We start from the raw sequence: 144,179 nt of genomic DNA on the forward strand, positions 1-144,179 counted from the left end.
TGTAAAGGAAGACCATGGCTAACAAATGAAAATGTCTGAAAGTGTCAAGAGGTGCTGAAATGTGAATGTGCTCTGTGACGTTATGAATCCCTTAGTGGCAAAGGTTTGAAGCACAGGTATCCAGATAATAATCCTCTGGAAATAATGCCAGTGTGGACTACATGCTTTGGGCAGAGGACTGAGCCACAGTTCCTTTCCATGCCAGCCCTAACAGTTTATAATTTTAATATTTTAACACAATCTAATGCACATAAAGGACATTTAACAAATGCCACTGGACCGTGACAATTAGACACACACACACACACACATCAATAGCACTGTATACATAAAATAATGCTAAGAACGTTATGCATGTCTTAGCAGTGTCATGCATTTAAATTCCTGTCTTCCTGAATGGTTATAGCAATCCTTCCTATAATTTAAATTCAAATTGACAATATTTGAATTTCTTGTTAGAAACAATAATTTTCTGACAAATGATTCTTCATTTGCCTGAATAGCATAAACTCATATATTTCTTTCACCACCAAGCAAAATTTATACTTTCTTTCCAAATTAATGTCTCCATTTGTATTCTAAAGACTACCATGTTACACGAGGAAACTAAGTGCTTACCACTTTGAATTGGTTTAATGTCCCTTACCGTTCCCTCTACTGAGCTTTTAAGATTTCTAGAAAGGGAATGCAAATTAAATTGTGTGAGGTAGAGATAAATGCCTCTTTCATTCATAACAAATTGATCTAAAAAGCTTACTGATCATCCAAATGCTACATCTGGACTTGTTGTTATCACATGGAAATTCATTATAGAAAATATACTATGCAGATTAAGATGGCTAATGCAGCGTGTAAACTATAATTTCTGCTATGATTTAGTATTATACTTTCTCATCGAAGGGAAGATTGCCTTGACAGGCATTCCTCAGCTGCCTCATGTTCTTGCATTGAACCCAAAGTATTTGGGACAAATATTTGTAGGAAATACCTACATGTAAAAGCATGTTCATGAGGTCATATTATTTGCCTAATTCTTGAAAAATAAACACTGCTTTGGTCTACAGGACACTCTCTTACCCAGCTACTAAGTGAGACACTAGCCAGAAACTCAGGTTTTTGATGCATGTCAAATGGCTATGTCACTCATGAGTCTCTGACACAGTGTTGTCCAAAAGAAATAAATGTGAGCCACAAATACAGGACACATGTAATTTTTTAATTTGGTAGTGACATTAAAAACAGTAGAAGTAGTATGGAAACCAATATGACAATAAATTATATTAAAAAATAAAATAAAAAATAAAAACAGTAGAAGTAAACAGTTGAGAACAGTGTTAGTAGTATATTTTACTTAGCTCCATATATGCAGAATATTTTTATTCAATGTATCATCATAAAAATATTAATGCTACCTTTTACCTACTTTTTTGTAATAAATCTTTGAAACCTGGTATGGATTTACACTAAGAGTACATTTCAGTTTGGACTAGCCACATTTCAAGTGCTCAGAGCCTACCTGTGGCCCACAGCTACTTCAAATCCCAGCTCCCTCATACTTATAAACAAGGGCAGCTCATGGGCCAGACACCACAGCTCTGAGAGCTGTGTTTTCCAGATTTCAGTGATCACCAGCTCCTACTTTTCAGCCCTTTTTCTTGTGGCAGATCATGATAACAGGCACCCGCGTCGTCATCATTTCACTCTTGAAAAGTGAGAAGCCATACTCGCAGAATATTGAAGTTTCCAATCGCAATAACGAGTGGGTGTAAAAGAAGTTTGGATTTTTACTACCTAAATTCTCACACTTCAGGGGGACGGACCAAGCAGGTCTTCTCAACCTCCCCTAATTTCATGGCTATGGGTGGTCAATCAGTTAGACCAGACCCTGTCGATCCCATCTTTGGTTCCGAGGGTCTTCTTGATTTTCTTTTTTGTTTTTTTTTTTCTTCACCCCACTAACTGGGCCACAGGATCCTAGTGAAGCCCAGCTCTGTACCACAAAATGCCACCTGCAAATGAGGAAGATTGAAATCTTTGCCCGGCTCTGCTCTTTACCTTCATTCCCCAAATCCTGGTGTCCTTAGACTCAACTGTAAAGAGAAATTTATTCATCAGAGGTCTCCCCGTGGTCCACAGTGATGTATATGGCCCACTGATGTTCTCAGTACAACCTGTAGGGTATTATATAACTTGAATTAGTTGACAATACTTAAAAATCAGGAGACTTCAAAAGAATCAGATTCATCATTTTTGTGTGTGAAGAATTATATCCAGTGATCCTGTGTCCCAATTCTTGCATGGGACCTTAACATTCTAAACTTGTGTCCCAACTCATTCCTTTGATTTGACCCATTGAGAACTCTGGAATCATGTATGCTCCTTGCTGGGTATGCTTGTGTTATTGGATTTGGACTGCTGAGCACCGCCAGGGACAGGGTCAAGCCTTTCCATCTTACTTATCCTGCCCATGGTTCACTGTCAGGCTGTCCCTGCCTCTGTGCTGAGCCCTGACAGCAATGACACTGATGACTTGGCCTGCGATAATTATTTTTCCTTGGTCACCAAAGTGCTCATGAAACAAAGCCATGATTAATCTCTGCTATAGAACTTACTCAAGAATCAATGGCCATGCCGTTATTGAATTATATGTGAAATGAAGCACGAACACAACAAAGAGACATAATTCTTGATCAGAATTATGTACAAAACCTTATTGCGTTGGGCAGTTAATATTCAGCCTGCACCTGGAAATTCAATAATCTCGGCCTGTGCAAATCCTAAAAATCCAGCTTCTTAAACCTCACATTTGGTTCCTAAATCCTCACTTTGCTCCTCTGCCTAACTTGCAGGAAACCTGATTATTGAATTAATATTCCTGTATTTGTCAAACTGCCTACATTAGTTTCCCAGGGCTGCCATAACAAAGTCCCACAAATTGGAGGCTTCAAATGATGAGAATTGATTCTCCCACAGTTCTGGAGGTCAGGAGTCTGAAATCAAGGTGTTAGTAAGGCCACACTCTCTCTAAAAGTTCTACCAGAAATTCCATTTATACCACTTCCAGCTTATATTCTATATTGTTTAAGAGTCTTGCTCTTAGATATTAGAGTAAAAAGACTCTGGTTCAAATCCTTACTTCATTATGTACTAGCTTTGCAAACTTGGAAGGGAGCTTCACCTCTTTGAGCTTTTAGTTTCTTCACTCTGAATTAAGTTGAAAGATGGTAATCACCTCGCAAGGCTGCTGTGAATTTAAATGAGATGATGCATATAAGCCACTTGGAACAGAGCCTAGTACATAGTAAAAGTTCAAAAAAAATTCACAGCCTTCATTATTGGGGACATAATTTTTAGAGCTATCTTTATAAGCTTGAATTGTAAGCTCTTTGGAACCGTGCCTGTAATCTGATCTCTATTAACATGCTATGATGCACAGACAAATACTTAATACACCAAAACACTCATTAACTGAAACCCATGTAATTAGAATTAAACCATAGCTATTTTTTAGGAGTCACTGTAAAGAACTTTTGTGCAACTATTATTACCAAATTATTCTCTGTAGTATAGAACTGTAGAACTGTTCTCTGTAGTATAACTATACTGAAAACATCAAAGTCAAAAGTACCAAAAACCTATTAGGCTTGTACATGAGTGCCTCTGGCATTCACTGTACCTTCCTCAATGAAACAACTTTAATTCCCTCTCCTTGGTGAATATATGTCAGGTTGTGTGATTCTTTCTACCTCTAAACTCCACTCCACTTAATATCTTGCCAGATATTCAAAATTTCCCATGTTTCGTGATTTTTGGACTGTGGCTTGTGACCTATTAGGACACAATTAAATCAATTGAATTAGGAGGCAAAGAGTTTTTTCAAAAAATAAAATCCAGTAGAATAGGAGGGAATAAAACAGAAAACAAGACAATATATGAGTGGATAAGTTAGGATAAATGGGAATAAATATTGCTTTGTGAAACTTTTGTTTCTGTTTTATACATACATATGCATAAATATGTCTGTGTGTTCTAGTAGGTTATATAAAATGTATCCCTCACTAGCAGTTCAGGCATTTGCTAAAAGACAGCCAGTGTAGACACTGTATGTGAGTTCAGGCATTTGCTAACAGACAGCCAGTGTAGACATTGTACGTGTATATTCCACACTGTGGCAGATCACATTTTTGGCCTTCCTGGTTTTTTTTCTCTTTTTTCAATTTTCTGTTTTATTTTGAAGGTTTTCAAACCTACAGGAAGAACAGTACAATGCATACCCTATATTCTTTATGTGGACTCATCAATTTTTAGGATTTTGATGCTTTGGCATTTCCTCTGTCTCTAATTACATACTCATTATTGCTATTCTTCTTCTTAATCTTAGTATTATCGTGCTGGGCTACTGAGAGTAAATTATAAGTATCATGAGCCTTCACCACTAAATACTCGGTGTATATCTTCTAAGAACAAGGACATTCTCTTACCTAACCACAGTACAGTTACCAAATTCAAGAAATCTAATATTAAAAATAAAATGCTATTATCTAACATACAGCATCAAGTTTTGCCAATGTCCCCAATAATGTCTTTTTTTAAGGAACTTTCATTTTTTGTGGGGGTGGGGGGTTCAAGATCCAACCCAGGATTATGCTCACATTTAGTTGTCTGGTCTTTTTTTATCTCCTTTAATTCTAGAACAGTTCCTCAGGGCTCGGTGTGCCATATCCCTTTCTGCTGCCACACGCACTTTCATCTAATGGTTTTGATGGTTCTTCCTGATCAATTATGGCTCTGGTGGAAAGTTAGTTTTTATACATTCAAAGAATAGAATATATGTACACATGACACATATGTGTCATGTGATTTATGTGCTTTACATCTAATCTTTGCAATAGCTGTGAAAAGCAATCTCCATTAAATAATTTAAAAAAACAGGATCTCTCTAAATTTAACCCAGGGTCATGTAGGTTGGTATATCGTAGAGCTAGTATTTGAATCCAGAGCACTTTCCAGTATATCATCCTGCGTCTGATAGGCATTGATTTAAACTGATTTTGTCTGATGTTAGTAAGTTGCCCCACTCTCTTTTGGTTACTATTTCCACAGAATATCCTTATTCAAAATCCTTCCACTTTCCATCTATTTGTACCTTCGGATCTAAAGTGAGTCTCTTATAGACAGAATGGAGTTGGATCATGTGTTGTTGGTGTTTAAATTTATTCTGCCAATCTCTGTCTTTTGATGGAGAGTTTATTCTATTCACATTTAAAGCAACTACTGATAAGAAGGCATTTATTTCTATCATGTTGCTATTTGTTTTCTATATGCCAACGGGGGCTTTTAGTCCTCATTTCCTTTTTGCTGTCTTCTTTTGTGTTTAGCTGAGTTTTTGCATGAAGTGGTTAAATTTCTTTTTCACTTCCTTTTGTATCTATCCTTCCTTTATTTTATTTTTGGTTCCCCATGGGGATTACACTGGACATCCTGAAATTAGAACACTCTAATTTGAACCTATACTAGCTTAACTTCAATAACATACAAAAATTCTGCTTCATTAACAGCTGTGTCTCTATCTTTTTCAGTTCTTACTATCACAAAATGCCATCTTTATCAGTGTGGCCAAAAACATACACTAATAACTTTTAATGCACTATTCTTTTAACTTATGTAGAAAACAGGGACACCTGTGTGGCTCAGTCAGTTAAATGTCCCACTCTTGGTTTCGGCTCAAGTCATGATCCCATGGTTCGTGAGTTCAAGTCCCATTCGGGGTCTGTGCTGACAGTGCAGATCTGCTTGGGATTTTCTCTCTCCCACTCTTCCTACCCCTCCCCAGCTCTCTCTCTCTCTCTGTCTCTCTCTCAAAAAAAATACATAAACTTAAAAAATATGTAGAAAACAAAATGTGGAGTGACAAACTGAAGTTATAATAATACTAGCTTGCAGGCTAATGATTTTCTTTGATGTTTTGGTCCCTTAATCACACACAAAACAAAAAGTGGAGTTACTCACCATTGTTAAAATACAAGATTTTATAACTGCCCATGTACTTAACTTCACTCTGCTCTTTATTTCTTCTTTGACTCCAGTTTACTGTCTAGTGTCCTTTCCTCTCAATCTACACAACACCCTTCAGCATTTTCTGATGTCAGGTCTAGTGACAGTGAATTCTCTCAGCTTTTGTTTACCTGGGAATGTCCTTAATTTCTCTCTTACTTTTAGAGGACAACTTTGTTGGATTCAGGATTCTTGGTGGACAGTTTTTCCTAGAGTAGTTTGAGTATATCAGCCTTGTGATTTTTTGTTGAAAACAGAACATTTGAATCTAATAATGTGGTTAATTCTGGAATCAGATTCTCCTTCTTCCCCAGGGTTTGCTGGGTTTGGTGTGTATGTTTTGTTTTGTTTTGTTTTGTTTGTTTGTTTATTATTATGGCTCCTCTGCACTGCATATCCATCTTGAGGTGTAAAACTTAAGGTCTTTTCAGAGCCTGTGCCTTCCCTTAGGTATATGTGGTCACTTTCTACTTTCCCCCATATACAGAATTGCTTAGTCTTCAGTGTCTGACTCCCAAAAGGGGAAAAGAGAAAAATGAAGGACCAGGAGTAGGGAGGTCCCGGCCTTTTACATTCCATGGAAGTCACTTCAGCCAGAGAGGGGCCTGCAACAATGGGTCAGGTGCAAAATCATGGCCACCACCCTGTCTTCACCTCTGTCATCAGGAGCAGCAACAAATGATCAGAGCACAAGTCCTGGATATTTGGAAGACAGTGTTCTTTCTGCATACCCTGGCTCCTGAAAACTGCTGCAAGCTGTTCCAGGAACAACTGCACAGCTGCCTGCCACATGGCTGGATTTGGGGAATGGGTAGCAACTACTGTTCTAACAGCTGAAATTGACTGAAATTAATCACAAGTTACTGTTCAAGTCTTCCCCTGGAAGTTGCAAGCCTTCAACAGACTCCCGAATTCCAAACTAGTTCTGTTAGACAGATCCTGCCAAGGCAATTGTTGTCTACATGGGGAGCCAGATTCCTGGTGCTTTCTAATCTGCCATCTTCCCAGAATTCTCCTCTTCTCAATTCTTCACTCTTCCCTATATTCATGTCCTTTGTAATGTTACTTTACAATACCTTCCACTGAAGAGATGGAATATATTTCCACATTAATTTGGATTAGGCATTTGACTTCATTTGAGGATTCAAATAAGTCAGAAAGTGTGGTGTGCTAATTTTGAGTCTAAGATCTTAAGAAAAGTGTGAGTTTCTAAGGCATTCTTTTGAGCATCTGCTATCTCCATAAGAACATTTCCAGGCTGGTCCCAGGAAGGAGATGAGAAAGATGTGATACAAAGCTCTGTTCTGTAATTGGGGCCAGCCATGATCAGCTACCTATCTCCTGATGTGTTCTTGAATACAGCCAAGATCATCAGAGCCTCTCAGCCAAGCCTATCCTATGCCAGTCATTCTCCACTCAACCCACAAACTTGTGAGCTAAATAAAAACTTGTTATTCTATAGTATTAAGGCTTTGTGGCTACTTATAAAGACAGTATTATTGCAGCATAAATAATAAACGCACAAACAGCCTCCAAAGAATTGTTGTGCCTTTGCTTTCCAACATTCACAACTTATTACACCCTTTTCCTTTGTTTCTCCACTGCTGATGTTTTCCCCAAGAATTCTTCTTGTAGACCTAAACACTTGTTTCACTGTGTTTCCATAACACCAATCACATAACCACGTTTTCAAGGACAATGCATTGCAATTTTATCTGTGCTCCTCCACCTCTCTCCGTACTGTTATTGCTTCCCTCGACTCCCACACTAGATTATGACCCACTCCTAGTGGAGAATTAATGTGGTACAGTGGTTAATAGCACAGGTTTTGAATGGAGACAGGCCCTGGTTATATGCCTTTTCGAGCTGTGGGAAACAGAGCATGTGTATTAATCTCGTCGAGCCTCTTATCTACAATGCACATAGTATAATCAGCTTCTAATTTACATGGTTTTTGTGAATACCAAATGAGATAGGATGGATAAAGAGTCCAGACCATGACTGACATTTAATAAATTATTAAAAGCGTTTACTTATCTTTATAATCATAGGATTTAGCATATTGACTGTAGAACCATAAAAATGTTCAATATATTGAACCAAAAGTTGGTAAATTTAGAAAACAGGGAGAATAAGCCACATGTCATCAGGATTCAGATACAAAAAAAATTAAGATAAATTCATAAGAACATAATCCCAAGGCATTCTAGGGTAAAATAGAATCAGAATAGATTTTTAGGTTTTGATTTTAGATATAATTTAAAGTTTTTACTTTTTGAAAAATAGTAATTTTTCTTTTGTTGTGTTTCTTTTTTCCTTTTTTCCTAACATCCAAGAAAGATGAAGATCCAGGAAAAGCAAAAATCAGTTGACAAAGATTTAACTTTTTACTTGGAATATCATGTATTAATTTTTTCAAAAGAGTAAAATTAAATTAGGAGGAAAATCTATGTCAATAAAATATTCATTTTTCCCTCTTTTTCTACTTAGTGATTTATGCTTAAACTTTAGAAGAAATATAACATTGAGAAATGCTCCGATAGGAAAAACATGGGCTCTGAAGTCAAAACAAACCTGATGTTGAATCTCAACTTTCTATTTAGTTATTTTGTGTACTGGAGAAAGCTACTCAACCTCTTGAACCTTAGTTTCTTTACCCCTAAACTTTGCATAGAGTTGCTGTAATAATTAAGCTTGACAAAGAATTTAAAGTGCCCCTATAATAGAACGATTGGACCCAATCCTTCACCACTTCCCCCCTCTACACTTTTGCCATGTCCTCAGGAAGACTGTGCATCTCTCATGTACTTTTAGCTTGGCTATAACTGGCTTTGGTCAAGACACAGGTGGGTAGATGTGATAAATATTCCATTTCTGAGCCTAGGTCCTCAGTGGACCTAGTACATTTCTTTTTGTGTTCTTGTGCTCCTGCCATTGTCATGAGGAGAACATGCCTCAACTAGCTTACTGGTCAAAGGAGAATGAAAGTCACATGAAGTAGAACTGCTCCTATCACTTCACTGATTTGCAGCTTGCAAGAGGGCTGCCCAGCAGAGCCCAGCATAGATCAAGAGTACCACCAGCACTGACTAGCAGATGCTTGAGAATAAATGACTAAGTCACTGGTATCAGGATAATTTCTTATGCAGCTGTATTGTTGCAAGAGCTAACCAATACAATTCCCAACACTGTGGCAGACACATACTGTGTTTGATAAATATCCGTTCTCTGCTAACATAACAATATGTCATTTGACATTATAATTTACTCTCATTAAACACCAAAGAGAAAATCTCCTTTCATTTTACATGGTTTGTTTTGAAGGCCAATTACTAACACAAATATGTGAAATAAAATACTAAGTAAAAATGTAAAGGTGACAAGCTTGAGATTCTTGGTTTTATCTGGTTAGTCTCAGTGTCCTATTGACCCCTAATCATTATTTTGCTCACTAAACCATTATAGGCTAAAAAAATAGTATAATAGTATGAACACAGTATGGGATAAATTTAAATCATACCCATACCCATTAAGCGGTGACCACAATACCCATTAAACTGATGATATATAGTTTCAGGGATTTGGATACAAGCTCCCAGTATGTTTTACATACACTCTTTAAATCATATCAGTAAGTGAAATATAATGTATTTATTTCCCCACCCAAGTGGAATTTGAACCACAAATGGCAGGTGATAGATTCACATTTCACTAATATAATCCTCCACACAACTCAGTTTTCTCAAAATATAAGCGCCTAACACCTGAAGACTTGAAGTGCTTTTTTTGCTTGCCTCTCAGCTTTTTCCATTCTTCCTCCAAGATACACAATGAAAAAGCATGTTAAGTCTCAGGTTCCTTCTGAGACCTGATAGAAGAGTAATTTCTCATGATCCATCACTTAAGTACTCTTCAATTTGGTGTCTAAAAATGCCTCAAATAAATATCCCCACTCCAAATCCAGATTAAAAATCACTCCTCTTGCCCTCAACAATTTCCTTTAGCAACAGAAGTATGCACACTTTGACAAGTAATATCAAAGAAAGAACCTATGGGGAAAAAAAATCTAGGAAGTGCTCAGCAATGCTGTATTTATTTGGTTGATTTCCTACCAGAAAACCTAAGCCAAAGAACAGAACTATGATTTTTAAATGCCCCATGACAACTTTCGCAATAAGAAAGTTCTTTACCTAATTCTATCCAACGCTTCCTTTGAAAACTAAGTTCTACTCATTTGCACTACTCTGTACCATATTCACTAAGTAGATTGAAATATAGTATTTAAAAAGTCCTCAAATTTAAAAGGATAGCTGAAATAACGGAGTCTCCATTTGACACTTTCTTTCTTCCTTTATACTTACATGGTATAATACATGATTCATTCACTTGACAAATATGCAAACATCTATCATGTCCATGCATCATTTAGATACTGAGGAGCCGACAGTGTCACAGAGGAGTTATGCATTAATCAAAAGATCAGAGAAAAGGGGAGCCTGGGTGGCTCAGTTGGTTAAGCATCTGACTTAGGCTCAGGTCATGATCTCACGGTTTATGAGTTTGAGCCCCGCGTCGGGCTCTGTGCTGACAGCTCAGAGTCTGAAGCCTGCTTCACATTCTATGTCTCCTTCTCTCTGCCCCTCCCCCACTCACGCTCTGTCTCTTTCTGTCTCAAAAATAAATAAACATTAAAAAAATTTTAAATCAGAGAAAAAATATAAAATTAAAACTATAACAAATACAATGAAAGAAAGGCGCATGGTATTGTGGGAGTATATAACAGCTTGACCTAGTTTGAGACTCTGGAGAAGCCTTCTATGTAGAAGTGATGTTGGAGCTAACATATAAGAAATAAATAGATGTTATCCCAGTAAAAGAGTTGGGCAACGGGGTCCTCCCAAGTGGAACCATCAGCATAAACAAAGTAGGTAGCTTATTCTAGTAACTAAATGAAAAAGCCCACTGTGGATAGAAGAGAGTGTTAGAGACAACAGCAGGAAATGAGGTGGTATGTGAGTCAGAGAACTGACCAGCAACATGCTCATGTTGAATGTGGCCCTCCAGATCTACTCTGCAACCTTCTCCGCTAAACCTTGTGCCTTAGAAGATGCAACTTTGAGGGGCACCTGGGTGGCTCAGTCGGTTAAGCGTCTGACTTCGGCTCAGGTCATGATCTCGCGGTCCGTGAGTTCAAGCCCCGCGTCAGGTTCTGTGCTGACTGCTCAGAGCCCGGAGCCTGTTTCAGATTCTGTGTCTCCCTCTCTCTGACCCTCCCCCCGACCCTCCCCCGTTCATGCTCTGTCTCTCTCTGTCTCAAAAATAAATAAACATTAAAAAAAAAAATTAAAAAAAAAAAAAGAAGATGCAACTTTGAGAACTCCATCACTGAGCTGCCTTGCCTGCTAGCTTCCAGCTATGTCCAGCACATGTGTCCTGATGAGAGAACACATGTTATTTGTTATAGTTCAAATAAGACATGACACAGCTTAGACAGGAAAATAATGGCAGAAATATAGAGAAGTTTGTGAACTCAAGATGGGGAAAAAGCATTCCGGGGTGGGAGTCTTAACATTTCATGCATGCAACTTGATGGAAGGCAACATCATGGATTGAGGAAAGCACCTGGAAAAAAAATCCAGGTTTGCAGATGACAATCAGGCATTTGTCTTTGGATGTGTTCAATCAGAGGTAGCTTTGAGACATCCAAGTGGAGATGTGAAACAGATAGTTGATACAAAGATCTGAAACTAACGAAAGGTCAGAACTTGGGGGGTTTACATTCGGGAGGTGTTAGCATATGGTGATGATTAAAACTAGTTGTATGTGAGGCTTTCCGCAGGGTGAGAATAAGGTACAGGCCCAGCTCTAAGGGAACTCTACCATACACTGGCCAGTTTAAAGAAAACAAACTTAGATTTAAAAAAAAAAGGAACAGCAGAGATTCAGTGGGTATATGTGACACCAGGGAAAGATGGTATCACGGAAGATAAGGAAACAGAGTATATAAAACAGTGAGAATCATATATCTCCAGCTGACTGAAAATATGTGAAAAAATATTCTTCTTACTGTGTCATTATAGTCCCTTGCTTTTTCAGGGAATAAATGTTATGTTTTAAAGGAAGGTGTCTTCTATGTCAGAGAGCAATTCTACTGCACTTAGATTTTGATTTTGACCCTTCCTGTTGTCTGCCTTAAAAGAAGATCGTTCTCATACTTCTTACCTGTAATAAAGTCCCATGCTGTGTCCTGCTGCTTCTGGCTATTATTCCTCACCCCAAACAGAACTGATAAATTGGATCCAGCACTAGGAACTTGAATTCCGGTTTACGTAGGTCTTATTCTAACAAACTTCTGCCTGCACATAAAGAAAAAACAAACACACGGAGGTCAACTTTTCCAAGGATACACACTTAAAAAATCGAAGAGTTGGATTATAACTAGTACGTTCTGATTTTTAAATTCTCTCTTGCATGACACATTAAGGCCACACCATAAATACTCAATGGTACTCTCTCCCAACCCTCCATATTGCAAGCAAGATGTAATAAAAACAAAAACTCAGTAATCGGGAGACAGAAAACACACAAATTGTAAAGCTCAAAAATCCAAAACTGTAATATCATAGATTAATAATGATAGCAGCCTTAATCTCATCCTTTGAAAAACATGCCAAAAATATCACCAACTGGGTGGCTTAAACCACAGGCATTGAGTTCTCAGAGTTTGGGAGTCGGGGAAGCCTATGACAAAGGTCCTGGCAGGATCCACTGTCTGGTGAGATCCTGCTTCCTGACTTGCCAGTGGTCACCTTCTCCTTCCATCCTCCCATGGTGGGGAGCAGAGAACTATATAGCAAGTTTATCTGTCTCTTTTTATACAGGCACTGATGAGGGCAGAGCCCTCACCACCTAAGCCTCCTAACATCCCCACCTCTTAATATCATCACACTGGGGATTAGGATTTCAACATACGAGTTTGGGGACGGGGAGTGGGAGCACAAGCATTTGGTTCTTAGTAGCTTTTAATATCCTTGAAGATAGTTCTTATAACTTTTCCAAACTCGTAAAAACCACTTCTCATTGTCAATAGTGCAGACTGCTTCAGTGCTGTAATGTGATTGCACGGTCAACTTGCCTGTGGCTCAGGGCACCAAAACAAATCTACTTTTGTTCACACTTCCTTTGTTTTGTGGACAAATTGGTCACCTACCAAAACCAAGCAAGAAAAACAACCTGTGGTCTTGCTACAGAACGTATTTGAATAAGCTTGTTTTAGTGTCTCTGTTTCACTTGCTTCTTTATTCACATAAGGTTCTTTCATAGCAGTTGCTTTTGCTCTAATGAAGAGTGGGTGAACATCAGGGCATTCCTCTGACAGTGCAGAATGGCTGGGCTACTTCAACATTAGGCCAATGGATCTGGTGTCACAATTTAATTAAACCAACTAATGTTATCATGAGCGCCATGTGAGGGCTGTGTTCTCCACAGCTATGGAGAACCTAATTATTAAACCCCTCCCCCCGACCACTGGCTGACAAACAACATTGTGCCTGAGGAGTAGTGTTTTACATGGCATTTGGTTTTGTTTATACATGGTGTTTGTTTTACCATAAGCGAACATTATAAGGCTGTGATAAATTGAGGTCTATCTCAGTTTTTAGATTATAATTATCTAAACTGAACTGAAATGGAAAAAATTTATCAAACACAATATGACAAATTAACCCAAGGAATGGCTGCCTCATTGGAAATTAAATGAACCAACAACAGGCAAAATTTAACAGAAATTAGCAGTCAAATTAAGACATGTGATTGGTGGACTGTGATTTGCTAGGGTAATAGTACCAAAGTTGAGTATCCTTAAACCTTATGATGATCTACTAGTTGTCATTATTTTATTAGCCCAGTGCTACTGCAAGTCAAACTAACACAAACCACCGTCTCTTGTTTTGCTTTGGATCATGGTCAAATACAAGGATTTTTCCATGCCTCCCACAGTTTAGTGCCTAACTGTTCTCAATCAGGAGGAAGACTGAGGAACAAAGTAGGCCATGTATTGTAGGACAACCCCACCTGGGAGGCTGAGGCCTTGGCCACTTGTCTTGGGATTGTTTTTCCTTTACCTGTGAACACATAGTTCTGAAGAAGTGTCACAAGGGCAGCAGGATAGAGAAGACCTACAGTGTCACAGTCCTAGGAGTCAATTTATATAAATTACAATCAAGGGGGAAATAAAAGATGTGCTACAGTAAAAGACATGCTTATATGACATCATGAAAATTTTTGAGTGCTTTCGTTTTTGTAACATTTCTACAAGATTAAGAGGTCCATCTTTCAGTGATCCAAATGTAAAAAAAGAAATTTTAATTGGATATCCACCTTGTCAAACATCCTATAAAGAAGGGACGGAGGCAGTTCATGTCAGATGAAAAAAACAGGGACCAGACCATATCCATGTAGCTCAAGATCACCTTCTCAAGCAGGCAAGTGTGGAAGGACAGAGTCTCCAGTTCTGCTCAGGCCATTTTCTTAGTTTCCTAGGACTGCCATAACAAAGTACCACAAACTAGGTGCCTTAACACAACATAAACTGATTGACAGTTCTGGAGGCAAGCAGCCCAAATTCAACATACCAGCAGGATTGGTTCCCTCTGAGGGCTCTGAATGACACTTTTTCATGCTTCTTCCTGGCTTCTGATAACGGTTGGCAATCCTTGTCATTCCTTAGGTTATAGACACGTCACTCCAATCTCTACCTCTGACTTTACATGGCTTTCTTCCTATGTTTCTCTCTCTCCCCCTTTTATAAGGAGAGGAGTCGTATTTGAGTAGGGCACACCCTACTCCAGCATAATCTCATCTTAATTAATTATATTTGCTACAGCTCTATTCCCAAATAAGGTGACATTCTGAGGTTCTGGGTGTTGACACTTCAAAATATCTTTTAAGGGGACACAATTCAACCTGCAAATACCATTTCAGCAATTCTAAAGAAGGATCTCACCAGAAAATGGCTGAGAAACTAGTGCAGGCAAAATCTGATTTTTACCTTCTATTTTCTTAAATAAAAGACAAAATTTGTTGAAAAACAGCTGTTTTTCTAACATCTGACATAAAGAATTGAAACCTCAATTCACTGAGTTTATAAGGAAATACTAGGGGTGCCTGGGTGGCTCAGTCAGTAAAGCATTCAATTTTGGCTTAGGTCGTGATCTAGCAGTTCATGAGTTCGAGCCCTGCACTGGGCTCTGTGCTGACAGCTTGGAGTCTGGAGCCTGCTTCAGATTCTGTGTCTTCCTCCCCCTCTGTCCCTCCCCCGCTCATATTCTCTCTCTCTCTCTCTGAAAAAAAATGCACATTTAAAACAAAATTTTTATAAGAAAATACTAACCATTTTATGGCCTGACAAGATGGAAGTCTTCCCTGATCTTTGGCGAAAATATTCCCTGAAATAAAAAAATTCATCCCATGGAATAATCTTGTGTTACTTATCTTCCATGGCGAATCTGAGTGTTAACTCTACAGAAGTATCTCAATAAATGTGTCTTAAATATTCTAATCCAATATGGTTTCCCTTTATTAGGAACTATGTAATTGCCAAAGGTGGTTTCTACAGCTACCTATGGAATTCTTGGGAACTCAAAATGCCAATTTAAAGTATTATATAGTGCTTGACCCTGTATTTAATAAGCCAGATTATTGTGTCTGATTGAGTCTAGCTGAGACATTAACAAATACGAGTTATAAGTCAGGCCACAGAAATATTAGAAAGTATACCCCTCTCCTAAGACAAGTTTGTCTCAATAAAACAAGCCTAGATGTGGATTACCATGTCTGTACCTAATATTAAATTACCAGAATACCTTGTCGGGCTATTTCACCTTCCAGTATCTGGTGCCTAAAGAATCTTAGCAAGCAGCTAAGGGATAACACCTTCTAGAGAGCTAGTCAGCAGAGGGATTTCTGCTTTGCCAAATTTAGTGCCAAGAGCCCAGGTCTCCCTAATTGTAATCGTAATTCTCTGTAAGTCAGTCGATGACTCTCCTGACTGTCTTCAAGACTCTGACTCCCTGCCTCAAAAACCAAAGGTCAAAGGAGGGCCCATTAGCAGTTCTGGCTGCATTCAGGCACCAAGAACAGCAGGGTTTTCCTGATTAGAAGCATAGGGCAGACTGACTTATATGTTCTGATATATAGCCAAATGTGTTGGAAAGAGAAAAGATACAGCAAACAAGGCCCCCTGCTAATATCTCCAGCCTGATCTCTCATCACTTCCTGCTTCTCAACCTTTGCTCCAGTAAGATTGAATTTCACTCAGATCACCAAAGTTGACGCATTCACTCATTCTGCTTCTTGTTCACATTCTTTCCTACCTCTGGGTCTTTACACATTTACTCCCTGCTGTCACTAATGCCTTTATGAATCTTGCTTTACTTACAAAATATCAATATGTCCTTCAGAACTTGGATAAGTGTAGCTTTTCTCAAAAATGGTCACTGCTCTCCAAATCTGTGCCAGGTGCTGTTTCTCTATGCTCCCAATGGCTTCCTATACTGGGATCACTTGGCGCACTCACCACACTGTATATTGTAATTTCTTGCATCTTCTACTGCCTCCCTCACTGGATTTGAGGTCCTTGAAAACAACAACTATGTCATACTTACCTTTGTAGCCTTATCAACTAAGATAGTGACTGTCCCATAATAAATGGTCAATGAACATTTATTAAATGAATCACAAAATAGATACTAATTTTGGAACCAGAAAACAAGTAACGTAGTTCTAGCTTAAATTCTTCAGGACATCGTGATCATTGTTGTCACATTCATGACCTCAGCAAACTCAGCCATGACTTCTTTGTTTTTCATACTTCTGCTTTCATGAACTTCTTTTTCTCTTTTCAGTTATAAGGTAAAGTTAATTCCACCAGCATGGTGGTTGGTAGGAAAGTCTATCATACATAATGTATATGAAGGAGGTTTATAAAATGTGAAATGCTATAGAAATTCAAGTTACTGTTGATCTTTGGTAGAAAGTAGAGAAAAGAGTGGCTGAGTGTCTGCAAATACAACTTTATTGTAGGCAGTATATTACATCAGGGTAACCTGGCACATCCACTCTCCTCTTTCCTTTCCTTTCTACCAAGTATGAGAGGCATGGTGTAGGAAGACACACTGGGGAATGACTATTTTGGTCTGGGCACCAATAAATCCCTTGCAATATTTCTCAGACAATACCGTGTTAGTTTCCATTACTGGGACTTTTCCTGACTGGAATTTGAATAAGGTTTATTTACCTACAGCTCAAATTTGGGGGAAAAACACTATTATTTGCACTGAAACATTTAAAATTGAACATTATAACACACACATATAGGTTTTGCCTTTGACCATCAATGAATCTTCTAACAAGAATATGGTGAACGTATACCTGCAGAGATGAAGCTGTTTTCTTCTCCCCTTACTGAATATCCAGGTTTCACAAATTCCCTCTGCAAGTGCCCAGTTTATAAACACCTTTCTCCTTGATGCTTTCTCTGGAATTCTTGGAGATTAAAGGCTGGTTTCTGGCACAAGTACTGCCAGAAAAGCTTTTCTCATACAAGAAAAAAAGCAGAGTGTATCTTTGGTATATCCTGGTTTCTTTCCATTAAAGTATCTTTCACTAATATCAGGATGAAAGTCATTAAATTACATCAAAACTAACCCCGTGCTATTTGGCAAAAACAGTACAAATAAGCTGCCAAACATTGGTTGGTGTGTACTAAGGAAGGATCTAGAAATTTCAAACAAGGCACTGGTGAGAAACCAGGGGGGAAACACTGACAGATTGCTTTCATCAATCTCTAGAGTCTGTCCCTTCTGCAAATCTCCTTTAGCCAATCAATGGTGTTAAAGAAAGGCTCTAAGAGCATGCATTTAACTGTTGATTTATGCAGATCATGATAAATAAGCAATGCTCTATAAAAGATTGGGAAAAGAACCATTTCAAAGCTTAGACATAGAAACTATGGCAGCATATAAACCTGTGCCAACTCAATTGAGTAGTCTAATACAGAAAAGAAATCCAGTTCATGAGCCAAGATGACAACTAACACACACACACACATGCATACACACATATACACACATGTAGAAACACACACACATATGTATATGTATATGTATATATATATATATATATATATATATATATATATATACACACACACAGACATACATATACACAGAACACATACACACACATACTCGTGAGGTGAAAAGTCAAGAAAATTCCTCAAAATACTTTTTATTATTGCCTGACTGCTGCTGCCGCCAACAAAAACTTTTCGATGTAATTTATCCTCACCAACACAGATGATGTGATTAAAATAAAGGAGCAGCTGGATACCTCGGAAGATGGGGGAAAACCATGCAGTGCAGTGGAAAGAGCCAGGCACTTAGATTTAGAAGAGCAGGGTCTTAATTCTTGCTTCCCAGTAGTGGCTTATGTATCAGACACTGGATGTAAATCAAAGTCAAAAGTGGGAAGCCTTTTATGTACACTGCCTTAGAATAGTAGCCTAATGTTTGGACTGCTCAGTTTTTTTAAAATTAATGTGAATTTGGCTGAAATCTGAGCCCTTAAGTCCTATTGTCTTATGCCAGGATCTTTGCCTATATCATGTAAATATCTGAATCTGTGACTGCTGATTTAAATTAACCGAGTCTAAATTTCTTCATTGTAAAATACTGTGGGTGGAGGCTTAGATAATTCCTATGTGACCGGAGGCTTAGATAATTCCTATGTGACCTTTTAGTCCTAGAATTATTTAGAGATACATACAAAGCATGGCCATTCTGACATATTCTGGGAAAAGAAAAATGATACAATCGTAATACAATATCCCAGTCTCTAAGCCAATCAAGAAAATACAAATGGTATAAAAGTAAACTTTTGATTTCATTTGTAGTCCACCAATTTTAAGATACATGCATTTTTAAAGTGGGAAGGAAGTCACTGAAAGAAAAACATTAGAAATGAAAGTAACAAACTGATAACCCCACTGCAACTGCAAAAACAAAACATCGAATAAATGTGGTGCCATAACTGTAAATCAGTAAATACTTATATCAAATGAATACCAACATCAACTACAAAATAGAAGAATATATAAAATTCTAAACACAGATCTACCTGGAGAATGGGCATGAACATTGAGTCGGGAGCCAACATTAGGGAAACCATTTTCTTCTCTGTATCCAGTCTTTCTTTATAAAGTTAGGAATTTGGTAAATGATCTTTAAATTCCGGCTCTAACAATCTATAAAAGACTAGAGCCAGCATCGGTTTCCTTCACCCTGAGTATTGTTAATCCTGCTTCAAGGAATTCATCTAAATGCAATTCATGCTTGATTTTCATTCATAAGGAGCTCCATGGTCTACATAGACTCTAATTGGAAAATTAGTATTGTTTCAAAAGCACCAGCTAAGTCTCAAAATGAGATGCCCTCAGTATGACATGCATATCTAATTTCTTCCACGGCTGCATAAAGTAAGCAAGAAAAGCATTCTCAACCACTCCTGACAGCTTTTATCACAGGCTATTCAACAAATGTTTTCTGTCCACTTGTCCAAGAAAGCTGATTAGACAAAACAGCCGGTGGAGGCACAAAGAACAACATTCATTACTTACCAAGGGAATAGAAAAGACATTTAAAATGAATGAATAGCAGACACAAAAATGATTCCTGGAAGAATTACATACACATTTTTTTGTGTGTGAAATTGTCAGGAGTGTGGTATACTACAATCTTAGAAGCTGATTTTCCATTGCATTGCAGGGATAGGTGTGATTCTTTGGTTTTATTTTATTTTATTTTTTTCAACGTTTTTTATTTATTTTTGGGACAGAGAGAGACATAGCATGAACGGGGGAGGGGCAGAGAGAGAGGGAGACACAGAACCGGAAACAGGCTCCAGGCTCCGAGCCATCAGCCCAGAGCCTGACGCGGGGCTCGAACTCACGGACCGCGAGATCGTGACCTGGCTGAAGTCGGACGCTCAACCGACTGCGCCACCCAGGCGCCCCGTGATTCTTTGGTTTTAAATTAAATGTATCTAATACAGGCTCCTACTGAATACAAAATTCTGATCTGCGTATTTCCCAGGTCACTGCTCTTAAGATGATTTCTCAGAAGATATCTACACGGTCTGGAATGTTCAAAGGACTTATTAGCCTCCATTAAGGAAAGGTATTTGGAAGCCCTGGATCTTGTCTTACTTCTTATAATCAGTCTGCTCCTTTCAAGGGGAGGGAAGGGTTATTGGTGATTAATATGCAGAAAAGAGTCCACTCTCTGTCCCTTTCTCTCCAACACACACACAAGGGAAGGTTGGTGTTCATCCTAAAGTTTCAAATCCCCATGTCTTCATCTCCTAGAGTATTCCTGCATTATAGTGAGAAATTCTCAGCTTAGTTGAACATCTCCCAATGCCTTTTGCTTTATCTTTTCTACCTCACATTCCAGTTTCCCATGTCGTCTACCTGTCTGGCAGTATGTCTGGCAGTCAGTGAACAGATGAGGTTTGACTGGGGAGGGAGCAAAAGAGTTAAGGAAAAGAGCGAGGAGGTGGGCTGTGAGCTTTGTGTCGGAGGGGCAAATCATTCCTCGGCCATGCCCGCCTACGTTGAAGGTCACCTGTGAATTTAGGTAGGGAGTCAAGCCAACTCACCCTGCCATTCCCATTCCGGCTCAAATATTACTAAACAAAACCAGGAAGGACCTTAGCACTTTTAGAGGCCAGCTTAAGGGTCTCCAAGGAAACTTCTGTGAGATTTTGTTTTTATGATAAATGGGATTTTAACTACAGAATCATCTTAGAATCAGCCTCCTAGCTGATTTCTACAGATTGGTTCTTTTATTTTTATTTTTTATTTTTAAATTTACATCCAAGTTAGTTAGCCTATAGAGCAACAATGATTTAAGGAATCTACTCCTGTTTATTGTTTTCTTTACACGAGAAGTGAAAAACGGGTCTGCAGTCAGACTACATGGATTCAGATCTGAGCTCTACTAGTAAACAGCTCTGAAAACGTGAACCAGTGTGTTAGCCTCTCTGTGCTTCAGCCTTCTCATCTGTAAAATGTCACTGGCTATAGTATTTCATTTATAGGGTATTAAACACATGTCTTGTTGCAATTGCTGAATGTATATTGATTATTACCCTTATGCTTCCATACACCAAGAGTATCATTAAGTAGGGGTAGTTGAAATTACCTACAACTTTGAAGGCACCATAACCAGTTTGGATGTAAGATATTTTATTACATATGTACATGTACATATATATTATTATATATTATGCATGTATAATGTGATACACACATATGTGTGTACATGTGATACACATACATACACACTCCAAACATTCTCAATCAGAAAATAATAAAAGTGAAACCTAACTTTTCTTGGTTTTCTAAGGGTAGACTCCCATTATTTTCTCTAAATATATTACCATAACATCTTCATCTGAGAGGAGGCAGTTCTATTGCACTCCGAATAGCAAACCATGTTTACTAGAGAACATCTTCTCTCAAGATCCCCCCTATCATCTATAAATGATGCAGGTTTATCTTTGGAATGTATTAACGTTTAAATGAATACACTAAACAAAAAGGTGAAGTTGATCAGATAATCTGCGTCCTCCTTCTTCTTTTGATACTCTAATCCTATCCAGAAAAAAAAAATTAACATTTGAATCTCTCTGTATAAAAGCATTCTGTATATATCATCTTACTTGCTCCTCAGTGAATGCAAAGGAATTTAAATTCAACTAATATCTATGGCAGACTCACTATGAACTCATTACTCTGCTATTTGTATTTTAATTGTCACCTTTTACCTTCAAAACAAATTGCAAGGAATGTCCCCCTTTCTCAGTGGAGGACACTGAGGCACAAAGGTTAAATGATTTGCTCTAGCTCACACAGACTATCTGGGGCACTGGCTGTGTAGTGTTGGCCAGGCCTGGGTCTTGTGCTCTCCCCTAGATCTGGAGGGTGAATCTACCTGCATCATGTACATGAAAAACAGTAGAGAGAATGTTCTTCAGAAAGAAGAAATGGGTCATTTTACCTGAAAGAGAGACCTAGTCAGACAAAAATCACATGCTTACTCTAGTTATGAACATACAGCCTTCTCCTCCCCATCCTTCTCTACTGTCAAGTAAATCTTCTAAAGAATCATTCACTAAAACAAAGTCTTTCAGTGACTCAATTAGAATATAAAATCAAAATGTCTGAACCTATGGCCCTTTTTGCTCTGGCCCCATTGATCTTTCCAGTCTCATACACTCTCCCTCCCTCTAGTGCTCACTGAGCCTATGTCAAGAAGTCCTACATGCTGCTTCGTGCATCCTATCCTTTGTGCTCCTTCTTCTATCCTATGATTTTGTCCCTCTTTCCCTGTATGGTGAAGCATACTCTTCCTTTTTGTGTCTGTCCATGTGTCATTTTCTTGGTGTCTTCCTCCCTGGAGAGCTTAGCTCATCCTTCTTGTTCCCACATCACCTTTCCAGCCTCTGGGTGGGCACAGATCAGTCACAATAAGTCAGATGAATATTTGTAGGATCCTAACTCCCTCCTCCATACCCCACTACACTGTGAGTTTCTATTTATTTAGAGAGTTCACACCGGGAGAGGGGCAGAGGGAGAGAGAGAGGGAGGGAGGGAGGGACAGAGAAAGAGAGAGAGAGAGGGAGAGAGAATTCTAAGCAGGCTCCACACTCAGCATGGAGTCTGATGTGGGGCTCAATCCCACAACCCCAGATCATCACCTGAGCTGAAATCAAGAGTTGGACACTCAAATGACTGAGCCACTGAGGCGACCCCACTGTGAGTTTCTTAAATAAACTTTTCTCGTGTATTTTGGTAGTTCTGGAGCCTAGCACAGAATCTATAGTAAAATGAGTGCCTCAAAAATATTTTCAGAGTTTATGATTAACTGATAGAATGAATGAATGAAGGAAGGAAGGAATGAAGGTATGAATAAGTACATTTGTGTATGTGATCTGAATTGACTCCTAACATTGGCTAATCTTCCTCTTTCAAATTTCTTTGTTGAAAGGAAATACTTTGAGACCAACTCAAAAGGGATATTAATATCAAATATTTTAGAAACAGTCAAAGGCTTCATGAACTTGGGGGCATTTTCCAACCATATGCTTTTCATCTCCTGGTTCAGCTGATATAGTATGGAAGTAATTGAATAGCCACTCTTTTCTGGGATGTCAACATACATTTATCAAGGTTTCCAGGCAGTTAGTTTCTCCTTTGAAATTTTAAAAGATGTGACTCTTGGCAATACAACATAAACATTAGATTATTTTCCCAATTTTTGCTTAAGAACTATCATTTGATTCATCTGCCAAGATAACTTCATTATGTCCTTGGGGCAATTCAATACACCAGCTATTTGTGTCTCCATTTTTCACATTCACCAAGCAAGAACTCCAAATCTTAAAAGAATCCAGCACAAACCTTTAGGAGGTGGAGTCAAAAGGTAGGGCAGAGGGAGAGCATTAACTATTGTGGGTTCTCAGAGGCTTATTAAAAACAAGATACAATATTCCCATTCATTGTAACAACTATCTCTCTCTTGTCTTTTCTTCTTCCTGTCACTGAGTTTTGAATTAATCTAGGTTTTATACCAACTCTATCGTTTCAGACATCAGCCATAGTTCGTCAATCACACAATGCCTTGAATACTGGCTTGTAATATGCATGGGTCATCTTTGACCATAACAAATGTACTGTCCCAGCCACACCCTATTTTAATTACAAAGCATAGAATCTTAAGGCTGGGTTGGCAAGAGAAAGAAGATCCTGGACTTGGGCATATCAGGACTGAAAGGAATGAGGGCAGAAGCCCAAATCACATTGTCATGAGGAAGACCAGATCAGGGCTGCATTTCTTAGGAGGCTGGGTTGCTGAATCCATGGGACCACAGGAGTATCCTAACAGGGACAGCTTCACAAATGTGTGTATTACTGCGATTTCTGAGAGATTCGTCTGAGTTGAATCAGCCTTGCATTCATTATCCAGGGGTTTAAGAAAGTGGCTCCCCTCACTGAGGGTGACAGGAGGGAATTGGGCCCTAGATATACTGGGCCAATAAAAGGTCTCCCACAGCAGAATTTCATGCTGGAGAAAGTTGTCCATAATAGTGACAGAAACTGAAACCTGTTAAGGAAACCCAAACTGACTCAGCAAAAGTACAAATTCATGTAGAATTTCTCCAGACTGCCACAGGGAGGTAATGCACAGAAAAGGGTTTAGAACTGGCCTTCGAGGCTGGTTCTTTAACTTACCAGATGTATAACTTGGAAAAATCACTTAACCTCTTTTATGCCTCAGGTTTATGTCAAACAGGATGATTTCAGCAGCAACTAACCAATCAAAACAAAAACTCTGACCCAGTTTGACGTTTAAAGACAGTAAATGCATTGGCTCATCAAATCAGAAGCCCTCCTTAGTCGCATCATGGTGGCAAAATGTCTGCAGCCGTTTCTGACTTTGTATCTGCTCACTATTAAATTGAGAGGAAATTTGCTTCAGGATCTCTCTTTTCAGAGCGAGAAAGATGTTTTTCCCTGGGAGCTTCCAGCAAACCTTCAGCCCAAAATGGGTCACATGCCTATTCCTAAACCAGTTCCTAAGACCAGGCAATGCCACGAGCTTAACATCTTAGGCCTGAATTCCTGAACAAACCATTGGCAAGGGATGGCGCTGTTGTTAAACCAATGGTTAGATCTCCCAGAACCGGGGACGGCCTCAATTTTCATGGGGGTATTTGGTCTATGTTGGGAAAGGTGAATATCTGAACCAACTAGATACATAGAAAGGAAGCAATGGGAAGCAGAATTTAGATAGGAAGCTAAGAATAACACTGACAAGGTTCCTTATCTAGAAAAGGGGGATAATGATAATATTGTCCACCTTGGAAGCTGTTGGGAGGATTAAATGAGCTAATTCATAGAAAGCATGTAGCTCGATAAATGTGGTGGTGGGTGTTTCTGTTACTATTATTGCTACTCTTGTTTCCCTCACTCTGTATCTTTCCTGCTGCATTTTGCTCTTCCTCCACCTGCTTTATCCCTGGCGTTTGAGTCTCTGTCCATTCTCTTTTAATCAGATCATCTATTTGGTTGTTGACACTAGGTTTGCACATTTGTATTTAATCGAGGGGCAAGTACACCGGCATCATCCTTTAAAAATAAAGGCTCTAATCTCATCAAAGTCAACAAACACTTACTGATGTCTCTTGATAGTAGGAACAATGAGGGACACAAAATTGAACAAGACAAAGCCACTGAGTTCGCAGAGTTCATAATACTGATGTCCAGCAGTGTGACTGGCACATGGTGCCCAGTAAACTTTGTTGAATTAAATTGATGTTTAATGGGAGAAACGTATGTGTGCAAGTAATCGATGTAAGTCAAGTTGTGATAAGTACCATAATAGAGATATAAGTCAGGCATTTTAGAAGTTGGTAACAGTGGAGGTAGAAATATTAATTCAAACTGGGATGTTATTTGGAAAGATTTCTTTGACGAGTAGAAGTCTGAAGCAGAGGGTAAAGAATTCTAGCACAAGTTTAGGCCAATGAATGTATGTGCTCAATTTCCAACCACCAGATGTATTCTTGTATCCCATCTGTCCATTCTACACATGAAATAAATTTAGACAGTTAAACTTTATCAATTGCTTATCTTGGAAGGTTTTCTGATTTTGGTTGGATAAAAATTGATGTTCAGGGAAGTTTTCACTAAATATCACATATTCTGCCTATTAAGTAATAAGTTCTAAAACAGAATACCAGATGAAAGGCATTTGAGAACCAGGATCCAAAATTGCTCTCCACTGCATGTATGTATAATTTCTTGATGAGGCAAGGCAATGTCTGACATAGTTTCCTGTGGTCTTCAGAATTTGCTTTTTCAGCCCACACAATCCTGCTATTTATTACTTCACATTTAGTTTGCTTTCAGTAATGAAAAAGATTTAAAGATAACAAGATGAATACTTGGAGGTTATAGAAAACCTGGCTTCACTTTCAAGCCAGAAATAACTTGTAGCACAAGTTAGAAACTCCAAAAAACAGAGTTAATAAGGGAGAAATAAGCATAGCTTTGTGATTTTAACTAAGTGACCATTGCTGTGATAACAACATTGCCACCAACTGGTGTAATTTTTTTATCATTCATTATCATGACTAGCAGAAGGCATATTGTACGAATATAGACAGCATAGGAAGAGGTCCAACTGGCAATTGTTGAATCTCAACACATTATGCATGGCAGTGAAAAAACAAAATGGATTTCAATTCTCCAGACACTCATCTCTGTAGTATATTTTAACAACAAAAGACAAAGCCTCTAGTTCTGAGCATACCAAGTATGTTTTCGTAATTTTTGTCTCAGTGTGCAATTTTCGATTTTTCTTAATAAAGCAGGTGGTTAAAAAAAAAAGGAAACCCTGGCATAGACTGATCTCCATAATGTTTTGACAACATTTGTTATAAGTATGATTCCTATCACATGAGATATTTAAAATATTATTCTCATTCTGTCATAAAAGTGAAACCTTTTTTTTTCTTACACATAAAATAAGAAATATGGTTAAATTCAGGAAATTTGTCCAAGGAACATAATAATTTTCTTGAGATATCAGATTTGGTATTTTCTCTTAGAAATCCAAACCCAACGCCGAGTTTGTGAGTGATAAAGACAAACCAACGTGACTACAAACAACTACATTAACAATACAAGTCTGTATTTGTTTCATTGTATAAAATAAGGTAAACATGATGTATAATTTGTAAGGAAAAGATTAAGAAGTCGAGTATCTGCAAGGCACCCGTTGTTAGAGGCTCTAAGTGGAAAATATAAAACTATAATGCCTTTTGAGTTTTTTTAATAGTTTCCATGGTAATCACTCTTCAAAATACATGAAAAAAACACTGAGATTGATGAGAGAAGACAGAAAAGGTTGCCATGAGTAGCATCCTGAGCCTTCTATTCCCTGGCATGTGTGCAGAAATGTGTGTACTCCTCTCCTCTCTTCTTCCCTTTCCAGCTGTGACACATACACACTCACGTTGAGTATATGTGGGCACAGACACACCACTTCTGGATTTGAATTCACAATAACTTGAGAATCACAGGTAAAGAAGCACTGATATCCATTAGCAAAGAAGGCTGCTTGTGAGACCTGGGTTTAGAATACTAAATATATTATTCCATATACTCCATCCAGATAATATTTAACATAAACAAGTGGAATATTAAATAGACTAAGATCTCTCAAGCAGTTAGATTTTATTTCGGAGTCCAGAGTCCAGACTGTCTTATCCATCTTCATGAACAATCAGAGATATCTTCAGCCAGAGGATAGGGTCTCAGAATCTTGGTTGGGACGTGGGACACGATGCTAACAGTTTATAGATTATAGAGTTAAAGGTCTTTAACCAGTCAATAGTTACTGAGAACATATGCATGGTAGGTATTGTTTTAGGTTCTGGCAATATCAGTTAACAAAACAGAAAAAAAAAAGACCTCTTATCCTCACAAAACTGTAGTCTAAAGAAGAGAGATGGGTAGGGGCACCTGGGTGGCTCAGTTGGTTGAGTGTCCAACTTCGTCTCAGGTCATGATCTCGCGGTTCGTTGGTTCAGGCCCCATGTGGGGCTCTGTGCCAAAAGCTTGGAGCCTTAAACCTACTTTGGATTCTGTGTCTCCCTCTCTCTGCCCCTCCCTCACTCAAGCTCTGTCTCTCTCTCTCTCTCAAAAATAAATAAACATTAAAAAAAAATTTTAAGACTTGTTAATTGTATTTGTTGGATGATCCATGTTTATCAATTACTGAGAGGGATACCCTAATTTCTCTGTCAATTTCTGCTTGTTTACATTGTAATGCCCATCCAATATTTGAACCGAGCACATAAAAATGTTTTCTGTTAATTAAATGTCTTACAACTTTGTGCCTCGAGTAATTTCCAAGGACACAGAAGAAGAGGGGGTATGTTCCATAAAACAGCACATCTTGGCTGCTCCACCTCTAGGACTGTCATTAAGCCCCTCTCCTTTCCTTCACTGAGAGGCAGAGCCAACCGCTGAGGTGAGGGCTAGAATTTTTGCTCTACTCCCCAGACACAAATTCTGCCTTCAGTACCATGGCTTTCCTAGTAGGGGGCATTCTCCCAGCAGACAAAAGATCTCTTCTTATCTCAATTAAGGAAAATGATGACTAGACCCACGCAGCAGCCCAGAGCACACACGCAGGACAGGAACATCGGATGCTCCCGGAGTGGAGCCCCAGCTCCACCCCACCCCCACTACTTAGTCACCTTCTTTCCACAAGCGTCACTACACACGATTCTAAATTGAGGGAAATACACCTGCATCGACTGGAATGATCTGAAGGAAGTCTCTAACAGAGCCCCTGCCACAATACAGACACTGAAAAACCTCAGCTGCTATTGTTTCTCTATCATTTGTTTTAGTTGAGAGACTGAGGTTTGGGGTAGAGAGGGGAGAGGCATACAAACTCCTCCATCTGTCTGAGAACTGTAAGAAATCAGTGGATTCCCCCTGAGTCCTGGGCCACAGGTCCTCAGCGGTGGCTCAACGCCACTCGTAAGTGAAACCATCTTACCCCAGCCGTGGGAGGGGCACGTACTGTTTCCATCCAACCCCATGACACACCGAGTCACCAATTTGTTCAGACAAACAAGGCAGCAGCATGAAAAATGGAGGTATTTGCCATGACTCTCCCCAGAAAGTAGCTCCACCTGAATTCCATGCTCAATTTCCACATCTGAAATGCACGATATATGCATGAAGGGAGGATGTGACTATAGCTCAGGCTGCAGTATTGTATTAAACAATACAAATAGATGTTCTCACAATTCCAAAGGCTGGAAGTCTGAGTTCAGGGTACCAGCATGTTCCAGTTCTGGTGAGGGCCTTTGGCTTGGTTCACAGCTGGCCACCTTTTCACTGTGTCCTCACGTGGCAGAGAGAGAGGGAATGCAAGCTCTCTGGTGTATTTTCGTATTAGGGTTCTAATCCCATCATAAAGGGTCTACCCTCATGACCTCACCTAAACCTAATTATCTCCCTAAGACCCCTGTCTCCCCATATCATCACATTGAGGGTTAGGGCTTCAATATATGAATTGTGGTGGAACACAACTTAGTCCATAGCAGGGACCAAATTATGTCTCCATTTCACCTTTCATCCAAAAAAGTCCTATGTTGTATTTGTTGCATATGTTACAGGCCTGTCTAAACCCGCCAACCTATTTTTTTGTCCTTTAAGCAAACAATACAGACAAGCTTAGAAAGTTAATTTTAAAATTTTGATTAACTTAAACTGAGGGATGCTGTAGCAGGTGTCCAACATTTAATTAGAATGCCTTTAAAGAATTCAGAAAATATATGTATCCAAGAATTACTTTTTTCTACCAGAAAACCATAGAGAAAGACATTCACAACTTCTTTAACTACATGTGCTTTTAAATCAAACACCTGTAAAAAGTGACAATACGTAAAAGCCATGTCACTTCAGATCTAAAATGTTATTTATTGATTTTTCTCTGACCTTGCTCCAAATTATATTCCAATTTATGAGAAAGCATATGTTGCCTGGACCCTGGCTAGTAAGGGTTTAGGGAAGAGTGTAGCAAGGAAAAAGAGCCTACTGCAGACACCTTCTTTGTCTCTGAATTCCTGTAGGAATATGTCCATCACCTGTCCTAGGGCATGTATCACTTTATCTCTGATATTGAAGGTATTTGTATGTGGCTGACAATTTCATGTCCCAGTAGGTAGAGGAAATGACTATAGAAAAGAGCTTATATTTGACCAAGGAGGAGGAATTGGTTGGTGAAGTGGATGTGACAGGAACCTGGGAAGAAAATGACCCTCTTATATATATGCTCTTCTCATTTCTATGACAATCAATTTCAAACAGTCTGTCTCAACACCCCCCAAAGCACATGGGTATTTGTCAGGTCATATTTCCTGATTTGAGTTTCAGAAAACTTCATCTCAAACTGTGTTCATTTCCCTTCTCAGTGTATTAGGTAGACTTGTTATACTAAAGAATCTAATGCAATGGCTTTCACAGTACAGATACTCAGAGAATTTGTTTTGTTAAATAGATAACAACACCTGAGAACTAAGAAGGGGTGTGTGACAATGTCATCCTTTTGGTTTTCTCCTCTCAGGCAAGTGCAGTGTAAGAGAAGACTACAGAATTTCTGCCTAACTTTATCATCTCCTTTTGCTTTGGACTAATCCTTAAGGGAAAACAATCAACAAGTATCTACTGAGTAATTAATTACTCCATATACACTAGACAAGAGAGCTAACATTTTCTAGCACCTACATGCCAGGCAATATGATTGGCACTTTTGTAAATTACCTCATTTAATCTTCAAAATAAATATACATAATGGGAATCTGTATTTTTCATGTTACAACAGAGAAAGCTAAACTTGATAGAGGTTAAGCTGAACTAGGATTGGCAACTAAGACTTTCTGACTTCCAAGCAGACACTCCAATGTTAGAAAGCACTGAGCGAATTGTCCTAAAAGGATACAAAAGCCATACTCATTTCTAAACCAAACTGAAGCTCCATAGCCTAACTAGGAAGAATCACAGACTCATCCAGATTGAGATTCAAGGATTTTAGAAAGCATCTAATCTCATGTGCTTGCTATACACATGAGGAAACCATAGGGTGGATTCACACGGTGCCTTGCCAGAAGCCACAAAGGAGTGAGGGGCAAGGTCAATCTAGAAATAGGGCCTCCTGACTCGTGTTCAGCAAGGTGACATGCATTCTCTAGCCTCTCCATGAGATTTAGACGTCCCTCATTTGCCATGTTTTAAAAGCACAATGATCACGGACACAAAGATGGTGACGTATGCATGACCCCTCTCTGTTCACACTCTAGTGGGAAAGAAAAAAATTGTAACAAGTAATCACTACACAATGCTAGGCTAGACTAGAGGAAGAGAATAGGGAGTGGTGTTTGCGAGAGCATTTTTTTAGCATTCTTTGCTGCTAGTGAGCTTAATTCAACCTGATCTACTTAGGCCAAGGTCTGCTTACACCAGGTATTTTCAAGTTCAATTGCATCCTCTTAGAATGCTTTCTCCCGTTTCTGGCCAACACTTCCCAGGACAACAGCCATCACTCTGAGGAAGGTTTTCCTTGCTGCAGAACCCTGCGTTTCTCTTGCCATATTTCATTCTTCAGTCTTCCATAATCGATGGGTTCTCTGGGTTCTCCACCAGTTTCTGAGCCCTTAGAGCACGAAAATAATGTCCTGTTTGTCATTACAACCTGGTACCTAGCATTTAGTAGATGGAACGAACTCTCATCAAACCTGTTGTAAATGTCAGACGAATGATTGTGAAAAGTCATTTAGACATCTATCTTTAATTGTTACATTGATTCTATTAGTAAACTGGCTCTTAACACAGTTTTTACAATCTCTTTTTGGACACTGACCACACTCCTGATATACTAATATTCTTGTCTCAAAATCAAGGCACTGAAGTCTGCCTTTGGGACCTCCTGAGGGAAGTGTGGGAATTAATTCCCTACAAGAAACAGTCTTCAGCTAAAGGCTGAAACACTGAAACAGAAACTCACAGTAATTTTAAAATCACTGAACTGAGGGGCACTGGGTGGCTCAGTCAGTTGAGCATCTTGATTTCGGCTCAGATTGTGATCCCAGGAATACGGGATTGAGTCCTGTGTTGGACTCCGCACTGAGTATGGAGCCTGCTTGAGATTCTCTCCTTCTCTCTCTCAAACTAACAACAAACAAACAAAGTATTTAAAATCATTGAACCATGCCTTTTCCCTTGGAATATACCTCTCCTTCCCCAAAGTCGAAGAAGCCACATTCTTGTTCTAATACTGATTTGTAAATACTTCTTGGAATAATAAGTTTGTTACAGGACAAAGCCTTCATGATTCTAACCGTAGCACACCTTGTCTCCTTTGAGATACTACAGAATGGCTTTAAAGATTCTGATTCTTCACTTGGTTTGTTACAAAGACTAAAGAAGTCTAGGGCACCTGGGTGTCAGTCAGTTAAGCATGTGACTCTTGATTTCTGTTTAGCTCATGATCTCATGAGTTCAAGCCCAGAAGCTGGCTCTGTGCACTGAGCAAAATGAGCCTGCTTGGAGTTTCTCTCTCTCTCTCTCTCTCTCTCTCTCTCTCTCTCTCTCTCTCTGCCTCTCCCCTGCTCATGTTCTCTCTCAATAAATAAATAAATAAATAAATAAATACTTTAAAAATATATTTAAAAATAAGTTAATAAGTAAAAAATTTAAAAGCCTCAATTCCCATAATAGTTTCAACTCACATGTGGGAGTTTGATCTATGGTAAGTAGGAGACAACTCAGTTCCTTCTACGGCGTTCCACAGGAAATCCAATCAGGTTCATAATCCTGTTATTTTGTAGAGATTTGTTTTCTAAAGACTACATTGTCCTAAAACAGGATGAAGATTAGCTTTTGTGCAGTAGAAAGAAATTAATGTAGCTTCTATTTATACTTTTCAATTGGGAAAGTCCCTGCTCAACAAGGATAGGAAGAAGAGAAAACAGGAGGTTTCACACCTACATGTAAATGCTCTTTTACAGAAGTAACACATGTCAGTTTGCCCAATGTCATAAGCCAGAAATTGCATATGGCTATACCTAATCAGATTGCAAAGGAACAAATAAATCCTCTAACACATCGAGAAGTAGCGGGAAACCAGATATCAGGGCAAATAGTGATGTCTGCAATTCTAACCCTCATAAAGTAGAAAGGTAACTTGAAAATATTTCCTTCAAAGACATCATCGGTTAGAGATCATGCAATTCAAGCACAAAATGCAAATACAAAATGAGTAAAGAAAAAAAAATCACAGCTGTTATTCCTCCTACTATTATTAGTTTTATATTAGCAAAATAAACAATAAATTCATAAAATTTGATAAAAAGTAAAATATCCACATACTCACATTATCAAGAAGACTTTGATATCTGTGGTCATTAATAATGATCCTCACCTTCTATGAATGTCATACGTAGGCATATTAGCCAATTTACAAGTAGAGTAATACATGTACGTGATAAATTAATGTCTATACCTATATAAAGCTCTCTCTCTATGTGTGTGCACATGTATGTGCCCAAACATATGTGTACATAAATGATGTATAATAATGTAAAGAATGTAAAATACATACATGTGTGCATGAATAAACCTGAAAATATGGACCTTGGACCTTTTAGGAATGCTATTCCTGAGAAATGGTTTTATACAGAGTCCTCAGAAATGTGCTAGGTTGCTGTCAACAAGGCTAACGATAGGACAGCTTTGTGGCCAAAACATGTAGGCAAGGGTAGACAGAGGCGGCAGAATATAAAATTCTATGAGAATGATAACACACTTCTGACAACTAGTTGAAGCTACCTTTTGCTTAGGTTGTTTTATCAGCCACTGTATTTCTCTGAAGGGAAATTTGAGAGACTTGGAGAATATGTGCCTCCCTCTGGGAACATGCAAATCCTGTGCCATTTAAGGAACATTTTATTCTTCAACTTGGTCTGTTGACATCTTTTCATCAATTATATTACCCTCAAGTTGTGAAAATGACACAGTTGAAATGCCAAAGTCAACACAAGCACTGGATGTTTCTGATTTTTGGTGATTTTCCACACAGTTGGTTTTTTTTGTTGTTTTGTTTTGTTTGCTGGAAAAGGATCTAGCCAGGTTGCCTGGATGATTCTGTATGAAAATATTTTAAAAATGAATGAAAGTGGGGAGAATGAGGAGGAGGACGAGGAGAAGGGGGAGGAGAAAGAGGAGGAGAAAGGAAGTGAGGGTGGTATAGGAGAAGAAATCTAAACTGTGTCTTAAAGGCCTCAACACTGAACATTTACAGTCACTAAGATATCCTCATCAAGCAGGTTTGAATTGTTATAATTTAATTGATAGCCTGAAAGGAACAAAGGAGGGGACAGAGGAAGGAACAAAGGGAGGAAGAAAGGAAGAATGAAATCTAATACATTTTGGGGTCCCTGGGTGGCTCAGTCAGTTGGGCATCCAACTTCGGCTCATGCCATGATCTCACAGTTTGTGAGTTCGAGCCCCAAGTCAGGCTCTGTGCTGACAGCTCAGAGCCTGGAGCCTGCTTTGGATTCTGTCTCTCCCTCTTTCTCTGCCCCTCCCTCCCCCCACATGCTCTCTCTCTCTCTCTCTCTCTCTCTCTCTCAAAAATAAATAAACTTAAAACAATTTTTTTTTAAAAAAGAAAGAAAAGAAATCTACTACATTTTGGTAGAGATTTCTTCTGTGTGATTCTCCCAAATTGTTTTCAATAATGAAAATTTGGGGCTCAAAGGCATGGTAATAAAAACATAATTTATATAATGAAATATTATCTTACTTGTTTATTCTCCTTTTTCTTATTTTCTTCAGGACAAAATTTCAAGGACTTACTCAGGCAACTGAAACATGGCAAGACTTTTATAAATTTTTAAAATTGCATTCTTTCCATCTTCTTGATTTCCTTTTGATTGGATTTAGGAAGACAAAATACTAGATGAATCACTTGGATTATTACTGACTAGAGTCACTGTGTGTTTCTAAAATTGAAATGAAAATTATGAACAATATGATTTTCTTCATGGACCCAGTAGTTTGCCAAATAAAACAGGTAACTAGATTCTCATTACTCCAAGGCTTATGACCATGGGTGATATTAATTATAAATACCAAATCTATTGTTTGGAAACATTTTCAATTATATTTAGTATTAGTTGAAGATTCTTTAGTTCTTTCATACAAATACATACAGTATTAAGAAGCTGCTTTATTTAAATAAAGGGTAAATCACAGAACCAAAGTTGTTAGAATACAAAATCAGCAAAAATAGAAGCTTGTCTTTCCCACACTGTTTGTTTCATTGGTTATGACTCTTAATTTTAGAAGACTGTAATTTTAAGTCTTATGAAGCATGGGATTTTTTGTAAAGTCCCCAAAAATGGAATAACAGTTTTTCTCTTTTAATTTTGCCAGACTGCAGTAAGAAAACACGGGAAACCCATTAGCTCAGCAAATAGAAACATCATTCCATGTACTTAGCATCTTTGGTGGGAATTTGTGCCTCTCAGAGTAGAAATGAACATTTGATGAGGTAATCTGCTTTCTCTTATATTGAAAAACCAATCTTTCAGGCTAGAACCAGTTTTATCTGTTTGCCTTGTTTTTTAAGCAAAACAGCAGAATGTATTTTTATATTTATATTCATATTTGCACAGCCTTCTTAAATTTGGGGGTTTTTTTCCTACATAAGAAAGCTGCTATGAATAATACCTCAACTGAACAGTAAGGGATGGAAACCGAAAGTCAAATAACTTGGATTGAATGATCTTCTTTTATTGATCATGAGGATGATTTCTATTCATATCACAAGAAAAGTATTATCTGGCATTTCCAAGCTAAAACCTAAGCAAGGCATCAATCTGAGAAGGTCAGAGGCTCTTAGAGGTGGAAGGAAGCCTAGAGTACAGCCCCCGCCACTAATGCCTCTCCATGAATGGTGCATATACAACCTGGGCTAGAATCAGCTGAGGCGCAACTTAAAAAGGAACACCCTGTATCAGACATACTGAATTATAGTTTATGCCATGAGCATGCTCTCTAACATTTGAGAACAAATTTAATTTTCTTTCACATGTCAGCTCGTCAAATATTGAAGACTGAAGTTGTGTTGCTGTAAAAAATTTTCTTTCTAAATATGCTGTGTCCAGGCTCACTAAAACATCTGATAGAAGATGTGCAGAGGGCCATTATTTCTCAAGACAGATTAAAGATGGAAGAGATCCGTATCAAGATGGTCATTAGTCAGAATTTATCACTCCTTGTTTCTTGGAGACTAAGAATGAAAGGCATTAAATTAGACAATGCATTCAAAACACTTAGCCAGTGTCTGGAACACAATTAAGTCCAAGCTGTAGTTGTGGCTGTGGCAGAAACAGCAGCCGTGCCATAATAGTGGTCATGGAGGCAGTGGCATCAAAGCTGTGCTCTGCTGACTCACTCCTACCCGCCTGCCTTCCCGCCCTCCCTCCTTCCTCTCCTTCCTATCTTCTCCCTTTACATACTTTTTTGGTAATTTTTGGTTTATCCAAATCATATATACACATGGTAAAAAAAAAAAATCAAACATTACAGAATAGCTTTAAGAAAACAAAACTTTTGGGGCACCTGGGTGGCTAGTTGGTTAAGTATCCGACTTCAGCTCAGGTCATGATCTTACAGTTCGTGGGTTCAAGCCCCGCATCAGGCTCTGTGCTGACCACTCAGAGCCTGGAGCCTGCTTTCGATTCTGTGTCTCCCTCCCTCTCTCTCTGCCCCTCCCCTGCTCATACTCTGTCTCTCTCTCTTTCTCTCTCGAAAACAAATAAACATTAAAAAAAAAAACTTTTATAAAAAGTTTATACACCTCATCAAACCACGTCAAGTTCAGCATTATTGCAAAATCCTGGAACGTGCAGCTCAGAACTTCAGTGTCTGTGCAGATCCACCTTGAGAAAGAAAGAGGCCGGGGCACCCCAAACCTCTCCTCAGCACCTAACTCCACCACCATCGTCAGAGGTGTGGGGGAGGATGGTGATGCCCCCACGTTAGTGCAATTGTCCCACTAATGGATCCTCAATTCATCATGCCAATTTTAGGGCTACCCACCCCATTGGTAATCCCTAAGAATGAGCCCACCCGGACGGATCCTCATCTCTTCTGAAAGATCCTCTTTTGCTATGTGTCTATGCTGCAGTGGCTTCCCTAGTCCCATCTATTCTGTCTTCCAAAAATCTGTGGAAATCCCTATCCATAATCATACTCATGCCCACACACTTTTCCTGATTTCCTTTGATATTATGGGAAGGGGCTCAAAGGAATGAGAGACTCCTTTCTCAACAGTTTAAAGTATAGAAACAACACTCTTCCTGTGATATTTATAGATGCTTTCAGAATTTGGTCCAGTTCTTTTTTTTCTAATGTTTATTTATTTTGAGAGAATGAGAGGGACAGCATGAACAGGGGAGGCGCAGAGGGAAAGATAGTGAGAGAGAATCCCAAGCAGGCTCCACGCTGTCAGTGCCAGATGCAGGGCTCGAACTCACGAACCGTGAGATCATGAACTCAGCTGAAATCACAAGTTGGACACTTAACTGACTGAGCCACCCAGGCACCCCATGGTCCAGCTATAAGAAATGGTGACATTCATTCCTCTAAGCCATGTTATTCCATGAATCCCTTCCTTAGAATTTTTTTTTTCCCTCCCTTTCTAAAATCCTGAAAAATGAAATCTCTCTTTGGACAACAAATTCTCCACTAGTCTTTGTACTCTTGTCCCTATAAACATCTGTTGTAACCAGATTTTTAAAAGATTCTGGGTTTTTTTTTTATCAACAAATCTTTTCTAATATCCACACATAGATTCCTTGACTGTAGACAATTCACACCTACATTTTATTCCAGACTCAACATGAGCCTCAAATTGAAGTTTGCAAGTGATATTTCACTCACAGCCACTCCACTACTATTTTTTACAAAGACTTATACCTGCATAAAAATACCTCTAAAGTAGGTGCTGCTATAGCAACTGAGTATCCCTTTTAGCAAAGGAGGCCTAAGGGTGCCAACTACAAAACTGACAATTCTCTTGGTAGTTCCTGACTGTATCAAAGCTGAAAGATACTTTTTTTTTTCTTAAAAGGATGTTTCTTCCCAGGGTCCCAGATCCCAGAGATCTGGAGTCAAATTTGAATCCTGCATCATACTCTGAACATCATCCCAAAGAGCAGTGGTATTTCTTAGCTTCACTGCTGCTTTTGAACTTTCATAATGAAGGTTCTTATTTCACTTCACATCCTTCCAAAGTTGATTTTACAACAGGTTTTCATATGAGCAGCTCATCAAAGGAACCATGGAAGAAAGTTGGAAATATGACCATTGTTAAGATAAGAATTATGATACCAGCTATTTCTTACTGGGCGCCCAATACATGTCAAGGGGGATACTAAGCTCTTTACATAAATTACCTCATTATATCTGTATAAACAACTTGTCAGTTTAATGGGAAGAAATTAAGAAGGAAAGAAAGAAGGAAGGAGGAAGGGAGGAAAGAAGGGAGGGAGGGAGGGAGGGAGGGAGGGAGGGAGGGAGGGAGGAAGGAAGGAAGGAAGGAAGGAAGGAAGGAAGGAAGGAAGGAAGGAAGAAAAGAAAAAAAGAAAGATCCCTGAAGTCCATTTAGCTTAACTTTCCATGCTATTGGATGAAAGCCTCCATTATACTGTGACATATTTCACTTCTGGATGTTCCAGCTAAGCATTCAGTATCAGCCAAGCCCAGAGGCCAAAAGAGTTTGGAGAAAATGCTCCTCTTGAGAAGAAGCTGAAAAACTGGTTTTCCCAACTATGGACATGCATCCAGTGGGAATCTATCCAATTCAGATATGTGCATTTCATTTGCATATGTACATGTGGATATATATTTGTGTGTGTGTGTGTACATATATATTTTTTTCTTTTCTTTTTTTTAATATATGAAATTTATTGTCAAATTGCTTTCCATACAATACCCAGTGCTCATCCCAAAAGAAGCCCTCTTCAATACCCATCACCTACCCTCTCCTCCCTCCCACCCCCCATCAACCCTCAGTTTGTTCTCAGTTTTTAAGAGTCTCCTTATGCTTTGGCTCTCTCTCAGTCTAACCTCTTTTTTTTCCCCTTCCCCTCCCCCATGGGTTTCTGTTAAGTTTCTCAGGATCCACATAAGAGTGAAAACATCTGGTATCTGTCTTTCTCTGTATGGCTTATTTCACTTAGCATCACACTCTCCAATTCCATCCAGGTTGCTACAAAAGGCCATATTTCATTCTTTCTCATTGCCACGTAGTAGTCCATTGTGTATATAAACCACAATTTCTCTACCCATTCATCAGTTGATGGACATTTAGGCTCTTTCCACAATTTGGCTGTTGTTGACAGTGCTGCTATAAACATTGGCGTACAAGTGCCCTTAGGCATCAGTACTCCTGTATCCCTTGGGTAAATTCCTAGCAGTGCTATTGCTGGGTCATAGGGTAGGTCTATTTTTAATTTTCTGAGGAACCTCCACACTGTTTTCCAGAGTGGCTGCACCAGTTTGCATTCCCACCAACAGTGCAAGAGGGTTCCCGTTTCTCCACATCCTCTCCAGCATCTATGGTCTCCTGATTTGTTCATTTTGGCCACTCTGACTGGCATGAGGTGATATCTCAGTGTGGTTTTGATTTGTATTTCCCTGATGAGGAGTGACGTTGAGCATCTTATCATGTGCCTGTTGGCCATCCAGATGTCTTTAGAGAAGTGTCTATTCATGTCTTCTCCCCATTTCTTCACTGGATTGTTTTTCGGGTGTGGAGTTTGGTGAGCTCTTTATAGATTTTGGATACTAGCCCTTTGTCCGATATGTCATTTGCAAATATCTTTTCCCATTCCATTGGTTGCCTTTTAGTTTTGTTGATTGTTTCCTTTGCTGTGCAGAAGCTTTTTATGTTCATGAGGTCCCAATAGTTCATTTTTGCTTTTAATTCCCTTGACTTTGGGCATGTGTCAAGTAAGAAATTGCTGCGTCTGAGGTCAGAGAGGTCTTTTCCTGCTTTCTCCTCTAGGGGTTTGATGGTTTCCTGTCTCACATTCAGGTCCTTTATCCATTTTGAGTTTGTTTTTGTGAATGGTGTAAGAGTGGTCTGGTTTCATTCTTTGGCATGTTGGTGTCCAGTTCTAGCCGCACCATTTGTTAAAGAGACTGTCTTTTTTCCATTGGATATTCTTTCCTGATCTCAGGGGGAAAGCTCTCAGTTTTTCCCCACTGAGGATGATATTAGCTGTGAGCTTTTCATAAATGGCTTTTATGATGTTTAAGTATGTTCCTTCTATCCCGACTTTCTCGAGAGTTTTTATTAAGAAAGTTGCTGAATTTTGTCAAATGCTTTTTCTGCATCGATTGACAGGATCATATGGTTCTTATCTTTTCTTTTATTAATGTGATATATCACGTTGATTGATTTGTGAATGTTGAACCAGCCCTGCATCCCAGGAATGAATCCCACTTGATCATGGTGAATAATTCTTTTCATATGCTGTTGAATTCGATTTTCGAGTATCTTATTGAGAATTTTTGCATCCATATTCATCAGGGATATTGGCCTGTAGTTCACTTTTTTTACTGGGTCTCTGTCTGGTTTAGGAATCAAAGTAATACTGGCTTCATAGAATGAGTCTGGAGGTTTTCCTTCCCTTTATATTTTTTGGAATAGCTTGAGAAGGATAGGTATTATCTCTGCTTTAAACGTCTGGTAGAACTCCCCTGGGAAGCCATCTGGTCCTGGACTCTCATTTGTTGGGAGATTTTTGACAACCGATTCAATTTCTTCACTGGTTATGGGTCTGTTCAAGCTTTCTATTTCCTCCTGATTGAGTTTTGGAAGTGTGTGGGTGTTTAGGAATTTGTCCATTTCTTCCAGTTTGTCCAGTTTGTTGGCATATAATTTTCCCTGGCATAGTATTCCCTGATAATTGTTTGTATCTCTGAGGGATTGGTTGTAATAATTCCATTTTCACTCATGATTTTATCTACTTGGGTCATCTCCCTTTTCTTTTTGAGAAGCCTGGCTAGAGGTTTATCAATTTTGTTTATTTTTTCAAAAAACCAACTCTTGGTTTCGTTGATCTGCTCTACAGTTTTTTTAGATTCTGTATTGTTTATTTCTGCTCTGATCTTTATTGCTTCTCTTCTTCTGCTGGGTTTGGGGTGCCTTTGCTGCTCTGCTTCTATTTCCTTTAGGTGTGCTGTTAGAAATTGTATTTGGGATTTTTCTTGTTTCTTGAGATAGGCCTGGATTGCAATGTATTGTCCTCTCAGAACTGCCTTCGCTGCATCCCAAAGCATTTGGATTGTTGTATTTTCATTTTTGTTTGTTTCCATATATTTTTTAATTTCTTCTCTAATTGCCTGGTTGACCCATTCTTTCTTTAGTAGGGTGTTCTTTAACCTCCATGCTTTTGGAGGTTTTCCAGATTTTTCCTGTGGTTGATTTCAAGCTTCATAGCATGAAAATATGCATGGTATGATCTCAATTCTTGTATACTTATGAAGGGCTGTTTTGTGACCCAGTATGTGATCTATCTTGGAGAATGTTCCATGTGTACTCGAGAAGAAAGTATATTCTGTTGCTTCGGGATGCAGAGTTCTAAATATATCTGTCAAGTCCATCTGATCCAATGTATCATTCAGGGCCCTTGTTTCTTTATTGACCATGTGTCTAGATGATCTATCCATTGTTGTAAGTGGGTTATTAAAGTCCCCTGCAATTACCACGTTCTTGTCAATAAGGTTGCTTATGTTTGTGAGTAATTGTTTTATATATTTGGGGGCTTCTGTATTCGGTGCATAGACATATATAATTGTTAGTTCTTCTTGATGGATAGACCCTGTAATTATTATATAATGCACTTCTTCATCACTTGTTATAGCCTTTAATTTAAAGTCTAGTTTGTCTGATATAAATATGGCTACTCCAGCTTTCTTTTGACTTCCAGTAGCATAATAAACAGTTCTCCATCCCCTCACTTTCAATCTGAAAGTGTCCTCAGGTCTAAAATGAGTCTCTTGTAGACAGCAAATACATGGGTCTTGTTTTTTTATCCATTCTGATACCTTATGTCGTTTGGTTGGAGCATTTAGTCCACTTACACTCAGTGTTATACAAAGATATGGGTTTAGAGTCATTGTGATGTCTGTAGGTTTTATGCTTGTAGCGATGTCTCTGGTACTTTGTCTCACAGGATTCCCCTTAGGATCTCTTGTAGGGCTGGTTTAGTGGTGACGAATTCCTTCAGTTTTTGTTTGTTTGTTTTTTCTTTATCTCTCCTTCTATTCTAAATGACAGATTTGCTGGGTAAAGGATTCTCGGCTGCATATTTTTTCTGTTCATCACATTGAAGATTTCCTGCCATTCCTTTCTGGCCTGCCAAGTTTCAGTAGAGAGATTGGTCACTAGTCTTATCGGTCTCCCTTTATATGTTAGAGCACGTTTATCCCTCGCTGCTTTCAGAATTTTCTCTTTATCCTTGTATTTTGCCAGTTTCACTATGATATGTCGTGCAGAAGATCGATTCAAGTTACGTCTGAAGGGAGTTCTCTGTGCCTCTTGGATTTCAATGCCTTTTTCCTTCCCCAGATCTGGGAAGTTCTCAGCTATTATTTCTTCAAGTACACCTTCAGCACCTTTCCCTCTCTCTTCCTCCTCTGGAATACCAATTATGCATAGATTATTTCTCTTTAGTGCATCACTTAGTTCTCTAATTTTCCCCTCATACTCCTGGATTTTTTTTATCTCTCTTTTTCTCAGCTTCCTCTTTTTCCATACTTTATCTTCTAGTTCACCTATTCTCTCCTCTGCCTCTTCAATCCGAGCTGTGGTCATCTCCATTTTATTTTGCAGCTCATTAATAGCATTTTTTAGCTCCTCCTGGCTGTTCCTTAGTCCCTTGATCTCTATAGCAATAGATTCTCTGCTGTCCTTCATACTGTTTTGAAGCCCAGCGATTAATTTTATGACTATTATTCTAAATTCACTTTCTGTTATATTGTTTAAATCGTTTTTGATCAGTTTATTAGCTGTCATTATTTCCTGGAGGTTTTTTTTTGAGGGGAATTCTTCCGTTTGGTCAGTTTGGATAGTCCCTGGAGTGGTGTGGAACTGCAGGGCTCTTCCTCTGTGCTGTCTGGAGTAACTTGCATTGGTGGGCGGGGCTGCAGTTAGACCCAATGTCTGTCCCCAGCCCACTGCTGGGGCCACAGTCAAACTGGTGTGTACCTTCTCTTCCCCTCTCCTAGGGGTGGGATTCACTGTGGGGTGGCATGGCCCAGCCTGTCTACTTGCACACTGCCAGGCTTGTGGTGCTGGGGATCTGGCGTATTAGCTGGGGCGGATCGGCAAGGTGCACAGGGGAGGGAGGGGCAGACTCAGCTCACTTTTCCTTCGGTGATCCACTTCGGGAGGGCCCTGTGGCACTGGGAGGGAGTCAGACCTGCCGCCAGAGGGATGGATCCGCAGAAACACAGTGTTGGGTGTTTGCGAGGTGCAAGCAAGTTCCCTGACAGGAACTGGTTCCCTTTGGGATTTTGGCTGGGGGATGGGCGAGGGAGATGGTGCTGGCTAGCGCCTTTGTTCCTGCCAAGCTGAGCTCTGTCATCTGGGGCTCAACAACTCTCCCTCCCGTTGTCCTCCAGCCCTCCCGCTCTCCAGGCAGAGCTGTTTACTTATAACCTTCCAGATGTTAAGTCCCCCTTGCTGTCAGAACACACTCCGTCTGGCCCCTCCGCTTTTGCAAACCAGACTCGGGGGCTCTGCTTTGCCAGCAGGCTGCCCCTGCACCACAGGTCCCTCCTGCCAGTCTGTGTAGCCCACACCACCTCTCTGCCCTTCCTACCCTCTTCCGTGGGCCTCTCGTCTACACTTGGCTCCGGAGAATCCGTTCTGCTAGTCTTCTGGTGATTTTCTGGGTTATTTAGGCAGGTGTGGGTGGAATCTAAGTGATCCGCAGGACGCAGTGAGCCCAGCGTCCTCCTACACCACCATCTTCCCAGGAACCAGAAACATATATATATATATATATATATATATATATATATATATATATATATAATATTATAAAAGATGAACAAAAAGAATCTTGAGAATTCTTAAAACCAAGCTCGGGAAAAAGAACCATATAAAGGTTACTTTATTTTTTTTTCAAATCTTAGTATATTGTTGCAAGAATAAAATATGAAACAAATGAGCTGTAGTTAATACTTTTATAGAACTTGGCTTATCTCCTAAATGTGTGGTTCTTTATTCCCCCTAGCTTTACTGAAGTATAATTGACAAATAAAATTGTATATATTTAAAGTGTACAATATGATGATTAGATATACATATAACTTGTGAAATGATTACTATAATTAAGTTAACTAACACCTCCATCACCTCATATAGTTACCTTTTGTGTGGGTGGTGAGAACACATAAGATCCACTCTCTTAGCAAATTTCTAGTACACAATACAGTATTATTAAGTATAGTCATCATGCTGTACCTTAGATCCTTAGAAGTTATTCATCTTTTAACTGAAAGTTTGTACCCTTTGACCAATATCTCCCCATTTCTTCCATACTCCAGCCCTTGGCAACCACCATTCCAGTCTCTGTTGCCATGAGTATGACTATTTTTTTATATTCCACTGATAAGTGAGAACACACAGTATTTTTCTTTCTCGGTATGGCTTATTTCACTTAGCATAATGCACTCCAGATTCATCCATGTTGCCAAAAATGGCAAGATTTCCTTCTTTTTTATGGCTGAATGACATTCCTGTGCATGAATGTGTGTGCGCTCACACATGTGCATGTACACACATGTAATATATATATCACATTTTCTTCATTCATTTACCCATTGATTGACACATCATGGTTATTGTAAATAATATTGCAATGAACATGTGAGTGCAGATTATCTCTTCAAGATACTGATTTTATCCCCTTCAGATATATACCCAGAAGTGATATTGCTGAATCATACGGTAGTTCTTTTTTTAATTTTTTAAGGAACCTTCACACTGCTTTCCATAATAGCTATATCAACTTATATTTCCACCAACAAGATAAAGGGTTTTTTTTTTTCCTTTTCCTTTTTCTCCACATCCTTGCCATCACTTATCACTTGTTTTTTTTACAGTAGCCATCCTAAAGCATGTGAGGTCTTATCTCATTGTGGTTTGGGTTTGGATTTGCATTCCTCTGATGATTAGTGATACTGAACACCTGTACATGTACATGTTGGCCATTTGTATGTCTTTGGGGAAATGTCTATTCAGGTCCTCTGCCCATTTTTTAATCAGCTTATCTTTTTTTTTTTTTTTTTTTGCTATTGAGTTACATAAGTTCCTTATATATTTTAGATATTAACCCCTTATCAGTTATGTGGTTTACAAATAAATACATAAGCTGCCTTTTCATTTTGTTATTTCCTCTGTTGTGCAGACACACAGACTAATTGAACAAAAATAGGGAGCCCAGAAATAAATCCATGCATATATAACCTTTGACGAGGGTGCCAAAACACACTGTAGAGAAAGGATAGTCTGTTCAATAAATGGCATTGGGAAAACTAGATATCCAAATGTAAAAAAATAACACTGGAGCCCATCCTACACCACCCACAAAAATTAACTCAAACTGGGTTAAAGATATAAGGGAGTGCCTGGGTGGTTCAGTCAGTTAAGAGTCTGACTTCGGCTCAGGTCATGATCTCACAGTCCGTGGGTTCGAGCCCTGCATCGGTCTCCGTGCTGATGGTGCAGAGCTGCTTGGGATTCTCTCTTTCTCTCTTTCTTTCTCTCTGCCCCTCCTCTACTTGGACTCCCCACCCCCAAATAAATAAACAAATAAATAAACTTAAAAAAATGTTTAATGGATTAAGCACTTAAATGTAAAACATGAAATCATAAAACTGCTAAGAGTAAAACATAGAGGGAAAGCTCCTTGACATTACTTTTGGCAATGATATTTTGAACATAAAGTTTACTGTATATACTGTGTACAAGAAATGAGGAAGGACAGTCAGTGAATTACCAGTCTCCAGTTCCTTCACAGATGGAAACTAGAAATAATCCTTAAGTGTGTGCATATGTGCACATACACACACATGCACCCGCACACATTTGCACCCACAAGTGCTGTGAGTGGTGCAGGATGAGAGGTGGTTAAAGGAAGAGTTTGTCATTTTTCTGCAAAGACCAAACAATCTCAAATGAGCCCCATATTATGTTTTCCTTGATCAAGTGATGTTCTTCCTGTATGAAGGCTTGTTAGTAAGTCATAATCCATGTTACACACTTGCTCACAATGTTTTCTAGTTTCCACCAAAGTTGCAGCCCTCAACAAATGCTGCTGGTATTTGTGTATTAATTTAAAGAATATTTATTGCACCTGCTCATCTATTTAATTAATATACACTGTACTAGGAAAATGGAATGAATAAAGGAGACACATCTTATCCTTCATGAGCAAGACACCCAAGTGATCAGAAAATTATACTAGGCTGGATAATTACGATGATATTAAAGGTGTCCCTAATATTGGCTGAAGACAGGGGGTGGGCGGAGAAATCAGAAGAGCTGATATCTAAGCTCAAGTAAACAAATTTTGTCAGGATACTCTAGGAATGTTCCAGCTGAGGGAACAGTATATAGAAGCCCCAGAGGCCAGAGGGAGCATGGTGTTGTTATGGAATCCAAGCATCCGGGGCACAGGTGGAATATCTCCTGGAGAAGTGGCTAGAGATAAAACTGGTGAGTTGGGCAGTGGCATGAGCTTAGAAGGACTTGAAAACCATGCTACAAAGTTTGGAACTTCATGCTAGAGGTATTAATAATTTGACAATGGCTTCTGAGGGGATAAGTGGCATGATCACGTGTTTTAGAAAGATTGCACTGGCTGCAGTATTCCACACCAATTAGCAGGGAAGTGGTGTGAATGCATGTGGGCCATTTATGAGGCTCTTGCGGGACTCTGGTCTCTTACTGCCCACAGTGGGGTCCTCAAAGCATCACTCAGAAACTTTGCAGAAATGCAGACTCTCAGGCCCCATCCCAGAATCACTGAATCAGAGTCCACGTTTTTGCAAGTTCCCCCAGGTGATGTGTATACACACCAAAGTTTGAGATGTGTTGCACTACAAGAGTGGGGCACATTGGGATCATCTGGTAAGCTTCAACAAAATTTTGATATCTGGACCTCACCCCCAGAGATTCTGATTTATTTGCAAACCAGTGGTTCTCCAACTTTGCCATGCATTAGATTCACCTGAGGAATTTGAAAGCTGCTGATGCCAAAGCTGCATCTCAGACTAAGAGTAGACTAGAAGGAGATTTCTACACCAGAGATATGTCAGAGACAGAAGACTGACAGAAGTCATGACTAATGGGGTATGTATGGAGAGTGACAGAGTGCAGTCAAGGATGGCAGATGGCACCCAGGTTTCCAGTGTGAGAAAATGGGGGAAGCATGATATCCAGCAGTCTTGCTCTCTGAGTTCACAGTGCTTCCAACGTGCCCTGTTGGCTGTTGCATTCTCTCGGGAAATTTACATTTTTTGGATTGCCCTGTGGCAATGAAAGAGGGTCTTTGAACACACACTGCTAGGGAGAATATTTACAAAGACTTAGAATTCTAAACTCAAAAGCAGATTTCCTCAATATGCAGTAACAGTGATTTCTATTTCCTGTGCAAACATTTCAAAACTGAATTGAATAGTGAATAGTACAATGTCCCAGCTCTACTGGGGAGGGCAGCACCAGGTTATCCTGTAGATCATAAAGGAATTGATCACACTGCCTTCCAATCATGTGTTTTTTTGTAGGATTCCACCATCAGGCTACAAGCTCCTTGAGGGATACAGTGTCTATTTACCCCAGAGCCCCTGGTATCCATGGAAGGTGCTCTTGAATGCTTGAATGACAGCATGAATGTTCAATGAATAGAATGTAGTTTACACAAAGGGATAATAAATTCTCTTTGATGTAGCTGCTTCAAAACTACATTTTTTTCCCTTAAACTGTTTGGGTCTTGTTGTCTGTCTACAACTATAGAAAGTTTGCAGCAACCATTGCCAATTAAATGCTACACACATTCATTGGTCCACAGGGATATTATTTCTGATTAAGAATTAACACACTTTGGCATGAAGCTGTCAATGTCAATCAGCTTAAATCAAACTGAATGTCAAATCACTTAGCGTATGGCTTATCTATATCTAATGCTGAAAGCAAGGGTGACATTCTCCTGAAGAGGAGACAATCCTGTATACAGTGTGCTGCAGGATCCTTAAAGGGCCAAACCCCATCTGAAAATGTGTATACCTAAAGTCTTCTATTTAAAATTTTCAGTACATGTCCTTTCATAAGTATGTAAATGTACAGTGTAAGGGGTCAGTCTTCCCTGTTCCTCACACCATTCCCCAAGACTGTATCAGTGCCTGGTACAAAGTGAGCACGCAGTAAATACTGGCTAAATGAAGAGACATGAACAGTGATTTGCCAGAGCAAAAATAACTCCGCCCGCCACCACAGATCCCTATTAGCATTCACGTATTTGTACTGCTGTTTGTTTAAATGCAGTGAGAGTACTTGAAGGCAAGACTTTAAATTTTCTGGCAAAGAAGGAGGAGATTTAAATAATAATTGGTGAAAAAATTATGAGTCCTGCCTGTGCAAATGAGATCATCAAAACCGTTACCAGTAGTTTCGATGGTTCTCTCGTGAAAGCAAACTTCACACCATTGCATTCACCTTAGCCCTCATAGAGCATTACTTTGGATTTACAAATAAGTTAGGAAAAGTCTTCCAGAAACTGGACGTTCATAAGTAAAGAAGCATCTACGCCAGGACCTCAGATATGAACAAATATGTTATATACTTAATAAAAGAGAATAACATTTATTGAGAGTTTACAGTATACCAATGTTTTAAGCTGCCATTATCTTTTTTTTAATTTTTTTTAATGTATGAAATTTATTGTCAAATTGGTTTCCATACAACACCCAGTGCTCATCCCAAAAGGTGCCCTCCTCAATACCCATCACCCACCCTCCCCCCCTCCCATCCCCCATCAACCCTCAGTTTGTTCTCAGTTTTTAAGAGTCTCTTATTAAGCTGCCATTATCTATTAATACCTTTGTTATTCACAAGAAACCTATCAGGTTGGTATGCTCATGATCCCCATTTTACAGATGAGGTAGTCAAGGCTGAGAAATGTTAAGCAACTTACCCAAAATTACACAGCTTTGTGGTAGAAATGAGTGGTTGATTCTCGTACCCAAGCAAAAAGCAGAAATGTCTTTAATAAAATGTAAACACAGTTAAAACCAGTCTGATAAATCTCTGGGCATGTTTAAAGGGAAATAGTTAAGTATGGTGAACCTATCACTAGGATGGTCATTCTAAATTGGAGAACTGATCATTCATTAAGCACAGAACTAACCAAGGGGCTCCTGGTGGCTCAGTCGGGTAAGTGTCTGACTCTTGGCTCCTGTTTAGGTCATGATCTCATGGTTTGTGGGTTCGAGACCTGCATGGGGCTCTGCACTGTCAGTGCAAAGCCTGCTTAAGATTCTCTCTCTCTCTGGCCCTCCTCTGCTCACATTCTCTCTCTCTTTCTCAAAAAACAAAACAAGGGGCGCCTGAGTGGCTCAGTAGGTTAAGTGTCTGACTTCGGCTCAGGTCGTGATCTCGCGGTCCGTGAGTTCAAGCCCCACGTCAGGCTCTGTGCTGACTGCTCAGAGCCTGGAGCCTTTTTGAGATTCTGTGTCTCCCTCTCTCTCTGACCCTCCCCCGTTCATGCTCTGTCTCTCTCTGTCTCAAAAATAAATAAACGTTAAAAAAAATTTAAAAACAAAACAAAACAAAAAAAACCCAGAACTAACCAAAAGAGTGCCTTTCTTGTGCTTATCATTGTTTTAGGGGATAGGAACGCAGTGGACTGAAGTCAGAGAATGCTCCTGCTCTCATAGACCTTACATCTAATAGGAAAAGATAGATAGTATGCATGGAAATACATAAATGTAATATTTTCAGATTATGGCAAGTGCTATGAAGAAAAGGGAGCAGGGTAATGTAATAGAAAGTGACTTACAAGTTACTTTAAGTTGGATGGCTCAGAGATTTCTCAGAAATAGTGACATTTGGGCTGAGATCTGTGTTAACAGAAAGAGACAGCCACTTGAAAAGCTAGGAAAAGAGAAATTCTGCATAAGGAACAGCAGGGGCAAAAATTTTGAGCTTGGAGCTCAAAAAGCAGAAATGATGCCAGTGTGAGAAGGAAAGAACAGGAAGGGAATGGGAGCGGAAGGTGGGGAGGAAAGAGAAGGAAGCAACTCCACTGGGAGTTTTGCTGTAATTGCATCAGGTATATAAAATCATTTGTGAATAATTAACGACACTTTAATACTGTGTGTTCCCAGGCACTGAAACAGTGAGCCTCTTATTTATTCCAGGCCCCTTTGATTTCCTTCAGTAAATTTTCATGGTTTTCTTTATGTAGGTCTCATGCAATTCTTAAATTTATTTCCATGCATCAATGTTTTTGTATTATAAATGGGGTCTTTGGGACATCTGGGTGGCTCAGTCGGTTAAGCATCTGACTTCGGCTCAAGTCATGATCTCACAGTTCGAGGGTTCAAGCCCCACATAGGGCTCTGTGCTAACAACTCAGAGCCTGGAGCCTGCTTCAGATTCTGTCTCTCTCTCTCTCTCTCTCTCTCTCTCTCTCTCTCTCTGTCTCTCTCTCTCTGCCTCTCCTCCACTTGTGTGCACACTCTCTCTCTCAAAAACAAGTAAATAAACATTAAAAAAAATAAGTAATAAATTGGGTTTTTTTTTTACCAGTGCATATATTTTAATTGTTTTTCTCATATATTTTCAAAGAGGTTATAACAACATGGCAAATCTGATGAAAAATTCTTGTCCTCAAATGATATAGGTCTCTGTAGTGATCAAAATTCTCTTTTCTTCCTTAGAGCTGAATAAAAACTGACCCACTTTTGTTCTCCATGAAGCTCCAATTTGACCACCTGTCTTACAAATATTCCTCCTTCCCCTCTCCTTTCCTTCCTTCCTTCTTTCCGTTTATTCATCCATTTAATAAAGATTGATTTCAGAAACCTATTATATGTCAGACACTATGCTTGAAACACTGAAATATAATCTTAAATTGCTTATGGTCTGCTTAGGTCAGACAATTAATAAGCAGTTAAGGTACAGAATGATGAGCTCTCATGGTGAAGAGCAGAATGTTATGGGGGTACAGTGGGGGCCCCTCATCTAGCCTGAGGCTGGGGTTAGAAAACACCTTCATGAGAGACTCAGCCTAGAGACAAGGAGACTTGGGCAGAGACTGTTGGAAGGGCCCAAGACAAGTGAGTATATTTCATCAACCATGAAACAACCACCCAGTTCAACTGATCTGTACAAAAAATATTTTTTCATGATATAAGTAACTCACGAATACATGTTCAATATAAAAGTCCAATCTAAAAATGGAAATGTGGAAGCAAAAATTTTAGTATACATTTTCTCTACCTGAAAACCTCACAGATAATAATTTTTAACTATATGGTTATACTGCCTGCACCTATAGAACTCCATCATTCTTTTTAATATGCACACAATTATTTTTTATGCAGAAGTGATATGTACTCACATGTTCACAGTAAGAAAACAGCATTAAACCTGAAAGTAGAAATGGAAATGCCCTAATCTTCCTACAACTATCCATTCACATTCTCATTCCCCAGGGTAAACTCTTTCAATATCAGTGTATTCTCCCAGAAATCATGTGGTGTGTGTGTGTGTGTGTGTAAATGTTTTCTCCATTCTCTTAAAGCCAAGCTGCTCTCGGGACCCAGCGGGACACAGACTCCCCACTTCTGCAGTGCTGATCCTTGTCTCTGAGAAGAGCTGTGAGGGACATATACACAGGTGGCTTGACTGTGCATCACACTAGACCCAAGGAAGGTTCCATTCAATGTAATGTGACCTCAGGACATGCCAGTCACAAAAGAATGTGTTTTCTGATGTGAAACATTCTTTTAATGGAGCAACGGGCTAACGGAAAACAGAACATGATTTTATTACTAATGTTGGAAGGAGAAGGGAGACTTTTCTTTGTAAGTTATTCACTCTATTCATCCAAGTCATTCAGCAAATGCATTTGGGTAGGGGCACTGTAAAAACCAACAGGATCCGCAGGTACAGAACCTATTCTAATTGCCACCTGCCATAAAGAAACTAATACTGTATTCTCCAGTTAAAGACATACACTTTTATATGCTTCAGGGCTATGGGTGATTCTAGCTCCTGGCTCCATGATAATTTATAGTAAATGAGGCATGAATTCATAGGGATTATTTATTTACTTTGAAGTGATTCGGTGATCTGTGAATGACCCTATTGCTAGTTAATAGGAGGAAAGACGTGCTTGTCACTGGAATAAAAGGAAAGGCATATAACACACTCCACATACAGTCTTCACAATTTCTCCCCAAAAGGCCTATGTCAATAACATCTGCAAGGAGATAAGTAAAGCAAAACTATTATCTACAAATGAGGGATAAGGAAATGGATGCCCTCAAATCTAGACACCTGGCTTGTCCAGTTTTACCTAAAACCAAGTTTGAGCAAGTTGAAACAGGGGGCCTTTTCACCACAGGGGCTCTTGAGGTTATATTCAAATATTTAATGATTATATAAGCTAAGATTAACATTGCATTTCATATTTCATAATGCAATTTTACAAGAAAAAATTCATAAAATAACTCAGTTTAAAATAAATGTTCGGGGTACTGTGCACAGCATTTTTTCGGAACAAGAAAATACGGACTCAGGAGATTTAAAAATTTAGTTCAGCTTATGCCCCTAAAAAGTGACAGCATTCAAGTGACAGTACTTCGACAGGAAAATTCCACTCTGCTCCTATACATTTTATTACACCATCACATCTAGAATCTCAAGGAACTTAAAGCCTGCATTACCCTATTTCGCCAACCCCATGTAATAGGCAGACACCCTTTCTTGCCAGAGCAGAAGCCTTAAGGTACCAATAGTTCAAAACTACAATCATACTATTGGGAGAATTAGCAGCTAGTTCCAAAACCAAGTACACTCAGCCTCCTTATGAAAGTTAATTAGCTGTTCTGTCTAAATAATCACAGTAGCTTCTCCTAAGAAACCAACACAGCTGTAGTCCTTAAGAGCTCATTGCATCGGTCCTTAAAATGTTTTAAGCTTTACTCTTACCTGAAGGATTTGGGAGAGATTTTCAAAAGTTGACCACATGGGGGCAGTATGACCATGGCATTGAAAGCCTTCCAGACTCACAGTTAAGGATGAGAGTGTGCCGCCAATTAACTCGGGAAAACATCCTTTTGTGTCTTCTTTGACTTAGAGATATGCAAAAAAGATAGCAAGCTGTGCAGTGTCTGAATAGAGAGCTCGTTTTGTTCCATTCAGCTTAACTAGAGGGATAAGGGTGCAGGATGAGGGGCAACACTGCCGCCTAATGAGCCAATTATTCTGAGTGGCACAAATACACCTAGGCACCTGGAGAAAGGTGCTTCCATATGAGCAGGAAAGCGGAGAAGGACTATAATTTTAGGACTAAATCACGGGCTTAAAATGTCCTTGGGCTCAAAATCTCTTCTCTTTTCTTCTGTCTGACTTTCCAACAAAGAAACAGGAAGGAGATGTTTATATTGGCATTGTCCCTTTTTTGTTGGTGTCTTTGAATTTGTACAAGTCACATTTTCCTAGCAATAAATCTACAGAGCAACCAGCTTGCAAATCCTTGCATTCAAAATATTTTGTCCTGTTACTCTCACATACAATTCTATTATGGAGGAAAATTCCTCTCACTCTGGGGTGTGTGTGTGTGTGTGTGTGTGTGTGTGTGTGTGTGCATCACCACCCTCCCCCTTACTGAAAGGATTATCTCAATCCTCAAGGTAATTCTATACAGTAGGTGCCATTATTTCCATTTTACAGCTAGGGAAAGCAAAGCCAGGAGAAATGAACTGAACCGACTCAAGTTCCCACCAACAGTAAATGGGCAGAACCTGATCTATCTGATACACAAAACCATAATTTTCTTCCTTATCATAGTTATTTCATATTCAAGATAGTATCTTCTTCTCTTTTAATTAACCTTTGTTTTTTTTTATTTTGTTATTATACAAATTTGTTTTTAAGTTTTTAGAGAAGTCTCAAAAAGGAAACAAGAAATAGCTGACTAACTCAATGTCCAAATGAGCCCTGATGTCTTTAAAGACAAAAAGGAGGAAAAGTATAAATATGGATCTGATTTGAAAAAACAACCAGATGCAAAGGTACAAAAAAAAACCCCAAACACACACACACACACACACACACACACACACACACACACACAAAACCTCTATGACCCATACCCACACCCTTCTCCACCAACATTACTACTATACTAATAATAAATCATTTAAAATTCAAGTGTAATATATGGTGGTGTATGTGATAATATAAGCCAGCACTTACAAAGCATCAACTATTAGGACTTCACAGTTTGAAGTACTTTAAAAGTATTAGATCAATTAACCAAATCATTTAATGTGTATGTAGCATCATATATTCATTTTTCTTTATACTGAAGAGAGCATACTCTTCAAATTATTTCATTTTTTCTTATTTTTTCCCTTTAAATATATAACTTGGAAATCCTTCTAGATCTATGAAGGGTGATCTTTATTTATGTAGTTAGAATATTTCATAGCAAGGATTAATTATAATTAACAGATACCTATAGTTTATTTTTTCTCCCTATGATCTTAACTGGGAAACATGTATGGTTAGTTTTCTTTGTATTTATAAATCACATCTTCACAACAACAATAAAAACTGAATATGGTCAAAGGGTGGTTAGGTTAGAAAGGAACTGATAAAATGAATAGAAACATTGTTTTTATGGTTTAGAAAACCATTGTATAACAGTGTTACCAGCCACCTTGAGGCTACAGCAAGCAGCACTGACCAAGGACAGAGGTCACTGAAATACAGATCAAATTATCCTGATCCCCTACCCCTGGGTATTGAAAACCTCCTTCATGACAGACACTCTCTGTCAAGCATTTACATCAAATAAAAGGATCCTCATGCTTTGAGCCCATGGCCATAGGTTCATCCACATAGTTCTTTCCACCAGCTCCTTTACCCTGATTTTCCAATCATGTTCCTTCTAACCAAGACATCCTCCACTGTCCAAGAATGAATGAATGAATGAATGAATGCACACACACCTGTATCTGGAGCTGCTTCTCCCTTCACACCAAGCTGAAGACAAGGTGTGTGAGGTTCTGCCCAATAAAAGGATTTCTCTTCACTACTGTCCTTCAGCACCACCCCTAAGTGGTGCTATAATGGAGCAGTGGTCCATTTTTGACTAACATCAACATATCATGCCAACCCATTTGTGAACCGGCATGGGCCCTTTCCTCCTTTGTCAGTTGGTCATAGGAAATACCCTAACACAGATGTGTGTTGAGAGAGCCTCGGTAGCCACACATTGTGCAATATGAGAGTGAGTCTCGGCTATCTGGTTATATAATTTACATAGGCCTTTTGGATCTGCCTGTGCCCTTCCCATTTCCATAAATTTCCTTCATCTAAGGAATTGCTGCTTTTCCCATCCACCTTTGTACGATTTGGTGTGTTTGCCAATACTTGGAGTATGACAGGCATTTTGGTAATGTGTTCACCAAAATAGTGAACAGCATGAAGGTCTGAGTCAAGATGGTTAAGATCTCTCCAGGCACTGTTACAACAGAGTGTTGGAGAATTAACATAGACCCCAGTGAAGACAATGAATGATGACTGCTGTCCTGCCCTGTGAAGGTGAAATGTTTTTGGCTGCCCCTCCAACTTATGAGGTCAAAAAGAATGAATTTACCAACCAAGGATATGCACATCAGTGTTAGAAACTGTTATGATCTGCTGCCATAAGATATCATATCCAGTCCAACAGCTGTGGTTATAGTGCCACCGAGTTAAGTTTTTGGTAGCCCCTTGTAATCCTCTACTATCCATTGGTGTTTGCAGAGCCCATGTTGGTTAAAGGGGCAATGATGAAACCACCACCTCTGTATCCTTGAATCTTTGACAGCTGAAGTATCATTTCTGATCAACTATCATGGCCAGGTATGGGGGAGGTCAGTTCAGGAGTTTACAGTCTTTTCTAAATTAATAATCTTTATGCCACAGTTTGGAGGACCAATATGAGCATCACACAAGATGCTAAGTCTTTCTATTCCATTTGAGTCCTGAACAATAACCATAAAAACAAGGTCTTGGGTCCAAACTCCATTGACTCCCATGCTTCCATTGGCTCCCACTCTAGCTGGAGAACTCCTAGTATTAGTACTAGCTTATACCCTTTATCTAACAGCTGAGATCTATCAAAAGTCTAAAGTTTCCTCTTTCCGCAATGCAGTTACCCTGCCAAGTGGCTGTGGGTCATTTTAAGGAAGGACAAGAGGTATGTTTACTATGTAAAACTATTCTTTCAGAGATCATCAAGGAGATCTGGCATCTCCTTCCACTAGTAGGTTCTGGGTCTATCAACTGATATATATCTGGAGACTGAATGAGGGAGCATGATTTCTTATTGTGTCAAATGACGTCAGCCTCTGCCCCCTAGCTCTTAATGTTCTTTGACATTACAAAGAAATGTAATGTCAGAAATTATGTGAATAATGTGAGAAACACTTGAATTGACTTTCCATTTCTCTCTCTCAATCCCTCTCTCTTCCCCCACCCCTGCCCCACTCCCCTTTCCCTTCCCTCATTTCCCACATCATCCAAGAAATGTCATAATAATTACCACACCTATTTCTGTTGGACAAGACACCCAATTGCCACTCTGGCCTTGATGACAATTATGATCATTATTTCTATCTTGCATCTGGTATTCAGATGCGGCCATGTGGCTTCTGCCATTCCTAAGATCCGTCATTTATATGTGAAGGAGCTCAGTTTTTTGGCAACATCTCCCACTGTCTAACCATGCCTACATAAAACAGCCACAACTGAACTGAGCAAAAATCCAGTGCACCCCTCACAAATGAACTCCACACTCTCTTGGTGAGGGTGGATTCCCTGGGAAACATAGTCAGCTGGTACATTCTCAAAGGTCTTATGTAGTAGAGCCATTCAAACAGTTCCACCTGCCCAAGCCTTCCGATCAATTCCTTAAGAAACTTCCAAGAAGGTTGTGTCATCACCACCCCATTCACTGTATGTAGTTCACCTTTATATTTAATGTTCAAGGTGCCTATGCAGAAGACCCAGATATCTTTTCCAGACCACAAATCCAGAGTCATAAGTAAGTACTCTGACATAAAAAATTCTCTCCAAGCAGGCTGATAGTCTTCTCTGCCTACCCCAGTACCTTCTAATTCCATTCTCACAAATGTTTCTGCAGTTCTTGCCAATATGCATTAGCCAACTACTGAAATTCCATTGGGGTGTAAGCTATTTTTCCTGGGCCCAGACAGTACATCTTCATTTAGACAGTGAGTGCTAGGATCTGACCCTGGATATATTGTTTTGGAGAAAGTGAGGGGTGATGGAGGCAGATCTTGAGGAGAACAGGAGATAGCACTTTGAGGCCCTGTCCCAGGGCAGAGTTTCACACAGTATCCAAGTAAGGACAGAATGCTTCCCTCTAGCAAGAGGAAGGTGGCTTCCCCTTCCTATGTTGGGCATGCAAGGGAGCTTGAGGGTTCAACATCCTAAGGCTCAACCACCCAAATGTTCCTCAGCCAATTTTCAGGCTTCCTCTCTTTTTCTATCAAGGTCCTAACAAAATAAATAGGCCATGGCTGTGCATTTGGCCAACTCTGTAGCTCTGCTCCCTGATTCTCTACAAAGTCTGTCATAGCTAGAACATATATCACTGCTCTTTGAAATAGCCATTAAGCCCTTCTGACTTTCACAGCATGCTTCAAGTTGGCAGTTTATTGCTCTGAGTCTATTGTTTTATTTGCTAAGAATTGCAATGTAGTTAATCCACTCTAGTATTTTCTAATTATCATTTTCCCCAAAGTGTTTACTTATCAGAGCCTTTATATAAAATTATGTCTCACATACTCCTTTCATCTCATCCCAAATAATCATAGGTGAAAACATCAGTAATTGTAAGGTCACTGCATCCAGGGGTTATCCCCCAACTACTTCCCATCAGTATGGGTCCTATAGTGCCACTGGGCCATGAGTAATCCAGCTCCAAAACAGATTCTTGGAGTCTGCTTTTCAGGATTTTTCCTGATCCCAATTGCCTTAGCCTAGAGTTCCCAGAAGGCAGAGTTTGCACTATTATTGACAGGAAATAACAGGTGGGAAACAGGATGGTATAAGAAGAGATTACCTAGATAATTACAAAGGGAGTTAAAATGGTGGAGGAGTAGGGAGACCCTAGGTTTTTGACTCATCTCTCAAGCACATCTAGATAAATATCAAATCATTTTGCACACCCAAAAAATCTATGAGGACAGAGAGGGCAAAATGCACAGCTGGAGGTGAAAAAAACTGCCATATCATGGAAGGTAGGAGGTGCCAAATTGATTTGGGAGAGTTAAGAGCTGTGAGTGCTGTGATGGGGAGGGAGACTTAATCAGGGAGAGAGGAGCAAGAGAGAAAGAGTGAAAGCACAAACAGGGGATTGCACAAGAAAAACTCTTTCCCAGAACCACTGACTGGGAAAATGAGAGGGGCTGAATACCACAAGTTTTTGTTTTTGTTTGGTTTCTTAATGTTTGTTTATTTTTGAGGAGGGGGAGGGGCAGAGAGAGAGGAGGACACAGAATCTGAAGGAGGCTCCAGGCTTTGAGCTGTCAGCAGAGAGCCGGACATGGGGCTCAAACTCACGAACTGCGAGATCATGACCTGAGCTGAAGTCAGACACTTAACTGACAGAGCCACACAGGCACTCCTAATTCTACCAGACATTTAAAGAAGAGTTAATACCTATTCTTCTTAAATTGTTCCAAAAATTAGAAATGGAAGAAAACTTCCCAACCCCTTCTCTAAGTCCAGCATTACCTTGATTCCAAAACCAGACAAAAACCCCACTAAGAAGGAGAATTATAGACCAATATCCCTGATGAAACTGGATGCAAAAATTCTCAACAAAATACTAGCAAATCAAACACAACAGTACATTAAAAGAATAATTAACCACTATCAAGAATTTATTCCTGGGATGCTCCAGGGGTAGTTCAATATTGACAAATCAATTCAACATAATATACTACATTAATAAAGGATAAGAACTATATGATCCTTTAAATAGATGCAGAAAAAGCATTTGACAAAATACAGCATCCATTCTTGATAAAAACCCTCAACAAAGTAATGATAGAGGAAACATCTGTCAATATCATAAAGGTCATATATGAAAGACTCACAGCTAATATAATCCTCAATGGAGAAAAACTGAGAAAAACTGAGAGCTTTTTCTCTACGTCAGGAACAAGACAAGTATGTCCACTCACCATTACTACTTAACATAGTACTAAAAGTCTTAGCCTTAGCAATCAGACAACAAAAAGAAATAAAAGGCATCCAAATCACAGGGAAGAAGTCAAACTTTCCCTCTTTGCAGATGACATGATACTCTATATAGAAAACCAAAAGACTCCACCAAAAACTTTGCTAGAACTAGTACATGAATTTAGCAAAGTCGCAGGATATAAAATCAATGTACAGAAATCTGTTGCATTTCTACACACCAAAAATAAAACAGCAGAAAAAGAAATCAAGGAATCAATCCCATTTACAATTGCACCAAAAACAGTAAGATATCTAAGAATAAACCTACCCAATGAGGTAAAAGATCTGTACTCTAAAAATTGTAGAACACTTATGAAAGAAATTGAAGAAGACACAAAGAAATGGGAAAAGATTCCATTCTTATGGATGGGAAGAACAAACACTGTTAAAATATCTATACTACGCAAAGCAATCTACACATTTAATGCAACCCCTATCAAAATACCACCAGCATTTTACACAGAACTAAAATTTTTATAGAACCAAAAAACGACCCCAAATAGTCAAAGCAATCCTGAAAAAGCAAAGCAAAGCTGGAGGCATCAAGATCCTGGACTTCAAGCTATATTACAAAGCTATAGTCATCAAGACAGTATAGTACTGGCACAAAAACAGACACATAGATCAATGGAACACAATAGAAAACCCAGAAATAAACCCACAACTACATGGTCAGCTCATCTTTGACAAAGCAGGAAAGAATACCCAATGGAAAAAAGACAGTCTTTTCAACAAATGGTGTTGGGAAAACTGGACAGCAACATGCAGAAAAGTGAAACTGGACCACTTTCTTACACCATACACAAAAACAAATTCAAAATGGATGAAAGACCTAAATGTGAGACAGGAAACCATCAAAATCCCCAGAGGAGAACACAGGGAGCAACCTCTTTGATATCAGTCATAGCAACCTCTTACTAGACATATCACTGGAGGCAAAGGAAACAACAGAAAAAATGAACTATTGGGACTTCATCAAGACAAAACCTTCTGCACAGTGAAGGAAACAATCAACAAAACTAAAAGGCAGCCTACAGAATGGGGGAATGTATTTGCAAATTACATATGTGATAAGGGTTAGTATCCAAAATCTATAAAGAACTTAACAAAATCAACACCCAAAAAAATAAATAATCCAGTGAAGAAATGGGCAGAAGACATGAATAGACATTTTTCTAAAGAAGCCATCTAGATGGCTAACAGACACATGAAAAGACACTCAACATCACTCATCATTAGGGAAATACAAATCAAAACTATGATGAGATAGCACCTCACACCTACCAGAATGGTTAAAATCAACAACACAAGAAATAACAAGTTTTGGCAAGGATATGGAGAAAGGGGAACCCTCTTACACTGTTGGTAGGAAAGCAAACTGGTACAGCCATTCTGGAGAATAGTATGGAGGCTCCTCAAGAAGTTAAAAGTAAAACTAGCCTATTAATCCAGCAACTGCACTACTAGGTATTTATCCAAAGGATACAAAAATGCTGATTGAAACAGGCACATGCACCCCAATTTTTATAGCATTATTATCAACAACAGCCAAACTACAGAAAGAGCCCAAATGTCCATCAATTAATGAATGGATAAAGGAGATGTGGTATATACATGCAATTAAATATTATTCAGCCACCAAAAGCAATGAAATCTTGCCATTTGCAATGATGTGGATGGAGCCAGAGTGTACTATGATAAGTGAAATAAGTCTTTCAGAGAAAGTAAAATACCATATGATTTCACTCATATGTGGAATTTAAGAAAAAAACATGAAAAACAGAGGAAAAAAAGAGAGAGAGGGAAACAAACTATAAGAGACTCTTTATGATAGAGAACAAACTGAGGATTGATGGAGAGAAGTGGGTGGGGGGATGGGCTAAATGGGTGATGGGTATTAAGCAAGGGCACTTGTTCTGTTGAGCACTGGGCGTTATATGTAAGTGATGAATCACTACATTTTAATCCTGGAGACAATATTACACTACAATGTTAACTAACTAGAATTTAAATAGAAATTTAAAGAAAAAAATAGATAATTGTAAGATAACAGAACAGATTCTATAATAGAGATATGAGCAATATCTACAATTCATCTGAGAAGGTAGTTAACTGAACTTGAGGAATCAGGGATGTCTTCATGGAGAACTAAGGTAACAACATTTATTCAGCATTCACTCTGTGTCATGATCTATGGAAAGCCCTTTATATTTAATACTTTTAATAATCCTATGATGCAGGTAGTTCTGCTGGCTACATTTTAGATATGAGAACACTAAGTAAAGTTTAATGAATTCCCACAGATGCTAAGTGACAAAGCCAGAGGCCATGCTTTTAAACACTGTGCTAAACTTTTTATTTCTAGAAAACTTGATATCAGCCTGATTTTTAAAAGACAAGCATTTTTTTGTTTTTGTTTTTGTTTTGTTTTGGTTTTTTATCAACTGTACAAGAAGGAAGGATAACCCTAGGCAAAAAGGACAGGAGATGCATAGACAAATAGATGTGAAAGGGACCGTCATACTTTAGGATGATAAGAAATTCAGTATTAACCAGGAGCTATTTGAAGGAAGTCTTAGCTGTTTGGGCTGCTAAACAGAATACCACAGACTGGTATAAACAACAGAAAAGTATTCCTCACAATTCTGGAGGCTGGGAAGTCCAAGATCAAGGTGCTGGCAGATTCAGTATCTAGTGAAGGCCTTCTTCCTGGTTCAAAGAGTGCCTATCTTCTCACTATGCCTAAGGGCACTATTTCCATTCACAAGCCACCCCCATGACTTAAACACCTTCCAGACAGTGGCCTCTAATACTATTACACCTTCTAAAAGTTATCACAAATAGTCTATAGCAGAGGGTAAGACGGATGGAGAAGAACAAATGGTACAGAATGGGTGAGTGGATTCACCGTGAGGAGGTCATAAAACTCTGAAAATGAATTATGGCTCTGAAGAAAGGCAAAGGGACCCAAAAGATTGTGCCTCTTCATTTCTGTCATGTTCCCTCTCTCCTCCCTGGGCCTAAGTGGCAGACAACTTGCCTTGTCTCCATATTACTTTGAGCAAGGCTGTCAACCTTACTATCCTATGTCACTAATGTAACATGAAAATAAGGACTGCTACCTACCTACCTTTAAAAGATGGTTATAAAGATGAAATGAGATAATGTAAGTACAGTATCTAACACCCATAATTAACTTATATCTATTTAACTGTAAGCTCTTGTCTAGAGATACAAATACAAAGAAAGCAAGAGAAGAAATAACAGTTCACCAGTATGTGAAATCCCACTTTCAATAATTGGTAGCTCTTCCTTGGTGAGAAGGGAGGTGTGAATCTGCTGTTCCCATATTTAGTCCCAGTCCCTCTCTGCCTCTCAGAGTGTGAGCATCTTACAGGCAAGAAGTCATTTGTACTTGAAGCTATAGCTTAGCACAGTGAATGAAATAAGGTACATATTCAATGAATGTTCAACAAATGTTTGTTTATATCTTTGTTACTATTGTTATTCTCCTCCACTCTCTTCACCTTGCAGGCTGCAGTCTCTGACATCAACTGATTTGTCAAATTTGCTATCTTATAGAGACAGTTATCCTACACTGGAGACTCAGCCCACCCTGGCTTAAAGAGGAATCACTGATCTGCCATTAGTTATTTCCTTTGCGGCTACTTTGAAGCTACTCCTAAATAGAAGTATCTACTCAAACCAGAATCTGTCCCTGACTTCTTGTGTTCCCACACACACCTCGCTCAGACTCAATGTCCATCTCCATAAATTTGACTCTAGGTCCATCTGATCAGCAAGCTCCCTTGAAAAACCCCACAGAGAAATAGAATAAAGAAAGCATCAATCCCAAACTCTCTACCCCTTATATAAGTCCCACCTCATATACTGGCCTGGAACTATTCTCTTCCTACAACTACTGGCAGAGGAAATACCCTTTCCTATCCCTGGAAACTCCATCCCCCCACAAAGTGTGATCTGATCTCAGAGTCCTGGAAATCAACATGATCTGACAGTTCATTCCTAGAATAATTATTTATTTAAGGTTATTCAGCTCTGGATGTCACACATCAGTGGTTCTGCCAGGAATATATTGTGCTATCCCAGTGGATCCCAACTCTTTTTCCCTCCAATACAGTCTTTCCTCCAATAGTGATGGAGAAGAAAATCAAGCCAACACATCCTTCACAGGTGGTCTGCCCTCCATTCTCCAACTCCTGGGAGCAAATGCTTAGACAAGAAAACATGCAAACATTTACCTAAAACAAAAAATAATGTTTAGACATAGAGAAATTTAAAACAAAATTTAGAGTAAAAAATACCTTGCACAGTTTTTAGGGACCCAAAATATATGTCTAATGTTAAGTTACCAAATGGCTTAATATTGCCATCAGCTGCATCTACATTTGGGTAATTAATTCCACTGCAAATTGGGTCCTTCCCAAGAATGCAAGATGGGTCTTGGGATGTGGGTTTGTCTATGTCAATGAAATTAAAAGACTCACCAAAATCCTCCTCTCCCAGAAAAAGAGACCTATGACCTAAAGACAAAGGCAAGTCCTAAAGACAAAGACAAAGGCAAGTCTCCATGCTAAAAGGCAGATTCCACATATATTAATTGATAGAGTGTGTGGAACACTGGCCCAAGCCTTCAACTGATGTTAGGTTTTTTGTTTGTTTGTTTTTTTATCATTTTAACTGTCAGTTTTTATTGCCTCACATCATGTCAACGTACCACATATGCACGAAGTCTAAAAACAGATCCTTGTTCTCTTTTGACTTTCAGAGTCAAATGACACAAAAATACATCATCATCTCCATCCCTAATTTGTGCAGGGGTTTGATCTGAGACGCTTTGAATATCTCATGTGTTGCATGAAAGTTCAAGTTACAGGGTCGAAGTGGTTTACAAGCCAGTTCGCTTTGCCAAGTGCCCTTTGTGGAAGAGTTAGCACTCTGAGGACTGGGCCAGCTCACATGAATGCCCGGTGGAATGTAAAAGGATCTCTAGAGCAGAGAATTTTTGGGTGTTTCTATGAAACAGAAAAACAATACTAAGAAAGCTAACTGAGCCTTTTTTTCATGAGACTTAAACAGCAACACTTCAACTAAAATCATGAGCTTATTTCAACGGTCGTTTCATTTTAGCCTGCCTGGCTTGCATTTTATATCTGGAAAAGTTGAGACAAGTGCTATGCGCATTTAATATTTTGTTGGAAGATTAGAATCTCTGAATGTTAGAGTTGGCACACACACACACACACACACACACACACACACACACACACAAACTAACAGATCATTTTCCCTACCGTGTTCACTTTCGGGCCTGGCAGCTGTTGGGGAGACTAAATGGTGTAGGAGAAGGTGAAAGGATTTGGAACACAGAGTTACCAAATACAAGTCAAGCACCTCAGTTTACTGGCTCTGTGATTCCAGGCGAGTTACTTCTCCTCTCTGAATTTCATTTTATCAGTCATAAAAGGGAAATGATAATAACACCTACCTCATGGAAATACAGTGAGGCCTGAGTAAGACCAGTGTATATATGGGGAGCTCTTAACATTCTGTCAGGTGTTGCACAAATTACATGGAGTCACCCTGCTATGATGTGACAGCGTGTGATTTGAATACAGAGGACCTTAAGTGTAGTCCTCATTGTACCACCTGACATTTATAAGTATCAGAGTCCTCATCTATAAAAGGGGAAATGCACACCTCCCTCATATGGTTTCTGTGATCATCCATGAGGTGCCTATAAAGCAGTTATAGTGTCTGACACATAGAAACACCTAACATTAGACATTTGATAATGAAATTGATGCTCCTTCACCAAGTATTTAATGAGACCCAACTATGTGCTGGGCACTTTATCTTGTACTGGGAAAGAAGTGGGTAGAAAGTTACCTGGCTCTGAAGGGACTCATCATGTAGTGGGAGATATTTTATTTCCCATCCCCAAAAGTGATCACAGGCTTCTCATTGTCCAGAAAATAAAGTTCAGGTTCTTTGTTTGGCATTCAAAACATTCTACTATGTGACTCCACTCTATCACCCACTGAAACTTCTTATACAATCTATGCTTCAATCAAACTAAATTTCCTGTGTCTGTGTCATCACTCATTGTATTAGTCAGGGTTCTTCAGAGAAACAGAACCAGTAGGAGATTTATCATAGGGACTGGCTCATGCAATTATAGGAGCTGAGAAGTCTTATGATCTGCACCTGCAAGCTGGAAAAACAGAATGCTAACCTCTTCTAGAAACAGCCTCACAGACACATCCAGAAATAATGTTTTACTAACTACTTGAGCATCTCTTAGTCCAATCAAGTTGACAAATAAAATTAACCATCACACTCAGATTCTCCACCTGAAATATTCCCCATCCCTTTCTATGTCAAAAGCCCACACTTCCTTCATAGCCCAGCCAAATGCTCTCTACTGTGAACATCCAGTTCTCTGCTTCAATTTATGTCCCTTAATAAGAACCATCTTCCTCTCTACACATCTTCTGGTATACCCGAAGATGCCATTCCCTGGCCACAAAATGGGTACAATATTACCTACTTCAAGTCAAAGAAAAGAATGCCCCCCCCCTCACTTTAAGGATTAGTTCAGGGGTAGGCATGTGACCCAATCCAGGCTGATAAGAACGACACCTAGCATTCATGCAGAACTATTCAGAAATAGAATTTCCTTTTACAGTAGGGTTAAAGTAGCTACTCAACCAAAAGGCTGTGAATCAACAGCAACAAGATACCATCTTACCTACAAGAATACCCAACGCAGAGGAAAGCAGAGCTGAGAGATGAACAGAACCCAACTGCTGATGGCATCACTGACTACTTGGATGGATACCCCTTTACTTTTAGTTAGGGAAGCCAATCCATTTCCTATTATTATTTAGCTTATTTTTTAATATGAAATTTATTATCAAATTGGTTTCCATACAACACTCAGTGCTCATCCCAACAGGTGCCCTCCTCAGTGCCCATCACCCACTTTCCCCTCCCTCCCACCCCCCATCAACCCTCAGTTTATTCTCAGTTTTTAAGAGTTTCTTATGGTTTGACTCCCTCCCTCTCTAACTTTTTTTTTCCCCTTCCCCTCCCCCATCATCTTCTGTTAAGTTTCTCAGGATCCACGTAAGAGTGAAAACATATGGTATCTGTCTTTCTCTCTATGGCTTATTTCACTTAGCATAACACTCTCCAGTTCCATCCACGTTGCTACAAAGGGCCATATTTCATTCTTTCTCATTGTCACGTAGTATTTCATTGTGTATACAAACCACAATTTCTCTTTTTTTAATGTTTATTTATTTTTGAGACAGAGAGAGACAGAGTGTGAGTAGGGGAGGGGTAGAGAGAGAGGGAGACACAGAATCCAGAATAGGCTCCAGGCTCTGAGCTGTCAGCACAGAGCCCGATGTGGGACTCGAACCCACGAACTGTGAGATCATGACCTGAGTCGAAGTCGGACGCTTAACCGACTGAGCCACCGAGGCGCCCCAAACCACAATTTCTTTATCCATTCATCAGTTGATAGACATTTAGTCTCTTTCCATAATTTGGCTATTGTTGAAAGTGTTGCCATAAACATTGGAGGACAAGTGCCCCTATGCATCAGCACTCCTGTATCCCTTGGGTAAATTCCTAGAAGTGTTATTGCTGGGTCATAGGGTAGATCTATTTTTAATTTTTTGAGGAACCTCCACACTGTTTTCCAGAGCAGCTGCACCAGTTTGCATTCCCACCAACAGTGCAAGAGGGTTCCCATTTCTCCACATCCTCTCTAGCATCTATAGTCTCCAATTTGTTCATTTTAGCCACTCTGATTGGTGTGAGGTGGTATCTCAGTGTGGTTTTCATTTGTATTTCCCTGATGAGGAGTGACGTTGAGCATCTTTTCTTGTGTCTGTTGGCCATCTGGATGTCTTCTTTAGAGAAGTGTCTATTCATGTCTTCTGCCCATTTCTTCACTGGATTATTTGTTGTTCAGGTGTGGAGTTTGGTGAGTTCTTTATAGATTTTGGATACTAGCCCTTTGTCTGATACGTCATTTGCAAGTATCTTTTCCCATTCCGTTGGTTGCCTTTTAGTTTTGATGATTGTTTCCTTTGCATTGCAGCAGCATTTTATCTCCATGAGGTCCCAATAGTTCATTTTTTGCTTTTAATTCCCTTGACTTTGGGCATGTGTCAAGTAAGAAATTGCTGCGGCTGAGGTCAGAGAGGTTTTTCCCTGCTTTCTTCTCTAGGGTTTTGATGGTTTCCTGTCTCACATTCAGGTCCTTTATCCATTTTGAGTTTATTTTTGTGAATGGTGTAAGAAAGTGGTCTAGTTTCATTCTTCTGCATGTTGCTGTCCAGTTCTCCCAGCACCATTTGTTAAAGAGACTGTCTTTTTTCCATTAGATATTCTTAGCTTCTATCATCTGCAATCAAGAATATGCTGCTGACCAAGATGACAACTTATTTTTATTTGTGGCTCTTCTGAAACATTGGAATGAGTTTTTGACCACTGTAGGTGCTCAGTAAATGTTAGGTTGGATTAATCTATAACTCATGGAATGAAATGTAATGGATTCCAAATGGCATTCAACCTTACTAACACTTACCCTGGCTCATTAAGGCAGAGGAAATACATCTGAGCCAAATGATCTATTTGTAAAGACCATTTAGCCATTCAGCCTTTAAGTTTCCCTAGGGCCCTAAATGAACTTGTACTCAGCATAATAACCTACCTAGATAAGAAAACTATTTTTCCAAGTGTTTTTAATTCTCATTTTAATTTCTTTAAATTTAATTCCAATAGAGTTAACAGTAATCCTCATTTTAGAAATGAGAAGAGTTGGAAAGATGAACTGATTTCCTACAATCTCACAGGAAGCAGGCAGAACACTATTGTGGAACCCTCTGTGATTCCAAACTTGATGATTCCAAAGGACTAGTGGTCCTCTGTCCCATTTTGTCTTCAGAGGGTAAAAGTAAGAACTTTTAGAATCACCCAGCTGGGGCTGAAACCTCATCTCAACCAGCTGTGAAGCACTACTTCGGGGTCTAGGGCATAGTAAGCGCCAAATAAATGACAGTTTTTATTATTACCATTAACACACATTTTGGTGATTTCTCAGTCCACTAGAAATTCTAAACAGACTCAGAAATCTTGGAGGACCTTCTTATGACTATCTCTCAGTGTCACTTATGAGATTTCTCTGTCTCGGGGGGAGAACAAATTACCTATCCGTCGCCTCAATGGGAAAAACATAAGGCATAAGTTACTGGTGCTTGTGTTAGGATTAATTTCCCACCCATTAACTACAGAATTTCCTCACTCAAAATAAAATGAAACTTTTCTGGGCTCATTGAGGGGAGAATGTTATTTGGTTACTGCTATAGATTTGCTAAATTTCGTTAGTTTTAGAATCTAATTTAAGTTGGGGCATTATAAGTTACAGTAGGAACTTCTCAATAGATTATGGGAATTCGATGACTGTGGATGAATAAGAAAATGTGCCAATAAATATAAAACTTAACCCTATAAACCCAAAATGACTTCAGAAATTCTTGCCTCCGGTTGCAGGGGATATTAAAGGACAATTGCCCCCTTCAATGACTTTATGTCTCATCACTGTCCTCACTGTCAAAGGACAGACCTGTATAGAAAGTACCAAGCAAACAGACATGACAGAAAACAAGGTTTTCTGACCCCCTCCAAAAGGCTACTTAGAGCCATTGTAGACAAGGTTTTATTATGAAAGCTTATTTTAATTTCTGTTGGTTTAATCTAGCTAGACCAAAAGTGATTAGCTTGTAAATGTTTTTAAAAATAAACACAACTGATGATTTAAAAAATTCTTAAAATGTGTGCACAATTTAAAACGTGATATTTAAATTGAAAGCATGCCAATACAGCAAAAGAGAAGACACCCTTCTCCCCAAGGGGAGAAATATTTTATCACTTTAATTGCCAACATGGTTTCTTTGCGATAAAGGTCTCTCCCCAAATATTTAAATAAAAAGCTGAAGAAGAAAGGATGTTAGGGGGAGGGAATTAACATATGATGAGCATCTATTTCATTCCAAGTATTGTGCTTGATGCTAAACACACGAGTGCCTATCATTCTCCCCAAAACCCTCGAGATAGGTTTCCTCACTCTATTCAAAGGGCCTTTGAGCACCCGAGGAACCCAGTAATGGGCCTATGTTGTTCTCACCAATAAACGGCAGTGTTGAGACCTATAAAAAGAAATCAGTGTTGTGATTCAAAATCAAAAACCTCCAGAGCTCAATTCTTCGCCTATTTATCAATGTTCTCATAAGTCAGTCATGAGTGTTTGACCTTAAGAAATTCGTTATATTGATGTGAGCCAGAGATAAGTTGTTTGCCAAATGATTTCCCTCTTCTATACATGGAAGCTTCCAGCTTCCCTTGGAATTGTGCACCCACGTGACTGGAAATAGGCCAAAGGAAAGTGGTGGGCGTGATAACCAGCATCCCCAGGCCTGGCCCATCAGAACTTCCCATGTAATCCTCCAGGCTTTCCCATCACCACATCTCCCAACCACATTCAGATGACCTAACAGAGGACCCCAAGGCTCCGTGGGTATTGGAGTAACGAATTGGAAAGAACCTGGGGCTTCCATGACTCCATGAAGCAGAGCTACGATGCCAACTCACACTGGATTGCTACATGCCTGGAAAACCTTCATTAAATTAAATCTATCAATACATGATAAACAATCTATACTTAACACTTTTATGTAAATGCATCTACTTTTTTCTTGAAAGTATTTATCATATTATTTATTTTATTATTATAAATATTATTTTATATGATTTTACATTATTTACTCTCTTGTAGGTTTGATGTGCTGGCTAATTCCTTTCTATTACATGAAAATAAAATCAGAACTATTTTTCAAAGTTCGCTGTATAAAAATCTTATGTGCCATATATTGAGATACACTGCTACTCTAATTACTTCTTTGTGCTTGGTCAGGTAGTTGGCCCCCAGTTCCACCAGGACCCTGAATATCCAAAGTGAAAGTTTATGTCGGGATATTCACACACAGGCGCTGTGTCATCCCAATTCAGCAACTGCACTTCAAGTCCAGAGGGCCCAGGTCAGGAGGATGGAATTGAGCAGTAGTCCCAGAGCAGCTCTGGCTTAAAAGGTAGCGGAAAGCCTCTTGGAGAGAGGCAGAAGAACTGAGGCCATCTGCCTCTCCCGACGGCTCTGACCTCAGCCCTCTGGTTGCTGTGGTTCCCTAGGAACTACTGAGGACTGAATACACAAGAAGGGTGTCCCTTCCTGCCTGCTCTGCATTTGGACAACCAAGCCAGCTATGCTCACTCCCTCCTACGTTACTCAGACCTATACACTCAACTTACATGACATTCGACCAGGCATCTGCCCCAGAACTGCATCTCTCTAGCCTGCAAAAAAACCCCTTCTAAGCCCATGACTAATGTTCTGAAAACTAATTCTTCTGAAAACAGAAGAATAAGAACTCATGGAGGACAAGGACCATATCCTAATTATCTCTCATTTCCCAGAAAATCACAGAGCACATAATAGGCACTAAATGAGCATTGGCCAAACTGAATACCAAGGATTGATCTGTTCAGAGGGAAAAAAAAGAAAAGTTTTCATAACACCTCATAGTGATTCACTTCAAAAGAGAGGATTGCTTTAAGAATTCCACAAAAACAGCTTACAAATTTTCAGGAGGCAAACAAGTGATAACCTAGTTTTCCTTCCTAGAAAGGAAACATGAAGATGTGTTTGAAACCCCACTGTAAAACTCAGATGACTCCCAAGTCTAATAAATTAAGACAGAGTTGGCATTTATAAGGAGTGGGCTGCTACTAAAATTCAACTGCAACTACACACACACACACCACACACATCATATATACACACACATATATACCATACACACACACACACACACACCATACACATACACACATACATGCACAACATACACATATACCACACACACACACACACACACACACATCCCATATACCCACACCATAAACACACACACACACCACACACCATTACACACCATGCACACACACATGCACGCATGCACACTACCGTTTCATTAAATCAGTTAAACCTGCCAGTGTTGGATGGTGATGCTTGGAACTGTCTGATGTTGAAAATCAGTCCACCTAACCAAAACAGAAGGGAAGAGGGAAAGACAGAGATACAGAAAGGCAGAGAGACAGAGAATGAGACAGGGAGAGCTTTTAGTACAAAATATATTTAACATAAAACCTGGTGACTCTCCAGTATGGCAAAGCACTAAGTAATTACTCTAACCCCAGACATCTTTTCTATACAGGCTTTCTGTGCATTCCCTTTCTGTTATTTATGGAAACATGGCGGGGGGAAGGAGATGAACTCTTACCATGGCAACCCTTGCAGAACATGTTACACCTAATACTATCTGTCATTGGTTAGATAGAGAGTAGTTCTCACCAGGAAAAAAAAAATGCATTTGGCTTGATTATATGAGTGTTTAAAACCCATCAGGGAAAACACACAAAGCAATTAGAAGAGCCCTCACTTTGTCCCCTCAAGTGTTGAAACAAAGCTCTGAGGTTTCTATTTCTTTTTAATAAAATCCTCATCTCTCTGTGGAAGAATTGACAAGTTTGTATAATTGACCTTTAAAGTCTTCATGTGATGACCATCTTCTAACATTGCCCTAAGATTGAAGATAATTGAGTATGTTTAAGATTTCTTTCCAGTTCTTTTCATCCAAAATGAAAATTTTCCTTCCTCGGTATTTGTTTCCTCTCAGGTGTTTGCGCCCAGGTTACCATGGATTTACCTCTGAATCATTAGGTCACTGCTGTCACTGGGCCAGTTCCCTTTCAGCCTCTCTCTCCCCACATACCCCCTTCCCCTCAGCCTGTGGCCTTGTGGTCTTCTAGAGACAAGTAAACACCTATGTTCTCTCTCCTGGTCTCGCTTTTAATTACCTTCTCTGGGCTCTGGCTTCCTGTTTTTTGAGAAGCCTCAAAGAATTGCCTGTGAAATGTAAATACTGTCATGCCACAGGAACATAAACCCAAGGAGAAGACGCTGGTGGGGTAGCACTGCATCGATGCTGTGGCGTGAGGCAGGCGAGGAGACAAGTTTTCATTTTCAGGTCATCAATCCACAATTGAAATACATGGAGGTTTTTCCAAAAAGGCCTAGCCTCTAAAAGTGGCCCAAACAGAATGTCACATTTTCAAGGGTTAGATTAATCAGAAACCCTTTGCAGACGTACTCAGGAACATACCTCTGTTTTGATCATTGATAGCATGCATTGATGCATTCAGAAAGCATTTTTGAATGACTGTGTGCTAGGAACTATGCTCAAATACAATAGTGCCTATTAATTTTTACAACCTCAGTTTAGACTTTAATTCCTTTAGAAAACATTCTCTAACTTCTAGGACTAGGTCAGGTATCCTCTGTGTTTCTCTACACCCCAAGATTAATCTTAAAGTAGCACCAATTGTTTTGTAATTAACATCTTTTTGTAATAGGATAAGCTAAGTTAAGTTTCAGGTGCAAATAAACTTCCAAATTTCCATAGCTTAACAAAGCAATCGTTCTCAAATCACGATCCAATGTGAACCGAGTGGGCCCCCATAGCAGTGCACTTACCTAAGAACCCATTAAGGGACCCCTGGCTGCTTCTATCCTCAACTTTCATACCGGGAATTCTCTGCTTCCAGCTAAATGCATAGGAGAAACAGAAGGGGGAAGTTAGGATGAGGAAGATCAAGTCCAGAGAGAGGCCACACCCATTCGTAACTGCCTCAAAAGAGTTAAGAATTGGCAAGAATTAGTGATACTGACACCATCCAAATTGAGGATGGGAAATGTGGAGGAACATATGGATATTTAGTGAGAAATTTCACACTCTGCCCCTATATGCAAAATTAAATTGTAAACTCTTTGAGGAGAGAGACTGGTTATGTGAGAATGTTTTAGCATTGACAGCATGTTTGTAACTCCCAATAGGAGTTAACCAACAGACACAGAAAAATCCAAGAAGACCGATGTATAAGCTCATTATTAATAAAAGAGTTCAGACTTTTTTCTTGACACAGTAACAACTTGTGATCTTAAATTCACTTTTATTGCTAATATACCAGCAAGAAACAAATGTAACATGTAAGTTTTTAAAAAGACAGATATTTACAAAGGAAGAAAAACTGTAAGCGTGTGAGGGTATAAAATGATCCCTTCGCTTTGGTCCCTTCACTTTGGCAATTTCTTATAAAGTTATACATCTACCTATGACTTAGCCATGCTGTCCCAGGTATTTACCCCAGAGAAAGAAAGACATCTACACACAAAGAGAACTGCATGATTCTCTTAAGAATTCTTAAGAGATTTGCTCATAACAGGCAAAAACTGGAAACAACCCAAATGTCTCTAAATACACTATAATATCACCATAGAATATTACATACCATAAAATCAAATGAAATAAAGGCTGCTCGTGCAACAGCATGAAAGAACCCCCAACACATCATGTTGAAGATGAGCCAGACACAAAAGAGTGCAGACTGTACACAACCCAACCTACACGAAGCCCATGAAGATGCAAAACTAATGACATAAATCTGAAAGTACTTATCTTTGTGGTAAGTGAAAATTCTATGGTAAAGGTCATTTATAAAACTGTGTAGGGTAGTGAAAATGATGTAGATGTTGTTTGGGATATACATAGGTTTATACAACTATCAAAATTTCTCAAATTGAACACTTCAGATGCATGAATTTTATTTTACTTAAATAATACTTCATTATGACAGCAAGGAAAAAACCTGTAAGTAAATGTTTGGAGACGTTCAAAACTGTTCAAAAAAACTTGTCAAACTTTTTTGGAAACCTTAATGAAAATACACATCATACCCACGGAGAGGAAGTCTCAATCTCATAAAAGTAAAAGTTCTCATTAAATAAATCTACATGTTCTATCAAATTGTATTCAAAGTCTCAACACATGTTTGTGTGTATGTGTGAGTGTGTGTGTGTATGATCACCTCGATAGCGGATTATAGAATTTATATAGAAGAATACAGAGCCTAGCCTAGCCTAGCCATGATAACCTTGGAATGTGATCACAGGAGGATGAGTAGAAATATGATGAAAAATAGAAAGATCTAATTTATCAGATAGTAAGGCATACTATATAGATACAATATCTAAAACAATGTATATTGAAGCAGATATAATAAACAGACCAATAGAATGGGGAAAAACCTTCCTCAGAGTAATAACTAATATAATCCTCACTCTCCAGCATAATCGGAATTCCTCTCTCTATTGAAAAATTTGCATTTATACACAAATGTGTTTGTATTTTTTCTATCCTTAGAAAAGTTATTTTAACCACACTCATCCCTCTTTGTTAAACCACTTTATTTTGAGGTATGATTGACATACAAAAGGCTGTACATATTTAATGTATACAACTTGATGAGGTTGGAGATAATTGTACATGTGGTGAAATCATCTCCAAAGTCTATGCCATAAATGTGTCCATCACCTCTAAAAATTTCTTTCCATCGTCTTTATTGTTAATTTTTTGAGATAAGAACAAAAGATCCACTCACTTAGAAAGTTTTTAAGTATGCAGTACAGTATTGTTTTCTGTAGGCATTGTGCTATACACAATTTCTAGGACTTACTCATCTTGTATAACTAAAACTTAGTACCTTTTAACTAGTATCTCCTTGTCTTCCCCTCCCCCCAATCCCTGGAAACCACTATTCCACTCTGTGTTTCTATATGTTTCTATTTTAGATTCCTCATATGAGTGGTATCATTTAGTATTTGTCCTTCTATGTCTGGATTATTTCATTTACCATAATGTCCCCCAGATTCATCCACAGTAAGGCTGAACACTATTCCATTGGATGTATATACCACATTTTCTTTATTCATTCATTCATCAGTGGACATTTTGGTTGCTTCCTTGTCTTGGCTATTGTGAATAATGCTAGACTGAACACGAAAGTGCAAATATGTCTTTGAGATTCTGATTTCAATTCCTTTGGATAAATACCAAGAAGTGGGATTGCTGAGTGATAAGGTAGTTCTATTTTTAATTTTTTAGGACCCTCCACAGTGTTTTCATAGTTGCTGCACCAATTTACCTTCCCACCAGCAGTGCACAAGGCTTCCCTCATTTCTTCACTCTCATTTGCAGCAAAACGCCTTGAAAAAGAGTTTTCTGGAATTACCATCTCCATTTTCCCTCTTCCCATTCTCTTAAAATGTCTTAAAAATCAATTCCTCACTCCCATCCATCCACGGAAAAGGTCCATCAAGGTCAACAATGATCCAAATTGATCTTTTCAGCAGAGAGTTTTCTCTCATTTTTACAATTACTTTCTCTTTCTCGGCTTCCAAGTCAGTACACTCCCTTCATTTTCCCACTTCCTCGCTGACTATTCCTTCTCAGTCTCCTTTCTGAGTTTCTGGTCCTCTCCCTTACTTCTTAATTTTGAAGTAGCCCAGAGTACAATTCTCATTTCAATTCCCTATTTATACTTAAACCCTTTGTGATCATACCCAATCCCACAGCATTAAATGCCATCCATACACCATGACTTTCAAGTGTTAAGTCTCCAGCCCGCTCCTTTCTCTCAAACTCGACACATATATACAACTGTCTCCTCAACAACTTCACCTGGGGTTCTAATAGTTCCGTGAAACTAAAAAAAATAAATACACTCCTGACCTTCTGCCCAAACTGCTAAACATATAATTCCCCACGTTAGTTGCTCCATTCTTGCAATTGTTCAAGTAAAAATACGTGAAGTCTTTGATGCTTTTCTTTCTTTAAATCCACAAACGCACAACAGAAGGCCCTATTTTCTCAACCACTTGCATTGCTACCACAATGATGTGAGATACCATTTCTTTCTGACTTACTAGCAGAAACTTTGTAACAGGTTGCATTGAGCAAACAGGTTAACTGCTATAAAAAACAATCCCCTACTATGAACGACCTAACACAATAAAAGTTGATATATATCTCATGCAAAGTTCAAAGTGGATGCCCCTGGTCTGGTGGTTCTCCCAGGATACTCTGTTCCTAGCTGTACTGTGGAAAACCCCAGACCTCTTTCATTTATTGGTTCTACAATTTCTAAGGCTTCAGTACTGCTACCGGAAGTGACATAATCACCTGTGGTTACACTGCGTTGGACAGAACCCAATACATGGTAAAGTCACCTGAAAGGGATCCCGGAAAATGTAGAAGAACACACAGCACAGAACGTCCACCACAAAAGCCTTCCCACACGTGTGCTTGTCTCTCTACATCTATTCTCAACACAGCAGCCAGAACAATCTTCTTAAAACAAAAGTTAGATCATGTCACTTCTCCATTTGTAATCTTACAGGACAGACCATTTTACTCAGACTTGAAGCCAAAGATCCTAACAGTTGCCCAAGGATCTGCAATTCCAGAAACCCCCATTAGTCCTCTCATCCCACTTTCTACTTCACCCAGGTCCAGCCACATTGGATTCATATTGTTCCTCAGATATGCCAGGCATGCTCCTAGCTCAGGGCTTTGGTCTATGTGGGTCTTTTGCCTGGGATACTCTTCAGATATCTGCATGGATATGTCCCTAATCTATTTCAAGTCTTTGCTCATACGCCCTCATGTTAATGAGACCAACTCTGAACATCCTATCTATTGCTGCTACAACATGTCCACCCCCTTCCTGGAACTCCAACTCTTATTCCTTATCTGGCAGCCCTAACTCTTATCTCTCCCATTTTCCTCCCTGACTGGCACTCCTAACCTTCTTCCCCTTCCTAAGATGTGTGTGTTCTCTCTCAATCTACCAGAACATGAACACCTAGTTAGTGATTCTTTATCTTCGGCATACTAATAACACCTTGAATGGTGGCTAGATTATAATAGAAGTTCAGTCAATATATAGTTTTAAATGAGTAAGTCATTTCTCACTACCACCTAACTTAATAGGTACAATTATTATCACCCCATTTTACAGGTGAGAAACTGAGGCACACAGAAATGTAACCATGTGCAAAGTTACTTTGCTAGTGAACATCTGGGAAGTGGTGGGGCTGAGCTTCAATTTCTGGTAGTCTGGCTGGAGGGTCCGTGTATACAACCACTAAACTCATCTGTTTCTCCATTTGATACCCCTGGAACTATTCTGATCCATACTGCAACCTCATGAGTTAGGTACGATTAGTAGATATATTTATCTGACAGATGAGGAAACTGAGGCAAAGTTAGACTAACTTGCTCAATGCCACACAGTGAGAGCTAGAGCCAGGTTTGACTGAGACATTTTTGTCTCTAAAACTTTGCTCCTAAGTACTATGTATATGATTTTAAGAATTCTATTGCATGAAATCACCTCTAAATAGAAATAATAAATCTCTCCTTTACTGTTATAAAAACAAATCACAAGGTCTGCTTCAGGGCTGATTTTTTAAAGTGCTGCAAGTATCATTTTACTGAGTGAATGCACAACCACATCATATCGTACTGCCTACCCCCAACCATCTAATTACTTAATGCTCCTAAAGCCTAAACTGCTGACCCAAATCCTGTGGTCTTTCCTCTCCATGTGGTAAGTTCTCAATCAACTGGATGTTCATATGGGTTTAATTCAATGGTTTTACTGACCTGGACTATTTCCCAACTGAGTTCACCTAAGTACCACTGAGGATTGCCATCTGAACAGATTTTAATCAATCTAGAACAGGTTTTAATCAATCTAGAACAGGTTTTAATCAATCTAGTTTCTATGTGTGGGAGCCTTACAGTAAAGTCATTTGGTATTTACAGCATGAGAATGAGGATTTGAGTCACTTTGTGGAGCCCAGGGCCCATCTACCAACAGTGGCACTGATTTGTCAAGAAGAATAAACGACTGGTTGTGCCCCTAAATTCTGCTTCTCAAATGGATATTCTGACTAGTATCTCCTTTTTGCAGCTGCTATTAAAGGTAAAGGTATCTAGATATCAAAGCATATACACAAACACTTAAAACTTCCTACAGATTCATGGTTGGACCTCATCTACATGTGCTCTTGGGTTAATGATGGGTCTTATATTATCATTTAGTTACTCTGAGTAGAAGGACATCTAAATTGTTTCAGCCCTGAAAGGGAGCCTGTGTTGATGGGTCTTCCAGGTAGTTGCTCAGGGATTCTATGAGTGGCCACTCAAGATTGACTCTTTGTATAAAACCCTGAGAATGCACTACTTGCCCACCTGAGCTCTTGTACCTGGTCATCTCTTACTCTCTGTGTGGTTGCTTCTCTGCTAGAGAAATTCCTTTGTCTAATTCTATGTGATTCCATAAATCATGCTGCCCCGCCTTCATATGGACAAAGGTGGGCATGTAATACATACTGCTGGTCAGAAGGGCTGGACACAAGGGCTGATACATAGGGGTGAGCCTGCAACCTAAGTGGTATTTGAAGACGAAAGAATAGGTGAGGAGTGGAGAGGCATTTCACAATAAATATTATTTGTCCATTGCTGCATAACATATTTCTCCAAAACTCAGCAGCATAAAAAACACACATCTCAGAATTTCTGTATACCACAGATTTGGGTGTGCTTCAGCTGGATTACCCAGCTCAGGGTCTCTCAGAAGACTGGAATCAAGTGTCAGCCAGGGACTCATTCATCTTGAGCCTCCCTAAAGGAATATATGCTTCCAAGTTCTCTCGTTGATTGTTGGCAGGGTTTAATTCTCAGGGACTTTAGGACAAGGAACTCAGTTCCACACTGACTGTTGGTCAAAGACCACCTTCAATTTCGTGCCACTTTGGCCTCTCCGTATGAAACTGGCTTCCCCAGAGTGAGCAAGTAAGAAGTCAAGAAAGGTATCACCCACCACAGAGAGAGTGCTGGAAAGACAAAAGTTACAGCCTTTTGTAACTGAATCTAGGAAGTAATAGCCCATCACCTTTAGCATATTAAATTTATTTAAAGCAAGTCACTAGGACCAGCCTATGCTCAAGGGAAGGGGATTATCAAGGGCATGATGATCAGAAGATGGCTATTAGCCAGATTCATTTTGGAAGGCTGGTTACCACAACAATGTGTCTATATATTTGTTCCCTAAGCTGATACTAATTCACTTGGGACAATTAGAAAAAGTATCCCTCCCCGCTTCCACAGATCAGATACAACCCAGATGTACCCCATGTCAGGAAAAAAAGCACCCCTTACTTAGAGAAGGCATCCTTGAGCCAGAGATCATGGCTTGGCCTACAGAGACCATCTCTGAGGAGTGCACACACTATCATACTGCAAGTAGCAGCTCTGTGTACATTACTGCTTCATTTTCTGTCCAAATCAATTCTGTGTCAAATAATGCTACTTTGGAAGTAAGGACCTGCCTGTCCTGTTTGAGAAGAGTGAAGGTTTGGGAAAAGACTACAGTCAATGTCATATCATTCATTAAATGAGATACTGTAAATAACATCTCTGAAACTGAGTTGCTAGCTCTCAAGTACTAAGCAAATGTTAAGGACATATCTAGTCTGGTGAATCCGACCAACATATCCCATCCAGTAGCAACACTTCATTTGGAACACCCAATAAATGAACTCGGATTCCCATGCCACTTTTAGTCGGCAAAGTTTCATTGAGCACCATTTTGTATCAGGCACTTTCAGGCATAGGAAGTCATGATGCCAAATAATAGTGTCATATATGTGTTAGCCATTCACACAGGTGGTATTTAATTTGACACCTACACGGACTCAAATGCTCCTACATTTCTCCAACTCCAAACCATCTCCCCAAAATCCTCAAAGGAGAAGAGCTAACTCAGTGTCTATGTGCCATATGCTATGCTGTGTAGTCTATCTTTGTTGAGCCAATGAAGAAGAAAATATAGATAAACTAATAGGCTAACTTTCTGGAGCAACTATCTCTCACGTAGTAGTTAGTGTCCAAGATGCTTTCGTCTTGTAGCTCCGTCTCAAAACAAGGCCTCTTTCAGACTTCTTAGAGGAAAAAGAGGTGGAAAATTTTTGCTGTGGCATTTCACTGCTTTGATCTGGAAGTGATCTGCATCACTTCTGTTCATAACTCATTGTCCAAAATTATTCATATGACCTGACCAAACTCCTAAGGGGCTGAAAGGTGTGGTCTTCTGTGGTCCAGAAGGATATGGTAAACTCTAATAACGTCCCCTACCACATTCACATTATCTCTCTATCAATGATGCTGCTAGGTCTCAGAGGGTGTAGGCAGTATTTCCGAGACTATCCAGAAAAGTCTGGATTAGAATTGCTGTCAGTCTGGCTCCAAAACATATGCTTTGTTTTGTTTTGCTTACTACCACAGCATCCTACCACTTGGTGGAACCATTCCTTTGGGAATTACCTTACGAAGGTATTAATTTCCAAATTACATGCATTAAACAGGACACTATTACTGCCTTACTTCAACCCTATCCTAAAGGAATGAGCTCTCTCTTATATCTGAATATCTCTCACCTAGACTTTACCTTTCCTGTGTCATTTTACATCTTCCACCTACCCAAAAAACCATCTGAAAATTCTGTGTGTGTAGCTCTAAAGCTCTATGCACACACAGCTGTTACTTGAGAGAGCCATTTTTTTTTCCATCCTGTCTTTAAACATATTTGTTTCAGAGAAGACTTCAATGTCCATCCTGTGTCATTAATAGTTACAGAAAGAAAGCATTTCATCTTCCAATCATCCCTGCATTCCTCCATCAGACATGTCTAAGTAGTACCTAGAGGAGGAAAGCACCATCTGAGAAGGGAGGAACCATTAATGGCTGGGGCAGTATCTAATGTCTTCCCTGAAAAGCCATGAGACTGCAGATCTGACTTGGTTTTTGTCTCTCTTACTGACCTTGTATATCTGACTTAAAAAACACACAAACAAAACCTTAGTAGAAAAATATAGGAGCCTAATTAAGCAAGAAAAAGACTGAGTTGTCAGAGTAGAGGTTTGCTAATATGTTGTGCCAGCCACAAAGACATTTTAGCAATGTGAATGGTCACGAAATTTTCAGTCTCCTAGAGCAGGAAAAACATGTAAAAACTGATACCTCAAAAAATAAGCTGTGTCATGAGACAAGTCCACGCAAATACATTTAAATTTGCAGAGAAGAAAGAGACCATGTCCCGTTGAGATCACCAGTGAGGGCCTCATGAGGAAAGCTGCGTTTGATAATAACAACAGTAGTAATAATATAAGTAAAATCAAGTTAATGCTAACTGAATACTTACCTCATACCAGGCATTTTCCTCAGTGCTTTATATTTATTAACACATTTAGACCTTAGAATGATTTTAGGAGATATTCATTCATTTGCCAGATATTTATTGAGCCCCTACTGTATGGCAAGCAGAGTTCTATTAGCTGAGGTTACAGCAAAGAGCAGGACAGAAAGCATTACTGCTGCCTTGAAGGTTACTTTCTACTGAGAGCTATCACTCGAATCTCCATTTTCCAAGAAACTGAGGTGTGAGGAAGTTAAACACCCTGCCAAAGGTCACACACATTTTTAGTATCCAAGTCAGGATTTGCTTGCAGTCTGTAAACCATAGAGCATGCTTAACCACTCTGCTCTTCCAACATGGGTGATAGGGTGAGAATGATTAAAATAACAATAATGTCAACTGACATTTAGCATTTGGTTGGGCATTTAGCATATGGCAAGTGCTATGCAACCTGATATGGGTTATTTCATTTATTCCTCAAAATAATCCTATGAGTGCAGTAACTGGAATAATAATGACTTGGTAAGAGACTGTGCTCTATTATCTGACCACCATATTTTAAATGCTAGCACTTCCTAGTATTTAGCTGTGTTGCCTATTCTTCAATTTCCTCAACTGCAAACTGGGTGACACACATAGCCAGCACCAAAGATACTGAGGCTGTTGCCATCGTGTTTTTATTTGCCTCTGCCTCCTATATTGCCTCTTTGGAGTCAGGGGCATGTCTCAGTACTACTCACTGTGTCCCACACTGCCTGACACATTGGAACTCCTCAGTAAATACTGAATGAGTTAGAGATTGGTAGAATCAGGGACTTTGACCTTGTGGAATAATTTTCATGAATCAAAATGTATGGCATGAGCCATATGATTTCAAGAATTTCAACATTCCAGAAACTACCCCAGAAACCACAACATATTGGACAGATCACCCTTCCTCAATATAGGAAATTCACCATAAGCCACGGTAAGCACCTGTGGCTGCATGGAAGGCCCTGGATACCCAAAGGAAATAGGTGTGTAGTGCAGGCCAAAGGGACACAACTTGTTCTCTTTCCCTGCTAGCTTGAGTCTGGGCCCAATTGCAAAGAAATTGGATCAGACAGTAACTTCAAGATGTACAAGTTTTCCTAGCATAAGAAAGCGTACCCTGCAGCAGAAATCCAACCAGAAGCTGCATTTGTGGGTGATAATGCAAGCCATATCCTGATGTTCTAAACACATTAGTAAATCCTCTGCAATTACAGGAATCTACTGCTAAGAGTTGCAGCTAAGCCACTTTCAAAGTTGGCATGAAACCGAGAAATGAAGAACTCAGGCTCCATCCATTTTCTTTTTCTACTAATGAATACTCCTTTTGTTCCAAAGTCTCCCAAGTGACTCCCTTGACAATACAGGTAATTAATGGACCATTCTTCTTGATTCAGATACTGTTGAAAATGTAAGAGGACTTGATAATTGAATCTGCATCCAAACTTTCCCATTATCTAAGTGACTAATAAATGTACATTAAATTAATAACAATTTTTTTTCTAGGAACTTCTTCACAGCTAATTGATAATGCTCATTCAACAAAACAGAAAATGGAGGCAGAGAAGTATTTTTTTTTTAATATTTTTTTTTAACGTTTATTTTATTTTTCAGACAGAGAGAGACAGAGCATGAACGGGGGAGGGGCAGAGAGAGAGGGAGACACAGAATCGGAAGCAGGCTCCAGGCTCTGAGCCATCAGCCCAGAGCCCGACGCGGGGCTCGAACTCATGGACCGTGAGATCGTGACCTGAGCTGAAGTCGGACGCTTAACCGACTGAGCCACCCAGGCACCCCAAGAGAAGTCTTGACAATAAGACTGGAGCAGAAATTTCCCTTGATTCTTTTTAAAATGAGATTTGAAATCGGACTTCATTAAAATCAGCAAGACTTAGGTCCATCATTAGGCTCTCAAAAAGTCAGAAATAAATAAGTAACACAAGTGCTTCAGAACATTGTTTTCAAATTATTTAAGCCTAAGTTCTGTTTTCTTTTGTTTTTTAACTCTAACGTAAAGACTTGGGATAGGGTAACTTTCAGAGTCAATAATAATAATACTATTTAATGCTTCTGGTATTATTGAATTTTAAAAAGATCTTCAAGCGTGCCTGGGTGGCTCAGTCAGTTAAGCATCCAATTCTCGATTTCGGCTCCAGTCATGATCTCATGTTTAGTGAGATCAAGCTCCACATTGGGCTCTGCACTGACAGCATGGAGGCTGCTTGGGATTCTCTCTTTCCATCTCTAGCTGCCCCTCCCCCACTCATTCATGTGCACACTATCTCTGTCAAAATAAATAAAGAAACATTTTAAAATTTTTGTTGAAAAGATTTTCAATTATCTATCAACCATCTTTAGGACACCTCAACAATAAAAATTAAAATATGTTTGGCTCTAATTTTTGGAGTATTGCAAAACGATAGTCTAGGAGTCACAAATGTTTGAACCATACAGAAACTTACCTTTTCTGGAAATGGTCTTAGTGAATGTTAGGTAGTGTTCCTTCCGTCTCCCAAAGGAACTTCTCCAATGACTCCATATGCACAAGGCAGAGTTAATACCTCATGTAGAAGATGCTACAGATGAAGAATTCCTCAAATAGAAAGTTCTTTTCCTGAGAGCTCCAGTGGCATCTTACTGCATTCAAGTCAAGTGCAGAAAAGATTACCATAGATTTGGCAACTGTTCACACTAAAGTATCCCAAATATTGCATTATTTGGTAAGATATAAGATGAGCAATAAATGACTGTTCATAAACAAAATGTCAGCTGCTATTTCATGTTTTTTCACAGCAGTGTGGACAACTTATGGGTCAAACAGAGAAGGAGCTGAGAAAAGTCTTTCTGAGAGCTGTAGCCGGAATTACAGAGGATGTACCTCAGGTCTGTTTCCCAGGAGAAGGGAGAGAGAATTAAAGAGACTAGAAAAAAAAAGACAGTGTTTTGGGAGAACAGCAAGTTGACTGGTGTTTCAAAATATTCAAGGATTCAGAAATTGTGGCATGTAAGAAAGAAGTGTTCTGAATACCTTGATAAGAAATGAGTAGAGCAAGTTTTCTTAAATACTAGTGTCCCATAAGATATTAATGAGCATTCCTCAGAAACTATAGGTTTTTATAGTCAAATAAGCTTGGGAAATGGTAAATGCTACATTCCCCATTTTGGAGATTCATCTATTTAACATGGTTCAACCTAACATTTTCTAACTCATTTTATCAAGGAACAAATCTGCCTCCCTCCCCATACACATACCCCTTCCTCCCTTTTTTCCTTCCTTCCTTCCTTCCTTCCTTCCTTCCTTCCTTCCTTCCTTCCTTCCTCATTCTTCTGTCCTTCTTTTAATTATCTTTTCTGGATACCCATTAACCTCTACCACTATGTACAACAGTGAGTCATTGCAGGCTTTTGATGAGAAGAATGACATCACCAAATTTGCATCTGGAGTACATGAAAGGTGGATTGGAATAGGGTGAGACTAGAGGCAGAGAGACCACAGCATTAGATGTGAAGGATTGATAAGACATGGGTTGGATGGCCCCACAGAGTGGTCAAAGTGAAAAGAAGAGAACAACAGTAGTAACTCTGATGCCTCCACCATCTATTACTGGTGATGACTTTAAGATAGAAAACAGAAGGAGTCAGTTCAAGAGAGAAGATGCATTGTTTAGCTTTGGAAATTTGTGGTTTCTGTGGCACATTTCTGGGGAGATGTCTAGGAAGCAGTTCAGGATGTACAGGAAGGATTCAGAAGAGCATCTGGGATATGGTGTTAGGAGTCATCAATATTTAATTGATTTGTGAAGCAATGCAAATGTTAAACTTTTAAAGCAAAATATTATGTTAAGGTTAATTTTTAGTATGGATTTCAATCTACTGCAATCCACAACTTGTAGAGTCTATTATTAACTTGTAAAAGAATGAGAATGCTAGGTAGCAAATGACGCCTACAAGTCAGAAAACTTGGGTTTCAGCTCCCCTGAGAATCCAAGATTTACAAAGTTGAAAGAGGTAGATCACTTAGCTCCCTGGTGGCTGTATCTATCATGTGCCAAGGCAACCGGCTGATCATTGAAAACATTCAGTGTAGGCAGTTATCAGGCATAAGAGGGACATGAGTAAATCTCAACTTGTAAAATTTCTAAACCCAATCGTTTTTTTAATTAGAAATCATTACCTTTACCCAGTTCCCTCCACCTGAAATTCTCCACAACTTGTTTGTCTCCTAGATAAAACTAAATCATCTGTAAGTTCCAGATGAAGGTCCATGCCCTCCACAAAGCATTTTCCAGCTGTCTTCACCAACACTAAAGTTAAAATAAACCACTCTTTTTCAGAGCTGTAATGCTTCAAAACTATCTGTTAGGGAATGTAATACACCACACTATTACTAGATGGGCTCATGTCTTTCCTCCAGATTACACTGTGTGCTCCTCTAAGGTAAATCTTGTTTATCTCTAATTCCCTTCCCTTTACCCTTTTTGCCTGGTACCTTGTAAAGTGCCATTCAGCTCCTGTTGAATGCAGAACGAATACATTTGAACAAATGTGTATATGCATTATGAAATATATGAAGGCAAGAATGAAAGAACAATGCATGCGTAAATGAAGAAATAAAAGGAAGATCTACACCAGCCCCCCTATACCAGGATGCTGACATTGGTTCACCTGGTTTGTTGAAATTTGCTCTTTAGGAAAACTGAGAAGTCAGGATTCTGAAGTATTTCATATGGGATTTTAGACAATTCATAACAGTCAACATTCACATTGGTGCAGGGAAACTCCACTTATTTCACTGGATCCACGCAGAGACAGCCATTGAATTTCCGGTTAGAAAGCTGAGGGGTAAGTCATCTCGGACAAGTTCCAGATGAAGAAAGCGGGAAAAACTGTTTACATGGTAATAATTTTTGTTCAGAACATCACATTGAAAGTGGAAAGGCCAAAACCAGGGGAAAATATCAGACACTGGCAAAAAAATATTATGAAGGCTGATTATGTAAACCTTGTCTTATTTGAAAGGTAAAGACTGTAATCCACATATCAAGTTCAAATTTCCTGTTTAAATATTGTTAGTTTGAATGTTAATCTGAGTTCCATGTTTGATTGCAGGGATCAGGGCTGCAAATATTGATTACCATGAAATGAAAGCAGAAATTCATTTCTGAAAAGGAAGCTGAGGAGTGCATTTATATGAAACCAAGTAATAAATAATACCTTGGGATTCTGACTCATTCCCAAACCAGAGTGTAATTATTTCCTCTTTCACCGTGCTTCCTCAGCCTCCTTTCAGTTGACTGAATGCACATCCCATATCTGGGCACATTTACAAAAGCTAAAACAAACAATCCAAGTAGCCAAACACCATGGCAACAGACCCAAACTTGACACCACTAACTCACAACAATAAATCTCCATAGATTTCAGAGCCACCATCAGATCCCCTGCTTTGTCCTCCCATTACAAAGCCTCACTTTCCCAATGAACTATAGGGAGTCACTGTTTTCATGCCATGACTCCTAATAATTGCCAAACCCAAGCTGTGACAGACAGTAAGGGGAAAAGCTCACAACAGAGAATCCCCAGCTGAGCAAAACCTGCTCCCCTGAACACAGTTTGCTTTTGAGAACAGTCAGAATGATCAGGTTATAGTTGGGAGACACAATCTTGCAGAAAGTTAATGAGCTAAACACTTCATGGTGTGAGAGTCGCTTGACCCTAATGTTATTCTTCCTTTGACAAATCTCCAGGACACCGAGTATGTGGATTCACTATATATTTCTACATGATCTGGTTGTGACATCATATTCGTACATAGGTTTTTTCATATATGACTGATACACTAAGTTTGAAAGGAAGGGGAGAACTGAGGCAGAAATCTTGATGTGGGTCAATGGACAAATAATTTCATGTGAACACAAAACAGAAATCAGGTCAAATGTATACTGATACTTTCCTTGAAGCAGTCAAGCGCCTTAAATTCTCCTCTGCTTTGTCCGTATACAAAGAGCCCAAATGTTGCATAGACACAATAGAAGGGCACAAGCAGAGCTTAGTAATATCCACTTCAATGGGCCCCAAATGATAGTAAGTAGATGGATAAAGGCTACGACAAAGTTTTCACCACACCAAGGAAAAGAAATAGACAATAAAGAGGATAAAGTGAAGTTTTCAGAAATTAAATGACTCATCTCAATTCCGAAATTATTGTCCTCTGTATTTTATTAGTGTTAAAATATCCTCTTATTTATAATATGATGGTAGGGGCAAAAAATATTATATTTTTATTTAGCTCTATTTTTGTTGTTTTTTTTTATTTGGAAAAATTAAAAAGAAAAATAGCGGCTCTCGAATGTAATTAAAAACATATATCATTTTATGAAATAAAAATGGAGAAAAGTATGGAGAATGATGTAATACATGCTTATGTTTCTCAAACCTTCGATTAATGATCAACAATGTGTCATTTGGTATAGTTTTGTGTTTTACATAATTAAGCAGCTCAGATTAAGCTGGAGTCCCCTTGACCTCCAATCTCAGTGGCCTACAATTTTAGGTAGTAGGAGCAGGACTAGATTTTTAGCTCCAGGTTCCCTTCCATTACTCCAAGTGGTTCCTTGTAATCAGAGAAGTCCTTGGACAAGTGGTAAATGATGCTCCGAAGAAACATCTCACGTGTGGATGTTCGAAGGAATGCAAAGGACCTGACCAATAAGTGAAAATGAGAAACAAAATCAAGCATTTACATCATAAACTGTAGTCTCTAGGGGCGCCTGGGTGGCTCAGTCAGTTAAGCGCCTGACTTTGGCTCACATCATGATATCATCACTCTTGAGTTCGAGCCCCGTGTCTGCCTCTGTGCTGACAGCTCAGAGCCTGGAGCCTGCTTCAGATTCTGTGTCTCCCTCTTTCTCTGCATGCCCCCCTCAAAAATAAGTAAAAGTAAAACAATTTTTTTTAAATAAATTGTAGTCTCTGTTCCATTAGGGTCTTATAGTTAATTCCCAAATCTTTGGCAGAGCAGATACAGCTCAAGAGACAAATTTTCACATTCCTTTAAAACTATAAATGTCATACATAATCTCATTGTTATTGGAACAAATATAACACCATTAAGACAATTTTGGAATCTGTTCACTCCTCCTCAATAATGTGCGTGACTTTGGGCAAATTAATTATCATTTTTGAGCTTTAACTTCTTTATCTTTAAAATGAGAATTATAATACCTACCAAAAAATTAAATTTCTTGTTGAAGGATTAAATGAAATAATGTAGGTAAGCACATTTAGCACTGTGCTCAAGAAACACTACCAATTATTGCTATTAGTATGGTTTTTCTTCTACAGAGGTTACATGCTAATCCTAAAGGTTTTGAGTCTGTTACATCTTTCAACCGCTGTGTTCTATTCCCCAGCCTCCATCAAGGCTTCCTAACACACACCAGTTGCCAGGAATCTTTCCTAAACCTTCAATACAGAGAATTTATCTTCTTATGTGCAAATCTTATAATCCAAATGACTGTAATTTGCATATATAGCGGGTGATCTCTGGACTGAGATCTACTTGGGAAGTTAAGGCATAAGCAATTTAATATATCAGGCAAGAGATAAATATATGAATACCCAATATGCAAGATGCCATATACAAAAGAAAGAGAAAATCTCTGAAAGTGTTTCACGATACGAGTCAAATAAATGGTATGAGAAATGTGCTTTGGTTTCAACAGATATTAAGAGTCTGGAATGACTGTGGAAAATTCTGTAGTGAGGAGTCCAGTGCTTGGCCATTAGGGATGGGTAGAATTTGGTTTGGCTGACACGAGGATGGCTACATGAGTAAAATCAATGAATAAAGGACCTGGATTAACCCAGAGAAACTGGAGTAGTACAAAGTGATTGCAAATAAATCTCAATTTTATGTAGTTAGATTGAGGCCAGGAAGTGGAAATATCAAAGTTCCCAGCCACCCAGTACTTCTGGGAAGGTGCCATTTGGCAGAAATTTCCTCAACCCTGCTTTGTGAAATATTTCACGCCCACCTCTATTAGTTCCCCTTAGGGCAATTGTAGTATTCTTTTTCAACTTTTTAACTTGAGGGTTTTTTTCTTTTCTCCAAATTTGGCTTCTCATGATTTTTTGCTTTCCTGTTTCCTGTTAGTCTCTGACCTGCCTACCACCCTCTCCTAATGTAATATTTCCTTGTAACATCTAAACTATGCCCAGTATGGGACCTCTTCTTCCTCTGTCTCTAGATGCAGCCAAGACAAACGCTCTGTTTCTGACACCATTAAACCTGTTCCCAGGACTGTGAGAATCTGTACCTGCCTGGCCAAAAAATGGAGGTTTTAACCTCTAAGCAGAGGGGAGCCATTGAAAGTTGAGGAGGGGGAGGGGAAATTATGTCAGAAAACAGTTGTTGATCTTTTTAGGTCAATGGGATTTCAAACACTAGAATCTCTGGTAGCCATCTTAGAAAAGTTAAAAGGTGGCAAACATTACTAACCACATCAATAAAAATTTGGCTCAGTCAGCGTGATGCCTAAGCAATCACTGTGTATCATTCTGCATGTACCATTCACTCAACCACCAGTCATTCTCTGCCTTTAAAAAAAAAGGTTTTCTGCATTAATCAGTCTTTCATATTCTTGTAAGGTGAGGTTCTCACACAAATGTTAACTTGGAGCCAATTTAATGCTCTGTCTCTCAACTGTAGCAGCTGCCTCACTGGGCAGCCCACTCAGCTACATTCCCTACTTGACAGAGACAGCCCCATAATAATTTGAAAAATAAACAAGTGCTGTGAAAATCCATGTTAAATACTATTCAAAGTTGGCAGCTCACCTGTGAAGGTCTGAGGCCCATTTGCATACCATGACATTCCAGTGGTAAGGCCCTGGTACAGAATCTAAAAGGCAACTTCGTACTTGGGACATGAACTCCTTCCGAAGCATAGCACCAATAATTACTCAACCAGTCTCTATTTAAATATTTCTGGGTAGTTTCTCCGAAATCATATTTGAGATATTCAATTTGTAAAAAGTTTTGTCTTGTGTTGAATCAAGGTCTGCTAACTGTTATCCACTGGTCCTAATCTTTTTTTTTTTTCAGAATTAACAGAATAAATCTTACTCAGAAGCAGACGTGAAGTAAGGATTTTTGTGCCAGTGATTTATTACGGAGGTGCTTCCACAAGAACTTGTCAGGGAGTGGGAGAAGGAGGCAGAAAAGGGAAGATTCGAGTAAAGGTGCAATGACAAAGTCCCTTGGAGGGTGGCTTTGGCCCGACTCTGCAAGGGAGATGTCTAGAGTAAAAATGACACCTCCTAAATTTTTTCCTACTTGGGGCAAGGAAGCTGTGCTTTCTCACTCCAACATGAATTAGTCAATGACTAAAAAGCCACTCTGAGGACCTAAACCTTTTGCATATTTGTCCTTCTGTGTCTGTGGGCAAAGCAGCTGAGCACCCTGAGAACAGTCCCCTGAAGGAAGATGTCAGGTGTGAGCCTTTGAAAAACAAAGAACATGGAAGCCAGAGGCAGAGATGACAGAAATGATAAAGGGATCTGAACACATCAAAACGGAGACCAAGAGTCCACTACACCCTTCTTCCTTGTGAAAGCCCTTAATGCCACTGTAGACAGTCTTCACTTCTTCTCCAAGTCTCCTTGTGTTTCTATTAAACCTTCCTGGTTCTTTTGACCCCAAGTTTGCATCCAAACCCTGTGAGAACTGAGTAATACTAAGTTGTGTTTGATCTATCATCTCTTGAAGAAAGTAGAACTTCAGTGGAACTTTCCACTATTTGTGGGAAGATACTGAGGTGAGCCTTTCAGACAGCAAAGGTTAAAAGGGTTGGATGTTAATTTCTGTAATTCTCCACACGTCAACTGCAAACAGAAAACATGGTGGCAAAGGATTTCCAGAGAAGCCCGCTAGCCAGTCTGCGTCCCTTCCAGGGAAGCAACCAGACCCCATGCTGAAGACCTGAAGTTTCAGCTACAAAGGTTTTCAACTCAGCCATGTTTATAAAAACAGCAACTTGGGAGCTTGAGGAAATTTTGACACCAAAAATTGTTTGAATTTTAGAGGCTGAAAAGTGCATTTCTAGCCTTTGGAAAGGTCACCCTTCCTGTTTTCAGGTTTATGAGCCGCAATGTTTATGGTGGCTCAGTTTCAACTCTTATTTCTTTCGCCTGCAGGGCATTTCTGTGTAAATGTCACTTTTTCCAGCCAGCACACGCAAGGTTGGCTTAAGATGGGTTTATACGTAGCTATCAGAAGCTCTGTTCCCATGGGCAAGGGTTGGTTTTTTTGTGCTTTTCCCCGTGTATTTTAATTGATCTTCCTGTTCATTTTGTGCTGTTTAAAGAAGCGTCTATAGTCATAAAAAAGAGGACCTCTAAAACACCAACAAAACCGGCACAAACCAACCAACAAATATAAAATTGTATCACAACATTATGTCCACATTAGGTTTGAAGGTTGATAATTAATCGTATTCCCCAAACTGGAGTTTTATGTTTGGTAATTAACCATATTCTTTCCTTCTCAAAGTTAGAAACAATTAGGAATAGACATAGGAGTCACAGGCAGAAAACAAAGTATTTGCTTTTGCAGAAGAGGGTGACGTTGCCTTACCCATAGACATTGCCTGAACCCATAGACAGTGGGTTGCCTGATTCTCCTATGTTGTACTCAACAGAGCAACAGGACTGTGGTTGGCCTCTTCTGCAGGGACAGCACCTTCACCAAAGCAAAATAGTTTTGGGGACAGGGCAGGGAGAGAGAAAGGAATGAAAACAGGAGCTAGGACACTCTGGTTTGGGCACCATCTGTCACCTTAGATACGCTGCTTATTCTCAGCCTTGGGCATCTCATTCATAAAATGAGTGCTGTGAGAATTAAATGAGATGATGTATATAAGGTATTTTGCACAGTTCCTGGTGCATAATGAGTATTCTATGATGAGTTTCTCCTGTTATCAAGAATATTATTTTATTCCTATCTTCACCACAGATTCTTAGGATTTAGGAGCTTCTTCCTGCCTATTTTTCTCCAGCTATAAATGCTGACATATCCAAACATTCTTCTTGGCATTTGAGGCCCTATAGAAAGGATTAGATCCGATGGCAGCCCCAATTCTAGGATTGCTCCAGAGGAATCTTTTTGACATCACCTGGTCCATTAAACATTTAATGAATCCCTGTGTCCTACTAAGCACATAATTAGGCACAGAGAAGAGCTGGAATTTGGAATGAGATTTTCCACAGAAATAATGTTTGCAATACATGGATTGGGGGGTGAAGCAGGGAGGTAGTGGTTTTTTAATCGCATTTGCTAACATTGTTTACGTGGCAAAGTATCAAGTTCCCAACAGCCAACAAGCACATAAAACTTGAAGACCTGAGAGCATCCCATGTTCACTGAATATTCCAACACAAAGATAATTATACATTTCAACATGCTATTCAAACTAATACAGTGGTTCACTTCTTTGTATCCATATTATACTAGAAGTTTCAAAATCTCTAGGTCATGAGAGTAGTTCCCAAGCTTTACCAAGCCCTCAGGAGGGAAATAAACACTTCTTTAATCTTTCTAAAAGTCAGTAAACCAGACAGAGGGGCACCACACAAAATGACCCCCACACACTATTCCTTAACAAGTTACTTGTGAATTATTAACGGTTGGTCAGCAGCAAAATCTTCAAGACAAAGACAGACATGCAATACGAAGGCTCTCTACTCAGAAAAGTCATTACAGTTTGCAAAGTTCATATTTAAATACCTTTTTTTAATGTTTAGCTCCTGCTCAGCAGTCATGGATGGCCTTTCCATCATGGCAAATTTAAATGCATTAAATTACAGCCTCTTTTTTTCTATTGTGGTTTATGTAATTAACCAGAGCAGAGGTAATGTGGAAATACTAGGATTTCAGTAATTGAGACACTCACAATTAGCACTGATAAAAATTTATAGTGCATCATATCTTTATAAACTCAAAAAGAACCCACTATATTTCACAAGAGTACATCTACATATCAAGTTTACACATTTAGTAGTAAAATCAATATGGTCACTTTCTACAGAGGTTTACTTAACACGCTGGGTAGCTATGAGGTGACTTAATCACAAGTCAGACTTATGGAAATGCTAGTAATTATTTTATTCACTTATTTACTCCTTAATTACAGAAATATTTATTAAGCACCTACAATGTGCCAATTGTGTGAGTAACAGATGTGATTAACACAGATAGGATCTCCTCCTTCTTATAGGTTACCATCTAGTAGTAAGCATAGATCTGACTCTCATTGTGAATTTCACAATTCTTATAAACAGAACTAGCACTTTATTATGTATGATAGTAATTCAGTCTGCATACAGATATACCATTAATTTGTATTTTACTAACATCCATAATAAAAGCAATTATCTTGCTTCCTAACTCTCAGTACATTTTAGGCAGACAATGAGAAGTTCCCACCATTGTTCAAAAATATAAAGCCAATAACAGTACTTGCTACCATTCATTAAACACTTACTTCTTGCCAAGCATTGTTATCAATGCTTGACGGATTTTAATACATTTAACCTTCACAATCATATGAAGTAGTTACCATTTTTATCCCCATTTATTAGATGAGAAAACTATAACCCAGCGAGGATTCAGTAACTTGCTAAGATCACTCTTTTGGTAAGAACTGGAGAAGGGACCAGAATGCACAGTAGTCATGGTTTTGAACACTGCAAGGTACCTACTCTCCAGTGGAAGATGTTCCCTCGGCATACCATTGTCTTCCTATTTTAGCAATCCTTGAAAGATGCATTGGGGGCTATATAAAAGTATAAGCTCTTTTAGTGACAATTATTGTGTCCAGATTTCCATAAAGTGGTAAGTGTTTTGAGTACCATACAAAGGCCAAGTGGAGTAGTTATTGCATAATGTTATGTGGTGACCTTTTCTTTGTCTTGATAGCAAACTACAGTTCTTAATAAAAATAGCTGGGACAGGAGAAGAACCAGGGATAGATTTTAGGTCAGATTTTCCTGTCAAAACTATCATTTGATGAGAAAAACATCAATTCCATCATACTCATCATTAGTAATTATTCTACATTAAGACAGAACTGAGATAAATAAAATGGTTTGGAATGCCTCTATTCCAAGAAAACTTCTTAACAGAACAAGGGCCTGGCTATTCAAGCTTTTACCTACAGACCTGGGTCATGTGAATCATCGATGTTTGTGTGAAGCCACATGGAGACATATTGAACTTAGTTGGAAAAACGAGGTAAGAGATTTGGCACCACAACTTAACTTTTTGATCTTGAGAAAATTCGTCATTTAACTGTTATAAGCTTCAGTTTATCTGTGAATTGGGATGCTCTCCATACAACTAAACACACAGAAGTATTTTTGAAGAGTAAAAAGACAAGGATGTGAAAGTGCTTTATATACTCTACATAGACTCAGTTTAATTCAAGGCACAAACATGTGTTGAGTGCACTCTATGGGATAGGGATTATGGGGAGCCCTGAGGTTACAAGATCAATGGGACCTATTCCAAAGCTTTAAAGGATCATTATCACTAGCATGTTAGTTTTAAGTCATGTTTATGGCACAATAGAGTTGCATTTTGTATGTGATACATACAATTTATAGTACATTTAGACCCCTTGTTTCATAAATATTTACTGTTAGTGTATGTTCATTTTTTAGGACATAAGGCATAATTTTACACTTTTAAATTATTGTTGCGGCTTTGTGTTTTTATGACATGCTAATCACCATTTCTGTGATTTATTTGTTGACAAATCCTTGGTTGAAAATATAAGTGTCAAATATAATATTGTTTCCATAAGAGGCACATTCCACTTTATAACATGTGTTTTAGGAATACATTATACTCTAACTTGGAGGCTATATTTTAAGTTTGTTTTTCAAATTAACACAGTAAGAGCCTAAAAAATGGATATTTTTCTCAAATAAACTGAAGTATGATATATAAAGCAAATATAGAAAAGCACTAAATATTCTTCTTAATCCTATAGATCATGGATCTGAGGTTTATTTATGATGATTAAATATGCACTCTCCCCTTTTCTCCAAGAGAGAATTATCTCATTAGTTATTCACTTGTTTATAATTCATTTAATAAGCTTCTATTGCATGGTCAGTATTCTCTGTGCCACAAGGATATGAACAATGAAAAAATTACCAAAGGAATTAATGATATAGCCCCCACCCTTGAAGATCTCCCAGAAATAAACATTCCCTGGGTCAGGATGCAGTATCGAGGATAGCTCAGCTGAGAAACAGAGAAAGCCTAGTCTCTTGCGGAGCCACCGTATCAGCCCTGGACTATCAACCCCCTAGACAGCACATTTAAGTAGAAAAATAAAATTCCTAATCAGTTTGAGTCATTTTTTGGAAAGTTCCTGTTATTCATAGCTGGATGCAATTCCCAACACATAAAGATCTCTGATTCATGTGGAGCCCAAGAAAGGGAGTTTTTACCTGCTCTGGGCAGAAACAAAGGTAGAAAGGGGCTCAAGTGAAATGATGATAAGAAGTTGGGCAGTGCTACACAGAGTACCAGAGACTTTACAGGCAAACTTACAAGGAGGCTTAAGATCTACCTAAAAGCAACTGTGGGGAGAAACATCTCAGGCAGAAGCAATGGCAGAAGCAAAGGTGTGGAAGTTATGAAAGAACAAGGCATATTCAGGATTAGTGAGTATCTCTGGTGTGACTGGGATGTAGGGAATTAGGGGGGCATTGGGATGCAGAAGAAGCAGATTTATGAACCACCTGAAATGCCATGCTAAGTAGTTTGGACTTCACCTTACCAGGCACAGACAGAGCTCAAGTGGTTCAGTGCATCCACCTCATTGGTGCCAACAGCCTCATTCAGATGTTTCCCCAGGATTAGAGACTGCTGAACATTGCGGAAAAGTGAAAGCTTGGACTGTGGCTACTGGAAGAGCTGATTAAAGAATAGCAGATGTCCTACCAAACAAAAAAGGCAATACACTCCTTTGAGTTACAGCAGAACTACACCTGCCATTAGCCAGCCTTTCCAGAGGCTATCCATGATGTTGCACTTCAATTTCTCTAGATAAGCTATTTGTTCCTTTTCAGAATATGATATAAATCAAATTCACATGAGTCATTCTCTAGGGAACAATTGATGCACACAAGTCTCTGCTCCATCAGGAGTCCAGCATTACTGTCTATAGAAAAGGGAGTCCTTGAATTTTTGTCATTTTATATTGCTTTCCCTGTACTTGACTTCCATTTTATGATTTCTATCAATCTCCTCCAAATAAAACAAAATTTAGCAGACATTTCTTGAACACCTATTATGTGCCAAGCACTGTGCTAGAAATGCAGAGAATTTCAACTTTATGGTGATAAAGGTAGACACAATGTTTAGGTTAGTACAGTATAGTTGGGGATGAGGCACAGTAAATAGGGTTGCCAAATTTTGCAAACAAAAGCTCAGGATGCCCAGGTAACTTTGAATTTCAGGTAAACAATTAATGATCTTTTAAATGAATTTGTCTCAAATATGACATGGGTCATAATTATAACAAAAACAATAGATTGTTTGTCTGAAATTCAAATTCAACTGGGTATCCAGTATTTAATGTGGCAACATTAATAACAGAATCTGTGCAAAGGAACGCATAAAAAAAAAAGATATTTTGGTCCCTAATAGAGGTCCCAAGGGAATGTTATAACAGTAACTTCCATTATTGAGTGTTTATTTAGGAGAATACCCAGGTACAACTAAACTGGTTGCTTACATCCTGCACTCACTTTGATTTTGGGGGTGCTCATACTACAAACATTAAATATTTTGAGTATCGTTCACTGCTAACATCATTTAGTTCACCACAAGGATACCTTCAAAGGAAAACAGGGATACTTAGCATTCTACCTTTTAGTAATGCAAAAGAGGTGATGATACCCAAAGCACAAACCGAATTGGCCTTTCCCATGCTTCACTATTTTGTTTTCAGCTGTGTTTAGATGGAACCCAGTGAATCCTCTGGACAGGGCCCGTGGCCAGGTAGGGAATGAGAGCCACTCTCAAAGGTAGTTTGGACAAGGCCAGATCAGGCCAGGAAGATAAATGGGCTGCAGAACAGATGGGCAACAGTGGGGCACCATCCAGAATGTAGTCAATGACCAGAAAGACAGGCATGCAAGAGAGGGAGGGAGGGCAAAGCCAGGCAGGGAATCCAGGCCTGAGGCTGCTCAGGGTCCAAAACAAAGAGCTGGGACTGTCAGCTGATAGAGGCCCATGTCCAAGACTGAGTGTGAGGACCATACTCCAGTTCCTGGAAAGGATGAAACAGGCAAAACAGAGGTTTCAGGTTTAGAGGGTCCTAGTTTACTAAGCACATGGAAAAAATTTTACACAGAAACCAGTGTTTTGTTTGTTTGTTTGTTTGTTTGTTTGTTTTTAAAGGTATGATATAAAATTAGAATTTCTATGAAAGCAAAGATTTTTTTTAGTTGGAATTCATCTATTCAATTACCAAATAGTGGTTGAGCATATATATGTATCATGCCATGTCCAGTGACAGACAATAGAAGTATAATCACCATTATCATCATCATCCGCTAATAGCAGCCAATATTTTTGAATGCTTACAATGGACCTAGTTATCTTCCGTGCTCTTTGCATATATGAATTCATTTTATTCTCACAACAATCTTATGAGGCAATTTCTATTATTACACCTGATTTACCTATGAGGAGACTGAGGCCAGGGGAAGCACACTGGGATTTGTTCATGGTTATACCTGGTTTGGAGTTAGCAAATTAGAATTTAATCCAGAAAATTGGGCTGCAAAATTCATGTTCTAATCCCCTGTACTGTACATGTCTTAAAACGATCACCAGTCTCCACCTCTGTCCTCACTAAGCTCCCAGAACAGAGATGATAGAGAAGACATACTGGGAAATAGCTACTCATAGCACACTAACATCACACAGGCTATCAGACAGCATTCATATAAAGTCTTGGTAACCCAAAAGAAAAGGCCAATTGAGATCTATGGATATGTCTCAAAAGAGACAACATTTTTAGCTGCATCCAAAATGGTTGGTGGAATTTCGTCATTCAGGTAAGAGTTTTCTGGACAGAAGAAATGGAATGATAAAGACCCCTGGAAGGGATATTTGGGGAGGCAAGTTATTCCAAGAGACTGGAACTGGGCACACTAAGGAAAGTGGCAGGTGTCAAGAATGGGCAGGTAGAGTTAGATTCACTTTTGTGTGCCCCTATAAAACATAGACCCCACAGGAGAAACTCTAGGGAGCCATTCTGGGTTGTAAGCATGGAAGTGACACCATAAAAGCCAGGAACAGCGTGGAAATGGATTGAGTGATGGGAAAGACAGGTTCTGGGTGAAACTGAAGTGAGTCCCAAATGTAAATGAAGTGCTAAAATACATTCAGTCTCAGGATAGGCAGCCCAAGCCAGTCCCAACTCCCCAAGAAGCAGAAATACAGAGACTGGGAAGCAGGCTGGGCTGATATATAATAATGATACTAATAGAAAACCCATTCAGATGGCTCTTACCAAGTGTCAGGTACTGCTCTAAGTGTTTCACACCTATCAACTCTTTAAATCTTTACAAAATCTGCATTTTGGAAATGAGGAAGTAGAGAACTTAAGTAATTTGCCCAGAGTCATATAGTTAATTGGTTGGGGAACTTAGCTTTGAACCCAAGCAGCATGACACTACAGTCCATGTTCTTAATACACTCTACTGCCTATAGCCTATGTTGCCTATAAAATACAGAATGGAAAATAGCAAAATATATAGACTCACTAATTATAATTGTAAAACTTTCAGGACCCAGAAAAGTCATTGTGCTTCCAGCATGGTGTGATAAAGGAATTGGGTTAAATCAGCAGCTGGAGTGTTGAGCTATGAGAGAAGAAATAAAACTTCTTTCTCTTGATCCCTTTGGTGTAAATGATACAATCCTGTAACTGACTTCTCAGTGAGGATGCAGAGGTTGACTATAGAGTTTTATCTCAGAACCAATGAAGAATGGGGTTCAACTTTATCTCCACTATTGTAAAACTGTGGGCTAGATTTTTTTTAACTTGGGCCTTCATTTTCTCTTCTGTAAAATGTGAGTGATAATAACTACCTCATAAAGTTGTGGAAAGGATTAAAGAGGTCATATGTGGAGAGCATTCAACGCATGGTGAGTTCTCAATGAACAGTAGTTATTGGGTGATCGTAATTATGGGGAAGATGTGATGAGTTCCCTATATCAGAAAACAAATGGCCGTTACAAGGGACATGGAGTTGTCCTTTCCAACTCTTGGATTTGAGATTCATTCCAAGATATGGACAAAGCCACGCAGGGGAATTTCTGTGATGCCATCCCACTAACCCGATGTGTGATGATATTTAGTCAGGTTCAGTGCAACAATAGTTGAAAGAGAAGCCAGAAAAAGAATGCTGGAGCTCCATACTACAATGTGGAAAATTCAGAGAACACAGAGAAAAAATATTATGAAGACTTCCGACAGCGAACGGCTAGTGGACAACATCCCTAGAATCTAAGTTCCCAATGCCTCAACTCATTCCTCATCAAATATTAGCAGGGGAAGGTTTCCTCCAGAGGAACAAATCTCTGATATTATCACACTGGACAATCAGAAAACAGGAATCAGTGTCATAGGTGTTGCTTTATCCACATTTGGAATGAATCCATTTTGGCATCCTGAAGCCAACACTGTTTGTATTTATTGGAGCTGAGCTAGAAATCCAAGTTAGGTCAGGTGAATTAAGCCTTATGTAAATTTACAAGACTTATATACACAGGTATTTTCTTTTTAATTTTTTATTCAGTTTTTGCTTTTTGTTCATTTTCCTCTGCATTATAATCACTTGTAGTAACATCTTGAAGATCCACAAAGGCTTATAATTAAAGCTCTTGAAATAATTATCAATGAACTAAAGGAAACATTTTTAAAAATTGGTTGCAAGGAAGTATGCAATGCAGATAAATGCCTCTTGCCACTTTATAGGACTTGAAGTCCACCCAAGAGCCTGAGGGTAAGCCCAAAATGTTCCAAAGTAGAGACACTGGATGTCCCTTCTACTTGCAAAAGATAGAAAAGGAATGAGGAGACCAGGATTTGAGTCCTAGTTTGGGTATTCATTTGCTTTTGAGCTGGGAAAGTCACTTACCTCCCTGGTAAGTCATTCACCTCACGTTATTCAGTTGTAAAATGGAGTGGTTGTACTGCACAGTTTCTAAGGGCTTGCAGGCTTAGTGAATACAGAAGGAGACACACTGTGCTTACATCAAGAGGTCATGTCTCCAGGAGTGGTCAAGGGGCTGTGGCACTACATTGCCCAGTTCCCATCCTAGAACTGCCACTTACTCACAGTGGGACCTCTCAGGTTAATCGTTTAGACTTTTGGTGCTCATTTCCCCCCTCTTTGTAAAACTAGGATAATGATGACAATGTTGTCCTCACCAGGTTACTAGGAAAATTGAATGAGTTAACACTTTAGCATAAAACAGTTCTTAACATAGTAGCTATACTCATCTTAAAATATCTCTATAAGAATATCTCTAGGGGCGCCTGGGTGGGGCAGTCGGTTAAGCGTCCGACTTCAGCCAGGTCACGATCTCGCGGTCCGTGAGTTCGAGCCCCGCGTCAGGCTCTGGGCTGATGGCTCGGAGCCTGGAGCCTGTTTCCGATTCTGTGTCTCCCTCTCTCTCTGCCCCTCCCCCGTTCATGCTCTGTCTCTCTCTGTCCCAAAAATAAATAAAAAACGTTGAAAAAAAAATTAAAAAAAAAAAAAAAGAATATCTCTATAAGAATATCTCTGTAAGAATTGCCCAATGCCAGCCACGTGTTCAGTTATTTACTTAAATTTTATCATCAAATCCACACAGCCCTCCTGAAAAACTGATATTCTTATCCTCGAGGGTTCAGTACCCTGCCAGGAGCTATACAACTAGTGAGGTCCATGGTGGCATTTGAACCATGCAACGAAGAAACACCCAAATCTTTGCACCTTTGACCATATCACATTGTCTCCCTGGTTCTTTCCATTCTTTCTGGCCCTTCCTGCTTACAGGACCAAGGCTCATCACATAAAAACTAGCAAACGAACACAAGGAGATGTTATGTTTAAAGCTGCATTTGCAAAGACTTGAAAGTCTAAAGCCAGATAATCCTGTGTGACTATGGAAATCAATTAACTTCCCTCCTCCACAGCTCCTTATTTTAGTGAATGGTCTCACCTGCCACAGAGTCTCCCAAGCTAAAAGACAGGATTAATACTATATAACTGAAAGATGTAACAATGAGAGGAGAGAACATAACAATCAAAAGAGAAACACAATGAGATTATCATACAGATGCCAAAAATGGCATTAATAAAATCAAATGTCTATTACACATAAAAACATGTTAAAAACATCACATGATAAAAATACCACTATGAGACAAAATTCATGATATTTAATCATGGCACATATGAGGCATCACCATTAAAATCAAAGAAAAGAGAAAATAACCATTGTCACGTTTACTGTTTCAGATTTCATCTCTGGAATACCTAGACGCTCCTATAGAGTGTGAAACTGTACAATAGGTATAATATTATCAATGTCGAGAAAAATATTATTAATCGAAAGTGATGTTTACATATCTATAAATCTCAATAAACCAACTTAAAGGTCTCTAGAATGATAAGAAACAGGATTTCTAATAAAGTAACTGAATACAAAATAAATGTTTAAAGATTAATAGCATCATGTCTTACAAATACTACTGCAACAGCCTCTTCTGGATCTGCCCCCTCTTGCTCATACTCCCTAAAGTGTATTTTCCACAGAGCAGCTAGAATAATCATTTTAAAACAGATCTGATCATACCACTGACCTACTTCAGATCTTTCAACAACTTCCCATTGCACCTTAAACACACTCCACACTCAAAACTCTGCCCTCGTCATCCTGTTCAGCTTCATCACCTGCCTCTCCCCCTTGCCTGTGATGCTTCAGGCCCCTTCACATTTTTTAAGCTTCTCAGACATGCTCAGGTAGACTCATTCACCTCAGGACCTTGCATATTTGTTCTGGTTGCCTTGTCTATCCTGGTTTCTTGCTTTTTGGGTGCCTGGATACTTCCAATTCTTCAGACCTTGGCTTCAGACCTTTCCTTAGAAAGATCTGCCCTTGGGGTACCTGGTTGGTTAAGTGTCTGACTCTTGATTTCAGCTCAGGTCAAGATCTCCCAGTTTGTGAATTCAAGTCCTATGTAGTGCTCTGCACTGACAGCTCGGAACCTCTCACTCTCTCTCTGCCCCTCTCCGGCTCGTGCTCTCTCTCTCTCTCCCTCTCAAAATAAATAAATAAACATTAAAAAAAAGAAAGATCTTCCCTGAACACATTATGTTGGTAGCTTCTCTACTAGCCTTCCAAATCCCACATACTCTTATTTTCAGTCACCAAATACATGTATCATCTGAAATTATATATTCACTTCTTTGTTTATATGGTTAGTATCTCTCTCCTTTTGTAAATTATACTTTATTAGGGCAGGGACCATAACTGTTTTCATGCAGTTCCCATAACATTTCTGGGGAAAACCGACTAAGCGATTCTAAGATTTGTAGAAAATAATAAACAGATAATGAGAGTAACAATAATTTTATAATTAAAGTGAAATTAAAAGGGAACCGACCTTGCCACATATTAAGAAATACTGCAAACCTACAATCATTAAGGCATTTAAGTAGAATAAGTGTGAAACAATTGCTGGTGAATGAAAAAACAGCTATCACATTCAACAGGTAAATGGATGGATTATTCAACAAATATTATTAAAGAATTTTTCATCATAAGGCAAAAAATGTTTGGTGTTTTACTACACACCATAAACTGGAACAAAATCCAGATTAATTTATCTGTTAAATGTTAAGTAAATAAATAAATCTAGTGGGTAATACTTCAAAGGTCTGAAAGAATTCAAGAAACCGTGAGATCATGACCTGAGCTGAAATCAAGAGCCTGGTGCTCAACCAACTGAGCCACCCAGGCTCCCCTACAGAAAAGCTTTCTAAGCTTAAATATAGTGAATGAAAAAGACATCTCTACATCAGACATAATCATGGAAGGGGTGCCTAGGTGGCTCAGTCAGTTAAGGTTGGTTCAGTTGGTTAAGTGTCCAACTTTGGCTCAGGTCATGATCTCATGGTCGGTGAGTTTGAGTCCAGTGTCAAGCTCTGTGCTGACAGCTCAGGGCCTGGAGCCTGCTTCGGATTCTGTGTTTCCCTCTCTCTCTCTGCCCCTCCCTCTCTCCTGCTCACATGCACGCACGCTCTCTCTCTCTCTTTTATTTCTTTCTCTCAAAAATAAATAAACATGAAAAAAAATTTACCCCCCAAAAAACCATAATCATGAAAAACTTCAAGTGAAAATTACCAAGAAAACTAATTATAAGAAACATGCTGATAAGATATTCTTAATCTATAAAAAATGTTTACAAGTCAATTTAAAAAATCACTCAAATCCCAAAGCAAAAGTAGGCAAAGGAAATTAGCAAATAATTCACACAAGTAAAACGACAAATATGGACATATGAAAAAAAATGATGAGCTTCCCTGATAATCAAGCAAATGTGAATTTAATGGCTAATATTTTTAAAGTATTAAAGTAGCAAAGATTTTTTTTTCAAAGATAATCCTAGTGTTGGCAATGATGCATTACACAGGCATCACCCATAAGGATAAGCAAGGCTAAATTGGCATACCATGTATATTTTGAAATGGATTCCTAAATTCTCCTAAAAATTGCCCACACCAAAAAAAATTGCCCACACCAACATTCTCCTGTAATACAGTCTTCATCTATCAAAGAACCATGCAGTGCAGACCAATAACATCAGCATCCCTGCATCCTACAACATGAAAATCCTAGACCCCCACACCTCATCTTTGCCTTTGTTCCTTAGCACCCACTATATTCCTTTGCTACTTAGGTCTTCACCCACTGGTTTCTTTTTCATCCACAGATCCATATTTTTCCTTGGGACATAACAACAGATTTGGCCTCTTTAACTGTAACCACCAAAACTCTCTTGACATAGCTTTATACTTGCCTTCTGAAGTCTTTCTTTGTTTTTGCCCTTGGTGGCTGCCTGGGCTGACCCTTCAGCTTGTCATAGATCCGTAAGGAAAGCACACTTGCTAGGCAGCCCTACCCCTCTTGTGATGGCTAATTTTGTCGACTTGGCTGGGCTAAGGGATGCCCAGAGATCTGGTAAAACATCATTTCTGAGTGTGTCTGTGAGGGTGTTTCTGCAACAGAAACAGAATTTAATTTGGTAGACTGAGTCAAGAAGCTCCATCCTTCCTAAGGTGGAAGGGGATCATCTAATTCCTGAGGGCCTGAGCTGAACAAAAAGGCAGAGAAAGGGAGAATTTGTTCTCTGCTGGACATCCATCTTCTCCTCCCCGCTAACATCAGCATGCTTGGTCCTCAGGCTTTTGGACTTAGACTGGGATTTACACCTTCAGCTCCCTGTGGTTCTCAAGCCCTCAGGTTTGGATGAGAACCATATCATGGGCTTCCCTAGGCCTTCAGCTTGCAGATGGAAGACTGTGGACCTTCTCAGTCTATATAATCATGTCAGTCAACTCCGCAGAATAAATCTCTTTCTATATATGTGTATCTTCATCTATATGTGCACCTACATCTATGTCTATATCCTGTTTGTTCTGTTTCTCTGGAAAACCCTGACAAATATATCCCTTATTAGAGGATGGGACACTTATGTATTTAAAAGGCATTTCTTTAAGGCTGTAGAGTCCAGAAGCCTAAGGATTTGGATACTATAAGTGGCAAACCAACTCAACTATAATAGAAGCAAATAATTCCATTGACAGCTAGTGTTCTGGTTACACAAAAGCCAAGTAGTAACTGTGAGTGCTTATCTTCAGCACTCAGAGCATTATCTAGGTGTTTGGTGATTAGGTTCAACTCTGCTACTAAATGATCTGAATAAGTGGTAAAACTTGCTGAGCTTTATATATATTTCTCGTCAGGAAAATGAAAAGTTCAGATAAAAGCAGAGAAACGTGAAGTTCTCTGGTACAGAAAAAGATCATAGGTTGGAGTCAAATAGAACTGAATTTGAATGTTAACTTTGTCTCTTACTCCATATGTGACATTGAGCAATTTTATGTAGCTTCTCTGATCCTCTGTTACCAGTACAGCTCTAACATGTACTCCAAATATACACCAGACATATACCAAACATATACTATGCCATAATCCATGAACGGCAGATATCAAAGAATCCCAGAACCTCAGAACAATAAGGGGCTTAATCCTGGGTGGTAACTATTGAATATATTGAAATTCAGAAATATAACTGTGACTATATATGTATGCACTCTTGTAGTATAAAAGCAGTGATGCTTTAGACTCTTACCCAGAAAACTAAAAAGTCATATACTAAAATATGATAAACTAGAAAAAGTCTTATACTAAAATTATAGCACACTGGGTTATTTCTTTTCAGATATTATCTCTAACTAGACTTGTGTTTTTTCACTAAGTCATTTTTACACAGGAATTTTCTCTTCTGTAGAGTAACAAATGTATTAGTTTATACTTTTTTAATTTTTAAGTAACAAAAAACCAACTTGAACTAGTTGAAGCATTAAGGAGAATAAGTAACTGAGCAGCAAAGATCAAGTGTAGTGTGAAGTTTAAGTGTGGCAAGGATAAAGTACTCAAATGATGTTAACTGGGGCTCCATTTCTTTCAGGTAAATTCTTTCCATGCAGGACACACTGAAAAATTCCACTTCCCCATAGTGCTGGCAAAAAGAAAAAGATCTCATAAAGAATTCTGATTGGCTGTTCTTGAATCATGTGCCTATTGCTGAACCAATAACCTTGATGAGAGCACCACGTGTTTGTCTGGACCTGAGTCATGTTCTCAGCTCTATGGGTGCTAAAGAGGGTATAAGAGCCCGCTACCAACAGAGCCATGTGGAATTGGTTCCCCAGAAAAGTTGATGGGTCCTTTACCTGAAGGAAGAGTCAATGTTGGCCTGGAAACGAAGGATGGTACCTTATATGATCTCAAGTTTCTTCATAACTTGTTTTTGTTTTTTTTTTTCTATTTTCTATTACTCTAGGCCTCATCACAAATCAGCACCTAAGCAGCTAGTTAAAATCTGAAGCAAGGATCATTTAACATTAAAAAAGAGCAGAAATATGATGTTTTAGGACAAATGGAAATTTTGCACTAATAGATGCTTTGAAGTGGACAAACAACAATCACTAAGCATGTTGTTTTGTGCCTAGTAGAACACAAGGCTCTCTTGGAAAGGCACGCGGTGCTTATGTTGGAGATGGGTAAAACAAGGCAAGCATGTGTAAACCATATGAAACATTCAGCAAGGCCTGTGAACATGTTTGAAATCAGAAAACTTACCACTTGGGTACATCACCTCATGTAAATCCCTGAGATCCTCCGGCTTGGACCTGTAAAATGGGTACATTAACATTAATACCTTCTCCAAAGAACTGTAAAGACCAAATGAGATGCACCTAAAAGCATTCCAAAAATATAGTGTGGTACAGACACAATTATTTTTACAGAAAGGCTTTAAATGGGTGCTAGATTTTGTGGCACGATTTATAAATGCTACAGAAATTCGGAGAAAGCAGAGGACAGTGGGTAATGGTCTGGTGATAACGGGAGGTGGGATTGGAATGGGGACTGACAGGATAGATGTGGTATGGGCACAGACAGGAGAGATAAATTTGTTGTGACAGATGAAGTTTTATGATTTGACTCTGGACTAACTTTCAGGAACTTCCAGCTTCATAGTTTTTTACCTTGTGCTAGCTAGTTCACAGTCAAGTTTACAGTTTTTCTTTTACTGTTCACTGTTTCTATTTTGCTTTGAAAGCATGGACAAATTCCACAAGTTTCAGCTGATGAAGAAAGCATCGTATGGAAAACGTGTGCCAGAGAGAAAAGCTCTCCAGTGCTTATAGAAAAGAACAGAGATCTGCCAAACAGTCTGAAAACAATTTGGAGTCTGGTATCAATGAGGTCCTGGCAAAAGTCTGCCAAGAATCAAATACTGAACCTCATCCTTGGCATTTCAAGTGACAAGTGTTACATAAAGAAATTGGAGCTGCTGAGCAGTGGACCCTACATTAGCTTCTTTCAGAAATAAAATATTAAGCAGTTTTTCTTTCCTCTAGGCTCTGATATCATTCCTATTCTACTCCACTGTTCAATGATGATTTATTATGTTCTCCTCCATGCCAGGAACTTGCTAGGTTCAAGGAAGACAAAGATGACAAATCATTGTACCTGACCTCAAGGTTCTTATGTCTAGTGATTTAGGCTGGAATGACAATTCAAAGATGGTGACACAAAAGAAGGTGAATTTTCAGATTGCCCATGAGAGGCAGACATGGAGACACTGTACAATTCCAATATGAGATAGAGCAGAACTTGACTAGGACAATTTAACCCTCAAATCTGAATCAATGAAATCATTTTTACTGAATGGAGACACCAAGGGAATTAAGAGGCACAAAAAAAATTTTTTTATATTCAAGTTGTACCCATTTTACAGATGAGGATCCACAGAGCCATAAGGATTTGTGTAGAGTAACACAATTAAGAGGTGAATTTTCTGATTCTAAATGTTGTGTCCTTTCCCCATACTTCTCTGCACTGTTCTACACTGTCTACATACATTTGCTTTGTTCTATCTTATCATTTTGATATAAGGCAGATTGTGAATTAATTGGTCAAGGAGTAATTGAACACATATCATTAACAAGGTACTATGCCAGACACTGGAGATACCAAGATGAAAACAACATGGTTCTTGTCTTCAATTGTGGATAACAGGTAAACAAGTTCCTATTACATAGGGCATTGTAGTATGGTATCTAAAAGCCTAGACTTTAGAAGGGTTTATAGATTACAGAAATATTCAGGAAGGAAGGAGTGGTAAGACTTGCTAGCTGACTGGAGGTTTAATCAATTTTCTCTATTTTCCTTGTTTTTATTTCATAGATTTCCACACTTGTTTTTATATTTCCCCCCATATCCTGATTTTGAGTTTACTTTGCTTTTTTTCTAGTGTTTTAAGGTCGCTTAACATAACTGATTATAAATCTTTCTTATTTTTATTTTTATTTATTTTTTAAAATTTTTAAAAATATTTATTTTCTTTTGAGATAGAGAGACAGAGTGTGAGTGGGGTAGGGCAGAGAGAGAACGAGACACAGAATCCAAAGCACGCTCTAGGCTCTGAGCTGTCAGCACAGAACCCAATGTGGGGCTCGAACTCACGAACTGTGAGATCATCACCTAAACTGAAGTCAGACACCTAACTGACTGAGCCACCCAGGCACCCGAAACCTTTCTTATTTTTAATCTGAGTATTTAAAAATTCAAAATTGAGCAAAAGACTTGAACAGACATTTCTTCCAAGAAGACATGCAACCGACCGATAAACACACAAAACGATGCTCAATGTCACTAATAATTACAGAAATGCAAACCAAAACCCCAATAAGCTACCATTTCACACCCATTAGGGTGGCTATTATCAAAACAAAACAAAAAAATAAGACAACAGAGATGTTAACAGGGATGTGAAGAAAGTAGGACCTTTGTTCATTGCTGGTGGGAATGTAAACTGGTGCAGTCACTATGGAAAAGAGTGTGGTAGTTCCTCAAAAAATTAAATATTGAACTACCATATTGAATATTACATATTGAACTATCCAAAAATTCCACTTCTGAAAAAAATTCTATTTCTGGGTATATATTAAAATAAGAGAATCAAACATATATTTGTACATAAGTGTTCATAACAGTATTAATCACAATAGCCAAAAAGTTGATGTAACCCAAATATACATTGATAAATCAACAGATAAACAACATGTAGTATGTACATCCAGTGGAATATTATTTTGCCTCAAAAAGTAATGGAATTCTGCTATAACACGGAAAAACCTTGAAGACATTACGCTAAGTGAAATAAGCCAGATACAACAGGAAAATATTGTATAATTCCACTTAGGTGTGGTATCTAGAATAAATTCTTAGAGACAGAAAGTAAAACAGTGCTTCCCTGGGCTAGGGGGAGAGGGATAGAGAATAATTGTTATTTAATGAGTACAGAGTTCTAGTATGGGAGGATGAAAAAGCTCTCAAGAGTTTTGTTTTTCTTTTGGAAAACTAAACAATATTTTGGTTGCATGTTATGGACTGAATGTTTGTGCCCCCCCCCCCCAAATTCATATAGTGAAGCCGTAACCCTTAACATGATGGTATTTGGAGATGAGACTTTTGGAAGATGACTGGGGATAGATGAGGTTATGAGGGTAGGCCCACATGATCAGATTAGTGAGTTTGTAACAAGAGGAAGAGAAAAAGAGATCTCTCACGTTCTCTTCTTCCGTGCATGTACTCCAGAAAGGCCATGTGAGGACACAGCAGGAAGTGGCCTTCTGTAAGCCAGGAAGAAAGTTCCCATGAGGAACTGAATCGGCTGGCTGATCCTGATCTTGGCCTTCCTAGCTTCCAGAACTGTGAGAAATAAATCTCTGTTGTTTACATCACCCAGTCTATGGTATTTTGTTACAGCAGCTGAGCAGACCAAAACACTCCATCCTATGATTTTTATGTTTTTATTTGATTTCAGTTAAATATTTTCAATTTCTCATGTGATTTCTTCTTTGACCCATGGGTTATTTAGAAGCACTGTATTTAATTTCCAGATGTGTGGGAATTTTCCAGATACTTTTTGGTTGATTTCTAAGTCAATTCCAATGTGGGGCAGAGAACTGAGACATCTGTTTTTTAATATAAGATATACTCTATACTGGTAAAGAAGAGAATGTACATTCTTTAGCTGATGGAAAGAGAACTCTATAAATACCAATTAAGTCAAGTTGGTTGATAGTTGCTTCTAAATCTCCATTGATTTTTCTTGAGTTAGTGATGGAGGGGGGTTGAAATTTCCAACTACATTTGTGAATTTTTCTATTTCTCCTTTTAGTTCTATTATTTTTGCTTCATGTAATTTAAATACCTGCTATGAGAGTTATACCCATTTATATTGGCTATGTCTTTATAATGAATCCATCTTTTAACTATTATAAAATGTAATTCTTTATCTCTGGCAATAGTTAGTGCCCAGAAATTTACTGTCTCTGATCTTAATATGCCCATCCTAACTTTCCTATGATTAGTGGTATCATAGAATATCTTATTCTATCCTTTAATTATTTTTAAATACACTTTATTTTTTAGAATAGTTTTAGATTTATGGAAAAATTTAGATTCTGGGACTCCAGTTACAGAATAAGTGTGTTAGGTTGATATTATTCACAAATTACTTAAGCTTTACTTTTGTTTTTGTTTATTTTTCCCTGCGTCTGTTCTTCATTCCGGACAGTTTTTGTTGCTATGTTTCAAGTTCACTGATCTTTCCTTCTGAAGTGTCTAACATGTTTTAAGAGCACTCAGAGAAAATTTATTTCAGATATCTTATTTTCTAGTCCAGAGTCTCTGTCAGTTTTTGACACATTTCTCCCATGTCTTTCTTCTTTAGGTTCATGTTTCTTTAAAAGCTTGAGCATATTTATAAAAGCTCTTTTACAATCTCTCTCTGCAGTTGTTTCATCTCCATTATTTATGCACTTATTTCTATGGTCTTATTGTTTCTCCTGGGTATGAGTCACAATTTCTTGCTTCTTCACATGCCTCATGCTTTTTGATTGAATATACCAGATATTGTGAGGTTTAGATGGCTGGGCGCGAAATTTTGGTTTAGTCTATAAGAGAGTTTTAGACTATTACAGCAAGAAATTGCTTTATTTGCTCAACAATTTTTTTCCTCTTGAGTATTATTTTCAAGCTATTTTAGGGGTAATCCACGGCAGACTTACCTATTGGTAAAATTTAGTACCATTACTAAGACACAACTCTTCTAGGGTTTTTAATAATTGTCCCATATATGTAAGAAGTTCTCTCCATTCTGGGTGTAAAAGTCAAATGATTTCCAGTCCTGTGTGAGTCTGGAAATTATTCAGCTTACAGTTCTCAAGAAATTTTTCTTCCCCCAGAAGCTGTTTCACATTCATACTTGTGGAATTTCATCCAATACATTCACAGGCTGGTATTCAATCAGAGACTTAAGAGTACTCCTATGCAGATTTTTGGAACTCCTTCTTTGCTCTGTTTACTTCTCTCCAAAATCCCACCCTGAAAATTCTATTCACCTAGACCTCCAGACATATGTCTCCTCAACTCAACAAAACCACTGTGCTCTGTTTGGGTTCTCCCTGCCTGCACTAATGTCAAAAAAACAATCATGCTATGTTTTTGACCAGTTTTTCTAGTCCAAGATTGGACCAATACTGTTATGGCTGGAGAGAGAGAAAGAGAAAGAGAGAGGACAGAATTCCCCTCTGAAAATGGTTTGTCAGTGGGAGGAAGCATTAAAGCAGCATAAATCATGTGACCAGAAGCCAAGCACACTTTGGTCAACTCAGCAAACGCAAGCACGAGGGGCCATGACAGCCAAGAACAAACACCCTAGTACATGCCAGCTCTGCCCTGAAGCCAACACAGATCAATCTCCTTTTCCTATACAACTTCAGTGTCATGATTTTACAAAAGGACCTTCTTAATTGCTCCAAGGAGGAGAGAAGGAAGAGTAAGGAAAAACCTAAAATGACTGAGATAGGTTCCAAGTGACTGAGAAAATGTAGGATAGATGGAAAATATCAAAGTTTCAGTCATTGGGTAAAAAGAAATTAGATTCAGTTGTAGAAACAGAAAATTACTTCCCCCCGCAACAGCAGTTTTACCAGGATGACAGCGCAGCATAGCTAAGAATTACCCACCCTCTGTTATCCACTGTTCGCCAATTGCTTTAGCTATGCTCCCTTTGCATCAAGTACACTGTAAGTTTCCCAAAGACAATTTTTATATTCTTTTTAACATCCCATAACATGGAGCACAGGGATGAGACCACAGGAGGAGATTTTTAAGTGTATATGGAAATCACCTGCCCGTGTCTCTTTGTAATGCTTCCATGAAGTTGCTCCAGAGCTTATGATCATCTCTTCTTTCCTTAGTTAGAGGACAATGACCTTACTCATGATATTTTCCTAGACAACACTTATTGCCAGCCTTTTCTCCCACTGCCACAGAATGCATGAGACAATTTGTCCCAATATTTTGTTCAGAAAAATATAATCATTGTGTTTTAAATCATTACAAGAACAAGAAACTTTCAAGTTAGATCTCTTTTTCAACTTACAACTCTGAATGCAACCATTCCATGAATTTCCCACTAGACAAGCATTTTCTTATTTGTCAAGTAAAAAGAGAGAAAAGGCAGTTTAAAAATATTTTCTGATTTCTTTTTCCAAAAATTTGTGAAAGCAAAAATAAGTTCAATTGTGTTATGCAACATTGATACTACATAAAATCTTCGGATTGTTGGGACAAAGATATGGCAAGTCTTAGAGAGAATGTGATTTTATTTGAAATACATCACTGTATTTTATTTCTCCAATTTATGTACAAAACTCATGCCAATAGGGCCACTCCAGGAGAAAATGGAGTAAAAAAAAAATCTATTGGTAGGGGAGGGGGTTGCTGAGGGAGGAGTGCAGCTCAAAGCTCCTTGATTTAGACTGCAAACAATCAGCAGGGGTTGCATAACTAATTACACTTTTAAAAAATAGTGGCTTGTCATTGGTAAGTAGACTTTGCTTTAAAATAAAACTTTAAAAATTATCTAATTTGCTGGCTTTCAGATGCATGGTCAAAGGAGGAGCTAAGCAGTCTTTGGGAGTCCATGGTTGCCATGGAAACATTTATAAGTTGATCTTTCTATGGTGAGAGATGCTTTGCATACAGGCCATCTAAGGTGAGACAAATCCCCAAGGGACAGACTCTAGCAATGCCAATTAATGAGAATAGTGTGGAAAAATCATAAGAATAGGAATGGAGGAGGGCAGAAAAATGGCTATTGCATTATGGAAAAGTTAGTGTCAGATTTTTACAAAAATATGTTGTCTGAAGACTCAGATTCTACTGCTTTCACTGTGTGGAATGTTGGTTTGCAAATTTTGGGGTCCTACATATCATTTATTGGATGTTTGCCCTGAATAATATATCTGATCTCTCTGAGCTTTAATTTCCTCATGCATAAAATGGGGATACTAATGCTAACCCTGCAGGTTATTAGGAGATTTAAAAGGGAAAATATATGTAAAATGCCTAGCATATTTCCCAGAGTATTGCAGGTGTTCAAGATTTTAATTTCTCTTCATATTTCACTGGAATCCTGTAAGACTTAGCTTACTACTAGAGAAACGGATATCTGGTCAGTCTCTATACTCCATTTTTGGTTGTAAATCTCCACTAAATATTCATAAAACTATTGAAATCATTTGATTCCTCTGTGGCCTGCTCACCTACTCAAATAGTTGATTTAAATCAACATAAAGAGATAATGATAGTTGGAAAACAGGATGCCCTACTTAATAAAATATCCTGTGTACAGAGGAACAACTTTCCAAATAATTTTATACAACCAACATATCAATCACTAAAATATAGGTTGAGTATAATTGAATCTCTTTGATGATTCAGAGGTTACTTAGTTTCTTTCAGGGCTGAGGTTCGGGAATATCCATTTCACAGAAGAGTTGAAGTGCCAATTAACTAGATTAGTTTGATGAGGAGGATGGGGGAGGTGACCTTGTAAATAGCTTTGGAGAATTTGTGCTCCATAAATGTGTTGCTGTCTCCTCCATCAGGCAATATGTGAAACACAGATAGGACAACAAATCAAGCTAGTCTGAGTCCAGGATGAGCTCATTAGAGTGGATGAGGGAAACACAAAATGGACATTAGCAGCAGAGGAATGTTTTAAGTGCAAGTGTAGACAGAAGTACAGAGGGAAATGGAGTCACAGAAAAGGCTATCTTAGCCTAGCTTACATCAGGCATCAGAAAAGCCAGATTAGTTTACCTAAGACATAGTTTGATAAACAAGAGGACAACTCTGCTCCAAATTTTTCAGTGACAACCCACAATCTAAGAATGAAGATGACAGTTTTTAGCCTGTCATGTAAAGTCTGTCCTTCACAATCAAGATATCAGCAACTCTTTCAGCCTTCTCTCCTTTACCTCATATAAAGGAATTCTCCACGAAGGTTCTCCAAACACACCTGACGCTCCTTTGAGGAAGCACTGGCTCTCTACCATCCAGAATTTCTATGATACCAATCCCCACCTTTACTAAAGGCATAAATATTATGGGGCTTAGATGAAAGCAACAGCTGACCAGCAGGCAAGAACCAGTAGTGGGAACCAATCGAGTGTTGCCATCATTGCTCTAACCAACATATGGATCCTCATCTTTTATACCCTTTAATGGTAATGATTACCTAAGGGTGTATTATCTGTGGATATGACATTGCAAGTCCCCAGCTCATTTTCTTTCCCACAATAACTTGCTCCTCGATCAATCCTTGCTGATAATTAGGATTCCCATACAGGTGTCCCTAGATATTATTATGGCAGAGACAATGTTATATATTTAAACACCATTTTCTCTTTCTGATAGCATAGGAAGTCCACATTTTCATCCCATGGAGTTAGACTGAGGTGCTATGAGTGAGTTCTGGTCAATGGGGTGTGGCAGAGATGATGTAGGTAGACCTGGCTGTTTACACATCCCCTAATATTCTCCAATTCTCCCTTCACTGCACATGCGACTTTGGAGATCACATGTTCCAGACAGCATGGTTACAAGATGGAAGGAGGCTACCTAACTTACACCAGACTTAGTGTGAGTGAAAAACAAACATTTAGTGAAGCCACCACAACAGCTAATGTTAAGTATGCTGACTAGCATAGCAAATAAATATATCTTATTCCCCAGCCTTACTTTAAATTTTTCTGCTTTGGCTCTTTTCTTCTGCTTACTAATATGCTGAATCTTCTTGTTATACAAGAATTAGCTCAATCTTCACCAATTTACAAAGCCTTCTGGACTTTAGTATTCATTTTCCCATTGCATTTAATATATATGTCGTTCATTTCACTTACAGGATTGTGGCATGTAAAGAGAAAGTGAGACTTCCACCTTTCTGACCCAAATCTTGGGTTTTCAGAGCAGGCCCCATGACCAATCAGCTTCACAGATGAAGAACACAGGCCTACCTGCACACTCTGCCACATTTAGGACAGAAAAGGCTGGTTTAGAAGGCCAGCTACAGGAACTTACCTGGCAACAGACTGGACTGAATAGGATAAGAATCTGATCGGTCTGCTGCACTTGGAGAGAGGAAGTGAAAGAGCAGGCGAGAAGGATGGTATGCCTTCCATAACTCAGTGGGGGAAGTGAAAAAGGAAGTGCGAGGCATGGCTCTGGCTTTAGAGTCACATCAATGGCGCCCACGAAGGGAGACAGTCCCAATGTCGGTCAAGCTGTTACTAAATGAAATTAGCTATTCCACTTCTCTTGGGGGAAAAAAAAAAGTAAAGCAGAAGTGTTCCCTTCAATACTCCTCCATAAGGAGAGGGAACAGATGCACCACCCCCCATCCTCTATGGGCCACAGACAAGATGTATAGATTGGAGGGGGGAGGATCCACCTCTACCACCAACAAACTGACTCAAACAAGGCTGTCTCATCCCCACTTTCTCACTTTCCAAACTATAATACTGCTAATGGCAGTATAGACGTAGTATGAGCAAGAAAAGAAGGATGGATCCAACATAAGAAGGCTTTTTTTTTTTTAACGTTTATTTATTTTTGAGACAGGGAGAGACAGAGCATGAACAGGGGAGGGTCAGAGAGAGGGAGACACACAATATGAAGCAGGCTCCAGGCTCTGAGCAGTCAGCACAGAGCCCGACGCGGGGCTCGAACCCACGGACCGTGAGATCATGACCTGAGCCGAAGTCGGCCGCCCAACCGACTGAGACACCCAGGCGCCCCATATAAGAAGGCTTTAAGAGCGAGTTCACACTGAATTCTATTTTAGATGGACTTTGGATGTTTCAGTCTGTGTTGATTCATCAAGGGATGATAAATAATACAGCTGATATAAGGAAGCAAATAAATGTGAAAAAAGAGCTTTTATTTACATTCCATTTTAACTTATCTTTTCTCTTTTGGACAAAATCAGAGTTAGGATATAAGACCAAACAAGGAATTAGCTTTTCAAATAGTACATCGAATACGGAAAAAATAAAATTCTCAGGGAACATCACCATCCTCCTTGAAAGGTGACATGTGATTTTAGAGTGAGCTTGCTTTTGTTTAAACTAGATTTGCATCTTAGTAGAAGCTTACAAGCATGTAACCTGTGAGGGGATGGTTGCCATGACAACATTAATGAGCCTGTCCTATGACCAGAGATATTGTAAAAAGAGAATATGTTTGTGTTCCCACTTATTATTATATTGCTCTCTGCTTTCTGGACAGGAAGAGCTGAAAACTCACTCTAACAGACAGAAATATTTATTAATGGTCTCATCATGAGCCATTCAAACTTTAAATAAGTAAGGATAATTCTGCAACATTAAAAAAAAAGAGTAAATGTCAGCTAAAAACCATTTAGATAAAAAGTGTGTTGTGTTTATAATGGGCTACTGCTATAAAACTGGATGCTATTTTCTAACAAATAATGTCTGGAATTTATCATTAGTCTAGTTTGGCCTCTTTGCTTATACAATCTTTTTCACTGAAGGATTTCAAAGCCTTTTCACTTAATAATCAAATCAGTTACCCTTCATATGCCTCTTAATTAAACAATAAGTATTCACTGAGTACTATGAGTTTACCAATTATTATATTTCTGTACTATACTGGCTCTTTAAATATAACATAGCTTCTCAGCCTCAAAACAAAATCGACAGGGATTATCCATATTTAACTTGAGAAAAGTGAGGTTCAGAGAGGTGGGTGGGTGGGTGTCTTGGGGCCACACAAGCAGTAACTAGTACTATGAATTCTACCCGTGTACAAAGGCAATGGTTTCGGACATGTTATCCCTTCCCTACCAACAACACTCCCCACCCCCACCCAGATGTTCGTGATGTGTTGAGTTCTCTAAAGACATACATTGTAAAAAGGGCAAGAGCAAGTCCCTACTCTCCAGGAGTTTTCACTCCAGTCAGATAAGACATTCATTTGGAAAAAAAAATTAATTGAATTATGAGTCTTGAGACCCAAGATTCATGACCCAGATCTGACACTAACTGGCTGGATATTCTTAGGCAAGACATATATTATTGTTGTGCTTAAGTTTCTGAAAACTACTATTTAATAAAATCTGAGTCACCAGTCAAACCAGAGCTCTCTGGAAATAGATTAGGCTAACTCAAAAATAGATTGCCTGCCATAAAAAAGGATTTAACAAGAAACTGACCACATAACAAATAATTCTATGCTGAAAACTGGATTTAAACAAAGTAGAATGTGGCTTTTTGTTTTTATTTTTAAATCAATTATTGAAAAATGTATGTTAAAATCTCAATTATGGCTGTGAATTTTTCTATTCTTTTAGTTGTATTTATTTTTTCATATATTTTAAAGCTATATTACAGATATATACAGATTTATGATATAGATATCATACTGTTGGATATATTCCCTTCTCATTTTGAAATATTCTTTTGTATTTCTAATACTTTAAATATTATTGAATAGTGCTTCTCACCTATAGTTTATCTTACTATTTTTATAGTTATATCAGTTTTTCTCTGATATTTGTACATTCTTCTTTGATCATTTTACTTTCAATCTTTCTGTGTCTATATAAATAAGTGTTTTTAACCTTTCTTATAATACTCTTTCTCTCCCCCCTCCTCTCTCTCTCTCTCTCTCCATCTGTCTCTCTCAATCCTACTGCTGCCCCAGATCTCTAGCTCTGAAACACTATAGAATAAATAATTCTGCTTTCCTGAGGTTACAACTTTCCTCACCAAGCAGCTCCTAAGGCGGAGACCAGTTATGTTTTGGGGCCAGAATCTCTCTTAAGTACCGCAATATTGTGGAAAATTTCACTCTGCCTTTACAAGCTTTTGGTCTTGCCTTCATGTGCCATTCCTCTAGCATCCACATGGCCCTAAAACTCAAGTCTCAAGTCCCAGTTCATCACTCCTGCCCAACATGACCCTAAAAGCTTGACTAGCTTTTCGTTCCACAACAAAGGCTCTCTGTCTTGCCAGCCTGCTCCTCCCTTACATCCAGAACTGGCAAATGCTCCAAGGGCAAAACAAGTCTTCTCACCTTGGAATAGTTATACCCTTCTGGAATTATGGCCCATTTATTTATCAATTCTTCCTCTAATCTCTGAAGTCTTTAAAGGTTTTTTTTTTATTATTAAAATTGGGGTGGGGGGAGGTTTCTAGTTGTCCTGGGGATGTTAAGCTGCCACAAGTACCCACATCATACAGAGAAAGGGAAATATACACACATGCAAAATGAGCACATTAAAGTGTTCAACTGAACTCTATGGAGGCTTAGGTCATTGTCTCTCAAGAGTAGCCCACTGATCACTTGGAATGCTTGGTAAACATGATGTTTCCTATGCCTCCCTGCACTCCTGTTAAATCTTTACTTTCGAGCAGATAACATCTGTATTTTTCTGTGACTTCTCAGGGGATTCTCATGCTTCATGTTATCCACAAGATTTCAATCACAAACATAGTACTTGACTTTGACTGAACTCAGGAGCCAGACTTTTTGTTTGGTCTCCGTTTACAATATTTTTCACAGTTCTGGGTGTTCAATAAATATTTTTTAATGTCTGTTTAATTAACAATAATAGTTACACTTACTGTTGGAATACTATGTGCCAGGCACTTTTCTTTTTAAAATTTTTTTTAAGTTTATGTATTTTTGAGAGAGAGAGAGAATGTGCAAGCGGCGGAGGGGCAGAGAGTGAGGGAAACAGAGAGTCCCAAGCAGCTCCACACTGTCAGCACAGAGCCTGATGTGGGGCTCAAACCCATGAAACCGTAAGATGATGACGTGAGCCAAAACCAAGATTCAGATGCTTAACTGACTGAGCCACCCAGGTGCCCCTTTTCTAAGCTCTTCATAGGAATGAACCTACTTGAGATTCATAACAACCCTACGAGATAAGTCCTACTATTATTCCCCATTTCTAGGCAAGAAAACTGGGGAGCAGAAGGACTGGGTAACTTGCACAAAGTTCAGCTACACAGTGTGAGAAGAAGGACATGAATGTAGGACAGTGAGTCATACTGGGCATCGTCTGTAGCACTTCAGTAGACTGTCGTTTGGAATCAATATTGAATGAACCTAATTCTGTGACTTCATCTAACTTTGTACTAGATATAAAAACTCTTATTTCTACCTCTAATACTTACCAAACATTCTTACCATAATTTTTAAATGATGACATTATAGAACCTGGATTAGTCAGGATTAGGCCTGTCTATATTCAAGTTATAGATAGTGATACTTTACAGTTTTCTTAAAAGCCACCATTTAATTGACACATCAGACAAAACAATGATACTCCCCATTTCCTCTATAAACTGTATGAGCCCTTGCCTGTGGCACCCACACTCTCATACATCCATATACTAGCAGGAAGTACTCCCAAAATTTGAATGGCATACTTATCAGAAGTCACTTACAGGGGTGCCTGGGTGGTTCAGTTGGTTAAGCATCTGACTCTTGATTTTGGCTTACGTCATGATCTCATGGTTCCTGGAACTGTGCCCCATGTGGGTGCTCTGTGCTCACTCCAGCAGAGCCTGCTTGGGTTTCTCTCTCCCTCTCTCTCTGCCCCTCCACTGCTCCCTCTATCTCTCTCTCAAAATAAATAATAAAATAAAAGCTTAAAAGAAAGAAGTCACTTATACTTCTCCCTAATTAACAGTTGTATCTGTTACTATAATTACACAATTTAATCAAATATTTGTATAAATTAATAAATTATGGATGTGAAAAGATGCAAGTTAATAAAAAGTTTGCCATTGAAACAACTATAAAACATTGGGAAGAAACAGAAAAATCCAAAAGATTATAATTTCAAATTGCTTAGATCAATGTCTTTAGGTTCTTGGTCCACTTGAAAAAGAACTAAATGTTAAATCTTAGATGATGCATTATTAGTGTCTCATCTAAAGGCATGTGTACTCAAAAGGGCCTTGGTACTTTACCAAATATTTACTAAGTAGATATAGTTCATGCATTATACACTTAAGAAAGAATGTTTAAAATGTAAGTTTATTCATTCAAAAAATTCTACTCTGGGGCACCTGGGTGGCTCAGTCAGCTGAGCGTCCAACTCTTGATTTTGGTGTAGGTCATGATCTCATGGTTCATGAGATGGAGCCCATGTTGGGCTCCACACTGAGTGTGAAGTCTGCTTGGGATTCTCTCTCTCCCTTTCTCTTCTCCCATTCTCTCCTTCTCTCTCTCTCTCTCAAAATAAATAAACACTAGAAAAAAATTCCACTTTAGCAAATTCAATTATCTGCTCAAATTTCACCTTATCAGTAAGGATGTCTCCTGACTATCCCAAACCAAATGGGAACCCTTTCCCTTCCTTGGAACTCCCTATTGCCTTTAGCCTTCTTTACTTTAGTCTCTAACTCTTATCAATAACTCACACTACATATATACATTGTTTTGTTTACAGTGTATATGCTATTGTAGGTAGAATAATCCTCCACCAAAAAGGTCCATGTCCTAATCTCTGGAACCTGCCTTACATAAAACTGGGGACTTTGCAGGGGCATCTGACTAACTCTTGATTTCAGCTCAGGTCATGATATCACAGTTTGTGTAATATTAGGCTCCATGCTGACAGCACGGAGCCTGCTTGGGATTCATTCTCTCTTTCTCTCTCTCTCTGCCTCTCTCCTGCTTATGCATGTGCACACACTCGGTCTCTCTCTCTCTCTCTCTCTCTCTCTCTCTCTCTCTCTCAAAATAAATAAATAAACTTTAAAAAAAAGGTGTGTAGGGTTACTTTGCATATGTGATTAAGGTTAAAGACCTTGAGATGGGGAGAGTATCTTAAGATATCCAGATGGGCCTAACTTAATCACATGAGTCCTTTAAAGAACTGAGGTCAACATCAGAAAGAGATGTGCTACAAAGAAATGGAAAAAAGATTCCATCCTCCTGGATAGGAAGAACAAATATTGTTAAAATGTTGATACTACCCAAAGCAATCTACGATGTTCAATGCAATCCCTATCAAAATAACACCAGCATTCTTCACAGAGCTAGAACAAATAATCCTAACATTTGTATGGAACCAGAGAAGACCCCAAATACCCAAAGCAATCTTGAAAAAGAAAACCAAAGCACGAGGCATCACAATCCCAGACTTCAAGCTATACTACAAAGCTATAATCATTAAGACAGTATGGTACTGGCACAAGAACAGACACTCAGATCAATGGAATAGAATAGAGAACCCAGAAATGGACCCACAAACGTATGGCCAACTATTCTTTGGCAAAGCAGGAAAGAATATACAATGGAATAAAGGCAGTCTCTTCAGCAAGTGGTGCTGGGAAAACTGGACAGCAACATGCAGAAGAATGAACCTGGACCACTTTCTCACACCAAACACAAAAATAAACTCAAAGTGGATGAAAGACAGGAATGTAAGTCAACGTAAGACAGGAAGGTATCAAAATCCTCAAGGAGAAAGCACGCAAAACCCTCTTTGATATTGCCCGCAGCAATTTCTTACTCAACACATCTCCGGAGGCAAGGGGAACAAAAGCAAAAATGAACTACTGGGACCTCATCAAAATAAAAAGCTTCTGCACAGTGAAGGAAACAATCAGCAAAACTAAAAGGCAACTGACAGAATGGGAGGAGATATTTGCAAACGACATATCAGATAAAGGGTTAGTATCCAAAATCTACAAAGAACTTATCAAACTCAACACCCAAAAAACAAATCATCCAGTGAAGAAATGGGCAAAAGACATGAACAGACCCTTCCCCAAAGAAGACATCCAGATGGCCAACCGACACATGAAAAAATGCTTAACATCACTCATCATAAGGGAAATACAAATCAAAACCACAATGAGATACCACCTTACACCTGTCAGAATGGCAAACATTAACAACTCAGGCAACAACAGATGTTGGCGAGGATGAGGAGAAAGAGGATCTCTTTTGCATTGTTGGTGGGAATGCAAGCTGGTGCAGCCACTCTGGAAAACGGTATGGAGGTTTCTCAAAAAACTAAAAATAGAACTATCCTACGAGCCAGCAATTGCACTACTAGGCATTTATCCATGGGATACAGGTGCGCTGTTTCAAAGGGACACATGCACCCCCATGTTTATAGCAACACTATCAACAATAGCCAAAGTAAGGAAAGAGCCCAAATGTCCATCAACGGATGAATGGATAAAGATGATGTGGTGTATATATATACAATGGAGTATTACTCGGCAATCAAAAAGAATGAAATCTTGCCATTTGCAACTACATGGATGGAACTGGAGGGTATTATGCTAAGTGAAATTAGTCAGTCAGAGAAAGACAAAAATCATATGACTTCACTCATGAGGACTTTAAGAGACAAAACAGATGAACATAAGGGAAGGGAAACAAAAATAATATAAAAACAGGGAGGGGGACAAAACAGAAGAGACTCATAAATATAGAGAGCAACCTGAGGGTTGCTAGAGGGGTTGTGGGAGGGGGGATGGGCTAAATGGGTAAGGGGCATGAAGGAATCTACTGAAATCATTGCTTCACTATATACTAACTAATTTGGATGTAAATTTTAAAAAACAAAAAATAAAGTTAAAAAAAAAAGAAAGAGATGTGTTAATGGAAGAATAATCATCAGAAAGATATAACTTTGCTGGCTTTGAAGATGGAAGTGGGTCATGAGGCAAAGAATGAGAGCAGCTTCTAAAAGATGGAAAAGACATGGAAGTGGATTCTTCCCTAGAGCTGCTAGACAGTAATGTAGCCCTGCTGACATCTTGGTTTTAGCCCAGCAATACCCATGTTAGACTTCTGACTTAGACATGATGAGTAAGAAACTTATGTTATTCTAAGCCACTAAGATTGTGGTAATTTGTTACAGCAACCATTGAAAATTCATACATGTCCCTTTGCAGAGCACAAGCTCAATGATGACAAAAACATTGTCTGGCATACAGGAAATGTTTAATAAATATATGTTGAATGGATGAATAATGAATGAATATGCCAATAAACCAACAAGCTATCTCCTTCTTGTCATGATATCGTAGCACAAGAGGGATTCTACTAAAGTAATACTAATAGTGATACTATCTATTAAGTGCCTTTTATTAGTCAGGCATTTATGTATATTCATTTTCCCATTTACCCATGACAGCAAATGTTAGGTATATTATCTCCATTTTCCACAAGAGCAATTTGGGACTCAAAAGGCACTAAGTAACTTGACCAGGTCTAATTAACTAAAAAAGTCTTCCATTAGGATGTTACTTATAAGACTAATCAAATTTATTTTTTTTTTAACTTATGGTCAGTAAAATAAAAGCTAATTAAAAGCCAATCAAAACCAACATATATAAACAGTGACCTTGAAATGTAATGAGGGCTATTTATTTAATCAGTATGTAACAAAGGCATTCATGTCCAAGGCCTCAGAGTTTGTATATGTGTGTGTGAGTGAAATAACACTTTCAATACTCCAGTGATTTGAGTATCTGAAAGCACAGCAATTAGGCACCCTGCCTAATTGGATTCCCCATTAGAACTCCACATGTAAATTAATGGACCATACCCGGCCCTCATTCAGAAGGTCAGCTTACAAACACTGTAGGCATAATCTCTCAGAGATGTGTTCGTGTCCCAAACAGCAGCTACAGGTTGAGCTCCCACTGCTCTCTGCTATAACCCCTATTCAACCCGTAGCTCACTGGTCCCTGAACCCAGCACTCATTCACATCCCTGCCTTTGCTGAGACTGAACAAGGAAAATTAGCCTGGCCTCAGAAGGCAGACCCAACTCAGGGAGCTTTGGTATTGAAATAGTATTTAAAATTATGTTGAAAAGGAATTTATGGTAGAGTGAGTTAGAGCAAAAATCATTTTCTGTTCACCCATCTGACAATGCAGGTGTGACTGAAATAACAGAATTTTCAGTCGTATTTGGATTGAGAGATCAGTTCAGCTATTAGCCAACTGTATGGCTTTTGGCAAATTCCTTAATTCCTCTGAGCCTCAGTTTTCTCATCTGTCAAATAGGCATTTTAATGGTTACTGCACTGTATAAAACAAATAAATAGGAAAAGAGCATTGCCCTCGAAGTTTCACAGAGTTAAATCACACCTTTAAGAATTAATGTAACTTTGGGGCGCCTGGGTGGCGCAGTCGGTTAAGCGTCCGACTTCAGCCAGGTCACGATCTCGCGGTCCGTGAGTTCGAGCCCCGCGTCGGGCTCTGGGCTGATGGCTCGGAGCCTGGAGCCTGTTTCCGATTCTGTGTCTCCCTCTCTCTCTGCCCCTCCCCCGTTCATGCTCTGTCTCTCTCTGTCCCAAAAATAAATAAAAAAAAAAACGTTGAAAAAAAAATTTAAAAAAAAAAAAAAAAGAATTAATGTAACTTTGAAATATGGAAACAATCAAAATATTCTAAAATGGGGAACTGATTGAATAACTTCTGGCAAATCTCTACAGTGGATTGAGAGCAGATCCAGGAATAGAACATGTTCCCTTTTGGTTTTCTTATTTTGCCTTGCAAAGAAGCACTCAAACTACATCATGGGAGTATCTGAGAACACAAGGAGAGAGCACATTCTTTCATTCATTCGTTCAACAAATACTAAGTATCTGCTATGTATCTGGTTTTATTGTAGGTGTAAACTGAAGTGTCAAAAATGTCTACCATCTTGATACTAACACTCCAGGCTGGGAGACAGACCACAAACATAATAAATATTAATTATATAAATTAAATAAATTATAATGCATTTTAAAATGCATTATAAGGTAGTAAGTGTTATGGAGAAATAAAGGGGGGGGGGGAAGGTAGTAGTGAGAGACAGAAGAGATGGAGTTGGAATCTTCAAAGAGGGTCCAGGAGAGAACTCACTAAGGTGACATTAACAAAATCCTGAAAGAGGTGAATTTACTATTGTGAATATCTAGGAAAAGGGCATTCCATGCAGAGAAAATAAAGTATCAGAAAGTGCTACAATTTAAAAGTTCTATACAAATATACACAGAAATTTAGCACCTGAAGTATCATTTAAACCTATATATGCTAGTCTGGACATAAACATCATTCAGAGTGATTCAATGACCCACATGTTCCAAATTGTCCAGCATGGTTCATGGCAGAGACCCAGGCTTATATGGTTGACTTCTGATCAAGTTCTTTTCACCAAAACTCAATTATTACATTCTCTCTACATTCATTACGTACAATTCATTCTCCTTTGATGTCTATTTGAACATTACAACCCCACATCTCTAGGGGGAAAGGCTGTATTCAAATAAATAACATCTTATTTTGGCTTGAAATATCTGTACAAGAAGTCAAAAGGCAGCTTTAGTGTTTAGTTCAATTCACTGGAAGCTAAGGAATAAGATACAGATACCCACCTCTTGCTGCCTTGACCTCACTAAGTGTTGACATCTCCTAAGATCAAAGCATCACTAAGCTCTGGGAATCCCCATATCCCTGGTGAGTAACTACTCCCATTTTCTAGGACTTGGATGTGTCAGCCAAAATATAATCTTCCATTTCAAAGACAAATGCCTCTATGTGAAACACTATAAGCCCTCAATTTAGTCTGGCAAAAATATATTTCAGTAGAATTGTGAGTATTTGGGAGTCTCACTAAATTACCTAATAAAGTATTTTCTTCTAGTTGAAGGTGTATTATAAACAGAGGAAGAATAGACAGAAGGAAACATTTCACTGAGGGCCCTATGGACCAGGTATGCCCCACATACCTGGGGCAATTCCCCACAACAATCCTATGATGTTGGCCTTATCTTCCTGTCCCATTTCACAGGTAAGGAAATTGAGATCCACAAAGATTATGCAATTGGCCCAAGGTCACCTAAATAAGAAAGAGAAGAACAAAGGCTAACAGATTCCCCCAGTCACATACTAGGCTATGCAAAATCACAGGGGCCAAGATAAGGTTATGGGTTTTATTATTATAACAGCCATTGTGTCCACATGTTGGAAAAGGATAGAATGCTTACAGAAGAGTCAGAAAAAAGAGTGATGAGATAAAGTTGTTAATACATGTCCCAAAGAAAAGTACATCAAGTAAAAAATGAAATTGTGTTGAAGGATAGATTTCAATAGAATATTACATAGAATCTTTCTTCTATGAGGTCCCAAGAAGTGAAAAAAATCTGCTTACAAGGAGCTTTGAACCTAGGTAATTAATGAGGAAAGAGCAGAACAGACAACTGTGATTGCAGTGCCAAACCAGATCAGTAGATATTGAAAATAAATTTAAAGGAGAAGAAGTGTAGGGGCAGGGGGGAAGGAAGACAAGGAGGAAAAGGAGGAGAAGGAGGAGGAGGAGGAGGAGGAGGAGACAAAGATGACAAAGAAGGAAAAGAAACAGAAGGAGAAGGAAAAGAAGGAGAAGGAGAAGAAAGGGGAGGAGGAAGAAGAGAAGAAGAAGAAGAAGAAGAAGAAGAAGAAGAAGAAGAAGAAGAAGAAGAAGAAGAAGAAGGAGGAGGAGGAGGAGGAAGAGGAGGAGGAGGAGAAAGAAAGAGTTGAGGGAGGAGGAGGGAAAAGAGGGGGAAACAGAAGAAGAGGAGGAAGGGGAGGACAGGAAGGAGGGGGAAAGAGAGGGAAAAGGAAGTACCTCAATAACTATAAAGTAGGGATATATGTGTTGGAGACAGAGGTAGAAAAAAATGTTTTTCAGTGCCATTATATATATATATATATATATATATATATATATATATATATAGCCAATTTTGGAAAGGTCTTCCATCAAAAACATCACAAGGGCCATCTTTAGGATTTTGACATTGAGCCACAGTGTCCAATATGGTACCACTAGTCACATGTAGCCATTTAATTTAAATTTAAATTTAAATTAATTAATTTTTTTAAATTCAGTTCCTCACTCAAACCACTATAGTTTTCTTTTTTTTTTTTAATTTTTTTTCAACGTTTTTTTATTTATTTTTGGGACAGAGAGAGACAGAGCATGAACAGGGGAGGTGCAGAGAGAGGGAGACACAGAATCGGAAACAGGCTCCAGGCTCCGAGCCATCAGCCCAGAGCCTGACGCGGGGCTCGAACTCACGGACCGCGAGATCGTGACCTGGCTGAAGTCGGACGCCTAACCGACTGCGCCACCCAGGCGCCCCCACTATAGTTTTCAAATGCTCAATGGCTACAGATGTCTGGTGGCTACCATAATGGACAACATATATCTATAGGTAAATAGAGTATCATCATTGTAAAAAAGTTCTATTGGACAACACTTATGTAGAGTCTTTTCAGAAAAACTAGTCAAATTGTGAATCCATAAAAACCTAGCACAGCATACAGTAGATGTATACTTAATGATAAGTATTTTTGAATGGTTGAATTAAGCTGGATTCAGAATAAGTTAGAAAGATATATATTTGTAGGGTGGCATATTTGTAGGAAGAAAATATTTGCCACTGAAATTTTAGTAAATCAATTTATAATTGAGATTCAATGTCAGTGGATTTGGAATTTTTTTTTTAATTTTATTTATTATTTTGAGCAAGAGAGAGTGGGGAAGGGGCAGAGAGAGGGAGAAAGAATCCCAAGCAGACTCTGCACTCCCAGTGCATAGCCCGACTAGGGGCTCCATCCCACAAACCACAAGATCATGACCTGAGCCAAGATCAAGAGTAGATGCTCAACCCATTGAGCCACCCAGGTGCCCCTGTGATCAAACTTTCATCCCAAGTTCTCAATTTATTTTTTTTATGGAAATTCATTGCTGTTTCTGTTGTAATTTTTAGAACTTAGAAATTCTTTCTGTTTGAAAACAGATGTAGGCAAAGTAGAAATGTATAGCTGGATGCTATCTTTATACCTTTCTTGGATCAAGAATCCAATACATGTTCTTTATACAGAAAGAGTATAGAATATCTGCCTTCTATGTAACTTTAGGCAATTCTCTTCCCAGTTTCTGCTCCCCTTTCCCACCTTACAATATTGTTGTGAAACACAAGATAAGTATGTGAAAGCATTTTGAAGGTCATATATATTTTTTAATTATTATTGTAATTTTGGGGGAAGCAGTTAAGTTGCTATAAATCAACTGTTGAAGGTTGGTATGGCTAAAAATATTAAAAGCCTTTCCCAGGCTAATAATTAACTTAGTTGTTCTGTTGCTTATCAAATTGAAACACCTGTCTTTTCTGTTAATGTTTAAATTCACTTGAGAGATGTCATTTATGTTTGTTTGGTTATAATGAAAACACTGGAGCCTGGGTCCATTATCCCTTCCCCCTACCACCTGCTCTCAACTCTTCCTCTTTTCCTGTCTCTGCTATGGTCTCAAAACTATGCTTGTCTTCACTCTGCCAGCACATTTTTAAAAACAATAAAAGTTTGAGTCCAGAGATGAACAAAGACATCCAGAGACAAATGGAAACAGCACTCTTCAAAGATTTATTTGACAAGGAATATTAGTAAAAGAAAAGGAAGACCTTTCATTATTGCCTCCATAACACTCAACCTCAATATTATTATTCTGATGAAGTTATCATCACTATTAGTATGCCCAACCTATTCTATTTAGGTCCCATATTGACACATCTGATATATTTATATTTAAATTTCATATATATCTTATACTTTTTATTTTCAAAGCAATTTATAGTCAACTAGGTATTTTCACTTTTATTGGTTGGTGTGACTCTCTAAGCTACTTCCTAAGATGGCCAGGCAATTACTTCTATCTCAATTTTTCTGTAGGCTCAGAGGGGTGAAATAATTTGCCCAAAGTCACACATGCTGGTATATGGTAGAACTGGAACCTCGTTTCACTAATGTTATCCAGGCCAACTTCCAAATGACTCTGTCTGGAAACTAGTATACATATTGATTTCCAGTTGCCTTAAACCTTCCAGTGTTACCTCTTGATTAAGTCTCTATAAATTATTATTTTGTTATAAATCTTATAATTCTATGAAAGCATTAACTTCAAAAAGACAAACAAATTTGTTTTTCTAGATCACCTACTCTTCATGCTAACCATGTTCTGCAAAATAGCTTATAAATGCCGGACAGAAATAGAAAGTTCACAGAGGACTTCATCAACACAGAGGTAAAAAACCTTCACAGGAACCCAAAATCAAATCAGTCTGTAGTGTGAGAGAGAGTGTGTTTTGTTATGAAGAATTTTTTTCTATTCAGACTAAAAAGATCAAAATACTATAGACAAGATAAATTTGCAGGAAATGAAAGTAAGGTCACCAACTGACACTTTGCTCAGAAATGCCACGAGCCCCATCAGCACGTGCACGCGCGCACACACATACACCCGCTGGAATTATTCATAAGGTTGACTTTTCAAACACCTTTTTATTGATTTTTGTTGGAAAACAGCCTTTCAGCCACAGTAAATAGTACCACAAATAAGCTGGCCTGGGAGGGAGCTGTGTTCTGACAAAACTCTTTTTGCCTTCAGTGAACCCATAAAAATGGAATGCAGAAAGTGGGCAGAACGCCTACTCGGCTATGAGATGAGACAATGTGGCATGTGGGCAGAGCAGGAGATTTGGAGTCAGAAGAATTAGCTCTTATAATTAAAAACTGAGCTGTTTTAGTATTTGTACAGAATCAAGTATAGCTATACAAAAGAACACACATACAGCAAAGCATTTGAGGGTTGGAAAATGGATTTGATGGATAGAATAACTCATAATGAAAAGACTCCCTCCAAAACGACTCTTTTGGTATAGTGCCTACATTTTTCATTATGTCAACTAGGATAAAATACTTTGTAATCTGAGAAAACAGTTTCACTCAGCAGCTGTTAGTAGTGATGAGTTTGGTCACCAATATCACTCCAGAGGAGATGTCTTTTTATTATTTTGCTACCCACAAAAGTATTTATTTTCCCATGACTTTAAATGATCGATAACTTTGTAGATTTTCTTTGGCATGATTTTGAAGATATTTCTAAGGTTTTCTCAAGCTCTTACTCAGGTTAGTGTTGCCTGCTAGCTAATTTCTTGGGTCCTATTTATTGCAACATGAAAAGTTATTGGAAAATGTGTAGGACTGATTGTCAGGGGCCCGGGTTTGACAGCCAGTCTTGAAATGACCTGCCCCTGCACTATTTTGCTCAAACAGCCAACTGGGCTGCTAAGAACAGATATAAGAGTAAACCCCTTTGTAGGCTTTGCTGATCCCAACTTGGGACAATTTCTAAGACTGTCAGAGTGACACCACTGTGACAAGATTAAATCGTGGAACACACAATGGCCCGTTTTTCTCATTTTGAAAGTTGGATGACTGCTACATTCAACCCACACCCAGAATTTCTCCACTCCTCCCACTTGATTCATTTCCTCTCCCTAATTTTGTAGGTATTCACCCCCCAATACAATTATAAATTAGTGATTAAACAGGGAGAACAAGACTATACTTTACTTCTCTTTGCCTATATACATTTCAGTGATTAGCACCACCCTTTGCAAATAGTATTTGTATTAATATTTATTAAATAAACAACTGAATTAAGTATTGCTGTGACTTTGTATGACCAACCTCTGTCTCTGTGTCACAGTTTTTCCATATTATTTAAATAAAGATGTATAGATTGGAAAGGTGGCAGAGTACAATGATTAAGAGTGTGGAATTTGGGACCGGAGAGAATAGATTCAAATGCTACATCTGCTGTATGACCTTGGGCAAGTTACTTAACACCTCCAAGTTTCAATATCCTCATTTGTAAAATGGAGATAATAATACCTATAGAAAATGTGATGAGAATTAAGTGCAATAATGTATGTACAATGTGTAGCATAAAGCATAGTTGTAGTAGTAGTAGTAGTAATGTAATTTAAAAGTTATTTTTTTCTGGCTCTAACATAAATCTATATTTTCATCAAAAGGATGTTCCACTAATCAAGAACACAAGAAAAGCATCACAAAATGGCTCCCTTCTGCTCATTGAGTCCCTGCTATACTTAGCCATTTTCTGGCCTCAATAAGAAGAATATTGGTATGAGAGAAAATGACTTTATTGTGCCATCTTCCAGCTTAAACTAAATGTACATTTTGGATGGGAGGGGGAAGAAACCAGAAAAAAAGAAACAATTACGGTTAATTAAGTATAGTATTTTTGAGAAAGGAAATAGAATGCATGAACCCATTAGAGTAGAACATTAGTATACAAATAACATTAATATGCAAAAATCATTTACCCCCTTGGCATTCCAAACAATGTTGTCTTACACACTTAGAAACCCTGCCTCAGTTACCTAGGAAAAAATTTTCTGAGAAGAGTAGACACACAGATATACACATGCCACACATACAAACATCAACATATGCACATGCCTGGTCAGACTGATAAGGTCTCTGAAGTAGACACACCTTAATAAGAATACAGCCAGTTTGATAGCAATGCCATAGAAATCCAAGAATCTGACAAATTCATGGTACTAAACCTTTTGACATTGTATTTTTAAACTGAAAATTGGGTGATTTGAGAGCTACTAACATTAGAGCATTTCAGTTTGCTACTTGTACATTTTGTACACATACTATCAAAGTCTTTTTTATAAAAGCCACCAATTTTTGATCAAATAATTTTAAATGCAAGTATTGACTTAGAATGCCTATTTTTTTTTTAGCCTCTATCAGCTCCCTTCCTGTTTGCTACATCTGCACACACCATGGCTTCTTAGGAGACAGCTCATTTTGGTCTTTGGTCCATTCATTCACTTTAGAAATATTTATTGAAGGTCTCCTATTTATTACATTTTATTGTGTGTGTACATGTGGTATGTACATTTTACAAGGGAGGAGATAGTCAATAATAAGTAAAAAACTAATAGGTAAGTAAGTATACAAATAGATAATAGGGTAATTTTAGATAGTGATCAGTGCTATAAACAAACTAAATCAGTTTTCTTTTAGAAATTTTTTACTTTTCATTTTTACATTTAAGTGTTTGATCAATTTTGAATTAATTTTAGAATATGCTGTGAGGTAGATATGGATAACATTTCTCTCTTTTTTGTATATGGATCTCTAATTGTTCCATCATCACTTGTTGAAAAGACTATCCTTCTGCACTGAACTGCCTTTGGAAATATGTTAAAATTTGTTGTCTATATGTGCATGAGGTCAACTTTTGGACTCTACTAAAAAGATAAAAGAAAAAATCAAGAACATATGAAAGGCAAAAGAGAATAAAAATATAACAGAAGAAGACTGATTATATTAGATATAGATACAAGTGAAAATGCTAATAACATGTGATATATATTACAAATGATAAATAAAAGCCAAAAATGTTGGGGCGCCTGGGTGGCGCAGTCGGTTAAGCGTCTGACTTCAGCCAGGTCACGATCTCGCGGTCCGTGAGTTCGAGCCCCGCGTCGGGCTCTGGGCTGATGGCTCGGAGCCTGGAGCCTGTTTCCGATTCTGTGTCTCCCTCTCTCTCTGCCCCTCCCCCGTTCATGCTCTGTCTCTCTCTGTCCCAAAAATAAATAAAAAAACGTTGAAAAAAAAAAATTAAAAAAAAAAAAAAGCCAAAAATGTTTCAGGTAAAGCATAAATAGCAATATTACCTTTAGGTAATGAAATTCAAATCAAAAGGCAAAATGGGGCTAATTATGTTGATCATCAACAAAAATAAATGACACATATGTAATAAAAGACACTGCTCAGTTCCTCAAGATGTACTGAAACTAGTGGATAAAATACATAAACATTTTAAATATAAAGTAAAAATCACAAAGCAAAAGCTTGAGAATCCTAGGGTACCAAACAAGAGTCCTAAATTAAACTAATTAAAAGACCGAAAGGTGGAGAGAAGAAAGCTGACAAGGTAGCAATCTTGAAACTCAGTGAACCACTATGAATTCCCTAGGTTTTCTTTTTGTTTCATATGTCCCAGACTTGGAGATTAAGGAACAAAAGAACATAAACAAGTACAAATAAAAAGCCCCAATAAAAGCCTCTCTACCTTGCCAAAGAAGTAAGATAAAACAACTAGATGGAAGCCTAGCAGGGCAAGAAACTTTTAGACAATAAACTCTATATTCCAGCCAAATACCATAGAAAAATTGTGGCCCCACTCCCACCCACAGAAGCAAAGACCACGGAGAGAGCCTAAACTCCCACCCAGTCACATAAATTAAACCCACTCTAACTGGTTAAATGATAACATCAACAGAGTGTAATAAGTTATGTGTATAGAAGGCCTAGAGCAACCACTAAAAAAGCTATAAAAAGTGGATGCCTGGCTGGCTCAGTCAGTAGAGTATATGATTCTTGATCTCAGGGTTGTAAATTCAAGCCCACGTTGGGTGTAGAAATTACTTAAAAATAAAAAAATTTTTAAAAAGCTATATAAAGAGATACATTCAAATACACTATAGGTAAATCAAAAGGAATTCTAAAAATTGTTCCAAGTAACCCACAAGAAACCAGGAAAAAGAAAATAGACAAGCAAACAAACAACAACAACAAAAACCAGGAAGAATAGAATATAATTAAAAATAGCAGGCTTAATCTCTAAGATATCAATAATTGCAATAAATTAAAATGGTCTAAATATTAAAACTAAATGACAGAGATTGAAAGGATTTCAAAACGTGACCAAACTATATGCACAAGAAATTCATTTCAAATATAAAGATATAGAAAAGTAAAAAAGTAAAGAATCAAAAAAGATACATCATGCAAGCATTAATCAAAGTAAAGCAGAATTTACTATTTAATATTATGTAAAATAGATTTCAGAGCAAGGAAAATTACCAGATACAGAAAAGGACATTATATAATGACAAAGGAGCCAATACACCAAGAAGACATAGCAATCCTAAACATGTATGCACCAAACAACAGGGCTGCAAATTATGTGAAGTAAAAACTGATAAACTGAAAAAATTAAATAGAAAAATCTATGACTATAGTCAGAATCTTCAACACTCCTCTCAACAATTGATAGAACTCAACACAAAACCTGCAAACATATAGAACTCAACAACACCAATTTAACAGGATCTAATTCTCATTTATAAAACACTCCACTTAATAAAAGATTTCAAATTATTTTCAAGTGACCACAGAACATATACGAAAGTAGATCATCTTGTAGGACATAAATTAAACCTCAACAAATTTAAAATAACTAAAATCTTACAGTGTGTGTTTCTTGACCACAATGGAATCAAATTAGAAATCCATAAGAGGAGGGGCGCCTGGGTGGCTTGGTTGGTTAAGCATCCGATTTTGGCTCAGATTATGATCTCACAGTTTGTGAGTTCGAGCCCCACACTGGGGTCTGTGCTCACAGCTCAGAGCCTGGAGCCTGCTTTGGATTCTGTGTCTCCCTCTCTCCCTGCCCCCCCCCACTCACATTCTCTCTCTCTCTCTCTCTCTCTCTCTCTCTCTCTCTCTCTCATCTCAAAAATACAAATAAACATTAAAAACTCTCAATCAATAAGAGGGAAAAGAAATGAAAATCTCAAAACACTTAAAAACTAAAAAAAGAAACCTAAATAAGCCAAAGGAAACCAAAAATACATTGGAAAAAAATGAAACAAAATATATCAAAATTTGTGGAACATAAAACTGGTGATGAGAGGGAAAATTATGGCCTTATATAAATTAATAAAGAAGAAAAGTCTGCAATTGATGGTCTAAATTTTTACCTCAAGAACCTAGAAGAAAAAGCAAAATAAGCTGAGAGCAAGCAGAAGGAAAGGAATAAATAAGATAATGGCATAAATCAAGGACATTAAAAACAAAAAAGTAGAGAAAATCAATGAATAAAAAGAAATAGAAATTTATAAGATCAGTGAAACTGACAAACCTCTTGCAAGACTGTCAAAGAGAAAAGACAACACAAAATTATCAATATTAAGAATGATGTAAGAAAGTGGTCCAAATTCATTCTTCTGCGTGTTGCTGTCCAGTTTTCCCAGCACCACTTGCTGAAGAGACTGTCTTTATTCCATTGGATATTCTTTCCTGCTTTGTCGAAGATTAGTTGGCCATACGTTTGTGGGTCCATTTCTGGGTTCTCTATTCTGTTCCATTGATCCGAGTGTCTGTTTTTATGCCAGTGCTATACTGTCTTGATGGTTACAACTTTGAATACAGCTTAAACTCTGGGATTGTGATGCCTCCTGCTTTGGTTCTCTTTTTCAAGATTGCTTTGGCTATTTGGGGTCTTTTCTGGTTCCATACAAATGTTAGGATTATTTGTTCTAGCTCTGTGAAGAATGCTGGTGTTATTTTGATAGGGATTGCATTGAATATGTAGATTGCTTTGGGTAATATCGACATTTTAACGATATTTGTTCTTCCTATCCAGGAGCAAGGAATGTTTTTCCATATTTTGGTGTCTTCAATTTCTTTCATAAGCTTTCTATAGTTTTCAGTGTATAGATTTTTCACCTCTTTGGTTAGATTTATTCCTAGGTATTTTATGGTTTTTGGTGTAATTGTGAACAGGATCGATTCCTTGATTTCTCTTTCTGTTGCTTCATTGTTGGTGAATATGAATGCAACCGATTTCTGTACATTGATTTTACACCCTGCAACTTTGCTGAATTCATGAATCAGGTCTAGCCGTTTTTTGGTGGAATCTTTTGGGTTTTCTACATAAAGTATCATGTCATCTGTGAAGAGTGAAAGTTTGACCTCCTCTGGCCGATTTGGATGTCTTTTATTTCTTTGTGTTGTCTGACTGCAGAAGCTAAGACTTCCAATGCTATGTCGAATATTTTGGGTTTTCCATGTAGACCACTTTCTTACACCATACACAAAAATAAACTCAAAATGGATGAAAGACCTAATGTGAGACAGGAAGCTATCAAATTCCTCAAGGAGAAAGCAGGCAAAAACCTCTTTGATCTTGGCCACGGCAACTTCTTACAACACATCTCCAGAGGCAAGGGGGGCAGGGGGGAAAAGCAAAAATGAACTATTGGGACCTCATTAAAATAAAAAGCTTCTGCACAGCAAAGGAAACAATCAGCAAAACTAAAAAGCAACTGACAGAATGGGAGAAGAGATTTGCAAATGACATACCAGATAAAGAGTTAGTATCTAAAATCTATATAAAGAACTTATCAAACTCAACACCCAAAAAACAAATCATCCAATGAAGAAATGGGGAAAAAGACATGAATAGACACTTCTGCAAAGAAGACATCCAGATGGCCAACCGACACATGAAAAAAATGCTCAACATCACTCATCATCATCATCAGGGAAATACAAATCAAAACGACAATGAGATACCACCTCACACCTGTCAGAATAGCTAACATTAACAACTCAGGCAACAACATGTGTTGGCGAGGATGTGGAGAAAGAGGATCTCTTTTGCACTGTTGGTGGGAATGCAAGCTGGTGCAGCCACTCTGGAAAACAGTATGGAGTTTCCTCAAAAAATTAAAAATAGAACTACCCTATGACCCAGCAATTGCACTACGAGGTATTTATCCAAGGGATACAGGTGTGCTGTTTCAAAGGGACACATGCATCCCAATGTTTATAGCAGCACTATCAACAATAGCCAAAGTATGGAAAGAGCCCAAATGTCCATCGATGGATGAATGGATAATGAAGATGTGGTGTATATATATACAATGGGGTATTCCTTGGTAATCAGAAAGAATGAAAACTTGCCATTTGCAACTACGCAGATGGAACTAGAGGGTATTATGCTAAGCAAAATTATCCAGTCAGAGAAAGACAAATATCATATGACTTCACTCATATGAGGGCATTAAGAGACAAAACAGATGAACATAAGGGAAGGAAACAAAAATAATATAAAAAGAGGGAGGGGGACAAAACATAAGAGACTCTTAAATATGGAGAACAAACAGAGGATTACAGGAGGGGTTGTGGGGGAGGGGGGTGGGCTAAATGGAATCTTAATGGGGCATGAAGGAATCTACTCCTGAAATCATTGTTGCACTATATGCTAAGTAACTTAGATGTAAATTAAAAAATAAAATTAAGTTTAAAAAAAAGAATGCTTTGTGGCCAAGGGATTAAAAAAAAGAAGAATGAAACAGAGGGATACCACTATATATAGATCCTTCAGAAAACAAAAGAATAAAGAAATACAATGAACACATCTACATACATGATATTAATAGCTTAAATGAAAGACTATTTCCTTCAAAAAACAAAAACAAAAAAACAGAAACAAATACAAAAACACTCGCACATCTAGCACAAGTCACCCAATGTTAAATAGCCCTAATACTATTAAGATTGAATTCATAATTTCAAAGCTCTCAAAAAAGAAATATCCAGTCTTAGATGATTTCACTGGAAAAATTTAGCAAGCATTTAAAAAAGAATGAATACCAATTTTACACAGTCTCTAACAGAAAACAAAAGAGAACACACTTATTTTTACGAAGCTTGTATTACCTTGTTATTAAAAACAGAGGGTATTTCTTTAAGGAATAAAGTTACAGAAACCTTTAACAAAATATTAGCCAACAGAATTCAGCAATATGGAAAGATAATCATGAAAAATATTCACATGGATTTATTCAAGGGATACAAGGCTGGTTTAATGCTGAAAAATAATCAATTTAATCTATCATATTAATAGGTTGAAAAAAAAAGTCATGATTGCAGAAAAACCATCTGCCAAATTCAACACCTCTACATTTTAAAACCTTTCAGAAAAATAAGAATAGAAGGAAACATCTTCAACTTGATAAAGTGCATCTACAGAAACCTAGAGTTAATAGTATACTTAATGGTAAATGACTAAATGCTTTTCTCTTCAGATTGGGAATAAGGCAAGGAAGGCTGCTCTCAACAACTTTATTCAACATAGTGCTAAAAGGTCTAGCAAGTGCAACAGGCAAGAATCTAAAATTCATACAGATCAGAAAGAACGAATAAAAGGGTCCCTATTTGCAGATCCCATGAGCCATTGCCTATGTAAAAAACCGAAGGACTCTACAAAAATACTCCTGGAACTAACAAATTACTTCAGCAAGGTTACAAGATAAAATATAAACCTGTAAAAATCTAAGTGCTGATGAAAGAATCAAAGAACATCTAAATAAATGGGAAGATATACCATGTTTATGGATTCCATATAATAAAGGATTCAATAAAGTAAATATTATATTGAGTTTCAATATAATAATTGAGACTCAGTACAATAAATAATTGAAACTCAGTATAATAATCAATTCTCTCCCAAGCTGGCATGCATGTTTAACACAATTCCTACTAAAATCCCAAGAAGATTTTTTGTAGACATACACAAGATTATTCAAAAACTTATATGGAAGGGTGGAGGGTGCCTGGGTGTTTCAGTCAGTTAAGCATCCCACTCGATCTCAGCTCAGGTCTTGATATCAGGGCTGTGAGTTCAAGCCCCACACCGGGCTCTGTGCTGGGCATGAAACCTACTTAAAAAACTAATAATATGGAAGGGCAAAAGAAGTAAATTAGCTAAAATAATTTTGAAAAAAAATAGTAGAAGGAATCAGTCTATCCAATATCAAGACTTATTATGTAGCTACACTAATCAAGATTGTGTGGTACTGGCAGAGCACAGACACATAGATCAAAACAACAGAATACAAAACCCAGAAATCAGCTCCACTGACTTGATAAAGGCAATTCAGTGGAGGACAGATAGCCTTTTCAGTAAAAGGTGCTGGAACAAATTTTTATCCAAGGGGGGGGGGGGGATTAACCTCAACCTAAGTCTCATACTGAATACAAAATTTAACTCAAATGAATTACAGAAACAAATGTTAAATATATTTGAACCTTCAGACATTTCCACAATACTCTACTCCCTGACCTTTTACAACTGACACTTGCTTATCTTTAAATACCAGCCTAAATACCATTGCCCAGAGGGACTATCTAAATAAAACCTCTCCCCATCCTCAATGATTTCTGTCATTATACTATGTTCATTTCACTTAGAGACCTTGTCTCTTCATTTATTATTACATAGGTTTTTTTTTTAACGTATTTACTTGTTTACTGTTTGACTCTCTCACCAGGCTCTAAGCTCTCTACATGTACAGGAACCACTATTTTATTCAGGAATATGCTCTAATCATCTAGCATGGTATCAGAAATAAGATAGATATCCCAAGAAATATCTGTAGACAAAATGAATCTGCCTTAGAAGGCCAAGGGAGCCTTGTGAAATAGGGGTCTTGATGTCTTTCATCATATCCAGAAGTCTGATTATGGGGAAAAAGCTCTGAAGTTTTCAAATGGGCTTAGTGCCTAGTTCCTCCACTTAACAGTTCAGTTAGCTAGACTAATTGAGTAAATTATTTAAACTCTCAGCCCCCAGGGTTTGTTGTAGTGAATTAAATCATAAATTTAAAATTTACATACTAGGAATTAGATAAAATATTGCTTCCTTTCTTGAGATGAATTGACCTTCTTGACCCCTAAATTAATGAGTATCTAAGCAAAATTCTTTACATTCCTGCATTCATTTGAACTTTACATAACAGTTTCACTTGAGAACATCTATGGTTATTTACAAAGAATTATTAGCCACAAAACAGAACTAAAAGAAATGATTTTCCCTAACTTACATGATACTTTATAGGAATAAGGAAGATAAGGATTTTAAATGACCCACTTCTCTTTATATACATTTTTGTCTTCAACACAGCAGTTACTAGTTTCTTATATCTATCTTTGGGAGAATGATAACCTAGGATAGGCAAAGGAAGATACTACCTAACAAAACCAGATTCCTCCTGCCCCCCCCCCACCACCATCAAAAAGAGGTTTAAGAGTAAAGTATATCCAGGGGTGCTTGGGTGGCTCAGTCAGTTAAGCGTCTGACTCTTGATTTTGGCTCAGGTCATGATCTCATGGTATGTGAGTTCAAGCCCCACACTGGGCTCTGTGCTGACAGTGAGAACCCTGCTTGGAGTTCTCTCTCTCCCTCTTTCTCTGCCCCTACCCTGCTCACACTCTCTCTCAAAATAAATAAATAAACTTTAAAAAAAAGTTAAAAAAAAAAGTATGTCCCTGAAGTATCTTCATAGCCTTTATAGTCAATAACTCTTGGGATTTCATTCCTTCTAGATAATTCTATTCTAAAAAAATAATAGTGGTCTTTGAAAATAAAAGGCTTTTATGAACATCTCTAATCTATTCCAAAGAAGGACTGCTCTCAGTGGACTAAGGAAGAACATCATTCTATTTGCTCAGTACCATCTACCTGGGGCTTGAGGAAGTATCAGCCATTTTGTAGGTAATTGACAAATATTTGTTGCATGAATAAATGAGTGAATGAAAAGCAACCATGGTTGCAGGAACAGATTGTGAACTCAATAGACATATAATATACCATAGTAAGGTGAGACAATTCCAACCTTTTCATTCAGACTATTCTAACCCTCTTATTCAGCATTTCATCTATTCTTCCATGTATAATAGATCTGAAAAGAGGTCTCTGTTTAAAATTTTTACAGATGTGAGAAGCCAACCACAGGCAGACCATTTCACCTGCATTCCATTCTAATCACTGGTATACATTTTCTTCCAAAGAACTAAATAAAGTCTATCCTCCCTTAATGTCCATCCATTGCCCCTAGTTCTTATCTTTCATCCAAGAACAGCTCACCAAAAGCTTCAAGAAAGTTATAACTCCCCTGGTATTCTGAAATTAATATAAACTCTCAGTTAAAAAAATGGGAAAAAGACATGAATAGACATTTTTCCAAAGAAGACATCCAGATAGCCAACTGACACATGATGCTCAATACCACTCATCATTAAGGAAATACAAGTCAAAACTACAATGAGATATCACCTCACACCTGTTGGAATGGCTAAAATCAAAACCACACAAAATAACAAGTGTTGGCAAGGATGTGGAGAAAGGGGAACCCTCTTGTACTGTTTGTCAGTGGGAATGCAAACTAGGGCAGCCTCTCTGGAAAACAGTATGGAGGTTCCTCAAAGTTAAAAATAGAACTACCCTATGATTCAGCATATGCACTACTAAGTATTCACCCAAAGGATACAAAAGTACTGACTCAAAGGGATACATGCACCCCAATGTTTATACCAGCATTATCAACAATAGCCAAATTGTGGCAAGAGCCCAAACATCCACTGACTGACAAATGGATAAAGACACACACACACATATATACATGCACACATACATACATGCACACATACACACAATGGAATATTACTCAGCCATGAAAAACAATTAAATCTTGGGGTGTCTGTGTGGCTCAGTCAGTTAAGCATCTGATTCTTGGTTTCAGCTCAGGTCATAATCTCATGGTTCATGAGATCGAGAACTCCCTCAGGCTCTGAGCTGACAGCGTGGAGCCTACTTGGGAATCTCTCTCCCTCTCTCTCTGTCCCTCCCCTGCTCACACTCTCCTCTCTCTCCAAATAAATAATTTTTTTTTAATTTTTAATGTTTATTTATTTTTGAGAGAGAGAGAGAGAGAAAGTGAGTGGGGAAAGGGGCAGAGAGAGAGGGATACAGAACCTGAAGCAGGCTCCAGGCTCTGAGCTGTCAGCACAGAGCCCGAAGCAGGACTCGAACTCACGAACCAGGAGATCATGACCTGAGCTGAAGTCGGACACTTAACCAACTGAGCCACCCAGGCTCCCCTAAATAAATAAGTTTTTTAAAAAAGATTAAAAATAAAAAACAATTACATCCTGCCATTTGCAACGACATGGATGGAAGCTAGAGAGTATATGCTAAGCGAAATCCATCAGTCAGAGAAAGACAAATACCATATGATTTCACTCATATGTGGAATTTAAGGGAAAAAAATGATCATGGGGAAAAAAAGAGAGAGGCAATCCAAAAAACAGACTCTTCACCATAGAGACCGAACTGACAATTACCAGCGGGGAGGTGGATGGCAGGGGATGGATTAAATAGGTGATGGGAATTAAGGAGTACATTTGTGAGGAGCACTGGGTTGTATGGAAGTGTCAAATCACAGAATTGTACACCTGAAACTAATATTACACCGTATGTTAACTAACTGAAATTTAAATAAAAACTTAAAAAGATCTCAGGATGGTGGCAAGAAAACAACTATATATTTTAATAAATGTCTTATTTTAGAACACTTTTAGACTTATAGAAAAATTTTGAAAATAGTACAGAGTCTCCATATACCCCCACAATCAGTTATCCCTGTTATTAATATCTTATATTTCTATGGTACAGTTGTTATAATTAACAAAACAATATTTATACATTATTACTAACTAAAGTGTATATATATATATATATATATATATATATATATATATATATTTTTTTTTTTTTTTTTTTTTAGATTGCCTCATCTTTTTACTTAATGTTCTTTTTCTGTTCCAAGATTTCATCCAGGATACTGCATTAAATTTAATTGCCATGTCTTCTTAGGATACTCTTGGCCGTGACAGTTTCTCAGCCTTTCCTTGTTTTTTGATAACCTTGACAGTTCTGAGGAATATTGATCAGCTACTTTGTAGATGTCCCTCAAATGGAATTCATCTGATGCTTTGCCTCATAATTACATTGGAGTTATGTTTGGGGATTAAGACCCCAGGAGTAAGGTGCTATTTTCATCACTTCAAGGGTATACACTATCAGCAAGACTTACTACTTCATCACCTGGCTAAGTTGGCATTTCTTCAGTTTCTCCACTCAAAAATTACTCGTTTTCTTCCTTTATACTCCTGGAAGAAAGTCACGATGTATAGCCACACTTAAAAAACAGAGAGTTAGGCTCCTGCTCTATCAGGGTGAAGGATCTACATAAATTATTTGGAACTCCTCTCCATAGATTTGTCTCTTCTCCCTCATTTATTTATTCCATCATTTATTTATACTGCTATGGAATCAAATATTTATTTCATACCTATATTATAATCCAATATTTTTAATTTCTTTTTGCTCTAATTGTTTTCAGCTTTGGACATGAGGAACTCTTTCAGTTGGCTTTTGAACCTTTTGACAAACATGAATGATTGATTGTGGGTTTTCTTTTTTCCTCTTCTGTTGTTGTGTTTTGTTCATTTTGTTTTGTTTTGTTGTTTTGTTTGTTTTGGAGCACTTCCTAAGTTTCTGACACTATAAGACGTTTCAGGTTCA

Source organism: Neofelis nebulosa, chromosome 3 (assembly GCF_028018385.1).
Source record: "Neofelis nebulosa isolate mNeoNeb1 chromosome 3, mNeoNeb1.pri, whole genome shotgun sequence".
Classification (NCBI taxonomy): Eukaryota; Metazoa; Chordata; class Mammalia; order Carnivora; family Felidae; genus Neofelis; species Neofelis nebulosa.